Source organism: Lissotriton vulgaris, chromosome 3_1, assembly GCF_964263255.1.
Source record: "Lissotriton vulgaris chromosome 3_1, aLisVul1.2, whole genome shotgun sequence".
Taxonomy (NCBI): Eukaryota; Metazoa; Chordata; class Amphibia; order Caudata; family Salamandridae; genus Lissotriton; species Lissotriton vulgaris.
Genome location: NC_141689.1, coordinates 2048439238 through 2048583416, shown reverse-complemented (window position 1 = coordinate 2048583416; position 144179 = coordinate 2048439238). Strand labels below are relative to the sequence as shown.

At 44.3% G+C, this 144179-nt stretch overlaps 1 pseudogene; it reads left to right on the top strand.

The window, feature by feature from the left end:
• The first annotated feature begins 34508 nt into the window (after nucleotides 1-34508).
• Nucleotides 34509-138607, top strand: LOC147728784 (uncharacterized; annotated as a pseudogene).
• The last annotated feature ends 5572 nt before the right edge of the window (nucleotides 138608-144179 follow it).

Sequence of the window (144179 nt, the reverse complement as noted above, 5' to 3'; positions counted from 1 at the left end):
TCCTGAATTTGCACCCATGCCAGTTGGTCAACCTAAATCTGAACTACCAAAAGAGCTGAAACGAGATGCCAAGGTGAATCTGAAGGTAAGTGATGTCATTGCAAGAGCGCAGACGCGAAAGGATGAAACGCTAAGCAGTGTTCCTGCTGAGGAAGACAGCTTTTAAGCCTGCCGCGCACCGCCTATGCCAAATCTAAAACCCAGAGCGCGGCAGGTCCAACAGGAACCTCCACAACGAACGCAAGAGCTGCAATGTTGATTGTGTCAAGTGAAACGAAGCACAGCGGTCCTCAAGTCTGATCCCTGTGCAGCGCAAAAGAGGGAACCATTTGCAACAGGTGGCTTAGTTCTATTCTTTAGTTGAAGATATGTACAGCGGAGATCCTTTTACTGTATACCACACAGCTTCAACCAGGATTTCCACATAGTAGCATACATGCTTTAATTGAGTACCGTATGTCATAATTGGGCTCCATCCCAGCCACTCCAGAGTCCTCCCATGTGTCATTTTCACTCCCAAACATCCCATGTGTCATTATTACTCAGAAAATAACTCTGGTTTCATAAGATATATTGGGCAGGTGCTTCCCAAACCTACAACTTGATAATGACCCTGTCTGAATTGTATGTTTACGGTCGAAACGTTGGCTTGACATAATTATAGTGTATTGGTTTCATTTGGGTTCTGGAGCATTTCGCTTTTTGTCCGAGTGTGTATCAACTATTTATGCATCCTGGATTAGTCACTATTTTATGTACATAGATTGTATCGCACCAACACAGTTAATATTGACTTCTTTCCACTTGCACTGCTTCCTTGCGCCGTTAGAGATCATCTCTGTACTTACAAATTGATTGAAGTATAAAACTGCAATGATTTTTTCTATTTGTTAAAAAATAAAATTAATCTGTCCAAATCGAGAAATTAAACCAATCTCTTGATGGCCTAAATTACCCTCTCCAAGAAAGTAGAGGTTCACATTTTTCCCTTTAGCGATCTCTGTTTTCCTTAATACTAGATTACCCGTGTCCTAGGGTTACTGGGGTACCCGTTTCCTTACACATGCCGGGCTACAAATGGCAACACAAGTCTCTGGTCCTTGGTCCTGGCTAATCTGTTAGAGAGTCAGAAACAGCTATACTGTGCTGGATGGAGTCGTTCCAATTTAAATGCCAGATCACTATCATATATTGCAAACTCCTCCCGTCAGTTCCTAAGGTGTGCAGTATGTGTTCTTGAATGGCACACCTTTTGAAGTGTGGACCACTAATGGTGTATGATGGTGTCATTTGGTATGAGTTGATATGTATGATTTCCCTGTGGTAGTTACCTTGTTCATTCTGCTAGACTTTTGTGGTTCAATGTCCAAAAATCCGTATGCCACAACAGTGTATTCTATTATTGCCAATCTAAACTTATCCAAAAGTTTGTCACGAGGAGGTTTTTTTTTATACTCGACTCTTAAATGTGCCATTGTGGGCGTGTGTCTAATCATTATTTAATTGAGAACGAGTGAGCGAGCTCAGTAAGCCCTCACTTTGAAGTTAATAATTTCACATTCTTTTCAGTTAGTTATGAGTCAAAAAGGTTGACGTTCTATCTATTTTTATCCCTCTTTTCACCGTTACACCTTCCCACCTTTTCTGCTGGAAATGCTGTGAGCTGCTCTTCTAAATGTAGATTAGTCCGCCTGCCAGGATCCCTGAAACGCGTGGAGCTGATTCGTGTAAGACACTAATTGCTATGCCTTCGCAAACATGGCAGGTGTTTTCAGTCTAGAATGTATCCTGTGTGATAACATGCTGCCCATTCAAGATAGCCTGTGCGTTCAAAGCACGGGCCTGTCAAACGCGTTTTACTACGCTGTTCTTCCCTTCTCCCCCATGGCCTCTTCCTGTTGGTGTCAGTCACGGCCAAGCGACATGCCCAGGGCGCGGGCCACCTGGGAGGTTACTAAGAGCACCGTGGCAGCCGCAATAGAAGCCGTTGTCATGGATGCCCGCCTTACTCGCTGCATTAATAAGCCTGCCAGGCCTCCCAGAGCTATATTTACGCTGCCTTCAGCTCCAGCTGCAGGCGCAGCACCTGCAATGAAGGGACTGCTAACGTGCAGCAATTATACAGTGGCTAGCAAATTCCGACTCGGATTTTTGCTCCTTGAACGCAAGAATGAAGTGGGGAGCGCTTAGACAGAAGAACCCCCCGTCATTAGTATTAAGAGTGTTTAATTCCCGACGGAATGAACTTTAACGTGTCACAAATGCAGCTCGTTTAAAAGAGGGGAAACCAGCATGGAAGGTATGGACCTAAATAAGCCAAACTGCCTGGAAAAGTGACATCGCACGCCATTTCACCATTACTTTGACTCACACACACATGCTAGCACATACTAGCACATTCACACACTTGCACACATTAAACACATGCTCACCAGCAAACATGCATACAACGTACATTTAACAGCATGTTTTACTTACCTTAGCTTCCAGAAACACTCATGTTCCAGCTAATGTACTCCATGTTGTATTACACCAATAGTGAATAATATTGTACACTATTAGTATTAAAAACAAAATTGACCGAAACCAGGCAAGTGGAGCTCCAGCCACTGTCCACTGGGAAGAGCTGCCCCAGTGTCCCAGGCACTGACTCTGAGGCCAGGGGTTGCTAAAGCAGTGCCAGGGGTAGCAAGGGGCAAGCAAGGGGTAGCAGCTACGACCCCTCAAAAACACCTAAATGACCTCCATGATGAGAGGACATGCAAGAGGGTAAGCAAACGCCCCAATTACTTACTGATAATTGCTTTACTATGCACTGGGCCATAATTGACAAACAAAGAATCAGAGTCTAATGGGAGCCACTCTTTTCAAATATATCAGAAGGGCTCTCCTGACATCCAGAAAATGCAGCCACAGCTCATCATCAGAGGGATGAGAATTGGAAAAAAGATGGCAATATCAACTCCTGATCTCTATGAAACAGAGAATTGATTTTGGCACGAAAGGAGAAAAGAGGTTTCAATTTATAATCTTTATTCGGTTCTTAAAAAGATACCATAAAAGCACAAATGCAACAAACGCATAAAAAATATTTAAGAAACATCAGTTAATTTCCATAAAAAGGGTATAAATGTTAAAATTTATCTGACACTCTAAAAAAGACAGGGGATCGTCAGTTTAAATGTTCAACGGGACAAGTGATATTAGGGGCCAGTTTCTCTAGTGTTCCTCAGTCTTATTGCTATTCGAATAAAGTTTATGGAGCAAAAAAGAGTGTAAGCGTCCTCCGCTTCCTGTAGGAACCTCAAGGCCAGTCTTGCGTGTTTAAACTTTAGGTCTTTCAGGATCCCCACCAGGAACTTGCGTCTTGGCATAGTGTACAATGGGCACAGTAGGACAAAGTGAAGGGTATCCTGCGGAGACCTGTGGTCGCAGCCGCAGGTACCCTTCTCCTCCACGGTGTGAGTGAACCCAGCCGGAACCGCGAGGAGGTGATGGAGCATGTTAAGTCTAAAGCGGGTCATGACAAAGCGATCCTGGGCGTTAAACATGACCCTTAAATAAGGTTCCATGCCATGCTTCACTGTGAGTTCATTATAGGAAAGGTTGGTGGGTTTGTGGTTTTCTTTTCCGGCCCTTGCCAACTTCAGCTGTGCGGAGAAGAGTTTTTTCACCAGGGCCTTGCTCTCTGGTGTGATGGAGTCTGGGGATGTGAAGAGGTTAGAACAATCAATTTCTACTAGAGATTTCTTGACAAATTTCAGCCAGGGGATGGTTTGCCCTTTATCTCTTTTGAGGCAGTCCCCTATGATTTGTCTTGTTAGGGCCGCCTCTGGGTTGGTCCATACTTTAACCCATGCCAGGAGAGGTTTGATTTTAATTTTGTCTTCTATGAAGGTTTCTCCTACTTCTTCATGGATGATGTGGGCCGATACGCTCTGCGGGACTTTCAGAATTCTCCTCAAAAATGTATTTTCTTCAGTCTGGATCTGCTGTACTTTATTGTCCAGGAAGCCCCACACTTCTGCACCATAAGATACTTTCGCACAGCAGATTGACCTATATAGGTTCAGTATTTTTTCCGGGGACCATTTTCCTAGTCTCTGCCCATACCCCATGATGGCTCCTACCGAGGCTGCCAGTTTCGTGGAATGCTTTTCTACCAGGGGTTTAAAAGTAAGATGACGGTCAAATAATACCCCCAGGTATGAAAAGGTCTTGACCTGGTCTATTTTATGTAGCCCAATGTGGTAGGAAAAAGACCCTTTTGTGGGTTGCCCTGATGACATGACATAGGATTTTTCCAGGTTGGTGGCCAGGTCTAGTTTATCCATGAACATGACGAACCCATCAATCAGTTTTTGCAGTCCTAAGGGGGTTCTGGCCAGCAAAACCGCGTCATCGGCGTAGAGTAGTACAGGTACCGCACGATGACCGATTTGAGGTGAGTCCACCTTGAGTTTAAGGAGATCCTTTTCCAGCGCGTTGATGTAGATGGAGAAAAGGAAGGGCGCAAGGATACATCCCTGCCTTACTCCGCTCGAGCAAGTGAAGGGGTCGGTCTTATTTCCCTCTTGGTTGTATCTCACACTTGCAGTGGTGTTCCGGTGGAGATTTTGCAGGGTGTCTACTAGTTGTTGGTCCACCCCCAGTTCTGGTAACATGGCCCAAAGCTTACGCCTGTTTACGCGTCGAAACCCGCTGAAAGGTCCATGAACCCCATATGAAGGGACCCCTTCCCAGCGATGGTATATTTGGCTATCAGGAGGTATAAATTTAAGCATTGATCGGTGGTAGATCTACCTTTCCTGAAGCCATATTGCACTTCCGAGAGGACTTGGTGCTCCTCGGCCCAGTCTTGTAGTCGCTGTAGGATGACACGCCCTAGTACCTTAGCTGTCACATCTATGAGCGAGATGGGTCGATAACATTGGGGATCATCGCGGTTCCCTTTCTTGTAGATTGGAACTATGGTCGCCGTTGACCAGGACTGAGGCAGTCCTGCCACCACTGCCTCGTTTAGTACCCTGGTGAGCAGTGGCGCCCACAGGTCAGGTCTACTTAGGTATAGGTCTGGTGGAATGCCGTCCGGACCCGGGGCTTTGTTTTTGCTGAGCCCAGTTATTCCCATTTCAACTTCTTTCAAGGAGAAGTCCAACTTGGCCGGCTGATGATCCCTGGGAGCATCCTCCCGGGTTAGATGACTTGAACGGTTATATAGTCCCTGGAAGTGGGTCTGCCATTGTTCCGGCAAGATGATGTTTATAAATTTTGGTGCCCCTTGGTCCTGAAAGCATGGGGAATTAATCACTTTCCAGAAGCTTGCGGAGTCTTTCCTTTCGGCTGCTTCCCTTAAATCTTCCCAGGCTTGATTTTGTAGACTTTGCTTGCGGTTCTTCAGAGATTTTTTGTATTCAGCTCTGTTCTGTGCCACCATGATCTTGTCCCTAGGTTTGGAGTGGAGACTATCTTTCAGTTTTTTTAGCGCCTTGGTGCAGTTCGAATCAAACCACCGAGGGTTTGAATGCGTTTTGTTAGACCCAGTGGTCTTTAGAGAGTTATTTACGTGGTGCGCGATTTCTTCGAATGCCCTGACCACCCGAGCACCACACACAGTTGGGTCCAGACAGTTGTCTATTGCAGCTGAGGCCTCTGTTAGTAATTTTTTATAAAATCTATCCCCATCGATTTTGGCCCATTTGATTCTTCTTCCCTGGTCCACTGCTTTTTCCATAATGTCAGATCTCTTTGGGCATGAGTTAAAATCAAAACCTTCAATTGTGATAGTGACCGGGTTATGATCACTAAAGCTGCTGGCCTCGACTGTAGTGTTACTAATATTTCTTTTTAGAATGGGGGAGACTAGGATAAAGTCAATATAGGAGTGGCAACCTCTTCCTTTGTATGTTGGGGTCAGTTTTCCATTTTCCCCCAGTGCCACAAGGTCTAGGGTTTGGGTTAAGTTGTGTCTTTTCGTTAGTCTCTCTAAATCCCATCCCTCTTTTGAATGTACAAAATGTGGGCCTTTCATTAGGGTGCATCTCGACCAGTCTTTGTTGAAGGGTTTTAATCTATCACATAGGTGGCAGTTAAAATCTCCCATTAATATTAAACTTGGGGGGTTTGGTGTCTTGTTGAAAAGGTTCAAATTTCTTAAACATTCATCCAGTTCCTTTACAGCTATTCCCTTCTCCGTTGTTGCAGGAGCGTTATACCAATTAACTAGGAAAAGGGTTAGGCTTGGTGAGGTGAACCTTAATGCTTGAAGATTATGTGAGGCCCATTTAGTGTCGGACCAGGTGCCCTTAATGTCTAGGTTGACGTATATGGCGAGTCCTCCACTGGCTCTCCCGGAAGTTACTTTTTTGGCTGGAATGAAGAAGCTTTTATAGCCTTCCATGCTGTAATCGTTTAGGTCGGTGGCCCAGGTTTCTTGCAGGCATATGATATGGAATTTATTTATGTGGCTAAGCCATTCCTGCGATTCAAATTTGGCCGCTAGTCCTGCGATATTCCAAGATACAACAAGTAATTTTGGTTGAGTCATTTCCTTTGGGGTTCCTATCGTGTCTCCTGATGGGATCATTAAGTGTTTTCCCGCTTCCTTTGAGGAGACAAGGACGGGATGTGTGCTGCTGGGAGCAGCTAATCTGCTGTGGGCAACTGGTCTGCTCTGTTTATTGGTTGTCCTATGTTTTGGGGGATTTGTCCACTCTCCTTTTCCATGACTTGTGTTTGGTGGTTTGATACTGCCCCTTTTGCCGGGCACCAGTTCTGGACCATTGCCTACCCCGTTTCTCCTTCCTTTTGATGGTGATGAGCTTGCCTCGTTCCTCGTTGCGAACTTAGGGGATTGATTGTCCCGTCCATGTCAATCCACCCCATCCAGTGTGCTGAACCTGTTCCAGTGTGCGTATTGCATTAGGGCGGAGTCATGAGTTGGCATAATAAAGTTTGGTCTTTGCCATTGGGGTGGACCGTGTTGTAATGGTCCATGCCATTGGGGTGGACCGTGTTGTGATGGTCCATGCCATTGGGGTGGGCCGTGTTGTAATGGTCCATATTGAGGGCCCATGGGGGGATACTAGTCGGTGGTGGTCTGTTGCTCTGCCTAGGTCTTTGAAATGCAAAGGGGTAAAAGTAAGATAGATGAACCGGGTGAATTTGTGAGCGAGTATAGCTCGGGGGGACATTACAGATAAAATTGACTGCTGCCATATCTCTGAAATTTACCGTGATTATATCCCCTGCTATGGTCTTGGTGCCTTTGCCGATCCACTCCCCCCTTCTTACAGATAGAATTTCCCCATAAATATTAGGGGGCAAGGGTCTATGTATTTGTAGCCACTGTGCACACTTGTTTTTCAGTTCTACTTGTGATTCCCGTTGACCCTCCTTTAGAGGTGGGACTCCTGTTAAGACCACTACAAAGGGCAGTGCTTCGGGCGGTAGATTGATTGTCCTGAAGCGGGTGGCTGTTATATTTTCTTTGGTAGTTGTTGTAGGGGGAGTCGGGTTGATCTTTGGGTTCGCTTTAGGTGTTTGAACATTGATTCCTTCCAATGTTTGGGAGGGTCCCGGGGTAATTTGTAATTTTCAGTAGTTTTTTGTTTGTTGCTTTTACCTGTGTTTGGTGTGGGAGCCGCTTTTTGCGTATCTTTGATGCTTTTTTGGGTATCTCTATTGGAGATCTTCGCCGCCGCGACAGGAATTGTGGAGGCCTTGTCTTTAGTTAGGCTTTTGGATGTGGCGTCATTCTGTTTTATTGGGCCGCCTTCTTGCACTAGCTGGGTTTTTTGGCCAACCCCCCTATTATTTACAAGTGATGTTAATCTGTCTATTTTGGCTATGAGGGGTTTTAGCAGCGCGTTAATGGAATGCTCAAGGTCCGTTTTGAGGTCTGCCACCATGTTGATGATCCAACAGGGTATTCCCGGTGTAGGTGGGTTTATGGGCGTTACCAGGTTGTGGTTTCTGGTTTTTGATGGTCCTTTTTTGCCCCAGCGTTTAGGGCCTTCCTTGTGCAAAATTTTCTCTGTGCTATGAGAGTTATTATTATGGTTATTTGATTGTGCGCCGGATCTCTCGCTGCTAGTTTCAGCAGGCGCCTGGGCGCAAGGTAGGTCAACGAAAGAAGAGGCAGAGAGGGGCAGGCTAGAATCCAGTTCCTCTGCCAGCTCTCGCTCTCGGGAAGCCTCCGATAGGTTGATAAGGGATTCCTGGGTTTCCTGAATGATTGTCACCGGTGGTAAGGACATTCTCCTTTCTGTATTTGCGATGGCATTGGATACCGCCCCTATGGTTTGTTTGAGCATTTTGTCGATGGCAGTTAAAGTTGGTAAGGGCGGGGGTGGGTCCGTTTTGGCTTTTGTGTTCTATCTTAGGATAGGCATCTTGGGCTTCTTGGCGGTCTTCCTCATGGTCCGCACCTCCAAGTGCGTGAGTGGATTTGTCAGATGCAAGTGGGTCCGGATGATAGCCCAATATGCAAGATGCGGTGTGCGACTTTAGGGGGGTGGCCCAGCCCGGCCTCTTCTGGCCTCTGAGGGCCACCGAGGGCCCGCCCTTTGCCCGGGCTTCGCTCGGCGTCCCGCTCGCGTCCCGCTACGCGCCTCCCTGTTGTAGTTAAGCCAAGCATTGCGGCCGGGGGGCGTGTCTTGGTGGGGGCGCGGCCGTGCACACCTGTGCAACGCAGGGACTCCTGGTCTTTGGAGTCCCTGCAGCTCGCACCCTCTGCTAGATCTGATGCTTCCCCCTCCTCCTGCCGCTGTTGTTCCCAGTCAGCCGGCCTCAACCCCACGCCTCACGCCGCGCAGCGGCACCCGCGACGCGGGTGCTGCAAGTTGTTACCTTGCGGCGGGGCGGTCAATCCCTCCTGGGATACGGGGAGGCCAGCTGGCTAACACGGGCAGTTCTGCGATGTGGTGATTTGGCAAATTCTAGGGCAACAACACCCGGTACGTTTCTTCCTCCAAGGGTTCCCCTTGAAGGTTTAAAATCACCCAATCCCCAAAGATCGACAATAAGGATGCTTCCAAGACAACACACCCAGTTCTCCTAAATGCCTAGCTGAAGAAATAGCCAATAAAAAGAATGTCTTAAGAGACAAGATTATGAGATCTATGTTTTCAGGGGTTCAAACATACGGCCTATCAAAGCTTCCAAAACCAAAGAGAGATCACAAGAAGGGAAATGTTTCCTTAGAGAAGGGAGAACATTCCTCAAACCCTTGAAAAGACAGCCCACCAAACCTTCCTTATCTGACAGGTTGTTCCAAGGACTCCTAAAACCCTTAATTGCTGCCTATTGAAGTTTAAAGGTGGGTACTTTCAAAGCCAATGACACCCCATTCTGTAGAAAAATCATTAAATCATACAGATCTTAAGAGATAGGTTCTAAATCTTTAGGCTAACATTATTTACTGAAGGAACATCAGTGCCTTGAGTGAGATTTATTACTAGCAGAGCATCTAGAAGTTACACAGGCAACCTAGCTAGAAGCCCTTTATGCAACAGACCTAGGGCCATATGTAGGTAGGTCTTTTTCGTTCACAAACCCCGAAATTCGCAGAATTCCGGGTGTTTGCGTTCGCAAAAGTGTGTGATGCGATGTAGGTAAGTAATGTCCCATGCAAAATTGCTAATCGCAAAATTTGCGATTACCAATTTTGCGCGTAATGGATTCTGTGAATAAATTTGCGAATACCGTCACGAATATGCACGAATATGCAAATTCGCAATTCCCTATGTAGGTAAAAGTCGCAGATAGCGAATTCTCGAAAATCGCAAATTTGCACTTCTCAAGAACCACCAACTCTGGCCAGGTGGTAATCAGGTGCAACCTATTTAAAGTGGCCCATAATGCAACAGCGGCTTCTCACAATGGCTGGGCTTTATGTTATAGCCAGGAGGCTGCGTATCTGAGAGGCTGAAGAGAGAAGGAAATGCCAGGAGGGGATCTACAGGCAGGCATCACCCTCTTCCAACGCACTGAGGAGGACATCCATGTGCACTACAGGCTGCATCCAGAAAGTATCCTGGAGCTGATAGAGGAACTGACACCCATGCTGGAGCACCCCACATACAGGGCACACACCATTCCCACACACATACAGGTGTTGTGCTCACTGCACCTCCTAGCATCAGGGAGTTTTCAGGGGGTAATAGCCACAGTAGGAGGGGTGTCCCAGAGCGCACTTCCGTGCTTTTTCCACACTTTCCTCAATGCTATGATGCAGAGGATGCATCGCCACATCAAATTCCCAGACACACAGCAGGAACTGGACAAAACCAAAAAGGATTTTTCCCAAATTGCCCAATTCCCCCACGTGATTGGCTGCGTAGACGGAACACACGTTGCACTGTACCCCCATCACACAATGAGTATGTTTTAAGAGCAGAAAATCATACCATTCGTTAAACATCCAGGTAGTCTGCAATGCCAAATATGTAATCGCAGACATAGTAGCAACATTTCCTGGAAGCACTCATGATTCCTTCATTTTTAGAGACTGTGGTTTACATCGCAGACTTACAAATGGCGATTTTGGAGAGAGATACCTGCTAGGTAATTCTATGGCACACACAAACAGTAGTATGAAATGTTTCAACTTGCAGTATTTCACTAAACATCTACATACTTTATCCCTGCAGGAGACAGTCCATATGCTGTGCGGGACTACATCCTCACACCCTACCTCAATCCAACCACAGCTGCTGAGCGGAGATACAACACTGCCCACAGAGCCACAAGAGCCACCATTGAGAGGACCTTTGGAATCCTCAAAAGTCGTTTCCTGTGCCTCCATAAGAGTGGAGGTACTCTACAGTACAGCCCGGAGATTGCAAGATTGTGGTGGCCTGCGCAATGCTACACAACATTGCTACCAAGAAGGGCACCCCAGTGGATCTGGCAGAGTCTGACACATCTGATGAGGAGGATGCAGCCCCCCAATGCAGATGTGCAGGTGGAGCCGGGGCAGCTGCCGGGCGCCCGAAACCTGATGACATCACACAGAACTACTTCCAGGTGGGATAATAGACCAAAATGACCAATGTTGATGTAAAAAAAATATGTTTATTCCCTTAAATGCAGGATGTGAAAAGTCACACAGTGTGACTGTAACTTTCTAGTTAGCACATGTTAATGTCCTCATAGTGCCATATTATCAGTGAGTCACGTAGTCCTCATGGCATGTGTTGCCTCACAACATGCCATTATGCATGCCGCCCCTTCACCTCCGGCGTGCACGCCCTGATGCACATCCTTCAGCCTGTGCAGTTGCCTCACTGTTGTCATCCACAGCTCTGCCCTGACGGCCACTCCTACGCCTTTCTGCAGAAATAGGTGGAAGTTGGTGTGCTCCTACTGGATTGCCCATCTATGTCTAGGCTCCCTGGTGTTACAATTCCCTCAGTGACTACTGCCCGCAGTTGGTCTAGTGCATGGGTCACCTGCACCAGGCTCCTGGCAACGTCCTGGCAGCAGTGCGCCTTCTCATGTTGCATGCTCACAGTTCTTCGTGCTAGCATGGATATAGCTGTGGATTGCCAGCTGACAGCCCTTGCAAACTGGTCCAGGCGGGTGTGTAGCCGACGTTGTTCCCTGCCCTGGGCTTGCCTATCACGTCTAGCTTCACTCAGATTTGCCTCTGAGGCTTGTGCAATTGCTGTCACCCCAAGTCTCAGCTCCGACATGTGCCGGTTGTGTTGTGCTAGCTGGCGCTGTATTGATGTGATCCCTTTACTTTGCAGGCGCTGCACACTCAACATGTTGCCCTCCAGCCCTGCGAAGACAGAGTCTGTGCCTGAGGAGGCATTGCTGGTGTTGCCCCGTGCCCTCTGTCTTGCACCACCGCCAGTTGTGTTTGTTGCACAGGTTTGTGATCTGCCCTGACTTGTGTTTGGAGTAGCTGCAGCCTGTGTGTCCTCTTCAGCATCCGTAGACCCGGATGGCATTGGTATCAGTGAAGGTACAATTCTGCGCCATTTGCTTTGCGCTGATGGTGTGTCCCGTTTGGCACCCTCGCTCTCCTGATCTGCCTGGTCCTCTGCTGTAGCTGTCTCCCCCACTGCAGCCACAGTGTCCTGTGTTGTTGGTCCATCTGCCAAAAAATAGCACACATGAGTTGTGTGTCATTTTGTTTTCATTACAATAAAGTTCTCGATACTACAAATGACATGCCTACTTGTCTATTTTGTCTATTTTGCACTTTGCTAGTGTGACTGTTCCCGATGTACCCTTTGTATGTGTCTCTGGACCAACTTTCAAAGCATGGGACTACATTTCCCATAATGCCTCAATGGGTGACCCTCAAAACATGGACCAGATTCTTATTCATGCATGGGGATGTTGGGGTATCAGTGGGATGGGTATGTTTTGGGGATATTGGCATGCATCTTACCTTCTGTGGTGTCTCTGGTGTCGGAGCTGTCAAGGTCAGCCATGCCCGTCACTGCCTTAGGAATGAGGGTGCCCTCCACCAACTTCTCCAGGGGCGTTGGATCTGGTGTAGTGGAGGTCCCACCTCCAGTTGCCTTTGCCTCTGCCAATCTGGTGACCACCCTCTCCTTTGATCTCTGCCTCATGTCGTACCACCTCTTCCTTAAGTCCTAGGTGGTACGATGGGTTACGCCTATGGCGTTTACCTTTTCTTGAATGTCAGACCACATTTTTCTTTTCCTGGCCTCAGGAGCACGAAGTGAGGCTTTCCCAAAGAGAAGGTCATGTTGCCTCACTACCTCCTCAGTCAATACCTCCAGCTCCCTCTCTGAGAATTTGTGTTTTCTTTTCCTGCTGTGTTCATCAGCCTGCTTGTCCCCACCCTGCTTTTCAGGACCCTGGGATTCCATTTCAGCACCTTTATTTTCAGAGACAATTCCACACTCCCTCCTCACTGTCTCCCAGCCAGCAACTGACTCTGGAACAGGTGCAGGCAATCAGGTGCAGCATGGGAAGTCACACTTCCTGGTTGTGATGTCATCTTTCTGCACCTGAATTGCTCTTTCCCGGCTTTGCGATTCTTTATTAGCGAATTCGCTAATAAGGAATCGCTATTTGAGTGATCACACAATAATTCTGCAAATTTTTGGTAATTGCAAATTAATTGCGATTTTTTACCTACATCCCGTTTTGCGATTCCGAAAGTGCGATTCGCAGAAAATCGCATTTTCCGAATCGCAAAATTGGATTTACCTACATTTGCCCCCTAGTGTTATATTCCATATAGGTACCCTATATAGGCGCAGGTAACACTGCAACCTTTCACCTATATCCGTCAATACATTACAGACATAATGGTTCTTAGGGACTGACCTTTTACCTAGATATGATACTGTATGCAGAACGCGGGTTTTTCTCTAGTTCGATTCTCATACTTTTTGCATGAGTTTTCTTAGAAGCACAGCGGGACTAGCATCTCCTGTATAATATCTCTGTATAAAGTTCAGGCCTGACGTCATCCTTTAGGCTGACACAGTAACACAGCAAGGTAGGACCCCTGGGGAGACCTATGGGTATATATCAGCCACTAGGTTTAGAGATGGGATGGCAGCTGTTGCCCAGTGGATGGCAGACGATTGTCTGCAGCTCAATGCTAGCAAAACAGAGGTCTTGCTCGCAGGGAAGAACATCGCCCTTTGGAATGAGCATTGGTGGCTGGCCTCGTTGGGCACAATGCCAACGCCAAAGCCTCTAGTTAAGAACTTAGGAGTCTGGATGGACTCCTCACTTAGCTCTCAGACCCACACTAAGAGAGTGGCAGCTACTTGTGTGGGCCTGCTGAGAGGCCTTAAACCCATCCTGAAGTCCTTTGAGTCAACAGTACGTCAGCTCATTGTTCAAGCCATGATCATTTCACGTTTGGACTATGCTAGCGTGCTGCTCCTGGGTGCTAACAAAGCTGAGGTCCTTCGACTCCAACGGGTTCAAAACTTGGCAGCGAGAACTTCCATTGGACTCCCCCGCAGGTGCTCTGCCAGAGCAATGATTGTAAGGCTGCATTGGCTCCCGATCTTATCTCGGATCCAGTTTAAAGCTCTTGTCATGGCGTTTAAGATCCTTAAAACCGGGAGTCCGGTTTTACTGCGCCCTCTGTTGTCCGCGTATGTTCCCCGGCGTAGCCTGCGCTCACAGGGACAACATAAGGTGAGTGTACCATGAACTAAATTATGCCGCATGGGTGGTCGATCCTTCCGAGTCTTGGCGGCTAAACTATGGAATTCCTTGCCGGTCCACATTCGTGGTATGGAGAACTTGCTGGCTTTTCGGAAAGCCATTAAAACGTTTCTTTTTCCACCATTATAGGTTTCTTCTGTCTATGATTGGCTAGCCCTGAGTATCTGTTTCTTTTGATCTAGCAGCGCCGGGACGCCTCTTTGCTTGGTCAGCTGTTGCACTTATAAAACTCTTAACATAACATAACATATATATCATGTCTTGCTTAGAAAGACAGAGCAGACCAAGTCTTCCTGGCTGACACTCTGACCAGAGACGCTGAGGTTCCTGCATACAGACAACCCCAGCTCGCAATGGTCTAACATCCCTTGTAGGGTGTCCAACTCGAGACCAGGACGGAGTCCCATATTCTCTCATTCTCAGGTAATGGGGTTGACTATATCCTAGTGGGATTCTTGGCATAACACCTACACAGATGCTAGGTACATTTAGGTACATCTAGTTAGGGAGGCAGAGTAGGGGTACGCCCTTTTAATCATGTGTTTTATATTCTTGTATGTAATCATGATTATTGCATGATGGTTGAACTGTACCATGCCTTTACTTTTGTAGTTCTTCTAATCATATATCTCCGCTACTGTCTAATGGTTGTTGTAGCTCATCTGTTCTACACTAGAATAACAACTATTCAATAAATTCTTATTGAAATCGCCCAGCCTGTTAAATCTGTCTATCTCTGAGACAAACTAAGTGTGCACGAGTGACTAAGTGAAAGGTAGTATATTGTTTCCACGGTTCTGAGGGGTCAGGGTTGTCATGTTCTGAGGTTGCTAAGAACTATTCTCTCCCCGATAAAAGGAGATTCTAGTGGCACTGTGATGGAGCAAGGTTTCACGCGTAAAGAAACTTGCTCAAAGTCAATACTCTCGAATAACATGTCATGATGTAACCAACATGTTTTGTGAATACTAAGAAATGAATTACACAACATATTTTTCATCTAGGGGAAGCTTTTAAATGTGCTTTACTAACCAGTAATCCTGGTGTCTCAAATGGCTGCCGAAAATGAGGGATTCTTTTGCTCCTGCGTCTACTGCATCTACCTAGTATGAGGTCTTTCGCTTGGTGTGAATTCTTTGCAGCTGCGCAGTAGTACTAAAGATAGCTGCTTGACTCTCATATGCTAATGCACATGCTGTGCTGAAAACTAAATCTTGCCTATTCTACTAAACTGCTAATGCAATAGTAAATTAAAATAATCAGAATAGAGTAGGAATAAGTGGTATACAGTGCATTCATTTATTTTCGTATTCTAATATGTTTTTCTTTAACTTTATTATCCGTTCGTATTTGGGCCTGGAGGGTGTATGAATTCTCCATCTTGGTAAAGATGAGCACTCGCATGAAGTCATGGTCGCCTGCTAGAAAATAACATTGAAAGCTTGCCAAATCCAGTATGAAGCAGAAGACGCACCTGGGAACTTTACCTCTTGACCCAAGAAGAGGAAGAGACTGAAGCAAATATTATATACAATCTAGATGAAATTATATGAAATACAGGTGGAATTAAAGAATGGGAAATTGATTGATTTTTATTATCTTTGTTAATAATAATATATTTAAATGTATATATTATTTATGTTTATATTGGAAATAAAATTTACCAAAAATTATGGTAGTTAGTTTTTTTATTGTTTTATGTTCCAGCGCTTTCCTTACTATTGTACTCACTGGAGTGGAAATAGTAATTTTTACCCCTACGCTATCCAATGCTTTCCCTACTGTTGCACCCTTTGGAGTGGGAATAGTAATTTTTACCCCTACGCTATCCAACGTTTTCCTACTGTTGCACTCTCTGGAGTGGGAATAGTAATTTTTACTCCTATGCTATCCAATGCTTTCCCTACTGTTGCACCCTCTGGAGTGGGAATAGGAATTTTTACTCCTACGCTATCCAACGCTTTCTCTACTGTTGCACCCTTTGGAGTGGGAATAGTAATTTTACCCCTACGCTATCCAACGCTTTCCCTACTGTTGCACTCTTTGGAATGGGATTAGTAATTTTTACTTCTATGCTATCCAACGCTTTCCCTACTGTTGCACCCTTTGGAGTGGGAATAGTAATTTTTACCCCTACGCTATCCAACGCTTTCCCTACTGTTGCACCCTTTGGAGTGGGAATAGTAATTTTTACCCCTACACTATCCAATGTTTTCCCTACTGTTGCACTCTCTGGAGTGGGAAGAGTAATTTTTACTCCTACGCTATCCAACGCTTTCCCTACTGGTGCACTCACTGGAGTGGGAATAGTAATTTTTACCCCTACGCTATCCAACGCTTTCCCTACTGTTGCACCCTTTGGAGTGGGAATAGTAATTTTTACCCCTAAGCTATCCAACGTTTCCCTACTGTTGCACTCTCTGGAGTGGGAATAGTAATTGTTACTCATACGCTATCCAACGTTTTCTCTACTGTTGCACTCTCTGGAGTGGGAATAGTCATTTTTAGCCCTACGCTATCCAACGCTTTCCCTACTGTTGCACCCTTTGGAGTGGGAATAGTAATTTTTACCCCTACGCTATCCAACACTTTCCCTACTGTTGCACCCTTTGGAGTGGGAATAGTAATTTTTACCCCTACACTATCCAATGTTTTCCCTACTGTTGCACTCTCTGGAGTGGGAAGAGTAATTTTTACTCCTACGCTATCCAACGCTTTCCCTACTGGTGCACTCACTGGAGTGGGAATAGTAATTTTTACCCCTACGCTATCCAACGCTTTCCCTACTGTTGCACCCTTTGGAGTGGGAATAGTAATTTTTACCCCTAAGCTATCCAACGTTTCCCTACTGTTGCACTCTCTGGAGTGGGAATAGTAATTGTTACTCATACGCTATCCAACGTTTTCTCTACTGTTGCACTCTCTGGAGTGGGAATAGTCATTTTTAGCCCTACGCTATCCAACGCTTTCCCTACTGTTGCACCCTTTGGAGTGGGAATAGTAATTTTTACCCCTACGCTATCCAACACTTTCCCTACTGTTGCACCCTCTGGAGTGGGAATAGTAATTTTTATACCTACGCTATCCAACGCTTTCCCTACTGTTGCACCCTCTAGAGTGGGAATAGTAATTTTTACCCCTTCGCTATCAAATGTGTTCACTACCAATGTTTGTATTTTGTTATAAAATGTTTGTATTATTATTTTTTAATATTCTAATGTGTTAATTAAATATAGAATATTATTTTGTATTAAAAATGTTTTATATATGTGTTTATTTCATTTTTTATAATTATTAAAGTTTATAATTAAATAAAGATAGTGAGATAATGTAAATAAGAAAATATATGTATATGTACACATTTAATGTTTTTATATTCATTAAATTAAGTTTATTTGTAATAATTATTAAAAATATAAATGTAAATTAATGTATTTTGTTAATAATATTAATAAATTATTTAATTTAAGTTATATTATTTTTTAAAGTCGATATTATTTACATCAATATTTATTACAACGATATTTTAGAGTCGATATTGTTGTACTTACCTGTTTAAGTATAGGGATTCGATATTTATGTAGTCGATATTTGTACATCTATATTTTTGTAAACTATATTTTTGTTGTCGATATTTGAACATGGAACCTCCCCAGACATCCTCTGAAGGTGGGGGCAGCCATTACATACACCGACCTGCAGGGGAATCTCTGTCCCTTCACTAAAGTGCAGTCAGCACCCCACCTGCGCTCTGAAACATGAAGAGGCTGATTAATGCAGTTGCTCTTTACTTCACTTGAATGCCCTGCCAGCAGGCAGTTCTGAGTTCATGGCTGCCCTGAGGGCAATGCCTACATTGTAATCAAGTGCACTGTTCATGTTTGCGCATAGAGCACTTGTTTAAGAGTGCGCTGTGACGCAAACATAAACAGTGTGCCTGATTAGTTATACAGCCCCTGGGAGACAGAGTAGAAATGACAAAATAGATAGTCCACTGATGCCCATGACGCTTTACAAGATTCATTTTAAACACTGTACACATGCCCTTTGAAGGCCACGCCAGCTCACATATCCTCTCTGTTCAGCTCTGCAAGTAATGTCTAACTGGATATGTTTTCTATTGTACACACCTTTCTATCTCCCAACAGCTGTGCCCCCCCTAATTTTTTTGACAGCCTGTCCTGTTTCATTGTAAGAAAGCTCTAAAAGATATATTATGTGTTAATGGGTCTTAGACTGAACTTCCCATAAGCCTTCCGGACTCTGTTTGTCAGTCAGTCAAACTTTATCCGATTTAAATGTGAACCATAAAAGACAAACATAAAAATATACAGTAAAATGAACATTTCATAATTTTTTCACAGCATACAGTTTATAATTCATAAACTCAAACCTCTATCCTTCTAATAAATGCACCATAATAAAAATTAAAATATGTATTACATGTTTTCGAATAACGCTTCACTTAAAAATCTTCTAATCCTTCTGACTTACCCAATAAAATTAACTGCTAAAGTGTAGATAAAAGGAGTATCAAGTCCCTGCAGGTTTACAATGTGAAAAATCAAGTTGTTTCCATTACGAAATTAAAGAGAGTTTCCTAGGGGTATTATAAAAAACACAAATAAATAAGAGTTGTAAGGTTCTTTGCTTAGAAAAGCCTTCCTAGAATGAAAAATGAAAATTAACGTTAGGGTTCTGTTTTTGTGGGAAAGCTACTAAAAAATGTACTGTATTTAAGTGAAATCTTGTAATAATAAATCCATGTTGTGCATTATACTGGGATCACCAAGCAACTCACTAGAGGACTTGAAACCATTCAGAACTCGGCAACCAAAATCATCCTCAACCTCTCAAGAAGAAACTCACATCCTACCACTCCTCAGGGAGCTCCACTGGCTCCTGATACACAAACATGCTCAATTCAAACTCTTTACACTCACATTCAAGTCACTGCAAAACTCAGACCCAACCTACCTGAACTGTTGCATCTCTTTCCATCAACCACTCAGACACCTCGGCTCCGCAAGATGCCTATTGGCACAGAGCCCATGCACTCACAGAGCCAGATCAGAAGGATGGGTATTCCTCATCTTGTTTTGAATTCCGCAAAAAGCTGAATACCTGGCTGTTCAATTAACCAACCATGATAGGCAGGGCTAGGCACATGCGCCTGCTCCGTGGCAAGATACCCTTGTGGGCGCCCTTTACAAATACAAATAACATAAAATAACATAGCATAACATAATATAACATACCATAACATAACATGACATTACAGAACATACTATGACATTTGAACAGTCTGCATTTGCTCAATCAGACATTCTCAAAGTGATTGTCTCTACCACACTTTCTACATCTTTGGCCTAGTGCAGGGCATGTCTCCGTGTGAGGGAAGTCATATCCACAGCGATAACATTTAAGTTGGCGCTCTTGTCGTTTGTCAGTCCGACTGGTACTGCAACGACAACGATTTGTATGATGCGACTGAACTTTGAGTGTAGATGATTGTTGCGTTGCAGGGGAAGACCTGTTGATGCTGCAAGATTGAAGCCGGAATGCCTGTTCTTGTTTTTCGCCTCTTCCAGCTTCCATTTGCTTTGCATGTTCTTCCGCCTGATCGTACACTCGTGTCCTTTCTTCAATCTCATCCAGGGAGCAACTTTTCTTTATTAGACGTCTGCTTAACGAAACAGATTGGCATCCTTCTATGATTTGCAGGCCAAGGGTGTCTTCCCTCGTGAAAGAGTCAAATTCACAGTAGCCGGCCAAACATCTAAGGCACGTAATGAAGGTACTCATGGGCTCATCCTTTTCTTGAGATGCCTAATTGAATGTATATCTTTCATAATCAATGTTCCGTTTGTGCAGAAATGTTCTGTTTAGGGCGTCACACACATTTACATAGGATGAAGGGGCATCAGCTGGAAGTTTCTTTATAATCTGACCTACGTCTTTGCCGAATAAATTGCGTAGAGCAATCAGTTGCTGATCCTCTTCAGTCACATGTGTACCTTTCATGAAGTACTCAAAATCTTCTGGCCATTACTGCCAGCGAAAACTCATGCCTCCCCCCGATATGAGGACTAGGGGTTCCAGCGGGCGTAGAAAAGGGACTCCTAGCATGCCAAATCTGTGCCCTCCCATTTGAGACATGGATGTAGGGGACTCTGACCTGAGGCTGGCACCAGCGAAGGCATGGCTCTGTCTTGACATAGGGGATCGAGACATGGTATGTGGGTGTGCAACAAAATGAAATAATTATAGATATGAGCCCAAAAATTTTAGTGATGTGTCTAGGTGCAGGAAACCACACACTGCCTGTCACTTGGCGGAAATGCAATACTATTAACGCTAACCACACATGTGATGAGGATGTAGGCTCAGCCACAGGAGCCTAGGAATGTAGCAGTCCCAACCACTTGACCAGTGATCCGCACTTCACATTGGCATAGTTCATTTATGGTATTTTCACTTATTGCTGTTCAATTTCAGTGTTTCAGGCAATTCCAGCACTTGCCTGACTTTAAAATGGCCATGGGAAATCCTCGCAGGGGATTGGCTAAGGCGCCTGACTTCAAAATGGCCGCCAACAAAATCTCGCTTCCCACAAGATTATGGGCCAGACTCAGACGAGATTAGTAGCAGGACCACAAGCAGGCGCTGGTACCTTCATGGGGCAATACAAGCAGCCACCGGATCCAAGGCGGGACTCCACACAACTCCAGATGGCACTTGCAAGCCTTCACAGCAACGTGGGCACTCACAGCCCGAAACCTGCAGAACCGGGGTGGACTCCCGGGTCGCGCCGACAAAGAGCACAGCAGGAAGCGCACGTGACCCGGGTGGGCACCCGGGTCACGCCGACGGCAGCAGGAGGCACATGCGACCGGGGTGGGCCCCCAGGTCGCATCGAAGACAGCAAAACAGAAGGAGGCACATGCGACCGGGTGGGCCCCCGGTGAGCGGCACAGCATCTGTGAGGCAGCGGAGCAGACTGCAGGGGCACAACTCTGAGGCAGTGGAGCGCTCGACAGGACACTTCTTCACCAGGTAAGACAGCCAGGGTCCTCGACCACCTTCGTCGCCAGCTGTAATGTTGCGCTGCAAGAATAGATGACACTGACACCAGTATTTGGTGAGAGCTTTATTCTTCCACGTCTTGCTTTCACTTCTCCCTGCTCCTTTCTGTGTCCATGACTCCTCCTGTTCCGCCTCCCATACTCCTCCCACCTCTACACATACTGCGCTGGTCCTACTGCCCAGCAAGTCTTACAACATTACAGGCAGGAGGAGGTATTGCAGGACAAGCCTGCAAAATGTGTGTTCTTAAAACTGGGACATCATCCCTAAGAGGCCCAGGGAGGGCCCCGGCCCCTCCCTCTCATGGGCCCAATTGCAAAGAGACGCCTACCTTTCAATTGAATTGGCGGGAGTACAAGAGGGCTGGTGGTGTGTTAAGCTGGTGCGGGTCCATGCTGGTGAGCTGAGTGCGAGGCCCTGTGCAGCTGCCCACACTTCCCATGTCTAGCGCCGGCCCTGCACGCCCGCCTGACTTCGTTTCCTCCAGTGGGACGTCGGGCCCCTCATCCAGTGCAAATCTGGGTGGTAATTTACACCTCATTACTTTCAAACTTCACTATACTTTTTACCTCACTAATTGGTCCGTTATTTCCTTGCAAATGTGCTGTATGAGAATGAACACTGCTGTGAATTGGGTTTGCCTTCTATCAAATTCGACGAGATTGACTCACTTCAAACGGCTAAAATACTGCACACTTTACACCCATTAAAAAATTTCAGTTTCTTCCATTTCTTTTTCAATATGGAAGGCCTCTTGCAAAATGGAAGTTTATCAGAATATGGTGCTTAATCAAAAAGACTGCTAGCATGACAGAGTGCACACGAATTCCAAGGTGACAAAATGCACATTAAAAACAAATATATGGTCATATAAAAACCCACCAAAATCTCGAGATGTTACATGAATCGGCCTTGATGTGAGAGGAGCGATGACATTGTTTATCTTCAGATCACTTGCTATTGCAGCTCTTCCGCCATTGGACATAATCACCAGTTAGCTGACAACAGCTATTACACGGCAGGATGCACGTGAATCGCTGTTATACCGACAACAAACTTCCATTATCATTTCCATTATCATTTATTGCATTGAGAACTCTGGGTTTAGATAAACCTCAGTGCGATAAAATGTCTGCTAAATGTGAAAGCGACCGTTCCTTATAACAAACAAACAAGCGAGCAGAAAGGCTGTTACACTGTGCTGGGGCCACTTATGCAGACGCTATTGCACGTGCACTTTTATACTTCTAATTCCTCGTACTATTTAAATGGGAGATATTCGACCAAAATCAAGCGTGGCTATGACATCGAAGCCACGTCTTATAATGGTCCTGCAGAACACCCTTAAATAGTGCCACCATACCACCCGTAAACCCCCCACCCCCACCGTGTAAGCGAATAAGAGTGCTAAAAGGGTTTCCTGCGCTTGTAAATCAGGGCAGTTTTGAACTTGTTCAGAGGCACTGTGTTTATGCGTCAAAATGCACGGGAGACCACTAGATTTGTACTTGCTGCAGGCAAAATTTGTGTAATAAACTGTAAAAACCGGACCATCAGACCCCCAAAAGATTCCACAAACATCCCAAAATAGTCCTCCCACACAGTGCCCCGTCGACCGGCCCTTCTGCCACTGCCAGAATGACCCATCGGCCAGTCCGACCCTGCCCTTAATAATAAGCATTTACAATGCAACGGTTTCGCCTTTGAAAAAGTTAGATTAGTGTGCAAATTATTCTCCCCTGAGGCGGAAAGCAGCGGGCGGGCTAGCGGGGGCGACGGCGGCGCGCCGAAGTCGCGCCAAAGGAAAGCCCGTCTGCGCCAAGAACGCGCCAAGAACGCGACAGGCGCAGGAAACTCTGGACATGGATCTTCCATCGTAAGGTACCAAGCAGGCGCACTTCGAAGTTTACATATAGTAAATAGCTGTACTTGTAATGTTGGGATGAACAACATTAGAGGGCCTTTTAGCTGCAGGCTTTGCAGGTGGACCTCCCCTTGGTCCCCAGTCAAGACAATAGCCTCTCTAACCGACACTGTTGATAATATTTCATACTTTAAAGGAGGGTTGATCAACGCTCGCTCCATGTGTAGCCATAGCCAAGATATAAAAGTCCTCATCCTTGAGTTAGACTTGGATTGCCTCCTCATAACCGAAACATGGTTAACTGATAGCAGTAACCCTGACCTGGCCATCGCCCTTCCACAAGGCTATACCATCTTTAGGCAGGACAGATTGAAGGGGAGAGGTGGAGGAGTAGCCTTGGTGTTAAGAAATCACATGAAATGTCACACATTCAATCTGGATCCCATCAAAGGAATAGAAGGGCTCGGTTTTTCCATCAAGTTAAACGAGACCTCCTCCTTTTCAGGAGGATTAATCTACCGCCCCCCAGGCAGTGCAACTAGATTCCTAGAATCTCTTAGTGACTCTTTAGGTCAGCTCCTTATTCGTTACCCTCACTTCACTCTCCTGGGTGATTTTAATCTGCATCTTGAATCCAAAGTGGACATGCAGGCACTTAATTTTTTATCAGACCCTTGAAACTTAGAACAAGGGTAACACAGCCCACACATCAAGCAGGACACATATTACGGGACGGGATATGCACTAACTTTCCCCTTCTAGAAACCCAAACCCCTGTCCCACAAATCTGGACAGATCATAGTCTGATCTCTTTTTGTATTAGAACCTCACGACCCCAGAATTTAGTTAAATCCAGTCAACATTCAGAGAACTATGTTAACTGGACAATGGTAGAGGACAGTTTCAAGCTCATGCCCATTATTCAGACACAGATTCCCAGTCTGTCTGGAGACGTAGAACAAGATTCTAAATGCTTCCATAATTGGATGCAGTATGAGATCAAAGAACGTGCCCCACCTAAACGTTCCAGAGGAACGCAGAAAAGAGATAAGACAAATGCCCCCTGGTTTACTCCAGAATTAGCCAAAGCCCATCTATTATGTAAGAAAGGCGAACGCAATTGGTGTAAAACCTATGACTCTGCAGATAGAAACTCGCAGCATAAAAATTGCCAAGAAAGAATATTATATTAATGTCATCAAGGAAGCAAAACAAAAACAAAAAACATTGTTTTCTATAGTTAAGACTTTTACTCATCCTAGAGCTTTACAGCCCGAAATACCTCCATCCCAAGAATTCTGCAATCAAATAGCTGACTTCTTTGAGGAGAAAATTGACTTAATACAGAAAGACTTTCCTACTCCCCAAGCCCCTCAGACTTCTACCCTTGCTGATCAGGGAGAAAATACGATTGGTAGTCTTAAAACTTTCACACCGGTCACTTTATCCCAAACACGCGAAGTAATCCTGGCCTGCAAATCTGGCGCTCCCTCTGACTCCTGCCCCCCACGAATTCTCCATCAGCTAATTGATGTGGTGAATCCCATCATAAATGGGATTGTAAACTCCTCTCTCAACACAGGTATAGTTCCACGAGAATGGAAACAGGGAGTTGTGAAACCTTTGATGAAAAAGCTTAATAAATCCCCCACAGACCTCGCCAACTTACGTCCAATCTCACTCCTCCCAGTCTTGGGTAAAATTACTGAACAGATGGTCTATAAAGAGATAAAAAGCCATGTAGAAACCCACAATGTCCTCCATCCCCAACAATCAGGTTTCCGTCCTCTTCATTCTACGGAAACGGCATTGATCGAACTTACTGACTCTATAAAGCTACTGCAGGATCAAAGAAAGAACACTGTCCTGATTCTATTAGACCTCACAGCAGCGTTCAATACCATCTCTCACACAATACTGTTAGGTAGATTAAAAGACATTGGTATCTCAGATGTGGTACTAGCGTGGATAACATCCTTTTTAACAGATAGATCCCAAACCATTGCACTAGGCCCTTTCCTCTCTAAAGAAAAAAAGGTTTTGTCTGGAGTTCCTCAAGGCTCCATTCTGAGCCCTCTACTATTTAATATTTACTTGGCCTCTCTTATTCCTTGATTGAATCATACGGCATACGTGTGACATCGTATGCCGATGATACTCAACTCATTGTGCCCCTTGACGAAAACTCCACTAATGCTGAACAAAACCTTAAGAACTGCCTGAAGGATGTATTCCACTGGATGGAAAAAAACCATCTTAAATGTAACGCCAACAAGACAGAAATCCTCCCTATGGGAAAAAACTTCAATTTCTGTCCCAGCAAATGGTGGCCAGAGGACTCCACTGCTCCCCCTCAGACTGTGGCGACAGCGAGAAATCTCGGGGTCCTGTTTGACACCGAGTTATCATTCGACCAACATGTAAGGAATGTGGCAGGAAGCTGCTTTGGAATCATAAAATCTCTTAAAAAGTTCTTTGACCTCCTACCCACTGACTCAAGAAAGGCGGTAGCAGTGGCCTTAATCCTCGCCCGCCTCGACTATTGTAATGGCCTGATGGCAGGTGTGAAAAAATCCACGCTGAAAAAACTTCAAAGTGTACAACATTCAGCAGCCAGATTAGTACTAAAACTACCAAGGAAATCTTCAGCATCAGCTGCTTTGAAAACCCTTCATTGGCTACCTCTGCATAAAATGATACTATTCAAAATCCTGATCATCGCCTTTTGGGCATTTAATAGCACAGGCCCAAAGTATCTTACTAGGCGTTACCCCCACTACAACCCTTCCAGGACGCTACGATCCTCTAATGATAATCTGATAAAACTAGCTAAATTTAACTACAAAACCTAACTTTTTTGTCCTCTAGAGCCTGGAATTCCATGCCCTAGAATCTCTGGTTTCTGACTCAAGAATACCAGTTTAGGAAGCAACTAAAAACCTGGATTTTCAATCTTCCAGATGACTATGTCATGGCCGCTATCTAATTCTGCCTTGGTAATCGTTTGCACACTATCTAGCTAGCGCCAGGATGCTCCTTTCGTAGCGATAGTTGCGCTTTATAAATACACAATACAAATACAAATACAAAGAGCTATTGGCATTGTAAATGACAACATTTTTATGTATGTGTTGGTTTTGAAAACAGATAAATAAATGGCACTGTCATTTACAATGCCAATAGCTTAATCTCTCGCAAATGCCACACACAAACACACAGACCCACACAGAGTCCCACACACATACATACCTACAGAGCCACACACAGAGCCACACACACACACAGACCCACACATGCACAGAGCCACATACACATGCACAACACACACACAGCCCCCCCCCCCGCCCGTCGGGACGCACCCTCCAGGGCCAGCATGGACGGGAAGTCCTTGCAGTTTGAGATGCCGGTGGAGTCGTTGATGCAGGTCTTCCATAAGTTGGACCAGAAGGTGGCCATGGTGATGACCGTGCCGTCGATGCTCGACACCTTCTAGTAGTCGGTGGGCAGTGTGGAGCAGACCAGCACCCAGCCCGACAGGGCCAGCAGGAAGGCCACAATCTCCCCCGCCATGCTGGACATGGTCACTGGCAAGGGTTACAGGGCACAGGTGTCAGAGCTGAGGGCACGGGTGAGGGCAGAGGGCACAGGGGTAATATCTGAGGGCAGAGATGTGAGAGCTGAGGGCACAGGGGTAAGAGCTGAGGGCACAGGTAAGAGCTGAGGGTACAGGAGTCAGAAGCGAGGGCCTAGGAAGAGGTGAGGGCACAGGGCAGGGTAAGTGCTGAGGGCAGAGGGGTAAGAGCTGAGGGCACAGGTATGAGCTGAGGGCACAGGAGTCAGAAGCGAGGGCCTAGGAAGAGCTGAGGGCACAGGGCAGGGTAAGAGCTGAGGGCAGAGGGGTAAGAGCTGAGGGCACAGGTAAGAGCTGAGGGCACAGGGGTAAGAGCTGAGGGCACAGGGGTTAGAGCTGAGGGCACAGGTGTAAGAGCTGAGGGCGCAGGTAAGAGCTGAGAGTACAGGGGTAAGAAGTGAGTGAGGGCCCGGGGTGAGATCAGATTGCAGAGGATTTAGAGCTGAGGGCACCTGCGAGGGCAGAGAGCAACGCGATAAAGCACCTTTACCTGCGCTCATATTTACTAAATTATCTTATCTGAATACTTTATAACTCATATTGCACAAGTGGAATTTGCTCGTCCTTCACAGTATGCTTAGCAGGGGTCAAATCTGGTAAATGGTTCCGGTGCTGGGTAATTGTGCACAGACAATAGTAGCGGTCAGCGAGTATGAGAATGATATTCACACTGACCTTCTGGTGCGAAAAATACACTCATGACGTGTGTTGTGCAAAACTCTATTGCACCATTTCAAACCTCCATAGCACTGACGCCATGACCGCAATCAGATCAACAGACGTTTATCACATTGTGTAAGTGCAAGAGACATCACACCCGTCTCCGCCTCCCTGGGTGGAAGGTACAGAGTTAATGTTTCACCTGCTCTGCACTTCACCCTTCCTGGTTGAGGAATGCGACCAGCAAGTGAGATCAGGCGAGGCCACCCTTTGAATACAGTGAAGCAAGCCAGACCGACCAGGACCGGCGCCTCAAGAGATTAATCATTGTCTGAGAATGGGGAAGCTGATCTGGATCTGCTCCCCCTTACGATCCGGGGCAACAAGTGAGTGCCTTCTTATGAAAATCCTGGGCCTGCTGAGGAGTGGTAAAGTCATAATGTTTTCCCCGGTGTGTGAACCGCAGATTGGCCGGATATAGCAAGACATAAGGAATACTGGTCTGCTGCAACTTTCGTTGTACAGGTTACGAACGTCTTGCGTAAAATCTGGGAAAATGGAAATGTAGTGACCGTCATAGTTTAGATCTTGCTTTTCCTGTGTCTTTCTGCATCGAATAGAGAGAACGCTGTGGAAGATGAGGGGGCTGACAGCCTATAGCCTACAGATTTAACCTACAACTACAAACCGATGACCTACGATCGGCCAGGCAGCGCAGAGGTGAGGTAAGGTCAGGTACACAGCGAGGTACGTGAAGGGGTGCAGTCTCCAATCCTCTATCACCGTCTGAACTCGCTTTCACCTTCTAAACCCGCCACTGCTATTTCTGCTATTGCTGCTATTTCTGCTTCTGTTGCTGCTGCTGGAGAAGGCATGAAGGCATGAAAGCATGAAAGACTCACCGGACAGAGCAGCCTGCAGGATTGGCACTGGGCGGGATGAGGTGCATGATGAGCGCGGCAGTTGACTAATGGGTGCGAAAAGACAGTAAAAGTACTGACTAAGCTCATGTAAAGTTATTTAAGGCTATTTGGTGCCCTCAAGTGGAAACAAACATTTACGGGACTTGCCCAGGTTGTGATTTAAGGTTAGCTCTGCTCCGTTCAAGAAACCGATATAGATGGTTTCTGATGGTCGTAGCGCAAGTCTTGTGGCCGTGGCTGGATCAGTGGGGTCGATAAGTCGATGAGTCATCCTGAGTGTAACATCGGCTCAGCTTGCAAACAGTAACATTGTAGCGCTGTAATAATTTCAATTACCGCATCATCGTGAAGGGGGTGTATTCGGAGAACAATAAATTACAACAAACACAAACATAAACACTTACTCAGCTACTGGAAAAAGCTCTGCCCTCTGCCCTCCTCTGCTCTGCTCGCCAGCACTGTACCACAGCCATTTTTTCTTCTTCTACCTCCGAGGCATTGATCACAATCAATCAATCACTCGCTCTACAACTCTGCTGATCTATTAAACCCCTGCCGCTCGTCTGGTCTGTCTTCGGGCCCAAGTCTGACGATCTGCCACGCTACTCTACTTTCGGCAGGGAGTCCAAACTACTCGGATGTCAGAGGAGGCTGCAGAGGGAAACATTGAGTAGCCAGCAGCGTGCAGGGTGTGAGAGGTTTGGCATAGTCAATAGCAAAAAAACCCAAGCATTTACAAGTGGGGCCGGAGACACGGACAGCGGGAGGGGGGGGCCGGACGGGCACACGGATAGCGGGAGGGGGGCGGGAACGGGCACACAGACAGCAGGAGGGAAGGGGAGCACTCACCTGGACTTCTTCCGGCGGCGGTTGGCCTGGAGAAATGACCCAAAAAAACCTTCGAAGAAAAAAAAAACATACCACTTCCCACTGCCGCAATGACGTTCTTAAAGAAGCAGAGAGCGAAAAAATTGCCGGAACGCCCAAGAATCTGCTCCGACAATGACGGACAGATCTCTCTTCGAATGGCTAGCCTCCATTTATGGGGCTAGCCAATGGAAGAGAGAGGCGGGACAAAGCCCCGTACTGTTCTAACATAAAATTTCGCCTGAGCGAACACTGCTGCACAGTGGACGCCAGGCGAAACCTAAAAACTATTCTGCTGGCACAAAACTCCTCCGACAGGAGTCTGAAGGCGTTAGGGACTGCAGTGAGTGAGATACTCGCTGCTGTAATATGTCTGTAAACTTCAGGTGAGGGGACTGAATCTCAGGAAAGTTGACTCAGCCTTTGATAATTTCAAGGTCGATGAAACAAGTACTGGTGACAGCAGTGCAAGAGAGTAACTTTAGCAGTAGCAAGTGATATTCAAAAGGCAAGTTATAAAGCATTCTCACGTGGAACTGATTACAGGACAGAGATAAGCAGAGGTTGCCATGAAACCCTGATATCTAAGAGCTTGCGAGATAAGAAAAAAGGACATTAACCTAACATGTTGGATCAGGATAAAGGTCCTGATGTGAGCGCTGCATCTCATTGGAGGAAGGACATGAGTGGCCTGGGAAGTGGGAATTCTCTTTTATGATTTATGGGAGTCACATGGTCAGACTTGGTGAAAGGAATGCCTTATATAGGGGGCAGGGATACTTCAACTTTGCTTTGATGCTGTAAAATTCTCAAATTCATTTTTGCCAGAACGCATATTCCAGTACCAGGAACTGTTCCACTTTCCTAAGCATCATAGATGGAGACAGTGCCACTATTTTATTTATTTTGATTATTTTATTATATTTTGATTTGCTCGGGGGCTTTACGAATCGGAGTATTTTTTACGCACATACAATTCTCTGAACCAGGCTTGAGAGAACTGACTGAACCCAAACAAGTACAAAAGAGTTGACCTCTCGCTGACGGGAGCTTCCTATCTGCTAAAACAGACCCAAAGAGATAATAGTACTGTGGAAATGTCTCCTGAACCCTGAGATTGCAGAGCACTGCAGACAGACACTGTGGAAGCGGTGTCTCTCTGGATGAAAACTTGTATTTCAGTTGTATATAGACATCTATCTCACCTGTGCGGAAAAAAAAACATCTCCTCTGTGTCTCAGGAGTGAGTAATATGCTGCATGAAAACAGTTGACACTACTGCAGAGAAATTCTATGAACCAACTGTACCTGAATATCTGCTGTGCCTCTTTATTGGACGCGGGGAAGCATTAATACAATCTGAATGCAAATATTGCCACCAATTGAAACCTTCTGTAAACTTTAGAGGGATTTGCATCAGCAAAAACAAAGTAGCAGGTCTTTTCGTAGACGATGGAACGTTCAGAAATATTCGTGTAGATTCCTGTGATAAGGTGCCACAGCTCCCTGAAAACAATGTGACCTTGGGAGCCACATTTTAGTGCTTTAATTTACCTTGACAATTTGGAAAGGAAGTTCAAGGCTACCGGAAAAAATGAGTATTTGGCCTCGTGGAGCCCTTCTTGGCTAAATATTTCAGTCTTACCCCCACTGAAGATGTTCAACCTCCAGAAATGTCCTATGTCCAATGGTAACATTTTTGCCAAGAACAAATCACCAACATTTGCTATACAGAACTCCATAAATATTTGCAAATAGAGAGCACCAAGGTCTTTTCAGTCTAAGATTACACATAGAATAATATGAGCTTTAGATTCCCTATTGTTTTTTTATAATAAATTCGGATCTTCATACATGAGTTTTTCTTCCTTTTTGTGTAATTCTTTTTACGTTTTACTTGTACTTGTTTGAACTATTATGGAGCAGAATGTTTTATGTTTTTTATTTTGTATTATTTTGTTTATGTACCACATGTATTTCTCCAAGGAAGGCCTGCTATATGATTTAGCTAACAAGAGTGAGGAAAGCGGTTCTCACAAAAAAAAATATCCTTTATGAATTAGATTATTTTTACTGTGGGAGCTCAAGCCCAACTCGCCTAAAACAACGGTGGCCTCTTTTTCATATAGATTAACAAGTTGGTTTCCTGCAGCAAAGCAAACGGCTCTATTTACAGCATCTCCATTTTCATGTCAACCACTTAATGTCAAGCAGATTTCAGGGCGTACAAGAAAAATTTGAGGATTAGAAGACAGCATGTGGAAGTAATTCACGTGTGCCTCCTTTTTCCTGGCAGAATTGGTGAGAATAGCAGGCATGCACATGGACCTCACCGTGTTAAAGCTGGATGATTCAGTTGCTCTTTTAAGATGCTGCACGGTAGACCCACATGAGGATAAGGTGCATGAATTGAATCCTCAGACATGGGACAAAAACATGCCCAGATGTGAGTAGCCATAGTACAGCTTGCTAAATTAAAGACACCCGTAATGTACTCCCCTCTACAACTTGCACACACTGACACCAGGACACATGCAGCCCTGTCTTCCCTTTGTACCCATTTCAGAGCAATAACATGCATGGAGTGAGGGAGGCTTCTTGTGTGCGACTCCAGCAGGACCAATGAAAAATACCTCAAATAAAAGGCAATGGTGGCTGCTGCTGAATGAGGGTTGCGGGGTGGGAAGGGATACCAAATAAAATAAAGATCACTGACCTGTTCACGCCGCATGCTTCTTGTCGTCCTCTGCTCTTCCTTGCTCCCGGAAGCAGGAATCACCCAGGCTCCCCCAAGCCAATCATGATGCTGCTTTCACCATGCAAGCCTGTGCATGATCTCCACTCAGGCTGTGCATTACAGCCCGGTGGAGAACATGATAAGTGCGCATGACTGTTTGACACTTGAGGTGCATGTACTACTTCTCCTCCTGCACTGTGACAGAAGCCCGACCGGGCGCCGAAGAGGTAAATAAATAATAACATTCTGTAATTATCATTTCATTTTTCCTTTGTTGCACTGCTCAGAAGCAGTGGGGCGATGCTCCTTCGCCTTAGTGGAAGAGCTGAGTGGATAAAGCACTATCGACACCCCATCTGTTTGAGTCTAATGCTGGTTGGGCTAAGTGGAGTTTAACACCTTTAGGACAAGGCATCAAGAAAACAACACTGCTCAGCTTGTCACTTTACAAGTTCTTGTGCTAAACTGTGATTTGGAGGCAGGATTTTAAGTTTTCCAAGCTCTGTATCTAAGAGATATTACTTGTGGCCTAAAGGTTGAACAAGGATCAACATTGTATCAAACGCAGAAACCTACTTTTACATAAAAAACACATTTGTGACCTGCATATTATGTGTTGTGTTTTGCAGCAGGTACATTAATGATGAGTCAATAATTGTATGCTGAGTTAAACATGTGGCTAGACTGCACGTAGATTTTTCCAGAAAGTGCATTAACCAACAGAGTTATCTTACTTTTATTATCTCCTGATGGGTACACAAATAACTCTGAAGCAGGTGCCTTAACCAATAAGATACTTTCAAAAAGCATCATGTTTGTGGCCAATTTAGTAAATCAAAACAGATTACAATCACATGTGCTCCTGTTGGCGATTTCTATGGTGTACTGTTTTTTAAAAAACAACATGTAATAACCCTCAGAATCTGCTATTCATGACTTCACCTCCATTCTGCTGCCACACTTGCCTCCAAATTTAGGGAATCCCAAAGTAATTGTGTCCATTTCCAATACTGTGTGTTTCCAGCATGTAGCACTGTTCTTGCACTGCCCTCCAGATATGTGAAATACACAATGGCCCAGATTTACTAAGTACTTGTGCAGTCCTTGCATGACACAAGTCATCGCAATGAAATGCAAACTCTTAACTGGGATTTACTAAGCCACGCAGGGTAAGATTTACGTCACCTTGTGTAGCTTTGTAAGGAAAACGTTGGGCTGCGTTGCATTTCATGAGACTGGTTAGCGTTCCATGTGCGTAGCATGGGCGTTCCCATTCATCCTATCATCAATTTTGCAGCATTCCCAGATTTACTAAAGAGAGTAAACCTGGGAATGTGTCATAATGCTGCGCCTTCCTTTTTGGCCCTATATATGTGGGTGACCACGTTTTTAATCATATTGCATGTCCAGCAAAAAGAACCAATGTCTATTTTGAATTGGAAGAGGTGAGGGAAAGAACGATGGAACTGTCACCTGGAAAGGCCCTGGGCCAAGATGGGGTTCCAGGATACCTTTTTAAATAATGTGTAGACCTGTGGGCTCCATTAATTACCCAGCATCTGAATGTGGCAGCACAAAGCCACATCACATCTTCATGGAAGCAATCAGTTATAGTACCTATCTTCAAGAATGGGAATCAAGCAGATCCAGCATGCAATTTTATGTCAAAAACGGAGGCTCCTATTATGCCTTCTTTTCTTGCTTTATTCTCAATAGCGATTCAGAAAAGGGGGTGGTGATGAACAGAGTGTCTGAATTAAGCAGACCACTCTTACCCAGTCCAAAGATCAGGGCTTGATCCATCACCGTTATTTATCTCCCTGCACCATCCCAGCTCAGAACCTGGCTATATGCAAATCAGTCTGTCCCTGGCCCAGTGCATCATGGGAACAGGGCAGACTAAACTACCAAGCCAATTCTTCACCAGAAAGGAGACAAGCTACCGGGGACCGGTTTCTGGCATTTCAGCCGTCTTCGGCCCGGCTTGCTTGAATCCTGATGGTGCAGTGAGAAAGGGACTCATGTCTGAGTATACCCTGCCACACCTATAGTGGCCAAAAACGATTCAGAAAAGGGGGTGGTGATGAACAGAGTGTCTGAATTAAGCAGACCACTCTTACCCAGTCCAAAGATCAGGGCTTGATCCATCACCGTTATTTATCTCCCTGCACCATCCCAGCTCAGAACCTGGCTATATGCAAATCAGTCTGTCCCTGGCCCAGTGCATCATGGGAACAGGGCAGACTAAACTACCAAGCCAATTCTTCACCAGAAAGGAGACAAGCTACCGGGGACCGGTTTCTGGCATTTCAGCCGTCTTCGGCCCGGCTTGCTTGAATCCTGATGGTGCTGTGATAAAGGGACTCATGTCTGAGTATACCCTGCCACACCTATAGTGGCCAAAAACGATTCAGAAAGGGGGTGGTGATGAACAGAGTGTCTGAATTAAGCAGACCACTCTTACCCAGTCCAAAGATCAGGGCTTGATCCATCACCGTTATTTATCTCACTGCACCATCCCAGCTCAGAACGTGGCTATGTGCAAATCAGTCTGTTGAGGCTTCCATGAATCGTGTTTATAAACACATGGAAAATTCCCTCATGAGCCTCATGACCAAAGCTTTGGCCCATTCTGCGGGGGATAGCAGAAAGCGTAAACTGGTTCCTTCCACTTCACTTTCTAAAAATGTGTCACTGTTGAGTCGCGAGTCCTCCTCGCATACGACTGAGGATGTGGTTCCTCCCAGGCCTCCTACCAAGGAGGGATTTAAGGTTTCTATGGCGAAAAGTAAAACCAAGGTTAAAAATGTGGAGGTTTCTAAGAAGCTGGTCATTGACACTATTCCTGACACGGATGACGATGATGATATGGGTGACACTGATGATTTGGCAGACCTTGTTCAGTTGGATAATCCTCCTTCCCCAAAGAAAGCTAGATTTGATGCTTTTGCGTCACAGCCCGTGCTTGACACGGAGGGCAATCCTATGTTTGACCCCTCGACCATACGACATCCGAATTCTACGGAATGGTTCCCCACCCCTCATATGGGAGAATATATATCTTCTAAGCTCCGTCTTCCCTTGGACAAATCTGTCAGAGCAAAACTCAAATCTGAATGTCCCAAACCTTCCTTACCTTGTCATGTTACTGTTACTCCTTCCATAGACCAACCTCTCCTTACTTTCTTTTCGAAATTCGGCAAAGACCCTGGCAATGGTGTTGACAAAGCTTGGTCCACCTGCCAGGACAAGCTATTGGACGTGGTGGGTCCCTTGGCCCGGGTTCTGGACATGGCGGAGACAGCTCGCCTAGAGGGTTCCGACCTCAATCCTGAAGAAATTTCTCTGTGGCTCCAAAGATCCTTTTGCCTATTAGGCAATGCCAATGCCGCAATCATTCATGAATGCGCAAGGGCCTGTTAATCAAATTGGATCCGAAGTTGGCGAACCTGGCTTCCCAGGATCATGGTGTGAAGGCTGATGGACTCCTCTTTGGTGATTCTCTTGTCAAGGATCCCAGCCGCTATGTGTCTACGTTTGCTTCCCTGGACAAAGCCCAATTCTCTATCAAGAAAGTGTTTGCCCCCCGGGTTTTTGGTAGGGCCGGCAGAGGCAGGAACCGCTCTTCCGGCCGCGGTTATCAAAACCAAGGTTCCAGAGGCGCAGCCAATTCCGGCTATCAGGAGTACAAGCCACAGTTCTACCCCCAACGAGGTCGTGGCTTCTGTGGCCGAGGACAGAAAGGCTTCCACAACAACAACAACAACGCCAACAACCAAGGTAAGCCCTTCCCCTCCGATTGGAGGTCGTCTTGCTCTCTTTCTTCACAGGTGGCGCACTCTCACAGCAGACCCTTGGGTCCTCAATTCTGTCCAAGGCTATCTCATAGAGTTCTACGCGGAACCTTTCCAGACTATTTTTCGTCCTCCTTTGGTTTTTTCCGCAGACGTAGCTCTGCTCGTTTCTCAAATTAGTTCAAAATCTACTTCTCAAACAAGCTATCCAAGTCGCCCCCTTCGACCCCTCGGGCTTCCTAAAAAAAAGAAAAAGAACAAAAAGGTCCATCCTGTCATCAATCTCAAGTGGTTCAATCATTTCGTGGTTTATCGCCACTTCAAGATGGAGACCATCATCCATCTCAGAGACCCCTTACGTCTATCCGATTGGATGGTCAGACTAGACCTTCAAGATGCCTATCTTTCGAGTCCCATTCACGAATCTCACACGAAATATCTACAATTTCAGTGGCTTGGTGTCACCTTCCGGTTTTGTTTGCTTCCTTTCTGACTTTCTTCCGCTCCTTGGTGCTTCTCCAAGGTGATGAAGCCTGTGGTGTCTTACCTTCACTCCCTAGGTATTCGTCTCATCATTTATCTGGACGATATCTTGATCATGCTAACCGACAAACAGACTCTTCTTTCCAATCTCAATGTCACTCAGTCTCTTCTCCTCGAGCTGGGCTTTCTTATCAATTCCAAAAAATCCATGTTAATCCCTTCTTAAAGTATAGAGTTCCTAGGCTTCCGCGTGGACTCTTCCACCGCATCTCTTTATCTGCCGAAAACCAAGGTTTCAGCTATTCGGTCAGAGTTATGTCAAGTTCTCTGTCTCTCCGAAGTGTCTCTTCGTTCCCTTGCAAGAATCGTGGGCCTGCTGTTGGCCTCAATTCAAGCCACCTTCCACGGGCCTCTTCATTATCGAGCCCTGCAACGTTTGAAAATAAGACATCTCCGCCAAGGGCTGGCGTATTCCGATCTCATCCAGTTAGACCAAGACTCCCGTCTCGAACTACAATGGTGGATCGACCATTTAGATGCATGGAACGGAAAAACGATCTTCGCTTCGGCCCCAGATCTTGTATTAGAATCAGATGCCAGTCTGTCGGGTTGGGGCGCCCGATGTGGTTCAATCTCGACTGGAGGTACATGGTCTCCAGAGGAGTCGTCTTTGCACATCAATGGTTTGGAGATGCTGGCAGGCTCCTTTGCAATTCGCAGTCTGGCAAAGAACAAGGCAAGCTGTTCCATTCTTCTTCGGATGTCCAAACCTCTCGCAGAACTAGCAAAGAGCCTTTGGGAATTCTGTCTCCAACACAAACTGTCCCTTCGAGCAGAGTACCTGCCAGGCAGTCTCAGCGCCATTGCAGATTGGCACTCTCGTTATCTTCGAGATTCAAGCAACTGGAAGCTGCTTCCCTCCGTCTTTCTTTCTCTCTCCCAGAAATGGGGCCCCTTCTCTATCGATCTCTTTGCTTCCCGTCTCAATTCCCAACTTCCCTTTTTCTTCAGCTGGCGACCGGATCCTCTGGCACTGGTGACGGATGCCTTCCTGCAGGACTGGTCCCTTCATCTCAACTATGCTTTCCCTCCGTTCCTGATGATCAACAGAGTACTTGCTCAGGTTCGACGCCAGTGGTTCTTCTAGCTCCTTTCTGGCAAGCTCAAATCTGGTTCCCTTTGCTCCTGGAGCTGGCTGTGGATTTTCCGGTGCTACTTCCCTTCAGCGAAGATCTCCTACTAGACCCTCAGGGTCTTCCCCACGTCATGATCCTAGACCAATCTCTAGTTCTTTCTGCATGGAAGATTTCCGGTCTTCCACTTCTGACATCATCATTTCACAGGAGGCTTCACTCTTTATCAGCAAAGCTTGGGCCCCTGGCACTTCCAGAGCCTATAAGTCAGTCTGGACTTTATGGTCAAGCTGGTGTCTGGAACGGTCTGTCGATCCCTTTTCAGCCCCTCTAAGCTTTGTGGTTAACTTCCTGGCTTCGGAGGCTAGTGCTGGTAAGTCTTATCGCACTGTCAACCTTTACAGATCTGCTATTTCTCTGAACCATTGTCCCATTGACAATAAGCTGGTAGGTTCTCACACTTTGGTGTGTCGCCTTCTTCGAGGAGTTCGATTCTCAAAACCTCAGTTGGCTAAGTATTCCTTTTTATGGGATGTTAATTTGGTTTTCAAATTGTTTGTTTCATGGCCTGACAATGATGCTCTCTCTCTCAAGATGCTTTCAGCCAAACTTACCATGTTATTATGTTTAATTTCAATCAAACGTGTTCCTGATGTCAAAGCTTTGGATTTGTCTTCCAGACAATTTTCTCCTTATGGTGTTCTGTTTCAGGTTCACAGACGTACCAAAACTAATTTGAAATCTGTGTTTTATCCCTATTTTCCTTCTCAGCCTCCGCTCTGTGTTGGTCAATGCCTAAAAAGTTACGAACAGAAAACTGCTGATCTCAGGTCTTCCTCTCATTCGCAATTGCTCATTTCTTTTCGCAAACCCCATCATCCTGTGTCCTCAGCCACACTAGCCCGTTGGGTGCGTTGGATCATGTCCCTCGCGGGCATTGACGTTACCGCCTTTGGTGCTCACTCCGCTAGGGGTGCTATGGCCTCTAAAGCCTTTTGGGCAGGCTCTCGTTTGAAGGATATCCTGAAATCAGCAGATTGGTCTAATGATACTGTTTTCAAAACATTTTACTGTAAACCTGTTGTTACTGCTTCTTCATTAGTAGTTGATATGCTTTGAATAAGCATATTAGGAGCCTCCGTTCTTGACATAAAATGTAGATTTTCCGAGTATTTATGACAGAAAGTCTTTTATTAAAGACACGGAGGCGAGTATTATCCCACCTCTGCATTACTAATTATGTCTGTCTTTCCCACCATTAGGAACTCCGGCTTTACCACCAGCCTCCACTTAAGTCTGCGTCTGCTCCTGTGGATTGCCTCTCTGCATCTGGATCCTCATCACATTTCCGTTGGACCTTCCTCCATCACTATCCTGCAGTTCTGGGTTTCTTTCAGGATTTATTTGCTTGGATTATGACTTTTTGCATTTTGTTGTCTATATTTCCATTGTTTATGCATTCCCACTGACTTTCTCGCACAAGAAAAGAGGACTACTTGTGGTCAGATCGGGCCATATATACTATCCTTGTTATGATTGGTCTATTGTTTGTTTTACCAACTCCCATTGGCCAGTAGTTGTTCTGCTGTGCCTTCTGGGTATTGTAGTTGTTTATTTATCTTGCTGCTATTGAGAATAAAGCAAGAAAAGAAGGCATACTACTCGCCTCCGTGTCTTTAATAAAATTAAGACTTTCCGTCATAAATACTAGGAAAATCTACATTGTCCAGTCTCTTTGATAGATGCGAAAGTAAAAGTGTTGGGTAGGGTTTTGCTGAAGCGTTTAAAAGGCTGGGCTAATAACAAGAATATCTTGTCAGAATTCAATACAGGTTCTGGCCGGGGCGAGGCACTATAGAACAGAATTTGTATTTATAACTTTTAGTCAATAAATATACTGTGGTTAAAAGGGAAAGTATACATTTAGCCTTCATGGACCTCAGCACAGCCTTTGACATAGTAGTGAAATCTAAATTGTGGTCTGTGCTGAGGGACATGGGGGTGGATGAGGCCCAAGTGGCATTTTTGCATAATTTGCACACAGGGCTTAAAGCCTTGGTAAGATATGGAATATCTGGGGAATGAAATGTGCACTTTCAGTTAGGGAATGGGGTCCGGCAGGATTGTATTTAATCACCTATGCTTTTTATCTTATATATCAATCAATTAGGTTAGGTTAGTTTCGAAGGGAATATTGTTAAGATGTCCCAAAGGTAGGACATAGAATGGTCCCGGCCTTTCTATACGCGGATGCTTTCGTTCTTAACCTCTACAGCTAATGGCTTGCAATTTTTACTATGCCGATTTTATGGTTTTATGGAAAATCTGGGCCTAAAAATGAATTACTTTTAAGTTGTATACCATGACCATGAGACACAGAAATACCAAGACTAAAACGTATGCAGTCGAGGATCATAATATTGGTAAGGTGGACAAGTTCAGCTATTTAGGCATCTTGCTGGGTGATAACTTGTCCTGGGACCTTTTATTGAAATCACATATTCAAACCTTTAATAGGGTTGCCTTTTACATCAATGCGTTATCCAGGTGTTTAGGCTACAGTTATATAAAGTCTGCATTACACCTCTATAACGCTAAGAGTGTTCCAACTGTAGCCTTTGGAGCGGAGATTTGGGATTATAAATCTTTCATTTCTATATGAATGGCAGAAAATACATTCATAAGTAAACTGTTAGGAATGAATGTTCCTGCAGAAATAGTACACAACAAGATAGGCGCAGGTTTTATTGCTGACTACATACATTTGCGTCCCATACTCTTATGGTGTTCGATATGGACCAAAAACGACTTGGAATTTAACAGTTTGATATTGAGAGATTGTCTGAATATGGTCTACAGCTTGCGCATACCCTGGTTGAGTTATATAAAAAGGTCCCTGGCAAATCTGAGTAAAGTACATATTTTTAATTCACCAGAGCTAATCTCCAAAACAGATATTGTATGGGTCAAGAGAGCATTTAAGGTGTACACCCAAGAAGCTAGAATTCTAGACTTACAACGCAAACGTTGCTACACACACTGTGTCATGGAGAAATCTACGGAAACAAATATTTTACTTAGCATTGGATATGTCAGTTACTCACAGAAGATTTTTAACATACTTGCACCTGAACATGTTCCCACAATTACTAGTGGGCTGGCATAGGCCATCAGACCCTCCGATTAGCACATATGATGTGTTCTCTACACTAGACACTTTTTATATTGTCTTAATTTATCCTAAATGGGCCGATCTACAACATAAATGTATTCACCTATTTCTCGTGCCTCTAAATTTTAGTCAAGCTGGACCAGCTCTTTTATTTGTTTAATGTTTAGACAATTTTACTGTTTGCTGGTATTTATCTAGATTTTTAACAGGAGTGCAGTTTGCTTATGCTTGGAACAGTTCTGCTTTCTACCCTTCCAGCCATGCAGCACAGCAACTCTGCTTACTGCCCTGCATTGTGTGAAAGATTAGTAAATATGTCCTATTTGCCAACATGATGGGCTTGGTGTTATCTGCACTGCCCACTAAATGAGCGTAGTGTTTTTATCATTTATATGTTTTTCTACTACATCTGCAATGAATTTCCTTACTAAACAATCTACCGTCTCACGAAAAAAAATTGCCACTGTTTCACTTAAGCGACCAAATATAAAAATTCCAGAATTGTAGGCACTCCAAAGGCACACCTATTGCAACCCCTACTCTTCTTAGCCCCGGACATCAATTCACCTGTGTAGTAATTGCTGGAGGAATGTTTCAAAGCGGTGGGTCATGCTGTTTAGAGTACTACCCCAAAATAATGTCAGTAATGTGAAAACACACACTGCCCACAGATAAAAGCCAAGCACTAACCCAAGCATAGAGATCCCTATGCCTTTACAAACCTCCCCAGCAACACTCTTTACAGTTGGAGCACACATGCCATCTGTCCACCAGTTGAGATACAACATGTGCTCAGAAAACAGAAGGATCCGCATTAATTTAACATGCAAGCAGTAGCAGATGTCAAACGTGTGATAACTTACATTTGTTGCATGTTTCTTTTGGAGCAGTAGCGGCTCCTGGAAGGAGTGCTGCAGGACGGGGCACGGTGCGGATCAGTAAACTCCGGCATACTGCCGATCGGAGTTAGGTAAAGAAATAAAGAAATACAATTAATTAAATTGCATACGCTGCAACGCCAAATGTGTTGCAGCGTGCACAATTTAATTATTTTATTTATTTCTTTCTTTACCTAACTTCAATAAGCCGTATGCCAGAGTTTACTACGTCAGCCCAGCTCCACCGCCCCACAGCACTCCCTCCACAAGCCGCCACTGCCAGTAGCGGCCCGTGGAGGGAGTTCCGTGGGGAGGTGATACATAATACATACAATACACATACATACACATAATTGCACACGCTGCATCGCAGCACGCGCAACGAAATTCGTTTTGCGTATTTAATTGTTTACTTACCTCCGTTCACCCATATTCCGGTGTTTACTACCCCACTACCTGCCCCTCCCCCTGCCCCGCCTCACCACCCCAGGGAACTCCCTTCACGGTCCGCTAAAGGCCTGTGCATGTAAAGCTTTGTAGAGTTTTGTGTCCCTCCCCAGTGCAGTGTTAAGCTCCTTTCAGCCAGGTTACATTTTGAGGGCCATTTAATGCTAAAATGTTTCTGCATCACTTTTTATAAAGGAGCTTTGGAATTACTTGTCTCTCAGACTTCATCAACAACCTGGATCCCTATTGCTGTCATCATATGTACACATGTGATATGTAACTGAAGAACCATGGAGTGGGCTGTGTAGTTCTGTTCCGATTATATATTTCCACCTTTTCAATCATCTTAAAGTTTTTGTAAACCGACTTTAACCAAACCACATGCACACGCAGACACACGCGTTCCACACACAAACATACACACATGCATTACACACACATACACACAAAACATGCATACAAACATACACACGCACACACACACACGCACACACATACACATACCCCTGCTAGTCACACCCACACCCCACAAAATAGACAGAGGCACACATGCATGCACCCATGCGGATGTATGACGTTACAGCGCATGCTTTTACCACGCATGCCTTTACAACGCGGTTTTTACAACGCATGTCTTTACAACGCATAGTGCTTTGGGGCGCTGGATAGTGAATAGTTTAATTTACTATTCCAACTCCAGTCCCCGTGGATAGTAGGGAAGGTGTTGGATAGTAAATTAAACCTATTCCCTATCCTAGAGCGCCCCCCAGCGCAATGCGTTGTAATGGTTTGCGTTGTAAAAGTTGCGTCGTAAAGGCACTGCGTGGTAAAAGTTGCGTTGTAAAGGATTTTTCCCACCCATGCACACACGCACATACCTGCTCATGAGAGCTACCTCCTTCAAATAAAATGTTCTGCTTTCACTCTTTGGAGCGAGGTTCGCAATATATGAAACCACTAAGCATAATATAGAAATAGTTTGTAGCATTATTGGGATCACATTCAGTCTTCTCACTGACAAACAAAAAAGTTGTGGATGGAATTCTTGAATTTACCTTAGAACTTGTAATTACTGTGGGCTGCATTCCAGTCAATTGCCTTCCAAAATTGTTTTTTTTAACAATTTAACAAACTAGGAACGTGTCAAATGTCAGTGGTATGCCTACCCAGTTTGGCCTCTCAGTGGATCAGAGCGCTATCTGTAGGCATCCGTGTCACAGCAGCTCCATTTAGCTTTATTCATTTCTAATGCGGTTAAAATAAGGACAATTGAGTTGGGTCTTTTTAAACTCCAGGGCCTGTATTGCATAAAGAACATTGGCAGCACAAACAGGGACAGTGTGCTGTTTTCATAACCCCTCCCAGATGTGCCAGTGACTCCCTCCTCCACCTACGGCCTTGCTCAGGCAGAATACCAACCCCCTTTGGGTAACGGGAGTCAGAGTTTTAGCTGGCGCATAATGGCCCCAGTTTATTTTGAAACTTGAAGCATAAACAATGCATTTCTTTTTGTGTCATCCATATGCTCGATGATTTCAACACAGCATCACATTTATAACATATCATATTCTGATGCATTGGTCCACACCTCCTTCAAGCACTTCCAGCGCGGCCCCCTTTTGGTGTTGTGTGCTTGAGGCCTCCAGGCTTCCCTTGCTACCAATATCTGAGTCGGTGGCCGTTTGGCCTGACCCAGGCTGCACGTGCCATGACCGTCTGCTGCCAACCCCAAGCTGGCCATTCGCGCGCTCCCCCCATTGTCCCTGCCGAAAGGCATCCCCGTGCACAATTCTGTGAAGACATCACTGACTTTATCACCCCACACGCCCTTCCCTCCGAGGACTACATTCTATTGGAAGACCTCAATTTTCACCTGGAAAAAAAGCAACAACAGCAACACCACCACCCTTCTGGACAATCTCGCCAACCTCGGACTCAAACAACTTGTTAATACCCCCACTCACTACGCAGGTCACACACACTTGACCCTATCTTCACCTCCAGCAAATATATCTCCTTCAGTCACACCACAGCTCTCCATTGGACGGACCACAGCTGCGTTCACTTTATCTACAAAAAGACCACAACCCACAACCACCCTCAACCTACTCTGCGAAGAAACTGGAACAAAATCACCATCGACCAGATCTCCTCATCGCTTCTTCAAAACCCCCCTGCCCACTCTTCGAACCCCAACCAAGCAGCCATTAACCTCACTCAAGGGCTAACCAACAGCGCCGACAACCTAGCCCCCCTGAAAAAACATCAAATCAAACTAGGCAACAAAAACGCCCCCTGGTTTAACAATAATCTTAAGAAATCCAAGAAACTCTGTCGCTCCCTTGAGAAGGCATGGAAAAAAGACCCAAACACCAGCACCAGGGACGCCTTCAAAAACGCCACCCGCATACACCACCAACTGATCCAGACTGCCAAGAAAGCCGCATTCAAAAACCGTCTAGACAACAACACCCACAACAGCAAGGAATATTCAACATTGTCAAAGAGTTTACCAACCCCACTGCCAACTCCAACGACATCACTCCCTCTCAAGCCCTCTGCGACTCCCTAGCTTCGTTCTTCCACGACAAAATCGCAGACATCCACAACAGCTTCGTCAACCAACCCGGAGACCAACCCACCCAACCCTCTGCCGTACCTTCACCCCCCTTGAACATCCTCAATGACTGGAACCCAATCTCCACTGAGGACACCATCCGCCTGATGAACTCCACCCACTCAGGATCCCCCACAGACCCATGCCCTCACCACATCTTCAACAAAGCAGATTCCATCATAGCACCACATCTCCGAGACGTCATCAACTGCTCCCTCAACTCCGCCACCTTCCCGGAAAGCTGGAAACACGCCGAACTCAGCGCCCTTCTGAAAAAGCCCACAGCGGACCCCACCGAACTCAAAAACTACCGCCCCATCTCGCTCCTCCCATTCCCGGCCAAAGTTATCGAGAAAGCTGTAAACAACCAGCTCGCCACCTTCCTCGAAACCAACAAATCCCTCGACTCCTCACAGTCGGGCTTCCGAGCCAAACACAGCACTGAGACCGCACTCATCGCAGCAACAGACGACATTCGAACTCTACTGGACAATGGAGACACAGTCGCCCTCATCCTCCTCGACCTCTCCGCAGCCTCCGACACAGTCTGTCATAGCACCCTGTTACAACGCCTCAGAAACATCGGAATCCAAGGAAAAGCACTGGATTGGATCACCTCGTTCCTTGCCGGAAGAACCCAGAGAGTCCGCCTCCCACCATTCAAGTCAGAGGCCTCTGAAGTCATTTGCGGAGTGCCACAAGGATCCTCACTCAGCCCCACCCTCTTCAAAGTATACATGAGCCCCCTCGCGGCCATCGCACGCCAACACAACCTCAACATCATCTCCTACGCTGATGACACTCAACTGATCCTCTCACTCACCAAAGACCCTAACACCGCCAAAACCAACCTGCATGAAGGAATGAAAGAAGTAGCCGAGTGGATGAAGCTCAGCCGTCTGAAACTGAATTCCGACAAAACAGAAGTCCTTATCTTAGGTAGCTCCCCCTCTGCCTGGGACGACTCTTGGTGGCCAGAGTCCCTTGGTAAAGCACCCATTCCGACTGACCACGCACGGAACCTGGGCGTCATTCTGGACTCCTCACTCGCGATGACCAGACAAGTCAATGCCGTTTCTTCATCATGCTTCAACATTCTTCGCATGCTCAAAAAAACATTTCGCTGGATCCCCACCGAAACTAGAAAAACGGTCACCCACGCACTGGTTACAAGCTGACTGGACTACGGAAACACCCTATACGCCAGTACCACCGCAAAACTTTAGAAAAAACTCCAACGCATCCAGAACGCTTCAGCCAGACTCATACTAGACATCCCGCGTAATGACCACATTTCTGGTCACCTGAAAAACCTCCACTGGCTCCCCGTCAATAAGAGGATAACATTCCGCCTCCTAACCCACGCACACAAAGCACTTTACAAACTTGGCCCTGAATGCCTCAACACACGACTCTCCTTCTACACCCCCTCCCGCCAGCTACTCTCCTCCAACCAAGCCCTTGCTGCTGTACCTCGCATCAACAAAACCACCATGGGAGGAAGATCCTTCACCTACCTGGCGGCTAAAACCTGGAACTCACTTCCCATTCACCTTCGCCTCACTCAGAACCACCTAGCATTCAGAAAGCAACTTAAAACCTGGATATTCAACAAGTAATTCACCACCCTTCTCCAAGCGCCTTGAGACCCTCTGGGTATGTAGCGCGCTATATAAATGAATGGAATTGAATTGAATTGAAAGGACACTGTTTGCACGGCTCTTCATCCTAGGTGGGTGTGCTTTCTAGTCTGTCCCAGTAAATGAAATGGAAAAATAGAAGTGCAGGTACTCTGTAGCAGAATACCTGTTGGTTTCTGAGAAGTGCCGGTAATCTCCAACTAAAAGCATACAATTTCTCATGAGAAGTGCCGGTACTCTACCCCTCAAAATAAAAAAGTGCCGGTACTCCGTACCGGACAGTACCGGCCCATTTAAAGCACTGGTCTGTCCACATTGTTCTGTTTCCAATGGTCTCCTTGCCCTCTCCCAAATTCTGGCTGCGATGCCCCGCTCTTTGGTGTGGGTGGGTGGGCCAACAATGAGAGGTCAAGGCATGGCCTTCCTGCAGCTTATCCTATCTCCCCCCAGGTGCTTTGCTCCTGTTAGGGGGTTCAAACCCCTCCGAGCAAATGCCTGCTCTCTTTTTCCTTGGCTACCGGCTCATTTTCGTGTTTTTCGCCTCCATGATCCAGCAGCCCCCGCCCTCGAAAGGCGTTCTTTGCGGGCCTTCTTTGGTCAGGCGCTGCGTTCCCAACCCTTGCAAAAATGTTGCTGTTGTAACTCAGGACCAAAATGACTCAAGGGATGAACGCGAGCTTCATAAATATGATATGCTGGTCAGGTAGACGTCGAAGTAGTATCCCAAACTCACAAAAAGTGATGGGGAATTTCTTGCATGTAGTCTAACCTCTTGCAATCGCTTAGGGTAGTATTCCAATCCATTGCTCTTTTTGCGAAATATGCCACCTCAGATTTGACCCAGCCATATGCAAATTACACTTAGTCCCGCTCCAAACTAGGGGCAGGTTTAAAAGCCCCTTGCGACACTTTAACGCCGCCGTTGTGTCACTTTTGCGACGCAGTGGCGGCGTAAACAATGCGCCACGTTGCGAGTTATTTACAACGTGACGCATCTAGGCAGATGCGTCATGTTGTAAAGCCCTGCGCCACATGAAACCTGCGTCAGGTTTCATGTGGGCGTTCTGTCGCTGGGTGGGCGTTCCCTCGCAGTAAAGTCCCATAAAACTGACGCAGTGAAATCTACAAGATTTCACAGAGTCAGTTTTACGACGCTGCTACGTCAAATCCTTACGCCTGCTTGAAGCAGACATAAGGAGTGACGCACCACTTTGAGTATAAGTGGCCCCTGTGCATTCTAGGAGTTGCGTCGCGCTTGCGATGCGACTCCAGCAATGCGCCACCCATACGTCACAAGATGCGTCACGCATCTTCCCTTCCTTGCACCATGGTGCGCCGCATTGTAAATGCGGCGCATCTGTGGTGGCGGAAGGAGGGGACTGCATGACGCATCTGTTCAGGCGCATCCCTGCTGATTTGCAGAGATGCGCCAGAACATGTAAATATCCCCCCAGGTCCTTATGAACTGGAATGCAAGCAACCCAAGACCGTTCCCGACTAGACTGAAACCAGTCTGGGGTTGCTTGTGGGGGTGCAAACAGGAACAGACCAATATGCAAATCATGTCTTATTTGCAGATAGGTCTAATGTGGGATGGCGTGGTGGGCCAAGAAAACAGGGATTGGAATGCTTCCACACGTAGTTGCCAGTGGTTAGTAAAATTGTAAACATCTCGCCTATTAACCTTTGTGTGTGTGTGACGCAGTATTCTAGCTTACCTCCATCTGATGCTTACTTAATACCGTGCGTGGTGAGAAACGAACAGGCCTGCGACAAAAAAAAGAAAAAACACAAAGCAAACCGCCATAAAACGCCGATTGCTAGCGATCTCGGTTTTCTCGCATTTGTTGTGAAAAAATACAGCAAATAAGTTAGCACCCAGCTGACAAACACCCGGCATCCTTTTTGTCTGACGCTCAAATGCCAAGTCTCATAACAGTGTGTGCCCACACATTTGGCATGCTTTTCATCAGTCCTTCTGGCTGACAGTGGCACCTGCTGCGCGAGCCGGTATAAATAGCGAGGCTGATACTTCTCTACGCAATCTTTCCAGCAGTGTGGCTCGAAGCAGGCATGCATTGTCTGGCCTCTCAGCCCGCCATTATCTTGACAAATGAGCCAATTCTTGTTTTCCAAATAATATGTTCTCATTAACAATGGAGTACTAGGCCTGAAAATTGCATTGTGATTCAGCGTCTGCAGCGGCTCAACAGTTTGAAGAGCAGTTCCCAGGGCAGCTATCATGACCGAATGATCCAGCCATTTAGTTCTGCTGTTACCAAATTCGCCATTTGTCAATAATTTATGATTAATTTTTAGGAGGGGTTTTTCAAAATTGTTTGGGGCTACATTTAACAGTAAAACAAAAATCATAAATATATTAAAGTTACCAGCTCAGGCAGAACGCCAATTTCTCTGTACCTTCAGCACATTTTATGTTTATTTTGTATAATTGTCAGGCATGTGACTTTGAACTTCATATATTATTCTCTGCTTGCAAAGCAATTGTTGTGCAAAAACAGTGACTGGTTTGCAGCCTGTGAATATTTTGTGCGCCTGCAGATGTGCAAATATGCAGCACAAAAATGATCTATTCGCTAGAATTCATCCTGCCTCATTAATATTATGGTTTAAGGATTCTTTATCAAAGTGGTGAAAACTCGGGCGGAGGACTGCGAGAGACAGCACACATTCATCACAGTAGACATGTATCAGTGCATTAAGAGGCTTATTTATAAGCCCCTTGCACCGCTGGTGCATCAGTTTTTGTGATGTTCTGGTGGCGCCGGAGCCTGCTCCATATTTACCTGGCAGCACTAAGCCACTGTTTTGGGGGTTAATGCTGCCTTGTAACTATTGTACCCTTTAAAGCAGTTTTTACTGATAAAGGGGCGTGCAATGGGTGTTACTAGGGCTGTTCCCAGCAACATCCATGGCTTTTTGACCCTTTCTATGTGTGCTGCATTGTGCCTATTCAAGTAGCAGCTACAATTTCTGTTAGGGTGAAGTCACCACCAAACCTAAACTGACCTGTGCTCAACCCTCTGGTTGTGTTGCACAAAAGCAGTCAGGCTTAACTCAGAGGTAATGTGAAGGTATTTATGCAGCACTTCAAACACTAATAAAGTGAAAACACAAAATAAGACAAATCCCACACTGATTTAGAAAAACAGAATACAATGAAATAAACTATTTGACACCAAAAGAACAGAAATCAAATATGTAGAACAAAAGTTGTGAACTTTTAAAGTTTTAAGTAAAATCTAGCAACTAAAAGATCAAATCTCCAACCACAGATATCTAGTTGGACGAGACCGGCTCAAAGTTGAAAAATATGGCCAACCACAACAGAGATACAAGATGAGGATTGGGCCCGGTCAGGGCTTACCGTCGGACTTAGAAGAATTTTCAAGAAACATTTTCTGAGAAGGTAAAGTTCAGCATGACAAGGCTTCAGGCGGTGTCAAGAACATTTTTGACACCAAAATGACCAAAGTTCAATCAGTAGAACCTGTGATATGCAATGTTGAAGATTTCAGGTAAGAATAGTGCCAAAAAGCCTAAAGCGCCACTTGCTATTATCTGGTAATGTGAAACCGGGTGAAAGTCACAAGCTCAGGCTGACCATGATGGAATGCAGGCCGGATACAGGGATCAGGTTAGTACTGTTGAACGAGTTACCTTCAAAGTCCAGTGCGAAGAGTTCCGTTCATGGTGGAAGGGGCAGGGAGAGCGTTGTAGATGGTCATTAATGTAGCATGAAGAGAAGAGTGGGTGTAGCAGATAGGCGACGACATACCGGGAAGATCCAGTCATGCGTAAGAGATAGTAGTTGCTGGAGCTTCACGTAGGCAATCACCACAAGCTGTCAATACAGTAGCACCAAGTGCAGGTCTTAAGTTACCAGGTGTCACTGGCAGTCGCGGTGGTGTGACGAGTCAGGTTCACCGGAACTTTGCACTGGTGGGCAGCCCAGAGGGCAAGATCTTGGTGCGAACTGGCCCATTCTTGAAGAGCCCAAAACTGCGGGATTTCTCCTTTTCTTTCGACTTCAGGTGCACAACTTTCGGATCAATAACTCACTTCAGCTGAGGTAAGCAGAGCTCAAGCAGGTCCATTTGCAGGCCCAGGCAGCAGGTCAGCTGGGTAGTTGCAGGAAGTCCAATTATGTCCCTGTAGCTCAGAACAAGAGGCCAATCAGCTGACCCTTGGAGTCACTTGAGCCTGCGATTAAGGATGCAGGTCCAGTCATACTTCTCAGCAAGCAGGGCAGCAGAAAAGCAGTGCAGCAGAGGGGCAGTCCTCTAGCAGTAAAGCAGCACAGCAGTCCTTACGCTATAGTATCCACAGGACCAGGAGTGTATTCTAGAGTTGGGTTTAAAGAGCCACTATTTATACCTGATGCCTTTTTTAAAGTAGGAGAATTTTCTAGAACATTCCTTTTGAAGTCCTTCAAGTTTCCTGCCTCCCCAGCACTGGCTCCAAGCTGGCTGCCTGAACAATGCAGCTGTGACAAGTTCTTTGTGTGAAGGCAGGACACAGCCTGTTCAGTTGCAAGGTGGGCTGTGCCCAGCTCTGCATCCCTATCATGCCAGTTGATGGCCCATTCAGGCACACCGAATCCCTCTATTGTGTGGCTGCCTGTGAGAAATAAACAAAGACCAACTATCAACTATACCCAGTCATGTGACCCAGGAACAGACTGCAGGTACCAAATCAGTGGCAGCCTGCAGAGGTAACGCTGTGGGGCTGGGAGGCAGGGAGGGCTGGGTGGGGTTTGATAGTTGAGTCTGACATATGACGGCAAAGGTAAATGTAAATAAATAAATAAATAAATATCTGCCGTTGTAAGTCAGACTCCACTACTCCCACCCACCCCCACTACCGCCCCGCCTTCCCGCCCTCATAGCGTTACCTCTGCGAGCCGCCACTGTACCAAAAGCTGGGGCAGGAACATTTTAACTTTTTAAAAATGAACAAAAGAAGATGATGGACGGAGCGCTGAAGCTTTTCAGACACTCACCCCCAGGCACTATTAGATCTGGGTTGAATCCATCATCGATTTTTAGCTCACTTCACCACCCCAGTTCAGACCCAACCACATGTGAAGGAGTCTTGACCCTGTTCCTCATGGGAACAGTCCAGCTCAAACTGCTTTTGTCGCCCTGGGTGGAAAGGGTATGCCCAGTTGTGGGTTCCGTTCTAACTGCGCCACTGGATTCAAGCTAGCCTGGCTGAGGAGGGGTGATGCCCCGAAACCAGTCCCAGGATGCTTGTTTCTGGTCCAAGGAGGGCCTAGCTTGGCAGTTCAGGGTGGACAATTCCCATGAGGAACAGGGTCAAGATTGATTTGCATATGACTGGGTCCAAACTGCTGTGGAGTGGTGAGCAAAAGAACGATGGATTAGACCTAGATCCTTGTGACTGAGGGTGAATGTTTGCATTGTTCAGCATTCCACCCATCAGTTGTTCCTTTAGCTTTTGTCACCCTAAGTGAGAAGTGTATGCCCAGACATGTGTCCCCTGCTCACTGCGCCACTGGATTCAAGCTAGTCCGGATGATGAAGGGTGATGCCCCAAAACCGGTCCCAGGATGATTATTCCTGGTCCAGGGATGACCTAGCTTGGCAGTTCGGCTGGACTGTTCGCATGAGGAACAGGCTTAAGACTCATTTGCGTATGGCGGTGTCAAAACTGGAGTAGCATGGTGAGCAAAAGAACGATGGATTAGACCGAGATCATTGTGACTGAGGGTGAATATTTGTATTGTTAAGCATTCCGTCTGTCATTTGTTCCTATGTCTTTTTAAAAGTGAAATTAAAAAAATGTAGCTTTTAATTCGACTTGACTTTTATGGAGGATTTCTAATTTCAATTTCTCAGACACCAAAAATGAAATGCTTCTCAATCAAAAGTTAGCTTTTATTAAATGTAATAAGGCAACCCATTGTTATCCTGTGGGAGAGGCAGGACTTGTAGTAGGTAAAACATTTAAAGCGTTTTTCACTACCAGCACAGGTAAAACTTGAAAATACACTGTAACCTGCCCTAGGGCTGTTAAGGGCCTACCCTAAAAGTGACTTATGTGTAATAAAAATGAAGGTTTAGCGAGACAAAAAACGTTTTCTTTGCTGAGTCGAAATGGCATGTTAAAATTGCACACACACAGGCTGTAATGGCAGGCCTGAGACATGTGTAAAAAGGCCACTTAAGTGGATGGTTCAATCAATGCTGCAGGCCTACTAGTCTCATTCAATCATTAAAAGCCCGGAGTATATGCAGTACCACTTTACTAGGGAGTTACAAATTCATTAAATATTCCAGTTGGGTGTAAGCCAATTTTACCATGTTCAAAGCAGAGAGCACATGCACTTTAGCACTGGTTAGCAGTAGTAAAGTGTGCATAGTCATAAGAGTGAGCAAAATACAGTCAGCTAAAACAGGAAGCTGGAAGACACGAAGTTGGGAAAAAAACATGCCAAGAATGTCAGGTCCAACACCCTTACTTAACAAGATTCCTGAAATGAAAGAGATTCCATTGCTCCTACAGTATTCCTAACATATATTAGGTTACAGGCAGGAGTTCACTCTGCAAAACCTCTGGAATTTTTCCTGAGATTTTGCTAACCTTTTGTATTTGTCACTATTTGCTATTTGTAGAAAAGTGGAATATTATGTCACATGTTTGGATAACCTTACCATGCAACAGTATCACAATGCCTCAAAGGTGATCCTTGGATTCACAACAATAAATCCTTAGCTCAGTCATGGTTGTGCGGCAAAGAACAGCTAGACTTTTCTGGAGGAACATGTGTTAAGCATTTATCAGTAACATTAAAACAAAGTTGAGATGACACAAAAGAAATTCAACACCAGTTTATAAAAATAGAGCCTATTTTTATAACATTTTAGACACCAAAATGAACTTTTTTAGAATAGTTATAACCAGAGCTATTTTTCAAACTAACGGAAAATACGTGCTTTTAAAATAACTGTCATTTAGTATTGCAGTCAATAGAAAAAACTATGAGGGATAGTCGGTTACTCGGGTCGATCTGTGTTACACCTCTGCAGGGTAGAGGTGGTGGGGGTCCCAGGACTAGGCCACAACAGTCAGTTCAATTTTACCTGGCACGTGGAGCCAGGGTGCAGTGTTTGCCCTGGCTATCAGTGGTCCCAAACGGGACCTTCAGTAAAGCTTGTTTCCCCTAAGAGATGGTGCTGCCAGAAAGGGGATGCAAATTCACAATAGCGGTTTCATTCCCTACATCATTTGCAAGTGTTGTTGAATGCCCTCCTAATGCAGCATCAAGTTAAGAGGTTGGTTATCGGACTGGTGACCAACAAGCCTTGGTTGTGGCAAAAGTAACTTTGGCGTCTGGCGGTGCATGGGAGTGCAGTAGCGTCTTGAAACTTCGGTCAAAGCCAAACTACGACTTCCAGAATGACTACACCATTAAACTTTGGGCGATCCCTCAGAGGACCCGATGGGCAGCAATTCTTTGGATCCTGAGCGTTGTTTAACCTCTACTTTGCAGGGGGCTGGTCCCCACCAGTCCAGGAGAGTCTGAGGGTGCTTCTGGATTCCACAAGGGTCACTTTGCCAAAGAGTGTCAAGGTTTAGTCAAGAATGAGGGAAGTTCATACAGTTCCAAGTCTGGTGCCTCAGGGGCACAGTTTCCCTCTTTTGCTTTGGTGCAGTAGCAAAGTCCTGTTGCCGGTGACACAGGTCTCCTCTTGGGCCTTCTTAAATGCAGGTAGTTAAGAGCTGGGGTTCTAGTTCAGGGGTTGTCCCTAAAATCCTAGATATAAGGGATTTAGGGATATGGTCACATTCGGTGATTGAAGTCACCTTTTCTACCCAGAACTCACTATTTCTGGCCTTCCATAGATGGGAGAAATCAACTTTAGGTGTACAGATCAGGCCGCTCACCCTGGAAGAGTGGCCAGCCTTCCTGGAGGTGTACACCTCCTACATGACTAATTTCTCACTTTGCCTAAGTCCAAGCACACCCGGGACAAGGGGAGGGCTGTATCCTCCTCTGTGGGACAGCCCAGATGCATATGAAGAGTTACAGACTTTATAGCTCGCTGTCATTTCTCTTGCCAACTTGGGAGAAGGGAGGTGTGACCTCCTTCCAGCCCAAGCCGTTGTTCTGGATCATGGGAGCACTCAAACTGCCTGGCAGGAGGTCAGAAGCCTGCCTTGATGACAGCTGGGGTAGGAAAACCAGGGCCCGCTATATAAAGCACATGTCAGCTGGGGAACCCAGCAGCCGTATTACCAATTTGGCGGATTTTCCTGGTTAGCAGTGGGCACACCTTTCAAAAGGTGTCACGAGCAATAATAAGGAAAATGCATTGCATTATAGTGAATGCTTTGCAACCAGGGCAGCCACAAACTCGGGCTGCCCTGGAGGCACTGCATTCCTGTGAAAAATGGAGTGGCTGCTATGAAGGGGATTAGCGATCCCCTTGCAAGCATGTACAGTGAGTGACTACACCCGCCTGCAATGGGATGTCTGGGGTGCCCACAGGAGCCCTCCAGACGGCTACTATCAGGGGGTGCACTGACTGTTTGCCACCAACTGTCAGTGCTCCCTCGACATCTTGCCTCTGTGCCTGCATTTATAATTTGGCTCAAGCACAGAGGCAGAGGGATTCTCTCATTTGCATGGGGCCACACTACCATGCAAATGAGGGAATGCTCTCTTGAGGAAGCGCTGGTGTTGTATGTGTGCCAGTGTTTTCAGTATCACAGAAGGGGCTGCACAAGCGTCTGGGCCCCGTCTGTAATTTTAACATGCCCCGGGGGCACGCAAAGTGGGCGCAAACACTTGTTGCACCCCTGGCGCACCTTGGCAACATGGTCGTAGGTGGGAAACCACTAGGGAGCCACCTTGGTGCATGCCAGACTTCTCTGGACACCAAATTCGTGTCGGGTAGAGGAGGGATGTTGTTCAACACAAAACATGACATATTTAGGTGATACCATAATGGAGCTACCTACCCGGGTCTGCCATCGTGCATGTCCCATGTTATCCTATAGACTGCCTATCACTTATAGTGTACTCTAATGGTAAAGACAGTATAGATACATGTAACCTTGCACTTCATGTGTACACTCTTAATAAACTGTATCCTGCCTCCAGGTCCCAGGATGCCTTTTCTACGGGTGACTGACAAATACTAAAAGCAGTGCATTTCACTGTGCCACAAATGGTTAGGTCACAGTCTTGTTGAAGCAGTTTGCACTACTACTTCCATCTGCAATGGCAGGCCTGCTGTTAGTAGTTTCTTTGGGTCATCCAGGGTGGCACAAAACTGTGCTGGAGTCCTGGGGACCCCTTTACCACCTATGCCGTGGGTACCCCTGGTACTATACACTAGGGACTTATAACAGAGCAAAGTACTTGTCAGTTGGGGTTTCCAATTCATATACATCAGTTTTGGGGAAAGAGCACTGGGGCCTTGTTACCTGGCCCCAGGGCAATGTCAGAGTCAAAAACCAGCATCCAGTGATCCAAATGTGGGCAAAAATTGGCAGGACATCTGCAAAAAGTCATGTTTTATTACATTGATTCTGAAAAACTGATTCTGAAAGACTATGTGTTAGAGAAGAGGGGACTTGGACGTCATCCTTGTCTCCAAACACCATATCTCAGTAGTTTGGAATCAGTAGTTTGGAATAGCACTGAAATGTAGTAACTCACCTTTGCCAAACCTGCCGCTCTACCCATTTGAGGGGCATATTTATGAAGGTTTTGCGCCTCCATTGTGGCATGCAAGGGGGCATAAAGGCAATGCAAAACTCAAATCAAATTTATCAAGCAATGCAAGGCCACCTTGTGTGACCATGCTTGGCTTGATCAATCCAAGGTAACTCAGCACAAATCGCTGCATTGTGTTACTCTGCCCTGGAAAGGCATTCCATGGGTGGAGAGTGAATATTCCAAAACATCCACTCATGGAATTTGGTGCATTCCCAGATTTACCATTACTGGTAAACCTGGGAAAGTGCCAAATGATATCCCTGCCCAGGAGAGATATAACAAGGAGAAATATCTTTATTTCTCCTCGTTACTACTTCTTTCTGTGCGCTGCATTGTGCAATTGTGCAAGCACTTAGAAAGAGTAAAATGCCTGTCAGGACTATTTCTGTGCAGAAGGGTGTCCCTTCCTGCTCAAAAACAATTCTGCCTACAACTCAGGCACCCTTGCAACATGGTACAAGGGTTCCAGCACTGACACTAGGCAGCCAAAAGCGCACCAGCACAAGAAAAGGATGTGAATGTTTAATGTTATATTGAATATGGCACATTCCTGCCCTTTCCGTTTCACACAGTGTCAAGGTGACTTGCATCACCGCGCTGTGTGAAAAGCTACATAAATAGGCCCCAAAATTCCCAAGCCTGTGTTGTGCTGTACAAACCAAAGACACTGTGGATGTTTAAACTCTACAAAGTGGACTTCAATTTCATCTTCCTATACTTTAACCCTGTGCCGCTAACTTAGTGAAAATAACAAACACTGATGTGAAGTCTTGCAAATTAACCTTTCAGGTTGCCCCTCCTTCTAGAGCATTGCTGTAGTACAGAGACAATAATCAGTAGTGAAAAAACACTGCAGGCACCAATGTTGTTATGGCATTGTTTCTGTTCCCAAAGGGACTCAAGTTTCAAGTTTATTTTATTTATGCTCTTGGAACTTCGAAGAGATCCACATAAATTGAAAGACCAACTACATATAAATGTTTTGTGCAACATAGTTTCTTATACAATAGGAAAGAATTAAAATATCCTTTATTCCCTTAACACTATAAAACATCAGGTTAAAACCAACGTTAATAATTGCTTTCTACATATAATTTTATACAAATTTATAAAACACTCAAAAAAGTTAAAAATCCTCTAACAAAACATTTCATTTGGTGGCTCATAAATAAAATCAATTAGTGCAGACGCTGAGAGGATATATAATTGTAAACAAATAGGTCTCATCCATTTACGCTGATACAATAATAAAGCTGGGCAAATAAATAACACATGATTAACATCCTAGATAGAGTTATTACACGAATTACAGATCGGGGGAGAACCATACCATTTAGAGAGCACATTATTTAAAGAGAGCATACCCTGTCTCAAAAATAGCCAGAAGCGGAGCACTCCATGGAGCAGGAGACTATAGATGGATGGATACCCCTCTTTAGGAAGCAAGCATCCCTATCCCTAGTGAAACTTAATTCCCTGGTAGCCTGTTTCAAGGTGGCCCTTAATTGATATGGCTAGAGGGTGAAAAGCAGAGACTCATCCAGTTTTAGCAAATCAACCGCAATCCTAACATTTTTAAGAACTAATGACTGTTCCTTCAGATTTTCTAATGTTTCTTTTTGGATTAAAAATCTTAGTGTGCCAGGATCACCCTTTAACAGGCTTGCAACCCATCACACTATCTCAGCAAGACCCTGTACCCAACTGCTTCTTAAACCAAATTCTAACCTTGAGGCAGCCACTGGGCAAGCAGAGTTCACTGAGGCTAGGCTCCTTAAAATTTGTCCTTCTGTTGTATTTAAAAAAAAATCATTTTTTTGTCAAGCAATTCAATACCATATAACAGAGAGGCAGGTATTTTGGAACGGAAAACTTCTAACAAGAATGCAAAATTTATTTTTCCAGTCGATCTATAGAGGGAGCCCAAACGTTCCCCCTGCGTGGTAGTTTTATGGATGTTACTGTCTATATAGGCTTTATCACTTAGGTTTCCACACACTATTTTTCACAGGAAAACATAAGATTTTACAAGTTCCACTTTTCCACTTTTTGGCCACCCACAGACCATACAAAATTCGCATACTGAAGCTGTTCTCCTCTGTGCATGCACATCATTTTACTTTTAGATATATTAATCTTAGATAGTGGGCTTCTGCAATTTATGTAGTGCCTGCAGAAAACTATTTAATCCGCTAGGCGTTAAATCCAATATCATTATGATGTCTGCATAAAGTAAACATGCAATCGGTTTTCCCCCAAGTAACGGGGCAATACCCTCAGTTTGAGCCAAATTGTGAGGAAGATCGTCATTGTTTCTGAATTCTAAAAGCGCTTGAGAACTCTCTGGGCCGTTTCTTGCAATATAACTCTGGTCAATATACCTTTGTAGTGGGAGGAGGGAAACAGCAGGAAGAAACAAGCAAAAAAAGGCAAAACAGAGGGCAGAAAAATTAGTAGAAAAGGCAAACTAGTTCAGAGGAGGGCAAACAGAAGGCAGAACAACGAGCAGAAAATGGCAAAACAGAGCGAGAAACATGCAGTGGAGGAAAAGAGAGTAGCAGGTAGACAGGCAGCAGAGGGTTGCATTCTGCAGGCAAGCTGGACAGGAGAAGTGTCTCAGGGAGAGCTGGCATGAGAACCTGCTCAATGGGGTTGCGCTGTGGCCTCCATTAAGTTGGTATTGGGGAGGGGGAAGAAACAACACGAAAAAGGCAAAACAGAGCAGAGGAGGGCAAACAGATGTGAGAATTGCAGAAAAGGCTTAACAGAGCAGAAAAAGAGCAGAAAATGGCAAAGTAGAGAGCAGAAAGGCAGAACAGAGCAAATAACAGACAGAGGAGGCACAAACAGAGGGCAGCAGGTAGACAGGCAGTGGAGAGTAGTGGACTGCAGGCAAGCTGGCTAGGAGAACTGTTGCAGGGGGGAGCTGGCATAAGCACCTGTCCAGTGGGGTCACACTGTGGCCTCCGTTAAATAGGTCCAGGGGAGGTTGTGGCACTGGGTGGAGAGAGGAGGGTAACTGTAGGAAAAGGGAAGAAATGAGCAGAAAAGGACAAAATAGAGGGCAGAGAAATTAGCAGGAAAGGCAAAACAGGGGGTCAGATAAATTAGCAGAAAATGGCAAAACAGAGGGTAGAAAATCGAGCAGAAAGGCAAAACAGAGCAAGAAACGAGCAGCGGAGGCGCAAACAGAGGGCAGCAGGGCGACAGGCTGAAGAAGGTGGCAGATTTCGGCAGATTGTCGACAAGCTGGACAGGAGAACTATCTTAAGGGGATTTGCCACAAGGACCTCCTCAATGGGGGCACGCTGCGGCCTCCATTAAGTAAATCCTTGGAGGAGTGTGGGGCGTTGGGTGGCGGGATGGGTGAAATCACAAGAAGAGGGAAGAAACAAGCAGAAAAAGGCAAAACAGAGGGCAAAAAAATTAGCAGAAAAGGGCAAACTGAGGGCAGAAAAATGAGCAGAAAAGACAAATCAGAAGGCAGAAAAAGCAGCAGAAAAGCAGAGGGCAGAAATACGGGCAGAAAATGACAAAACAAAGCTCTGTTCACACACAGGAGAAGGTAAATGTGTTTTTTGCTAGGATCACAGCATGCTGGGTAAACTGGCAAGCTGCGATTACAGACAGCTTATGTTTTCAAAATCAGGAATTTAGCCACTCAGTTGTATACTGCCTTCATTGCCTGAACTGGTAGGTAGGCATCCCTGCTTTTGGAAAGCAGATATACCAAACATGTGTGCCCTCAAACTCACTGCTCTTCTTAATATTTGCCAGAGTGGGACTACCATTGGATATAATTAAATTCTGGAATATGCGCACTTACAAATAGGCTTTCTGAGGACAACCGTCATGAGGCGCCAGAATGGAACTTGCCCTTGCGTTTCTTTGACTGGACCATTATTTTCTGTGTTTGATGTTTTTTTACTAATGCATTTATTTGTTGACACCTTGCGGTTATAATCAAATTTGTTTTCTTGAGAATGCAATGTCCAAGTAGATGAAGCATTTGCAATGACAATAGGTCTTGCTTTTTATACATATTGACCTTGCAAAGGAGTTTTAGCCATGATGTACAGCATCCCCGATGCTTTGCAACATGTCTAAAGAAAAAAAGGTGCTATGACACTGTTTCTGTCGTTTTGTAAACATGCTCGCCATGCATTTGAGCGTCTACAAAATGATGGGAGAAATGTTTTATTTACCAAGTTAGATCAGTAAATAAAAAAAATAAGTAGCACAAATGTTTCTTGTTTTTTTTTTGAAGCACAGGAGGTTGGGGGAACGACACGTATGGTGCAGGTAGGGGGACAACAAGGAGGGCTCTGGTTGGGGGGCCGCAAGCTACACAGAGGGCAGGGGTGGTACAGAGCAACACACGAGGGAGAAGGGAGGTCGGTGGGGATGGAGTAATATGACACGGAGGGTGGGGATTAGAAAGAGAGCAAAGAGCAAGAGAGGAGGGACCACATGCAGGGAATAAACAGAGGGCAGGGTTTGGAGGAAAAGCAGTGTGAAATAAGCAGGAGAGAAGCACATGTATGAGGAGAAGCACAAGAGCGAGAAAGCAAGGAATGCCACATTTACTTTTACCTTTCTTCACATGTTAAAAAAAATCATGGGAGTGTTTGGGACACTTTTGTACCTTCACAGCACTGCATAATGCCTATGTCAAGTGGGTGTAAGTTTAGCGCAAATGAATCCCTTCATCTTCAGTCAACAGGAGTCTAGCACTACTAGACCTGGAGAAAGGTTCCTAGTCCAGAGTGTCAAGTCCAAAATATGGAGACACTGCTCTCCATTACTTAAGGGGACAGGCAGGAATCAGGGTCAGATTGGAAAGGCAGGCATTGGACGATGGGCTGGTGTCTTTGGGTGGCAAGTGGGCTGTTTTTTAGGGCCTCATTTAACCAGCTCATGCTCTTCATTGCTTGATTTTGCTCGTGAGAAAGTGCCACTCATAGCCATAGGCAGGCCTGGACAGTTAGGAAAGAAAATACCTACTTTCTAAAAGTGTTATTTCCAAACACAGAACATTAAAACCAGCTTTAATAAAAGATGTATTTTTATTATTTTGAGTTCAGGCATACTAAATTCGAATTTCTTCCATGTTCCCTGAGTCAGTTAGGATTATAAGAATGTAATAATCTAACTGCCCATTCTAGCCTATGGAGAACAGGTAGCCTTGCAATAGTGAAAAACTAAAATTGCTGTAGTTCACTATTAGGACATGCTACACACATCAGAGTATGTTCTACCTTATACTCACAATGCACCCTGCCCTTGGGCCTACCATAGGGGTGTCTAATATGAAGCAAAGGGAAGGTTTAGGGACTGGCAAGTGGATACACTTGCCAGGTCGACATGGCAGTACTAGACTGCCCACAGGCCTTGCAATGGCATGCCTGAGACACACTTTACAAGCTGTTTCTGTGGGTGGCACAACCAGTGCTGCAAGCCCGCCAGCAGCATTTGAATTACAAGCCCTGGGCACACATGGTGCACTGTACTAGGGGCTGGTAGGTAAATCAAATAACCCATCATGTAATCACCAATTAGTACATCAATTTAACATAGGGAGCACTTGCACTGTGGCACTGAATAGCAGTGGCACAGTGCCCAAAGCATATAACCAGCAAAATCATATCAAAACAGAGGAGGCAATCCGTCAAAATGGAAGGAAGACTCACGCCTATGATGCCAGGTCTAACATAGAGTTTTTGCAAGTTTAGTTTTGGTTTTGAAAGCACTGGATGCCATGTTCTTTGCCTCAATCAATTTCCAGGCAACAGAACATGTTTGCAAAATAACTCTGGTGATTAATGTTCTTCCTAGAGAGGGATCAGAGTTTTGTCTAGCTGAGGTTTTGCCCGATCATAAAATAGCACAGAGGGTTAATATGCCTGCTGCAAAGAACATGTACCATGCAGATCACAAAGTGCATATAATGTAAATAGGTCAGTGGGTTTCTGCTTTTCTGAAAGACATCCTTTTCTTATTTACAGTTTCAGTTTATAAATTAAAATCCTAATATAGAACAGTGAGCTAATAACTGACATCAAAGAACTGCATGCACAATTACAAAATAAAGCTTAGAGCATAGATTAATGTTGCAAAAAGAGTTTATTTAGGTAGCAATGGATTCTTATCATGAAAGACAACACCTAACTATGGTGCTCCGTTTTCAATTCTGAGTTTGCGTTTCTTCAGCCCAAGCACTCTTAAACTACACTGCCTACCAGTATGGATGATGTGTCACTCCTATACCTGGTAGATCTCTAGCTTATGCAACATTTACCATGTGCTGCTTTACACAAGAATGATTGATTGTATTTGTGTAATGTGTGTCTGATGCAAAGTGCTCTGACACCCTACACTGGTATGAGTGGTACTATATAGCTAATTAAATGCATCTGAAAGAGAGTGGTTATGAAGACTTGAGGGGGACAGTTAAATGGTGATCATGAGGGAATCCATAGGGGAGGTGGTACTACCTCCAGCTTGAATGGGGGGGTTCCAACACACATAGTCGCACCGGGCGCAACCAGTGCTAAAGCCGGCCCTGTGCAGGAATGCAGAATGGCTCAGCAAATAATTTGAAAGGCTGACTCAGATAAAATACAAAAAACATATGAATTATATTCACATTTACAGTGCCTTAACATGTATTTGTCGGATTACTGGGGAAAACATAGATGCTTGGAATATATATGTGAAGCCTGTAATACAGCTCACTTGATTGGCATTGCAGAGCAATGTAACCTTTTCATCTAAATAAAAGGATTTAATTAAGTTGTTGCCATGTGGAATGTCTGTCTGTTGCATAAATAATGTGTGCACTGTGCAGAGTCCATTATTGTTACCTGGATTGTATTCATTGTAAGTATGCACAATTGATTTACCTTCTTTTGTGATGAAACTGTAGGGTTATTTCCAGGTACTTACCTGTGTAACCAATTCATGTCATGGCATGTGCATATAAATTGCAAACCTGTCTTAAGACCCCCTCATGTTGTGCTCTATGTGTGGAAATGCCCCTTCTTTTCACTTTTTTACGCAAATGTTTGAAGTGGTATTTGCACTGATATTTGTCGCTGCACTCATGATTGGGTTCTTGGCACACATAGCCTTGGCTGCTGCTCTCAGAGACCTTACACTGTCACACACATAGGGAACAAATTAGAGGGAACATTGGTCATGACCATGACTTGATATGGCCCTAGCCAACGAGGCTCCAGGCATGATTTCGATAGGTGCTGCTTCACCACCACTTTGTCTCCGGGACTTAGGTCGCCGCACTGCTCCTGGTGTACCGCAGGGCTGTAGCAGCCTCAACCTGACGAGACACAGAATGCACCACATCAGCCAATCCTTTATAGTAATGTAGTATCAGATCATCAGTAATGTTGACAAGCGTATTAGCAGGTACAGCTGGACATCTCATTTCCCTTCCCATGATGGTCTCATGGGGAGACAGTCCTGTCCTACGATCAAGTGTGCTGCGCAGACTCTTCAAGACCAGCATCAAAGCATGTGGTCATTTCAATGACCTAGAAGCACACACTTTGGAAAGTCTTGATTTCAGCGTGCCATTGACTTGCTCCACCAGACCTGAAGCCTCGGGTCGATAACTACAATGCATTCGCTATTCAACCTGGAAGGCAGCATACAGCATCCTCAGCACTTTGTTATTGAAGTGGGTGCCTCAGCCCAATTCCAAAGAAGTTGGGAAGCCCATTCTTGGTATCAACTGCTTTAACAACAACTTTGCTACGGTGAGACTATCATTCCTTATGGTGGGATGATGCCTCAACCCATCGTGAAAAGATGCACACAACAACCACTACATATCTCAGCAGATGACTCACAGGCATCTCAATAGAGTCAATTTGTATCCTTTTGATGGGACCAACTGACCTTCCTATGTGGCTCAATGTCATTGCAGTTCTTTTCCCTAAATTGTTCTGTTGGCACACAACACATCTGTGCATAACACTTCCGCCATCAATCTCAACCTTGGATTAAACCATGTTTAGACAAACAATCTGACCATGGCATCCTTCCCTACATGAGTCAGACTAATATAATGTCTAGCCATTGGTGGCAACAAACTATTTGGTAAAACAGGCCTGCCATCTCCTGAAATCTATATTGCATTCTCATCTCTTTTAACACAACCTGCATTTACCCAAATCTGCTGTTATGCTTCTGACACTTCTTCCTGTAATCTCTTAACGTCCTACCAAGTATTAGCTGCTGTGAGCAAAAGGATATACTTGGTTTGATCTGTTCATTAATTTCTGTACTCTCCATTAAATACACAAGCAATGTAAGCACAGTACCTTGCGACTTCATCATCATATCTGTTGCTTTCACATAGTCATCTCCCTTACAATGTGTTGAACATTTCACAACTGCGACTTGCGTAGGTAATTGCAAAGCCTGTAACAGTTTTCTCACCTGATCATCACTACAAATGGGGGATCCTGACAAAATCATAAATCACCTCTGGGACCATAACTGTCTGAAGTCATGCACTGCAACAAAGCTGTACTGACTATCTGTAAATATAGTCACCTTTAATTTGTCTGAAACGTAACATGCTCAGGTAAGAGTGATCAATTCATCCACATGTGCAGAAACTACACCTTGAAACGAGGCAGCTTCCATTACTCCTGAAATGGTACAGGCTGCATAGACAACTCTCAAATTTCCTTCATGGTCTCTTAAACATGAGCCATCCACAAACAATACGTAATCGGATTCAGGTAACTGTTCAGTTTCTGTATCTGGTCTAGGCTTGGTGCAGAGTTCAGTGACATCGAGACAGTCATGCTCCACTTCACCATTGTCATTGTCATTCGCAGGAAGGAACGGTAACAAAGGGGCAGGATTCAAACAGAACACTTCTTTAGGACACATTCTCAGCCGCCAGTATGATCTGCTCATACTGGATCAGATGGCTATTTGTAAGGTGTGGTGTCCTCATTCTAGTTAACAACATTTTGACAGAATGAGGAACATACACAGTTAAGGGATGAATCATTACTATACTCTCACACCTGTCAATGCTGGCACATGTTGCTGCCACCACTTTAAGGCAACCATGCATCCCTGCAGCCACTGACTCTAATGTGGCTGGAAAATAAACAACTGACCTTTGAGCACCTACATGAATCTGTGTTAATACTAAAACAGTGGCGCCCTCTCTTTCACTGTAGAAAAGTGAAAACTCTTTGTTGTAATCAGGCATTCCTAGTGCAGGGAAACAGCAGAAGCTTTCTCTCAACTCTAGGAAGGCAGCCAAACAGTCACTGTCCCAAGGCACAGGATCTGACACATCCTTGTCTGTCAGCCTTTGTAAAGGCTTGGCCACTAGGAAATAGTTGGGTATCCACTGACGACAGTAGCCCATCATTCACAAAACATTCAGACTTCTTTCTGTGTTGTTAGTGGATTCATTTGCATGATAGCCGAAATTCTCTCTTGTGACACCCTTTTTACTCCTTTCTCGAAATGATGACCACAAGATAGGACTTCTCTGAACCAGTACTGCAACTTATTAGGGGGCACCTTATGTCCATTCTCAGCCAAGTGGTTTAGCAATGCATTTGGGTCAGTTTTGCATGCTTCATGATTATTTGACGCAACCAGCAGGTCATCACTATATTAGACTAAGACAGAGTTACACAGCATGACGAGAGTTGCCAAATTCTTCTTAAAGAGCTAGTTAAAAATGGAAGGGCTGTGTGTATACCTTTGTGACACTAAGCACCATGCCAAAATACAGTTGCCGACCCTGAATGAAAAGAAGAACTGACTGTCCTCATCTAGGGGTATGGTAAAGAATGCCTGGCACAAATAAATAGCAGAAAACCACTCAGTCTCACATGGAATTTTAAACAATATTGCAGCTGCATTTGGTACCACAGGACTACAGGGAATCACAATGTTGTTGATATTGCAAAGGTCCTGCACTATGCAGTACTTAATTTCTAGTCTTTTGCAGGCCCATTATGGGTGAGTTACATGGACTCCCCAGGATCTCCTTCAGTATGCATTGTTGAATCATTGTCTCGATTACCAGAGTTATTCCAGCAATCGTTTCAGGGATTAAAATATACTGTGGTGTTCTGGGATATTCCACGTTCGGCTTTATCTGAATACGAACCGGCACAGCTCCTTTAATGAGTCCAATGTCCTTTCCTGAAAAATCCCCAAATTCTGGTCTCACTGAATCTATGAGATCTAAAGGCAAGTCTTCTTTCATCATCATTGTATACATTTCAATAGTAAGATTCTGATTTACAAACCTAAAGGCAATGTATCCATCATGAGTTTGTAGCTCTATTCCTTTCACGGTACAGTAATTGGTGCAGTTCAGTTTGCACAACACATCGCACCCTAACAAACTCACAGGACTCAGGACTCGAACCACAAATCACAAAATGATGATTATTCTCAATACTTCCTATCTTTACAGGGACATCCTCAGTAATTGGGTTCTTCATTTGTTGATTAGCAACTCCAACAACTTGGATAAATATTCCCGAAAGGGGTAGGGTTGGGACTTCCACTGTTCTCACAGTAGAACAGGTAGCACCAGTATCAACCAAAAATGATACGCTGTACCTATTTAACTCAGCATGTATAAATGGGCCACTCTGGTGTACTCCCAAGACTGCACCAAGCACACAAACTTCCTCCCCCCAAGCACTGTCAGGAAGACTGATCAATGCCAACGGTTTTACTTATCTCAAACATGGGATACTGTTGGTAGGCATACTTATGCTGTAGAGCCTTCTGATTCAGATTCCGGAACTGGTTTGAATAAAATCTGGAAACATTATCAGCTTGCTTTGGCATTGGGGCTGGGGAGCCTGCATCACTAGGGCTTATGGCACATTAAAATTTAGAGATCTAGGTCTGGGGACATTCTTTTGCTTTATAGAACTACTGTTCTGAGGTGGTACACAACCTGAATTTGACCCTGATTTGCAGGAGTAAGACGACATTCTCGTTTTCAATGAAACAACCTATACCAATAGTGGCACGGGATAGACTTCTTCAATGTAGCTACATCAATTCAGGCACTCAGAGCAATAGGGACACCCGATCACTAACTTGTGACTGAAACCCACCTCCATCCTGCATCAACAAAGCTCCCTGTTGATACACTCCCTGAATTGGAGAAGCATTCCCAATAAACAGTGCATTTTTTTGATATGAGGGACTTAGATGGATTTTGTCTTAAGTTCGGTCTGTGAATCGAACCCATAGCGCACAATCTATTTGTATCTTTTTTGCTCCATTTGCCCCCCAACCACTGCCTTTGATGCTGCGCTCCCACCCTCTCCTTTCTTCTCTAAACTATCACACTTAGCTTTCTTTTAAATGATTATTTGAAAATTATTGGTGGCTTTTTTGGGAGTGCTGTGGCAGGAAGTGGCACAGCACTCCTGACCCGCTCAGAAGAGGTCGCTCCCCACGCTCCCAAGGCTCCATGGCATTGTAGCGCTTGAAGCTGCTCCCAAGGCATTGTGGCATCGTAGCGCTCCAATCTGCTGACGAGGCTCCGTGGTATCGTAGCGCTTTCAGGCTAACTTAAACCACCGCTCGCTCTGCTGCCATTGTCTGTACCTGTAGCGCTATCTCAGTGTGATTGTTCGCCATTGCCTGCATTGTAACTGTAGCACTCGCATTGCTCTGCTCGCATTAAATTAATTTTTAAAGTAATCTTTGCCCGATTGTGCATCTGCCCATACAGTCACCTTAGTTTGTGCCCCAGTCTTGCCCTGTTTCGCTTTCTTTTTGTTGCTGCCATTTTGTTGTTGTTGTTGCCTCACAGCCCGTCTCCCCACCCCACTACCGCCTCCCAGCTGCTCCTCCCACCCACAGATAGTTACTCACCGGCCCGCCTACCCCCGCGTTGTGACTCTCCTGACCCGCTCAGAAGAGGTCGCTCCCCACGCTCCCAAGGCTCCGTGGCATCGTAGCGCTTGAAGCTGCTCCCAAGGCACTGTGGCATCGTAGCGCTCCAATCTGCTGACGAGGCTCTGTGGTATCGTAGCGCTTTCAGGCTAACTTAAACCACCTCTCGCTCTGCTGCCATTGTCTGTACCTGTAGCGCTATCTCAGTCTGATTGTTCGCCATTGCCTGCATTGTAACTGTAGCGCTCGCATTGCTCTGCTCGCATTAAATTCATTTTTAAAGTAATCTTTGCCCGATTGTGCATCTGCCCATACAGTCACCTTAGTTTGTGCCCCAGTCTCGCCCTGTTTCGCTTTCTTTTTGTTGCTGCCATTTTGTTGTTGTTGTTGCCTCACAGCCCGTCTCCCCACCCCGCTACCGCCTCCCAGCTGCTCCTCCCACGCCCCACCCCCCTCCACTATCCACTTATGACAGATGCTTTTGCGCGCAGCGTTTATGCGCAGCGATCGCGCCCCAGTTGCGCCGGAAGGTGCGCCAAAGTTAAGCCCGTCTACGCCCGTCCGCGCCTGGACCGCGTCCAGCGCCAGACCCCCTGGTCCTCGCAAAACCCACTCCACCCGCATAACGTATGGCGCCGCTACCCTCTTTGCCCTTAACCCCGGATGCACACCACAATGCTGCGAAACTGCCCCAGGACACACCCATGGTCCATTCGCCTGCCACTCCTGCAAGTTTGCCTGCACCAGGACCCACACCAAATCCACTACCTCCAAACACAGCTCCAACTCCAACCACCTGAAGTGCATCCTGCTGTACACCCGCTCGGTCCACAGACACGCCACTGAACTCTGGGACCTACTCGACACTGCATCGCCGGACGTCGCCTTCCTTACAGAAACCTGGATGAACACCTCATCAACGCCCGACATCGCCATAGCCATCCCGGACGCTTACAAGATCATCCGAAAAGACCACACCAACCAAACAGGAGGAGGCATTGCCATCGTCTATAAGAATACCATCAGAATCACGACCAGCTCCGACGATAACCTCGCGACCGCCGAACACCACTTCCAGATCCACACCGACCCCAGGACCACACTTAGAGGCACCCTCATCTACAGACCACCAGGAACCCGCACAAAATTCAACGAAGACATCACCGACTTCATCAGCCCACATGCCCTCAACTCCGAGAACTACATTCTACTGGGAGACCTCAACTTCCACCTGGAAAAGAAAAACGACAGCAACACCGCCTCCCTTCTGGACAACCTGGCCAATCTCGGACTCAAACAACTTGTTGACACCCCCACCCACCTTGCCGGACACACGCTCGACCCTATCTTCACCTCCAGCAAACACATCTCCTTCGATCACACCACAGCTCTCCATTGGAAGGACCACAGCTGCGTTCACTTCAGCTACAAAAAGACCACGACCCACAACCTATTCCTTGAAGAAACTGGAACAAAATCACCACGACCAACTCTTCACATCGCTTAACCAAAACCCTCCTGCCACATCAGGGGACCCAAACCAAGCTGCCACCAAACTCACACAATGGATCACCCACAGCTCTGACGAATTAGCACCCTCGAAAAACCACCAGATCAAACAAGGTAGCAAAAAGGCCCCCTGGTTCAACGATGACCTTAAGAAATCCAAGAAGTTATGTCATACCCTCGAGAAAACCTGGAGAAATAACCCAAACACTGACAACCTGACCACCTTCAAGGACGCCATCCGCAAACACCACCAATTGATCCGATCCACCAAGAAATCTGCATTCAAGGATCGACTCGACAACAACGCCCACAACAGCAATGAACTATTCAACATCGTCAAAGAATTTACCAACCCCACTGCCGGCACCAACAACATCACTCCCTCCCAAGACCTCTGCGACTCTTTAACCTCTTTCTTCCACAACAAAATCGCCGACATACATAACAGCATTGAAAACCAGTCCGAAGAACAGCCCATTCCACCCACCTCCGAACCAAAACAGCACTCTCACAACCTTTTCGTCTGGAACCCAATCACCACTGAAGACATCATCCGCCTGATGAACTCCATCCACTCAGGATCGCCAACCGACCCATGTCCCCACCACATCTTCAACAAAGCGGACTCCATCATCGCACCCCATCTCCGCGATGTCATCAACTGTTCCTTCAACTCCGCTACCTTCCCGGAAAGCTGGAAACATGCTGAACTCAGCGCCCTTCTGAAGAACCCCACAGCAGAACCCTCTGAACTTAAGAACTACCGCCCCATCTCGCTCCTCCCATTCCCTGCCAAAGTCATTGAGAAAGCCGTCAATAGTCAGCTCGCCGCCTTCCTTGAATCCAACAATTCCCTCGACCCTTCACTGTCTGGCTTCCGAGCCAAACACAGCACCGGAACCGCCCTCATCGCAGCTACAGACGACATCCGAACGCTACTGGACAACGGAGAAACAGTTGCCCTCATCCTACTTGACCTCTCCGCCGCCTTCGACACAGTCTGTCATAGCACCCTCATACAATGCCTCAACAACGTCGGAATACAAGGAAAAGCTTTGGACTGGATCATCTCGTTCCTCGCCGGAAGAACCCAGAGAGTCCGCCTCCCCCCATTCAAATCAGAGGCCACCAAAGTCATCTGTGGTGTACCACAAGGATCATCACTTAGTCCCACCCTCTTCAACATTTACATGAGTCCCCTCACATCCATCGCGCGACAACACAACCTCAACATCATCTCCTACGCAGACGACACCCAGCTGATCCTCTCCCTCACCAAAGACCCAAACACCACCAAAACCAATCTACACGAAGGAATGAAAGAAGTAGCCGAATGGATGAAGAACAGCCGTTTAAAACTAAACTCGGACAAAACGGAAGTCCTCCTCTTAGGATCATCCACCTCTGCCTGGGATGACTCATGGTGGCCACCGGCCCTGGGTACAGCACCCATACCTACAGATCACGCACGTAACCTGGGCTTCATCCTAGACTCCTCCCTCTCGATGACCAGACAAGTCAACGCCGTCTCATCTTCAAGCTTCAGCATCCTACGCATGCTCAAAAAAATCTTCCGCTGGATCCCCACCGAAACAAGAAAGACAGTCACCCACGCACTGGTCAGTAGCCGACTGGATTATGGAAATACCCTTTACGCCGAAGAACACAGCCAAACTACAGAAAAAACTCCAACGCATCCAAAACGCCTCAGCCAGACTCATACTGGACATTCCCCGTCAAGCTCACATTTCCGGTCACCTGAAGGAACTCCATTTGCTCCCCGTCAACAAGAGAATAACGTTCCGTCTCCTCACCCACGCACACAAGGCCCTCTACGACCTAGGACCCGAATGCCCCAACACACGACTGTCCTTCTACACACCCACCCGCCAACTACATTCATCCAATCAAGCCCTCGCCGCAATTCCGCGCATCCACAGATCCACCACGGGAGGAAGATCCTTCTCCTACTTAGCGGCCAAAACTTGGAATTCTCTCCCCACTCACCTCCGACTTACACAGAAACACTGTAGCAGGGTTTCCGTTCTCCCACAGAACTGTGCATAGAGATCTAGAACCTCAGTGAGTTAGGATGATCCAAAAACTCATCTCAGTGTCAGAAATCTCGTTACCTAGCTAGCTACAGTGTCTCATGGATCATTATGGAATGATCCATGTATTAGACAAACCAGAACATGATCTTTAGAATACCTCAGGAGTCGTGGAACACATGAACACTCTTTCGTTATATAATCATTTCAAACCAAAACTGAGAGTCAAAGAACACAAGTGCAAGTTTGAAATATTTATTATTCAATGCAAAGTTCTCAAACGCAGTATCTTGTATAATACCAAAATGCAGATTATAAAAATCAGAGTCAGCAGCATAGTCACTAATCCATAGTAAGCAAAAGGTGCTAGCATGTTATAATGCAATTTCTATAGAAATCTGTATCACCTATATTTCGCGCACCCTATCTAGCATATTATATTATATCTAAGAAGGTCTCATTCGGGTTTTAGCAGGGCGGCCCCATACCTCTCAATGTCAGTAGGAGCAGTTCACATCAACCGCTACCAGCTCTCTTCATGCGCAGCACCAAGTGTCTACGTTCATTCCGTGTAACTCTATCTTAAACCTGCGTAGAGCCCAAAATGTTGGCATCAACATTATTTGTGTTATGTCTAATGTGGTGCGAGGATCAGGCCTCCCAGCAACCTTGTGTTAGGTTAATTTCAGAGTGTGCAGCTCTCAGTGTGCAGACAGTTGTACCAAGTGTACCAGGCAAAGCTGATAGCATAGAAATAACATATTATTCTCAAATAAACCACCTCACCGCTTCTAGGGTGAAGGCGACAACAACAAGTATGTGTCGTGTGCAAAACTGAAGCCGAAGGAAAAAAGGCTGTTTAAACATGTAATGCACTCATGCTAACTTAACGCAATATATGTAACGAAGTATCCATATGACACCCCCCCATTGGTCCGAGCACCGTCAAACATAAGGGAAAAGGCAATACTAAATCAGATACAAAGATTGAAAGCAAAGTCCAATAATCTTAAGCTAAAATAAGCTAAAAAATATGCATGAATGAATATGTATGAATGCCTACAGTGGCCTCAAGTCTAAAAAATAAAAACAAAACTTTCGAACCAAAAGTCATTCGCCAGGTCTCAAAAATATGAAAGTAAGACCAGGTCGCATCAATCCAAATGTCTGTAAGAGAAAAAACAAGGCACTTATCCGATATCCAAAGTCATGTGCCACAATGACGTTATCCTCAGCGACATCACGTGATTGAATTCTCCATCAGCTGAACACACTCCATCTCTCCAATTCAGCGAGGAGAAAGTCATATTTCACAACAAAGCACTCCTCCCAGGTATGTCATGAATGGAAAGTATATGCAAAGAAAGTTGCAATAGCCTCCAGTATGAAATCACTGCCATCATCCGAAAATAGTTCAGCCATCCAATTCAGCAATGGGAAAGAACATACGTGCTCCTCCAGCATCGGATCCTCCTGTAACGCCAGAGGACAACTCGGTGGGTTCACCAGATCGCTGTGTGTCAGAAAGGCATCCGCCGCTGCAGAGATCTCCCATTGGCCCAGAACTCCATTTATTGCTGCCAAGGCCATAACTCTCTCGCCAGAACAGATCAACTCATGAGCCACCACGGGACGCATTAGCTGATCAAAATCGACGTCAGGAGCAGTCCTCAAGCATAGGCACAAATCAATGGCCCAATCGAACTCGCAGTTCAGGCAGTGAAACACAGGTTGGACACACGTGAAGTCGGTGAACCGAAATGACAATCTATAGGCCGTGCTTAATGCTGCAAGCGGCAATGTTCCATAGTAATTGAGCATCCGATTACGGCACAGTGTCAGGAGGCGTTGAACGGCGTCTTGTGCAGGATGGGCATCCATGTTTTATGAAGAAAAATACCAACAGAATGCCTGCGGCTACAGCCAATAACACAGGTAGTCCACCAAACAAACTCGAAAAAATAGTATGAAAAAACGTGGGAATGATACCAAAAACCTTCTCAAACGTAGTCACGAGGCCACTGCTCACTAACTTGAAAAAATGTGCCAGCCCAGTCGTTGAAGAAGCATTAAAAATCTGGTGTATCAGCTCGCAGAAATGAAACGGCAAATCAGTATTTAAAAGCGCCTGCACCTCTGTGCGGGTGTTGGCTATGTGAAGGACATAAGTTTCCCGGGCCGAACTCAGGGTCACTTGTTTTTGAGACAAAAGGGCCCTTATTCTGCTTAAACCATTGAATTTTGCTTCCAAGGTTAGAATCCGTGGCCAGATGGAGACATCTGAAGAACCATGCGTGGGTGGGTATAGAACATTCTTGCAGCACACTACACGCTCTGATACAGTTACCACATAAGCCACACCAATTAATAAACCACAACATAATTCGTTGTTTAAAAGTAAATAACTACCATTAGCTAACAATGTAAATGTGGGAACCACTGCTGGAACTGGCGTGCCTTTTAAAACACATGCTAAATTTGGGCGGTCCTGATTACAAGAACCGTGTAACTGAATGTGTCTGCATATTAATGAATGGTCAGGTGACTGTGTGCATTCCTCACCATTAAGATTCACTTCTTTCCCATCCTTCAGACATCTGTATGTGTATGGTAATGACCATGTCTCATGTAGGAATGCATTGCCTAGTGGTTCATAACGTCCTATAGCAATATATCGCATACAGTTAGTAAATTTATATAAAGGAAATGGTAATGTAATCAAACCATGAATAAGCCACGTGGCAGTAGTGGTTTCAGCAACAGAAAAAGGCAAGGATTCTAGCTTCTCAATATGTAACATAGAAAATGATGCATCACGCATTGAAAGCATGCGCTGTTTTTCAGTAAGATTAAAAGGGGCAAAAAGTGATGAAACGTTCAATGAGGTCCAGGGAACTCGACCAGCCTTAATTGTCTGTAGAGTCCAGGCAAACTGCATTACAGAACGCAATTGATTTTGACCATGGTATAACGTGGACACTTCATCATGTACAATATCAACAACAGAAGAAACAATATTATCCAATGTGTAAATTCTTGAAGAAAGCGTGTTAATACTGTTATCGACCACTGCAAGCACTTTTTCCAAATTGGCTTGATCAATAGCCCTCAGGCGTTTAGCTGCTTCGACTTGTGAAAATTTCCAAATTTCATTGTAAATAGCATAAATAAAGCGTTTAGACCTACCCATAGTCGGGCCTTTTATAAAATCATTTAACTCTATGTTCTCATTCAACTGGGACAGATGCAGTTTAACTGCAGATAAAGTGGAATGTTGTAACCAGTTCTGACACAATTTGCCTACTGAATAAGTTGTAACAGTGTGATCTGAGTCAAACCTGGGATCTGGCCTGATGCGTGTAAAACCTTCGGACAAACCCAAAAAACGACGTTGGCAAGAATCAGAGCTTCTTTGCCATAAAAGCCACCCATCTGGATCAAAACTGGAAATATTAAAGGAGGAATTCTGCAAAAGTGCTTGTATCTCACTTATGGACAATGTAGTGAAATTACTCCAACCTGAATATTCTTCCAAATCAGGGATAGTAGGGTTATTTAATTTTTTAGATGTAGCCAATCCAAAACATGTTGTTTGGGAAATAGTCGAATTTAAAAACAACATGTGATTCGAGATGAGACATGCACGATGCAAAGCCTCAGTGCCTTGTACCTGCCAATCTTTGGTACCCCAAACCGATTTAAGGTCAATAGCATCCTTCCATAACTCATAGCCATCCACAGATAACCTTTCTAGAAAGGTTTTTGAATACAACAATTTTGTGTCAGTTAGTCTAACTTTTGGCATGAATTTCTGTTTCACTTTAAAATAAAACGACTCAGGATTTGATTGATTAAAATCTGTAAAGTAAGAGTATTTTCCCAGAAACGTACTTGAGCTCCCCTGTAAAGGAGTAGGGCAATGTTCCCACTGAGTGTAATTCACAGGAACCCGCCTGGAACTTGTCTTGTGCAAGAAATGATTTCCATAATGTTGGTAACAAAACAAATCACCATAATTGACAGAATCTAAATACAAATCCTCATCATCAAAGGCCGCATAATATTTCAAATCAGAGAACAATGCTTCCACGGCCTGAAGATCCCAATCATCAGAACGAATATTTTGCTTAATCACATCTCCCATGTTTACTCTAAGCACATTAGGAACATTAATAACTTCTGTGGGGCCATGTATCTGAAACCTAACCGCATCCCACACAATCCCATCAAGGACAGGCCACGCAGTAATTTGTACTGAATGTAAGTCTCTCTTTAGTCTGTGTGCTGAATGTGAGGAGGAGTGAGGGGCCAATGTTCCATTAAGGTACCGAATTCCTGTTCTTTCTTTCACATAATGGCCATCAATCAGGCGGAAAAAATAAAACACAAAACCAATTGACATAAAAAGATAAAATGAAAATAGTATCAGCCAAATGTATGTCCAAGGTGGAACTAAAAAATGTTTTTTAAACAACGTGGCATATTTTGCAATAGTCGATGGTTTCTTTGAAAGTTCCGAATCAGAGTCAAAAGAGAATCTGGACTGGTTAGCCAAACGAGCATGTAAATCGGACATAGATAAATCAGCAGGATCTGCATAGGTCACCTCATCAATGTTAGTAACAGGAATAGTATTTAATAAAGGACTTGATATGGCAGGCATCTCGAGGGACACCTCCTGATCTGCACCAGATGTAATAGCCAGCACAGAGTGCCTCACCATGGAAGGACAGGATACAGCCGGTGTCATGCTATGAAGAATCGGCCACCCTGTGTGTCTTGACATTGTCAATAGAAATAAATCTGTTTTCTTTACGACCTGGAAGTGGTGGTAAAATGACTGTTCTTGTGCCCTTCACTCCAAGGACCCGAACCGGCGCTCGATATGAGGGACCAAACTCCTTTTTGTTATCGATCTTCTCTCGAACCAGTTCTCCAACTTGGGGTAACCAGCCAACTACCGGGATCTGCAACGCATCATCCGACGTGGAGGGCAAGTGTTCCTTTGCAAGACTGTCCCTGGTCTTTTGTAGATCCTGTAAAACATTGCAATGTTCATCTACGTCAAAGGCCGCGGCCTGGGCCTCGCAGTCTGCACCATCAAGGTCAGGGACGTACATCTTGATACCTAAGAGCATTTCGTATGGGGTCCGCCCACCCAGAGACCTTCTAGGGAGATTATTAAGCGCACGCTGCACGCCATAGAGGTGGGTCAGCCAGTTTCTACCAGTGCCTATAACTCGGGCTGTCAAAGATTGCTTTAAGTCGCGGTTCATTCTTTCTACCACAGAATTGCCCTCAGGCCTGTAGGGGCTTGAAAACTTCACCTGTACTCCCAACGAAACCATAGCATCCTTATACGCCTTAGAGGCGAAAGCCGGACCCTGGTCCGAATGGAAAGCACCACAAGCAAAGATTCCCACAAAGACACGCAAATCCTTAATGACAGTCCGTGAATCAGCGCTGCGATGCGGCCATAACCACACAAAGCGTGTGCATGAGTCAACTGCTACTAAGATGTATTTATACGCAGTATCAGAAGAAAAAGGACCGCAGTGATCCAAATAAACACATCCAAGTGGTTTATTAGAGATGTACAACTGTGTCTGAGGCGGACGCGCAGCAGTAGAAGGCTTAATCTGCTGACAAATGTCACACATAAGGACATAATCGCGCGTCTGTTTGTACAGTCCCCGCCACCAGAACCTCTGTTGTAGCTGAGATACAGTGGCCGAGACGCCCGCATGCGCAGACGCCACACCTTCATGAGCCGCTGTAATCAGAGAAGCTCTGCGATCCGAGTTGGGAACTAGACGCTCTCCAACTTCAGGAATTTTCACATAAGGAACCTTATCGGGACTTAAGTGGTATGTGTACTTCGAAGGGAACCCCGCAGGATATTTACCTCCCTTCGCTGTGGCAGCAACAGCCGCCAAGATGTCATCATCTATTTTGCTTTTGGACCTTGTGACTGCTGCAACTAAGTATTTCGATACCGCTGACTTCGCTGCTTCATCAGCAAGCGAGTTGCCAACAGCGTGGACTCCCACGCGCTGGTGGCCGAGAGTATGAATCACAAACACGAGCGGCAGCTTTTCTTTAAGTTCCGCCACTCGGACCCAGATCATTTTATGTTTTATTGTGCTACCTTTGGAATCACGAAAATCATTCTGAATCCAAAAGAACAAGTTCTCATTGTAAGACTGGACACAGTAGTAAGAATCACTTACGATTAAAGTTGTCACACTAGGATCTGCGTACTCCAATGCGAGCATAAGAGCACGGAGCTCTGCTAATTGTGCGGTGCAGTCTCCAAGCGTCTGCGTGTGCACGACACTGGACTCGAACTCATCGTTCACCATGGCACCGACCACAATGGCGCAAGCGGAAACGTAGGCATGTTTAGAGCCATGCGCAACCTGCGCCGAACCATCCGTGTAAATGATACAGTGGAAATCCTCCAACGGCCGCATTGCTAAAGGAGCAGGATGAACAAATTCATACTGTAAATACTCCTGCGACCGTAAAGCGGCGTCAAAAATAAACGTGACATCCTGAGATGTCAAGGAAGTAGCCCACTGAATCCACCGAGGGTGCAAAGCTTTAGAATTAGGTACACTGGCTTTCGTGACCGCCTCCAAGGCAGGACACGGGGTAACAACCAACATGCGCTTTCCCTGCGACAGGGCACGTTCCTTAAGAATTGCCATCTGCACAGCCGTTAACACTTTCTCCACAGTGGAAAAACGCAGTTCAGCCGAAGTGTACAAGTGCGACTTGTAAGCAATAGGTACAGTATCCCCCTCATTAAAAGTCAGGTACGTGAAACCCACCGTCCCAGGGATAATTCTTATCACCAGGTTGGTCTGGTTATCACGGGTCTGTAAGTAGTCAGAAGTGAGCAAATCAGCCTGCAAAGACTGCAGAATGGCCGAATGCTCAGGCAGCCAGCATGATTTGGAAAAAGATGGTTGTACCAAGGCATATAAAGGCTTGATACGCTGGGCATATTCCGGAATGTATGTCCTCCCGAAATTTAAAAAACCCAGTAAAGACTGTAATTTTTTCAGAGTTGTCGGAGAGCGCAACTGCGCGCACTTCTCCAGGAAGTGAGGAGCCAATCCCTTTCCTTCATGGTTAAGTTCATAACCTAGAAACAACACTGTGTACTCCGCAATGTGTGACTTTGCAAAGTTAAACTTGTAACCCATGTCTGCAAAGTTACAAATTATGCTGTTTACTCGACACAGATGCACCCAAAGCTCGTCGTCTGTGAGATAAATGTCATCCACATACGAACATGCAACTGGATCGAAACTCTCTAAAAGAGAGACTATGCGGGCGGAAAACACTCCAGGACTATTTTTATATCCCATTGGGAGTCGTTTAAACATTTTTTGTACGCCGCCGCATGTAAAACTGGTCCATTGGGAACTTAGACCATCTAATCTATGTGCATAAAAACCATTGGAAATGTCAAGCGTGGTTTTGAACCGTTTACGCTCAAGACTATTCACTAGGGCAGAGCCGTGAGTATTCTGTACTGCACAGTTACGGCAATGCGAGTTCAAATGCCGGTAATCCAAAACCAGACGATACGAGCCGTCCGGCTTGTTAACAGTAAAAAGGGGATTATTCATTGGTGACACACATGTTTCAATTACACCTTGATATTCCAATTGTTCAAGGATAGCCGCGACCGAAGCTTTAGCTTCACGCCGTATGGGATACTGGGGTTGCGGCTGAGGCTGTGACCGTAAAGGAATCTCATGGCTAGGGGACAATTTATCCCAGCCACACTGATTTCGGTACACAGCCGGCGCAAGCGCCAGAGCCCACTCTTCTGCAAAATGCAGCGCTTCCACTCTCGGTACAGTGTGCGCGAAACTGGGGAGGATTACCTCCTCCCCTCGCGGAGCTGCGAGAACAAAAGGTGGGGGCCAGTCAGCCTCCGAAAGCAAAATGTCATACGTATCCGAAAGATTCTCCCAAAATACCCCTTTTACAGTTCGCTGCATGTCACCTTCAATTAACAGGACAATTTCAAAAAGTCTTTCAGGGGGAGCAACATGTGTATCAGCTGTTTCGATTACAACATAAGTGTCAGTCGCTGTCACCTTCAACAGTGGACGGAGGGCCTCTCTCACTATGGTAATCTCCGCCGCGCTGTCCAGCAAGGTCAGAGCCCACGTCAGATTCCGAAGCCGCGTTCTCACTATCTGGGGCATATCGATGTGCCGTTAAGGCTGCGACTTTCTTCTTGGCAAACTGCGGTCTCTTTGGCGTAGAGTCGTCCCGCTGGTCCCCTTCACTTCGCGTGCGGGGCTGGCCACGTCCTTGCTGACCACCCCTGCCCCTGCCGCCCCCTCCACCACCGGTTGACGGAGCCGATGAGTCCTGAAAGGAACGAGGAGAGCGTTGGTCAGATGCCTGATATCTGTCAGGCGATTTAATCGTAGCGCGGTCGCGCAATTCATAAACACGCTCTGACTGCGCAGGTTGTGAAGGCGCCGGACCCGAGACCTGTGTCTGTTGTTGTTGTTGCTTACCCTGATTCTGCTTTTTAGGCCAATTTTGTTTTTTGGACCTGGGCTGTCCACCTGTTTCCGAAGACTGCCCCTGGGGCTGCTTCTTTTCTTTTTCAGGAAAAACCTTCGCACCCTTAGAATTGCGGCCAACCATTTTATAAGCCGCCACAATTATTCTTGCCAGCTGACGGGGTTTCTCGGCATCGGGAATTAACGCCAGACCATTGGCCACTTGAAAGTTCACTGCATCCCCTTTTACATTGGCAAGGATAATACCGCAAACTGTCTCAAATGAACCGTTCAGGCGCATACCCAACTCAACCGCCGACTCAGGTCCGTGATCATCCTGAACACGTTTGAGGATCGCAGACAGGTTCGACACTGACGGTGTGCCAAAGCACCTCGAGTAAACCGCTGCAAAAGTCTTACCCCATGTCTCACAGTCAACAAGTTCCGGGGCTAAATCTTTCGGTAAACTAAGCGTAAGAATCCGGTGTTTTTCACCCGGAGTCGTATTAGGAAACACAGCCTCCAGCTGGTCGAATTTCTCGGCAAGCCAGTAAGGAAAATCATCCTTATTGTCTGGCTTTCTGCCCATAACGGAATTCACCAAGACAGGACTGATTTTCAAGCCAGCCTGGTCTGCTCGAAGCTGCGCACCTGCAGGGGCTGCGCCATGAATATTACGACCAATGTAATGAACAAGCGCTCTAATCACTCCAACCGCGACCTCATGAAGACGCCGCAGGTCACCTACGTTACAAGTGGTGCGATTAGGATGAGGAGTAAATCCACCCAACGCGGGCCAATTTGTGCCCGGAATGGATAAGGGATCTAACCTCGGAGCCGTTAAAGAATGGGGTAGGGCGCCTCCAAACCAAACTCCGTGCTGCCAAGCGTCTATAGGTACTTCCAGTGCCCTGTACGGAGCATAAGCCGCCGGTACATCCGTGGCAGTGTATGAATGGTAGACACCCGAATTAGCGTCCACTTCCGGAAATGTCACCCAGGAATAAAACAATTCGTACGGGTACGCATGTTCCGCACTCACCACTAGAACCACAGCTAAGCCTTCCGCGGGTACATTATAACCCCGCAAGTGGTCGCGAACCGCGACGCGGCTATGCTGCGCTATTTCCACTGCCATGTTAGCACAGGAAGAAGAAAGAAAAGACAAAGAACACTTTGTAGCGCAACTGGGTAGTGATTCAAAGAAACCTTTTTTAGAAGAATTCAAGCTTGAAAAGACCTATTTCAAAAACAGGTAGGTTTTCCGACACCGCCGTTTACCGGAAACGGGAATGCAGGCGTCAAGGTATGAATGATATACTACTCGAGTGTCATGAAATACGGCCAACCAATACGTTGGGCGCCATGTAGCAGGGTTTCCGTTCTCCCACAGAACTGTGCATAGAGATCTAGAACCTCAGTGAGTTAGGATGATCCAAAAACTCATCTCAGTGTCAGAAATCTCGTTACCTAGCTAGCTACAGTGTCTCATGGATCATTATGGAATGATCCATGTATTAGACAAACCAGAACATGATCTTTAGAATACCTCAGGAGTCGTGGAACACATGAACACTCTTTCGTTATATAATCATTTCAAACCAAAACTGAGAGTCAAAGAACATAAGTGCAAGTTTGAAATATTTATTATTCAATGCAAAGTTCTCAAACGCAGTATCTTGTATAATACCAAAATGCAGATTATAAAAATCAGAGTCAGCAGCATAGTCACTAATCCATAGTAAGCAAAAGGTGCTAGCATGTTATAATGCAATTTCTATAGAAATCTGTATCACCTATATTTCGCGCACCCTATCTAGCATATTATATTATATCTAAGAAGGTCTCATTCGGGTTTTAGCAGGGCGGCCCCATACCTCTCAATGTCAGTAGGAGCAGTTCACATCAACCGCTACCAGCTCTCTTCATGCGCAGCACCAAGTGTCTACGTTCATTCCGTGTAACTCTATCTTAAACCTGCGTAGAGCCCAAAATGTTGGCATCAACATTATTTGTGTTATGTCTAATGTGGTGCGAGGATCAGGCCTCCCAGCAACCTTGTGTTAGGTTAATTTCAGAGTGTGCAGCTCTCAGTGTGCAGACAGTTGTACCAAGTGTACCAGGCAAAGCTGATAGCATAGAAATAACATATTATTCTCAAATAAACCACCTCACCGCTTCTAGGGTGAAGGCGACAACAACAAGTATGTGTCGTGTGCAAAACTGAAGCCGAAGGAAAAAAGGCTGTTTAAACATGTAATGCACTCATGCTAACTTAACGCAATATATGTAACGAAGTATCCATATGACAACACCTCTCCTTCAGAAAGCAACTAAAAACCTGGCTATTCGATAAGTAATGCACCCACCCTCCCTCTAGCGCCTTGAGACCCTCTGGGTGAGTAGTGCGCTAAACTAATTCCTGAACTTGAACTTGAACTCCTCCCCTGGAAAGGGATCCTTAAGGGATTCACACCTTTAATTCAGCCTCTGCCCCGTTTATGTCGATTATTCTTAAATTCCTGAGTCCGGCTGTAACATTCCATAAAATAAAGATGACTCCTTAGTTGCTGTGTCAGGATGTATGTTCATTCTTGGTAATCAAGTAATCAGGTACAGAATATAGATAGGGTAATAATCCAGTAAAGTCTCCAGTAAAGGGCCCACCGGGAGCAGCTGCCCTGCTGCTCAGCCTCCAAGGTAACTGACAGTATAATCAAACAGACACAGATAGAAGTAAGGATGAAATCATAGAGACAGGCTCAGGAGCAGAGAACAGGACACTAAGAAAGGACACAGAGGAGGGAAAGCAGGATACAACACCGGACACAGATAAAACAATGACCAATTCAAAGAGAAGTGTGCAATGTTTAACCCTCCAGCAAGGAAAAGTGTACAGCAACTGGTAATTGAGGGTAAAAACAGAGGGTCTTCCTTGGAAAGGCATTTAAATTAGGCATGCGCTGGTGAACTCTGCTCCACTGGCGCATGGCAGAGATTTTTGGCTGAATTCCACTTGGAGTGCAAAGTACCAAAACTGGTTCAACGAGCTACAGCTAAGACCATCCCATCCACAAGACCGGACCTGCCCTTTACACTGAAAGCCTGCACTTTAGGTCCCTCCTCCAGGACTAATGGAAGTCTTAGAGCTGGACTTAAGGTAAATGGGCTGCTGGACTAATCTAGTTCCACTACCCAACCAACACTCACTTGCGGTTGACCTGAACTTGTGACTTTCCCCTAATTTAGCATGACCAGATAACTGAGAGTAGCACTTTTTTTGCTTCTTGCCACGCTTTTCATTAATTATTATAAAATTCAATAACTCCAGTTCTACTAATTATATGTTGTTCAGCTTAGCATAATTTTATTTATTAAAATGTACTCTATTTTTCTAAATTGGTTTGGGGTTTTTCTTTGGTGTGTCTTCACTTTATTACTATTTGTGTGTTGCATAAATACTTTACACTGCTTCTAAGAAAAACCTGAATGCTTTTGTGCCAACCTACCAGAGGATTAAGCACAGGTTAATTTAGAGACTTTTTTTTCAACCTGACAAGGATTGTGGTTGTTGCCTGAGTGGGGTTTCTACCCTTCTCAATCAGAAACCAAGGGCCCGATGCAGGTAAACTCCAATTTATCACTTCTTAAATACCGAATCATACCGATTCGGTATTTGAGAAGTGGTAAATTGGAGGGGGGGGAGATGTGGGTATTTCAGAATCGGTAAATACCGAATATGTAAGATTCGGTATTTACCGATTCTGTAAATACCGAATCGGTATCCCCCATTGATTCCTATGGGCCTTGAAGCCCATAGGAATCAAAGGGCATTACCGAATCGGTATTTACCGATTAGGCAATTACCGATTTCTGCAAGGGTGCAGGGGGTGTCACTTTGACACCCCCTAGCACCTCCAATACAGGCTTGGGTGCCATGTGGCAGGCATACATGCCCTAGGGGCAGGTCTGCCTGCCACATGGCATAGGTGTGCATGCACACCGGAATCGGTATTTTGCCATGAAGTTGTATTTCATGGTAAAATACCGATTCGGTAACACCTGTGGGACTCAGAGGAGTCCCACCTACATTAGGAATTTACCGAATCGGTAGAATTACCGAATCGGTATTTTACCGATTAGGTAATTTTACCGATTCGGTGAATGTGCAGTTACCTACATATGCCCTCGGAAACGGGCACCTACATACCAAATGGCCATTTACCGGTCGGAAACGGCCGAAATCGGCCGTTTCCGACCGGTATTAAGGCTCCTACATCGGGCCCCTAGTTTCCTGCAATTTACTATTCAACCCGTGATATGCCAATTTGTCTATGTTTAAAGGGAAGCACAGGCACCATGCCACTGGTTGGCAGGATTAAAGTGTCCGGAGTTGTAATACCAGATAAAAAAGTAGTCCAGCAAAAGGGAAAAAATAATGGGTGACCATGCAGACAATGATGATTTTTTACAAGTAGTATGACAGCAGAGGTACTAAAAGTTGCACAAAAATCTTTGTGACTAAAGCATTTTTTTAGATCTATCCATATCTATATTACCAAAACATGGTGTTGTATATTTGATTTTACTTCTAGCCATCTGGTGAGGAGGTAATCTACCACTCATTGTTTTCTCAAAATATATACACAGTACCAATGTTTTTTGTTGATTCAGTAAAACATGTCACAGCTGGCGTTCATATTATCATTAACGGGGGACACTGGGTACTAAAACAACAAGTCGTAGACATTAGTGGCATCATTATCCTAAACACATACCACAGTAAAATACAGCATGATTTCTATCAAGCAGTTGCCATGTTCTTCGGGGCACTCATTAATGTTCTCAGCTAATCTTCCTCCTCTTTGCACATTCGGACTGGCCTGTTGTTTATAGCTCTCTTTATGAGAACATCTCTTTTATTGCTTTCACAGTCAGCATAATTCATCAATGTATTCACAGAGCTTTGTGGAAACTTTTTAAAATGTAATGTATTGGCTTCAATATAATAAGAATTACATTCTATCAAGTGCAAATCTCGAACACATCATACTGTGAACATTATGTGCTGCCCTTTTGTACACAGTTTGATATATTACTGTGCTCTTACAGTCTTCCACAAAGCCAGCTAGAAATTTTCTCATTTTGGTTTAATATCCTCTTTATTCACCTATCACCTTTTTTCCATATATTTTGTATTCTTGCGGAGGATTTCTGGAAGATTTGTACGCGAGCTTTGCAACCTTTTCAGAGGTTATTATTCAGTAGTAAGTGTCATGCACTGAGGCTCATTATTGAAATACAAGTTAAGTAAAGAAATAATGCTTTAGAACGCTGTCTGAATTGTGGACCGAACCAGCCATTGTCCTCATAACCCTATGTGTTTTTCAGATTCATCTCTGTGTATGCACTTATCTCAAGAGGCCATCATATCATGGCATAGTTGTCAGTGGCAGCTGGTTAGTACAACTGAGAGGTGGGTCAGGGGGCACACACAGTTACACACACTTACACCCATGCATTCACATGCAGGCACGCACACACATACCCATTCACTACACTCACTCACAAATACACATACATTCACACATACACGCACGTACCAAACAGTCAATAAAAAACAACACTTACCTGCTGTAGCTCTCGGGGAGAGTAGCCTCGACGGTGTCAAGAGGGTTGGGACTGCTGCCTCCCCTCATTGGCTGACCTTACGGCTGCCTCCCCTCATTGGCTGACCTTACGTCAGCCAATGAGGAGAGGCAGCAGTCCCTACCAGGTCACAGAGTACAATGGGTTCAGAGAGTCTGCAGACCCCACCCTCTCTGTGTTGAGGTGTCAGTGACAGACACTCGGCCCTGTCCACTCCAGGGCTTAAATCTGAAGCGCCCAGGTACAGGGTTATCACTGGTACTCTGCCTCATCACAAAGAGGAGGGCCTCAAGGACATTTTCTGAGCTGAGGAGGTTCATGCCCACCAGAGCTGTGACATCTCAGCTCAATTATGAGAATAAAGGAAACACAATGAATGAAACGTAATTGCATGAGGTGCAAATGTTTGCCATTTTTTCAGCACAAATCTCATCCTTGTTTCAGAGCCACTCCCCAACTATAACATCAACCCCAATATTTGATCACATCGAAACCAAAATAATTTGGCTCTAGTGTCTCCAGTTGATCTAATGGCTAGAAACTACACAGCTCATCAAGACTACACAGTCTAGCAGAGCTAAATAGAGTAAAATATTAGAAGCATAGAAGACTGAGTTTAAGATTTGAAATAGGCAAGAAGTTAATTTATGCCAGAATAGTGAAAATGCAGTACAGAGAATAATTCTTACAATACTAAGAAGGCGCAATTACACAAGTACAGATACATGCAAAATCCTATAATGTAATAATTTGTAGTTAGGCAGAATCTAAGAAAAAAAATGTAAGTCTCAAACTCATAAAGAGTACTGACAGCTTCCCATTAGAAACTTTAAGGGCAGAGTCTTGGAGGAAAATGAAAAGTTTCCCACAAAGAAAATAGTGATGGGGAAAAAAACATCTTGAAATACAGAAATCCAAAGGGTTTCTAGACGAATCACTCAAGCAGGCTATTAATAGATTTTTCAAATTCAGCATGGTATGATCATGGTTAGGGTTGCACTGACAAATCAGAAACAACAGCGTAATATTCTAAACCTTTAAGAGTAACCCATTTCTTAAGGTAAGAAAAATAGTCAGCCAGCTCTTTGGACAGCTGCTGCCCTCTGGTGATATGCAATACAAATGAAACATTTCTTAAACAATGGCTCATAGAATCAGTACATCCACACTAACACTTCCTGTGAAAGTCCGTGAAAATCATACTTTGAGTGCACAATGGAAGCTTCATTTTAAATACACATTTTCAAACAATTTTTTTTACATTATTCACTTGATGCTACTGGGAAACAAGGGAAGAGATGAAATTGCAGTGGGATACTGATTGGAAGGGCGAATGCGCAGGAGCAGGTTGAGTAGGACACTAGAAAATACATCCATTTAAAAAGAATGGCGTATTACATGAAAAGGTGGCATTACTATTCATCATCAATCATCGCTGCAACATCACTAGTTCAACTGTTATGACTCTATGCAGCAGTAACCCTTTCACTGCTTGGCCTTTCCCCCTCTCGTGCTAAGCCTTCCTTTGGCTATTTGGGGTAGTTTGTGCTTAGGCCCCTGGAACTTCTTGTCCACATAAGGTATCCTCGTCAAATGTGCCCCCTCTTTTTTTCAACACCCTGAGTATTGTAAAGGTACCTAGGGTTTGTGGATTCCCCTGGAAGGGACCCAGAAATTAGCCAAATTACAGCTAAATTGTTATTTAAAAAAATGAGAAACAATCACTGCAGAAGAAAGGGTCTGTTTTTTTCCCTGCAAATGGCATCAACAAAGGGTTTGTGGTGAAGAAATCACCATCTTCTCAGCTGTCAGGGACATGCAGACTTTTGTCAGAAAACCAACATTTTCTACACAGTTTTGGCATTTTACTTGGACATAGCTTATTTTTCCTATTTTTTGTGCTTTCAACCTCATTTCAGTTAGTGGTAGAAATGGGTGTGAAACCAATTGTGGACCCCAGAAAGCCCAGAAATCCCATTTATGAAAACTAGACAAAATTCTGAATTCAGCAAAGGGTCATTTGTGTAGCTCCTTCAAGGTTTTGTTCATAGAAGCTAACAGTTGAAAATAGAAAGTATTGAAATTGAGTTGAAAAAAAACAGCCATTTGAGCCAACATTTTAAACCTGTAACTTCCTCCAAGTCTGACAGAGCTTTGAAAGCAATATAGCTTTACCTCCGACTGGCCTTTCAGGTTGTGGGGATATATAGGACTTGTAGGTTCACCAAGAACCCGTAGAACCCAGAGCCAATAACTGAGCTGCATCTTGCCATGGTGTTTCATTGTGTACCAGGTATATAGCAACTCATTTGGTAAAATATAAAGAATGAAAAATTGGTATCAAGGAAACCAATATGTTCTGAAAATGGGAACTAAATATAGAGTTTAGAAACAGTGGTTTGTTGCACATCTTCAAATTTGTGGGTACCCATACAAGCATGTGTATTAGAGGGCATTTTTAAAAATGACTTCTTTTTTTACAAATAGTCTTCCATTGAGAAGGCAGAAAGCAAAGAAAGTCAATCAGTAATAACACTTGTACTAATACTCTGTGTTCCCCTAAGTCTCCCGATAAAAATGCAACCTCACTTGTGTGGTTAGCCCTAGTGTCCGTGACATGAAATGGGCCAAAAACGCAACATGGACACATAACATTCTTCTAGTGAAAACGGGCCCTTTTTTTGCAGTGTGCCTAGCTGTGTGTTTTGAACCCTAGCTCAGCCGGCACCTAGGTAAACCTAGCAAACCTATATATTTTTTAAAACTAGACACCCATGGGATGCCAGGATGGGTTGTCTTGTATGGATGTCTCTATATTATGTTACCCATAATCCCTTGCAAATCTCAAACTTTGTCAAAAAACACATTTTCCTCACATTTCTGTGGTGGAAAGTGCTGAAATCTGCATAGATCCTCAACATTCCATCAACCCAGCTTTCCCCAAAGCCTCCCAATATAAATAGTACCTCACTTGTGGGGGTAGGCCTAGTGCACGTAACAGAAAATGGGTCAAAACTTATCATGGACACATCACATTTTTACAGTGAAAACTGACCCTTTTTTTGAAAAGTGCCTAGCTGTGGATTTTGAACCCTAGCTCTGCTGGCACCTAGGGAAGCATGTCAAACCTATACATTATTAAAACCTAGACACCTAGGGGAATCCAGGGTGAGGTGACTTGTGTGGCTCTCTCCAGCTTCTGTTACACAGAATCCCTTGCAAACCTCAAACTTTGTAAAACAAACCACATTCTAATCACCTTTCTGTGATGGAAAGTTTTAGAAACTGCATGTGTCCACAAAATTCCACCCACCCCGCATTCCCCAAAGTCTCCCGATAAAAATGGTACCTAGTGCCCCTGACAGGAAACTGACCAAAACGCATCAAGACACACCACATTTTTACAGTGAAAACTTACCCTTTCGGTGCAATGGGCCTAGCTGGGGCCTAGCTGTGGCTTTTGAACCCCAGCTCAGCCAGAACCTAGGAAAACCTAGCAAACCTGTACATTTTAAAAAAGTAGACACCCAAGGAAATCCAGGATGGGGTGACTTGTGTGGCTGTCACCAGGCTCTCTTACTCAGAATAACTTGCAAATCTCAAGCTTTGTAAAACAAAACACATTTCCCTCAGATTTCTGTGATGGAAAGTTATGGTATCTGCATGGATCCACAAATTTCCAACCACCACACATTCCCCAAAGTCTCATGATATAAATGGTAACTCACTTGTGTGAGTAGGCCTAGTGTCCGTGACAGGAAACTGGCCAAAACGCATCTTGACACACCACATTTTCACAGTGAAAACTGACAATTTTTTTGCAAAGTGCCTAGCCGTGGATTTTGAACCCTAGCTCTGCCAACACCTACGGAAACTTAGCAAACCTATACCTGCATTCTCCAGAGTCTTCCGATAAAAATGGTACCTCACTTGTGTGGGCGGGCCAAGTACCCCTGACAGGCAAGGGCCCAAAACATATTGTGGAGACATCAAAATTACTAACTACAAAACAACCTGGTTTTGCAAGGGAGCACCTGCGTTTTTGGCCCTGGGATCGGCGGCCATCTAGGGAAACCTACCAAACCCACACATTTCTGAAGACTAGACACCCGGGGGAGTCCGGGGAGTTATGGCTTGTGTGAATCGCCCAACCTTTTCCTACCCAGAATCCCATGCAAACCTCCAATTTAGCTGAAAAAATTCACATTTTCCTCACATTTCTGTGTGGGATCACCTTGCCGGCACATAATTCCTACAATACAGCGTTCCCCTCATCCTTCCAAGTAAAATAATGCCATGCACACTACCAGCCAAGCGCCACACATGCATTCTGCCAGGCAAGCATCATCCCTGCACACCGCCAGCCAAGCAGGGCCGGACTGGGGACAGCAACCAGTCCTGGCAGATTGCTGCTCCATCGGCCATGGAGGGGGGGGCAGAAAGGCTGTGGCAAATTTTGGGGTAGTGTGGAGGCTTTGGCATGCCTATTTTGGGCAGCCCCCATCCCTACGTTTAAAACAAAAAGCAATCCCTGGTGCCTAAAGCTTTCTGCCCCCGTGGGGGCAAATAAGGAGTTATTACCTGATCTGCCTCCTGGGAGGGGTAGAAATACTGTGCAATTTCTTTTGAGGGGTGTGGACAGTGCCATGCCCATCTTGGCAGTCCCCCCTAAATACAATAAAGAAAAGTAATCCCTGGCATTTAGTGGGCTTTTGGCCCCCCGGGGGGCATAATGACTGAATATTCCTCCCAAAAAAGGGGGGGAGCAAAGGCTCCCCTCCCTGGTGTCCAGTAGGTAGATCCCTGCTTGGGGATTGCTCTCCTGAGGCAATTCCCAAGCAGGGATCCATTAGGTAGGGGTGCCATTGGAAAGGAGGGACTCCCCCTTTCCAATTATACAGCTCCCGTCTTTCTACTTGCTCGGGGGGCAGAGACTTACACAAAACCCTATGTCTCCTTCAAATCTTGCACACTAAGCCTCACCTCACGCAGGCTGTTGGGAGACAAGCATTAGATCGGATCTTAGCAGCAAGACTACATCCGCTTCCTTTAAAATAACTATATCCATCTCTGGAAGCACAGTCAGACATTACAGAGTGTCGTCTTTGTAATTATAAAAAGGAGTCCCTTGCACATATTTTGTTATGCTGCCCAGTCTTGCGGCAAGCCCTCAGAACTTATCTTAGACCTATTCTTCTTCAACTGGGCACCCGCAAAGCAAAGGAGGCCGTCTGTCAGCTCTACATGTTGGATGGCCAATTTTAGCAAATTTATACACCACACTTGCATACTTTTGAAAGACAAGTCAGTACAAGCAGAGTCTGATGAACAGCCCTTGTGCTCCACAATACCAGGGTCACCCTCCTTGAGGTCCGCTCTACCCTCGAGCTCTTTCAACGTTAAGTCTAAACTGCCTGTTCACACATGACTTTGACGGGTCAGTCCTAAATATTATGAGTGTCTTTTTTAGCTTTGATTTTTAATAATGAATTGCACCTTCTTTTTGCTACAGGTTTTGAACGTTGTATATATACTGTAATGGTTTTACGAAACCACATGATTAATCAACTCATTTATTCATACTTGCTCTGGGTGCTGAGATAGCCCCCTGAGCATGTAGAAAGTGTTTCGGTTTCAGAGAAATTACGTCAGCTCGACGTGCGTTCTGATCGTAATTTCCCTGAAACAAACCAAGCAGCTTTGGGAGCTGGGGAAGCCCTTCCCCAGTTCAAGAGGCTGTTTAGGGCTTAAAGAAATCCCTATGGTGCCTGCACCAGAAGTACTCCTGTGCCTTGTGCCCGGCCGTCGGTCGCACCGAAGGGGTTAAAAATAGTAACTATTAAAAACAAAATTCACATCATATCTGATCATTTTACATTTTTTCTAAAACATGACAACAGTCCCCCATCTGATTATTGTAATCGCCACTAAAAACATCATTAATTACCTCATTAGTTAAGTATTAATCTTTTAAGCCTTCAACCTTTTAGTTCTTCAAGCATACCCTCCAGTTGCTTCATCTGTTAAAATTTTCGATAATTATCCAGCTCAAAGTAGTCCCCTGATCTCTTCCTTTTCTGGGATTTTGTATCACCTTGTTTCTCTCCTCTCTTAATGCCATATCATTTAATTGAAAACTTTATGAGTAATAAGAACAGCAGAGAAATTGCACACATCAACACTAATATTATTGGTGTCAGAACAGTATGCAGAACTCCAAGACCCAACAGTTTCCCAGAGACCTGGCTCTTCTAATGACCTACTTTCATATGTCATAAACGTTTTGTTAGTAGTATATGATTCAATCATTCCAGTACAATCAGGGACACTTTTTCCTCCCAATTACTTTACAAACACTGTCCTCTTTTGCCAAAATAATGTCAATGGTGAGATGCTTCAGCATTACCATTGCTCTAATTGTCAATATATCTCCATGGCAAACCTATCCACAACTCTAGACAAAAATGTAATCTTCACCATTTATAAAAAGACTTTTCTTCACACCCCTCTGAATACATGCTGCAAACATGGTCTGGATTGTCACTTTCACTTCTTTATTCAGCAGGTCTGTGCACCTTGATCATCAGCTCTGCCTCTTCCACTGTTTCAACAGCTATAATTCTCTTTGTGTGAGCAGCGTAGATCCTTTGAGGCACTCCCACACATTTGACAGCACTATTAGTTGTCAAGTGAAACTTGGTAAGGGCCACTCCACAGTTCATCTAAACACCCCTTGCGGACACATCAACGAATGAAAATCCAGTCAGCCACATTCATACTGTGGCAAGCAATATCTCTGTAGTCTTCTGTGACTGAATCCACCAGGCGAAATACATATTTTACTACATTAGCCAGACCTTTGCAATAATCCAGAACAATATCACCAGTTATTGAAACTAATGGAGCTGAAAGTACATGTGCAAATTTAATTGCTCTACCCATGATGATTTCATGGTGAGATAAATGTCTTCCTGTTTTGAGTATTTCCATTTCAGACCTATTGAGGCACAGACTTTAGCTTGTTTGTGCTTGTTTGTTCTTGAGAGTGCCATATGTGCATTCCACTTTTCCAGAGGATTGTGATCGATAACTGCAGTGGAATCTTTGATAGATCTCACAAGCTGTACATATTATCTGTAGCACTTCATTCTTATATTGGGTGCCATGATCAATCTCAAAAGAAGTCGGAAGTCCAAATCATGATATCAACTCCCATAAGTACAATTCGGCTACTGTAATTCTATCTGCTCTCCTAGCGGGAAATGCCTCGACCCATGTAGAGACCAAACATACCACTACCAAGATGTACTGAAGGCCATTGCAAAGTGACATCTCAATAAATTCCGCTTGCAATCTTGTAAAAGGGCTTTTTGATTTGCCAATGTTATTAATGACAGTAACAATCTTTTACCTCGATTATTTAGATGAAAAACTAGACAGCCATTACATGCATCTTCAGCAACATGTTGGATTTTATCAAATGTTTCTGAATTGCCTGACTAGGATATCCCCATTGCATGAGGTTGATTATTGTAAGTAAACAGGCTTTTTCCAGGTGTCCCCCCCACCTGTTGTCCCTTTTTGACCTCAATGCTGATGGTGTTTCACTTTGAAAGTGCACTGAGCCTACTAAGCAGGCTGCAGTGCCAGTGCTCTCTCCCTAAAATTATGTATATTTCAAATTTCAAATTTACTTTATTCGGCATTTTTCAAAACACCATAAAAGTACAGTTAAAAATAACAATAATATACATTTTTAAAAGAGAATACAAAGCTATTCCAGTCACACTTCATTAAGCCCCCATCTAGCCCCCTCATATAACACGTAATTTAGGGGGGCTTCCTTCAGCAAGTCCCTCTAGTCTCTCTCAATTTGACTGCTAACCTTAAAAAAATCGTTGTACATAACAGGGTCAAGGGGTCTTGGGCCATTTGTAAATATAAAAGGACCACCTTACCAGGCTTAAATTTGATTTTTTTCAGCAGACTAACTAAAAAACGGAGTCTGGGCAATGAATAAAAAGGGCATAATAATACAAAATGAAGGGTATCCTGCGGAGATCGATGATCATAGCCGCAGGGACCCTTAAGCTCAACTGAACTGGTAAAACCTACCGGATCAGCCAGTAGATGGTGTAAAAGGTTGAGCCTAAAACGTGTGATTAAAAATTTGTCCTGGATGTTGTGTATAAGGGCAAGATAAGGTTCAATAACTCCACAGGTCCTCGCTAAGCCTTAAGCTTTGACTAATTGTTTACCCCATTCCCTCTCTTCTCTATGTGAGGTTTTATAATTAAAAAACATCTCCTTCACTCTATCCTTATCCCGACCTATAATTCCAGTCGGCTTTAGGAAGAGGTCCTTGCAGCCAATGCTTTCAAAAACGACCTTTATGTGCTTCAGCCATGGAATATTCAATCCTGTGTCCCTACCCAGGCAATCCATGATTATGTGCCTAGTCAGCCTGGCCTCGGGATTGACCCAGATCTTTATCCATGCTAGCAAGGGCCTGACCTGAACCTTGTCCAGTATGAAGGCTCCACCCAGTTCTTCGTGAACAATGTAAGAGGAAACGCACTGTGGGACTTTGAGCAGCCTTCTCAAATATTTATTCTACTCAACCTGCAGTTTGTCAGAGTCAACAAACCCCCAAAGTTCCGCACCATATACAACTTTGGAGCAGCAGATTGAGTTATACAAATTCATCATATGCTGCGGTGACCACCGTCAAAGTCTGCGGCCGAAGTTCATGATTGCCCCTGTGCTGGACACTAACTTATTGCAACGCTCCTCAATCAGTGCTTTAAAATTTAAATGCCCATCAAATAAAATGCTCAGATACGAGAAGTACTGCACGTTCTCTAGACTGTGTTCGCCTATTCTATAATTACATTTTTTCCGTGATTTGGTCCCTGCCTCCATAACATACGACTTAGTCAAGTTGGCAGACAAATCTAGATTACTCATAAAATCAATCAGCCACTGTAGTCCCAGAGTGGTGCGTGCCAGCAAGACCGCGTTGTGTGCATAAAGCAGGACAGGGATTGCTCTTCTTCCTACTCTGGGTGAATCCACATTTAAGCTTCTTAGGGCTTGATCTAGGCCATTTATATACAGAGAAAACAAAAACGGCGCCAAAATGCACCCCTGTCGCACACCACTAGTGCAAAGGAAAGACTCAGTGGTTCCACCCTCTAGATTATACCTAACTTTAGCCAAGGAGTTACAATATAGGGCTCTCAAAATCTTAATAAGATCTTGACCTGCCCCTAAATTACTCCTTAAAGCCCACAACTTCTCCCTATTGACACAGTCGAACTCTGCGGTGAGGTCCATAAAGGCTAAGTAAACCGAGGGGATCCCATCCGGTCCCGGTGCCTTATTTCTAGTGAGACCCAGGATACCAATAGTAATCTCTTCCAGGGTGAATTCTAGTGTGACATTCCACCTCCCGTCCCGCTCCTCATTAACATGTGCCTTGTTATTCCCCCAATTATAAAGCCCTCTAAAATGCTCCATCCACTGTTCGTGTAGAACATTGGGTCCAATCTGCGGGCTATTTACATCTTGAAAACAGGGGTTATTGACTATCTTCCAAAAGGTGGTCATATCTTTCCTTTCAGCTGCTCCTCTCAGGTCCTCCCAGGTTTGTGTTTGAAGTGCACTCTTCCTCCACTTTACTGCCTGCTTATAAGTTGTCCTATATTGCATGACCCTGTTTTTGTCCTTTGGGGTGGTTCTTAGGGCAGCTCTTAACTTCCTCTGTGCAAGGGAGCATCTTCTATCGAACCATCTGGGAGCATTTTTAGGCTGCCCTGCCCTGTCATCTGCAATAGACCATCTATCAGGCGGCCTATTTCCTCGAATGCCTCTACTAAGGATGGTCCTACCACTCATAGAACTAAACATTCCTCTAGAAACTGTTGTCTTCTTTTGCAAAAGATCTATAAAAGCTTTCACCATTAATCCTTGACCATTTTAAACGCCTACCATGATCCTTAACCTTATAGACATTTATCCCAGCCCCCCACTTTATGACCCTACTTGTATTTATCTCTGCTTCAGCCAGTTTGATGGAGTTATTATGGTCACTAAAACCACTCAGCTCTATTGAAAATCCCAATAGCCACTTCTTGAGCAGTTGAGACACTAGTATAAAATCAATAAAGGAACTACAACCCCTTCCTTTAAAAGAGTTGGGTTAACCGGTTTGTTAGGCTCAAAGGCCATTAGATCCATTGTGTGTTCAAGCATATGATCTTTCATCACCCTACTCAATTCCCTGCCCTCCAACGTGTGCTCGAGATGTGGTTCCTCCTCCAAACTGCAAGCGGTCCAATCCTTGCTATTGGGTAACACATTTGGGCACAAATGACAGTTGAAGTCCCCAGCTATTAAAAGCATGGGTACCATTGTACCCTGCTTCTGGTCCATCAATAAAAACCTAATCTCTCATCTAGCTCTCTTACTCTAGAGCCTCCTGCATTATAAAAATTTACCAAAATTATATTAAGGGCCCTATTTTTAAACTGGAGGCCTATCATGTGATCTGAGTTCCATTTTACATCGGTCCAAACCCCTTCCAAACACAAGTCTACAAATATTAGAAGGCCTCCCCTTGCTCTTCCGGCCATAGACTTACGTGCCGGCACCTCAAATGATTTAAACCCAGCTAGGTGGAAATTAATGCAATCTACCGCCCAGGGTTCCTGTACACAAATTATTTTAAATTTACTAATAAATTTCAACCATTCCAGATTTGGAACTTTGCTGACAGACCTGCTATATTCCAGGAGACTAATTTGAGAGGGCTCCCTGGGGAATTTGGAGAGGGCCAAATGCCTGTGATAATCCTATCACTATTTGTACAAGCCTCTGTCCTAGGTGTCCTTATTTTACAAGAAGCGAGCTGGATCACATTTGGAATAACACATTTTGAATACTCCTTCCCCTGTGCTATAAGATATGGGGAAGCCACATTTGACAAATGTTCTTGGCCTAATTCCTCTCCCTGTAGTCAGTCCACTTCACTGAGATTCCTTCCGGGGTAAAGTGGGGCATATTTATTAAATAGTAGGAGTGCCAGCCCCCCCCCCCTCCCTCGGGGGGGCTGTTTAGCGGCTGTGTAAATCTCCTCCCCCTGGACCCTGTCTATAGAAGAACCCCAGTGGTAACAGGCCAATACTTGAACAGTCTCTCCTCCATGGTCGGTTTTAAAAAGGGGTAGTGCCTCCTGTACAAGCCAGGGAAGTCTAAAATGTACCACTATGCAGTCCCCCTCAAAAGTCTTGCTAGCCTTGCCTATCCAGGCTACCCTTCTGGCCATGAGGCTATGATTTGCCATACTAAAGCCTGCATATCTAGATAGCCAGTGGGCTGCCTTATTAATCAACATTCTTGTAGATTCGACAGTGTTCCCCTTCAGGGTGGGCACACCAACCAGAACTAACGTATATGGCCAAGAAGCAGGTGGGAGATCTGAGCTCAACAGCCCTTCAGTTCCTTCGGCCCCACCCACGTGTTCGCTTACCTCTAAATTGCTCACAGAAGCCCTCCTCACATTTCCCTTAGTTGTTTTTGAATCGTGCGCTGCCCCCCTTTTCTCGGGTACTTCGCCATTTCCTCCCCTCTGTTCCCTATCCCTGATTCTTCCTCCCTCCTGCGTTTCCCACTGTTTACCTGACCCACCTGCTCCCATGCTAATTCTAAGACTCTTCTCTGGGTCTCCCTGGCCCCCCGTGCCAACAGTAACTCTTCAGTGCCAGGGCGCATTGACGGGGTCAGGATGTTGACTTTCCACCTCATAGGGACTCTTTCCTCCACCATCAATAATGCCCCTTTCCTCAGATAGCATCCCCAGTTTGTTAAGTTTATCCTCAATGATCTCCAATTTCTCCAACAGAGGTTTAAGGGCTCTGTCTATGAGTCTCTGGAATTTAGTCAAAATATCACAGTCAGTACATGTTTCTTTCATCTCCGCCTCACTGCTAGACTTCTCAAATTGGAACAAATCTGTGCTACTCTTGTTATTGGGCTCAGTCCACAATGGGATAGACTTAGTGAGGGGGGCCAAAATGTTCTTTTGTTTGCATTTGGATTTAGTTCCAGTGGGACCCCCGCCCCTTGCAAATTTTTTTGCGGGCCTGTCCTTCACTATATTCCTTTCGCTATTTCCCAGTAATGCCTTATTTTTTGATCGTGTAATCACAGTCCCATCTTTTTGGTCAGTATTTGACTCCGGTAAGTCCAAAGGCAATATAGTGATAACTTCTAGATCTGGGATTAAAGCTTTTCCAGCTAATCTCAAGCCCGGGCCCGACCTGTGTCCCTTATATCTGTGACTAATTCATCCCTATACAGCACAGTCAGGGCCATTTCCACCTATACATCCACCCTTGGGTCAACTATCACAGGGCCCTGCGTGTAACAGTCATTAACATCCTCTTCTGGGTCTCCGATTGTAACCTGCGCCAGGGGCCTCAAAAGCAGTGATTTGAATAATGCTATGGGGCCAAGTACAGAACGTCTTGACAGAGGAACTGAGTCCATGGACAATCTTTTTTCTGTTAATTGAATTTCATGCACTAAGAGAGATTCAGCTCTCAAAATAAATGCATCCAGGGTACCTGCTACGCTGCCTCCTCTACCATGGCCTACAGACTTGCGCTTACTCATCATTACACTTACTCTGATAGTAGGGGCCTGCAATCTGCATCCACCCCCTATGGTACTGAAGATAGTTCTCCTCGGTCAAAATTAGGCCTAGTGCTAGGGTGGTGGCCCTGTCCTGCCTCGTCCTGACACGAACGGGTACAGACGGGCCCTCCCTTGGCCCGGGCTGCGCCCGGCACCGCCCAAGTGCGCCCCGCGACACGGGAGCCCCGCTAGGCTTAAGACGCCTCCTGGCACTTCATGTACGCGTTGGCGGCGTGCGCACCGTGTGTGTTGCTGGGGGCTGTAGTCCCTCTACAGCTACGGTGGCGAGGTGGCAGTAAACCCCGCTCAGTAGGCAAGATTCCCCGCTGTTGCCCCAGTCGAGTTAGCAGGCAGAGTAGTGGCTGTACAAGAGTTCAAGAGTACAAGGCAGCCTGGTAACCGCAACTGGCAAGGACTTTAACCCTCTTATAAGTCCCAGGTAAATGGTACCAGTGGGACCTCGAATATGGAAGTTAGAGGAGTCACCAGGGCCTGAAGCACTGTTTGTGCCACCCTGAGTGGCCGAGGTAAACAGATGAAAGCAGTTCTGTCATTGCAGACTGCAGAAGCAATGCAAACTACCCAGACTCAACTTGCGACAAGGCCAAAGCACTATTTTTAATATATGCCAGTCACCCCCAAGGAAGGCCACTGAGCCAAAGAGGCAGGGTGCCTGATAGTAAAGTTGTGGACATAAAAGTACAAGCTTACATATCCCTATAGGTGCCTCCTTCTATTAAGGAACACTACAAGTGATCATCTGGCCAAGGGATAACATTGGCTGGCACCCGGGCACCCTTCAAAGTTACCAGCTGATTTATGGTTCCGCCAAAATATGTCATGTTTCATATTAAACAAATGTACTCATAATCCTTGACTTGATTCTCATGTCAGAGTCAATGTGGCATGGTCCCAGGTGGCTACCAAAGAGGTTTCCCATCTGGTTGCCTCAGCCTTTCCTGTGCCCGGAGCTGACAGCCCGCAATTGCTGCAGCCAAGAATGGAAACTGACACCCTTCTAGGGGGTGTTAGCTCTTACAGGGGTCAAAAGCAATGGCATGTTCAGGAAGGAGGTGACACCTACCTTCCTGACAGGATAGCTAGTGAAGTGGCACATCAGAGTGGTGAGCTTCAAAGCTTTTATCACCTCTGATATACATCCAGGCTGCCTACCAAAGGAGGACACAGCCATCCCCCTGCCCCAGCACATGTTTTACCCAGGCAGGTGGGACAATTATGTAGTCAGGAGGTGTACCCTCCCCCAGAAGACTAGCCACACTCCTAAGGTGGGTTACCTGGTCTGTACAGCCAAGAAAGGTTTTTGCTGTTTTTAAAAGTGGCAAAATAAAGGGTTCTGGGTAGAAAATGTGACCCACACCCCAGGATGTAGTCACCTCTAGGACAGATTAGCCGCTGAGGCTAGCATCCCATTGGCCAATAGCACCCAGGCCCCTAAATCTAGGATGTAAGGGCCACACCTGGCACAAGAAACTCAGTTCTGATTCAAATTGCAACTGAGGACAAAGAAGAGACCCAAGTCTGGGACTACAGGACCTGCACGAAACAAACGTGTGCTATTCCTCACCTGTGGCAGCCATCCTGATAATGCATGACTGTGACTCGTACCGGATCAACAAACAGTTACCCCAGACAAAGGGACCCCTTTGAAAACCAAAGGTAACTGTACACTACAGTGAAATAGTTGCATTAGTCCTCTGCAGTCTGCAAGCAAAAATAATATCCCCATTGGCATATACCTAAGATAAGACACAATCCAACTTAAAACAATACCCTATTAGCTAAGAGATGCAAACTGTCAGAAAATACAGTTAACATTATGGAAAAAGCTGAAAATATAATTCCTTAATTCACACAGACACTCCCTGTGATCCTTGTCAAAAATCTTTAAGCCACACATTTTATCAAAAAACATTTAGCACTGTAAATCCTTTTACACACAGGGCTCAACCCATTTAAATGAGCACTACACTACAATGCAGATACCTGACTCATTTTCAAAATACAAAAGTAATGAAGCCCAATATGCTTGTTATGCTTCCCAATACTGCAAACAACACTCTCTCTATATTACTCACCTTTAAAATCGCTTTTGAAAATGTAGAACAGTGTGAAACACACACCAGATTTTCTTAAGCAGAATCCCTGAACTGCAGCTCAGACACTCGAAACAGAAATGGCACAGTTTCCCACTCATTCTTCTCACCTATTTCTGCTCATAACCAATGAAATGTCTTCCCACACTATTTCAAAACTAAACTCACATTTCAATTGGTTCTACATTTCCACACTTTCAAACTCACATAATATTCACCCATCCCCCTACTGCTCATTCAACCTGTTACCATCGTAACTCCCACCTAAGATTGAGATGTCACCAATTGATACCATTGGTGAAATCCTTAGTGCATCTCGCACACCCTGACCTCATAATTGTGCACTGTGGTGGAAATGACTTATGCACTTTGACTGGGGTTGGTCTGGAAATGCTATTGAAGGACATCTTTGGACAATTGATGTCACTTATTCCTCAAACTGCCTTTGTCAATTCCAATATATGCCAAAGGCAAAAGTGGAATTGGTCCAATCAATTTTGTCCGCAGATTGAGAAAGCAAGGAAACATGTAAATAAATCTGTTTCTGCATACATGAGAGACTATGGAATGGGTTGTATATACCACAACAACTTGTGTTACAACATGCAAGGCATCTATAGGACAGATGGTGTACATTTCACTGATGAAGGGAACAGAGTCTATCTCTGTAACATCAGACTCTGCATTGGTACTTACTTGTAGGTACCAAAAAAAAACACAATGAACACAACGGCTCTTTTTAGAGCCAGCTAACATGTAAACACTCAAATATGAATTTTACCTTTATTTGTTTTATTCATTTTTACCGAGGTCCGTGCACCGAGCACTCACCGAGCACTCCCCGTGAGCGGACATATCGTGTTTTCTGTTATTTTTTTAAAAATAAACATTATTTTTAACCTTAGGAGTCCTTGAAGGACCCCCTGAGAAGGCCTAAGGGGTCAGGGACACTCTACCCTACCCTCTTCCCACGTTTTAAGTTATATTATTCACTCTCTTCTGAAACCACAAAATGGCGGCGATAGAGTTCGCGCACCGGGCATTTACTGAGCACTCACGGTGCGCGGACCTAATGGAATTTTTATTTAAAAACAAAACTAAATGGAAATGGACATCGTCTCCTCTGTAGATACCTTGCATGTTGTAATGCAAGTTATTGTGGTATATTGAATCCATAATGTAGTCTTTCAGGAAAGCAGAAACAGATTTGTTCACATGATTCCTTCCTTTCTCAATGTGTGGTCAGAATTGGCGTAGCAGGTTATGAGTTCCTACTCTGGTGAAACACACTTGCTATTCTATATACTTACATATGTTGTAAACTAGTGAATCAGAGACAGTCAGTGAAAGAAAGGATGCAGGACATGAAGAACACAAAATTGTATCACTTTGCTACTACCTCATAAATTACATTTAAATAAGTATAATTTTCAAAACAAATGTTTCATTAATAAATTAAAATTTATTTATCAGAATTTTCAAAATCTAAAAGAACTTGTAGCATTTCTTCATCAGGAATTTCATCCGTCAAAGTGTCTGAAAATTATTCGTCAACCTCAACAATGTCTACACACTCCATTAATTCCATGTCTAGTGTTTCATCCAAAAAATCTGCCATGGTATCTCCTTCATGTTCTTCATGATTTGTTTCATCTATAGGATCAATATCCACCACAGAATAAGTTGCCTCCATAAACGTTACTGATATTTCAAAGAAGACGTTGGTAGGCTCCTCATTTTCAGTCATCATTTTATGTTAGTGTACTATTAAAAGAAAGAGAAACAGCGCTTAGGAAGAGTGAGATAGGGCAGAGAAAAACTATTACATTCTATTAGAAGAGTCACTACTGTGTAAATCTCACACCAGAAATTGAACACCAAAATGTCCTCACAAAACTACCTCAGACACTATAGTCACAAAATGGCCGTGTTTCCCTGGACAGTGTATAGTATCAAGCAAGAATTAGAAATATAAAGCATTGCATCTGATGTTGCTCTACTCAATCCATAAGTATAACAGAAAAATATTAAATAACTAACAGAAAACATTTTTCCTATTAACTTAAAGTGAACAACAGAGTTCTCCTTACAAATTAACAACTCACCTCCTAGAAAACTGTTGAACAGTAAATTCTGTCTCAATCTCACACCTCAGAAGTATACCACAAACACTAAAATCTCAAAATGGCTGTGTAACTTAAAGTGAACAACAGAGTTCTCCTTACAAATTAACAACTCACCTTCTGGAAAACTGTTGAACAGTAAATTCTGTCTCAATCTCACACCTCAGAAGTATTCCTCAAAAACTAAAATCTCAAAATGGCTGTTTCCCTCTCATTTCTCATACATATTCAGATACCCAGCCAATCAAATTTTATCACACACAAAATCAAAACCTAAGTAACATTTTAATTGGTTCAAATTATCAACACTTTCAAAATCACAAAATCTTCAACCTACCCCCAATGCTCTCTACCAATTACCATACTAACTCTCCACAAAACACCTACCTAAACCTAAAGGTGAAAGTGTCATCACTCAATGTTGCACTCAACCAACATCTAAACACTGAAACTTGTTATTTTAATGTATTTCTTTTTTGTCTTTATGAGCAGAAGTCCGCACACAGTGCGCGGACCCTGCGATTTAAAAAATGTTTTTTTTATTTATTTCAACCTTCGGGGTCCTTTACAGATCCCATGACACAACCTAGGGGGCTCAGGAATCTCTACCCTGCCTCCTTGTCAACTATTACACTTCTGTTTACAACCACTATCATCTGCCACAAAAACAAGATGGCGAACAACACTTCCTCATTTCGACTGACTGGAATGTTGACAGACGTCCAACAGCCAATCAGAACTCCGTGCGCGCACGCTAAGGTCCGTGCACCTGCAAGGACAGTGCAAGGACGGAGCAAGCCCGTGCGGGAACTGTGTCCCGCCCATAGATATATAATTTGGGAAAATTCAATTTTCTCAACAACTACTGAAGCGATTTTCACCAAATATAAGAAAAGGCACTACTGCATACCAGTTCCTACCATTTTGCCAAGTTTGGTGTAATTCCATTCAGCCGTTCGGGTTGTAGCCGTGTCTAAAGGTCCTATGGAAAATTGCATTGGGCTACATTTCACATTCAATTTTTTCAAAAACTACTGGAGGGATTTACACCAAACATACAAAAGGCACTACTGCATAACAGTCCTACCATTTTGCCAAATCTGGTGTAATTCCTTGTCAGAATGTCCGTATGGAAATTAACATGGTGAAAACACGTTTTGGGACCCCCCTTTTTTCTCGGCCCCCGCTTGACGAATCCCCTTAAACTTTCGGGAAGGAGCGGAGCGCAGCGAGGCAAATTGAAGGAAAATTACAGGCAGATCCCTCAATCAGCGCTAAAGTTATTCCCAATAGAATGTTCGGAACTTCCTATGGTAACTAGGTCCTAACTATATATACCTACTGGCTATCGCCAGTAGGTAATATATATATATATGTCTATAAACAAATAAAGTTTAAAAAAACATGATTAACGTTTTTGGTTGTTTTCTTAACAGCTGTTTGACTCTTTCTTGTTCTTGTTACTGTTATTTGGTGATGTCCACCATGGTGTTAAATATTGGGGCAGTTATCGGGGGAATACGGGTGATGTCTGCAGTTTGGCCCAACTTCTGAATAGTGTGTTAGATTTATCTCAACTTTAGTTGCATTAAAGTGCTGAAAATGAAATGCAGAGTAGTCATCCCCGTGCAAAAAGACACGAGGAGCACCTTTGCGATTTATTCTAAATACTAAAATCCTGTATTGAATTGCACTGTGGTAGTGGCTGCACTCACAGTGTATACACAAAATCAATGAAGAAATCTCATTGTATTTATATTGATTGGGAATAGTGCGTCAGGTGCTAGATCTTGACAGGATGCACTGCCCAGTTTGCTTATTGTTTTGCACACAAAAAAATCACATCACAACTTTCATAACAACTGCAATGCGAAACAAATTCCGGCAAAAATCCATGTTAGCACCAGGATTTTACACCTGCATTTTGCTGGTGTTAAGCTGTTGCGTGTTTATCTAGGTTCCTGATCAATACTGTGACCTTATGCCCCTATTCGGCTATAAATCCATTTATTCCCTATATTGGCATAACCGTTCAAGTGCGATTTTCTGAAAAGTCATCTCTGGCCTCACACGAACAGAGCCACATTCCAGCATAGCTCCCTCTGCCACTTCCTTTGCGACCAATTAGTGCAATGACAGAGCAGTAGTCACTATCTGATATTCCTAGATAACACTCCGAGTTCTTCAACACGATAAAAACTCAGCAAACCTGGAAATCCCCGCTTGCTATGTTTTGATAAGTAATAGAACTCTAATGAGCAACTGATAACTATCACTTCCTAGTGACATCTTTAATTGAGGTCTTATGTCCAGCAAACTTGCGTCAAACCCGGCACCTGTCAGGTATAAATATTACCAACGTTGCCTTAAGCAATTGCCTGTTGTACGAGCTACTGAAGCCAGCTGCCTGCACGACCCCGTGTTGGTAAATCGAGCACTCTGTCGCTGCAGCCTGCTATCCTGTGGTGGTGAAGCTGCTGATACCATTATCGCCGCTAAAGCGCGACCTATGGTGCAGTACGCTTAAGGAGCTGAACAGCCGTCCCTCTGCGAAGACATCCAGCAGATTCCAGCTGCCCGCGGACGCTGTCCCCCCTCCTTCCTCGACGCGCTGAAGAGACCCGCTGCCTTTCTCGTGCAGAGAAATCCAGCCACGGCGTTTCCGGTTCACCCTCGCAGGTGACTGGGATATCGAGAGAGACCCCTGAAGGAGATACCAATCCTCCATCATTCTATTCAGAGGTATGGTGTTGACTAAACCCTTAGACGAGAATTCTTGAAACAAACCTTGGCAAAACCAACTTAACTTAAAGCTACTTACTTACTCCCCTTTCACGTGTTAGGCTTAGGTCAGGCACACTGGGGTAGGCTTAGTTAGAAGCACCAGTTGAGTATGTTAGCCTAATGTATATATGACTGTATATATGTTTTATTACTTTTAAACCATTGTATGGCTAAGAAACCATATCAATGCTTTTACAGTTCTATTTCGCAATCCTTATCTTACTGTACGTACTTTTTATAATAACAATTATTGCAATTGTGGCAATACATTTCTCTTGTACGAGAAGAAAGACTGTTCAATAAATGTTAACCCTTTATTGACAAACGCCCGTCTCTCTATTCTCTACATCTCGTGAAAGTAAACTGCACTAGACTGACTGAGTGAAATACATATCTATTGTTTCACACGACCATAGAGATTGACTCTTGATCTGAGGAGCAAAGTTGTCATGTTGCACGGTTGTTGGAAAACTGAATCCCTTCTTGTCTGTGCCAGGGAAGCTGATCACTTCCTATGCAGAGAAGAAAGTTTCCAGTGACCTCTGAGCCAGTTGGTAACACAACCCAATTAAGTTTAGCATAGTCAGTGGAGGCCTGGAATATCCGCAGTTCCACGTCGATACTACTGTTTATGTTATTCCAATGCGCAGGGCCTAGTGGGAAACTAGGAACTACACTACATGGCGCCCAAACGTTTGGTAAGGCGATAAACTAACGCAAGACTTGTAGAGTAACTCAGTCGTGCATATTTCACACCCCTTTCTCCCGTAAATACTCCAATAGACGTCTGGAGTGGGTGAAAGGTTAAAATCCGCCCGACCTTAGTAGGAAGAGATTCCTATGTAAAGCTCTGGTTTATTCAACGTTGAAGGATACAGTGTTCCAAAATATTGTGCACCTAATCTTTGTCTCCTTGGAGACCTACTCTGCAAACCTCGCATTTTTACAATGCCAGAAAACGGAACCTCTGGGGCCGCAGCAGATGCGACTCAGCAAGGTCCTGAATACACAGACCCGGATGCTATAATCATCCCGGCACATTTAAGAAAATCTATAACTTCAAAACTTATAGAAAACGGACTGACACTTCAAGGTGGTACAGTAATTTTCGTGATAGAGGCTCACGAGTATCGGCAGACAGAGGTATTCTATTCATGGATAAACTTTCCAGCGGTAAACGCTATAACAAAAGAGTTTCACTATTACAAAATAGAGGAACCTCCGGAAGAGTACGCTCCTTTCGAGGAGATTGAAATTCCTCTTAAATTTCAAGAGCACCTGCTCTGGTTTAATGGCGCCCTAAAACATACTGATCACATAACTAGGCTCGGTCCACTAGGTAGACCAGGAGCCACGTGGCCGGTTCTAGCCAGCTACACACCACATCCGGACATTATAAAAATGTCTAGAGAAGAGCTGTTAGTACAGCTAAAAACACTAATTAAAATACATAGGCAATTAGTCCAATATGTAATGCGGACTGCAACAGTCCAACCAGCTGTTAATACACCACAGCTGACCCCTCATCAGGGGAACACACAAATAAAATTACACCACAGAACATACAGTCATGTCTTGGTAAAACACCCGTAAAACGGGAACAAATTCCTTTCTGGTTAGCACAGAAAATCACTCAAATAGAGGCAGTATTTCCTGATACTACCCCTATTGAGAAACACAGAATCTTGACCATCTGCCTTCCTATGGGAATCGCACCACACGTGGAGGACTGCGACACTTGGGGTACAGTCTTTGCTTCCATTTACACAAAAACACACGGTGTTCCGTCTATGGCGGTAATACCAGAAGTGCTAAAACAGATTCAAAATGAATTCGGTCCAGAGCCCGCTTTAAATCTAGGTATGAAATTACTGAAAGACTTCAAGCAGGTCACGGCTATATTATTAGCAAACATAAAGGGAGAAGCAGCATCTGTGGCGATTCGCCAGAAGTTGAAGGAAACAGATATAAAAGATCCTGTTGAGCTTGCAAAAATCATAGAAAAGTGCTATGAAGAATTAGGTAGAGACAGCTTGGGTGGGAAACCAGTTAAGCCCCAACTGCTCGAAAATCCTGAAAAATTATTTATTAAAAATAATTCAAATACTCCTAAAAAGAGCTGGGATGGAAATAAACAATCCACTCCCAAGGAAAACGTTTTCCAGTCCAGAGGAAGGTCTCCTCGACGGAGGGAAAGAACTCCGACTCGAGAACGCCAGTCTCCCCAGAGGGAGCCCTCTGAGAAAAGATATAACCTTAGAAATAGGGATAATCTGAAAAAACCTGATAGATATCAAAGTATTGATACACGTCCCTCTCGATCTTTTCCACAGAATTCGGAAAGAAGAGGACGGTCAGACCCAGGAGAGCACACCAAGTCCAAAGACAAGGAACCTGCTCAGAGTAAAAAATCTCAATTTCAGAAAAAGAAGGTAGCCAGTATTAGAGTAATCAACCATGCCGAGAATACTGAGGACACAGTTGAAAAACGGGGAGTGGGCATTGACAATGTTGGACAGTGCAGCAGAAATCAGTATAGCGCGCAAGATCTTGATGAGTCATCTGGAGACAGTGGACACGAATGAATACATTCAGGTTGAAACTGCCGACGCCAGACTTAGCGAGCCCCATAAAATATACGAAATAACATTGCGTATAGAGGGTGATAAGACTAGGAAAATTAAGGGTCTATTTTGGGATAAGCTCTCAAAAGGCTATGATATTCTGTTAGCTGAAAAAGATTGGCCCCCAGAATTTGTCAGGGAGTGCCCTCGTGGCGAAGAAGTGATTATGCCTGCCTTCTCGAATCACATTCCGATTCACAAAAAATATACATATGCAAGGAAATGGGCAGTGGCCCAGGCACCTGCATTGTATAAAAATCATGTAGGATGGGATGAGGATTCACAGCCTCACAAAATCCAATTAAAAAGTGAACCAACTGCCCAACGGCAGTATCCCATGAAGCAAGAAGCTAAAAAACAAGTCAGGGAGATCTTAGATCAACTTGAGTACCAGGGGGTGATTGAAACATGCACCTCTCAAATGAACAATCCTTTGTTTCCTGTCTCCAAGCCAGACAATTCATATCGTCTAGTTTTGGACTACAGACACCTTAATACATGTTGCAAAACTTTTGCAGTACAAAACTCGCATAGTGCAGCCCTAATGAATAACATAGTTAGGAAAAAATATAAAACGACATTAGACATTTCTAATGGCTTCTTTTGTCAAAACATTGCACCAGAAAGCAGATATTTGACCGCTTTCTCTGCATTTGGGTCGCAGAAAAAATTCTGTCGACTCCCACAGGGGTTCAAGAACAGCCCAGGACTATTCTCAGCTAGGGTAACAGAGTTACTACAAATCTATGATGATGAAGCATTGTCTTACGTAGATGATATTTATCTCACAGACGACGACTTGGATACTCACTTGAAAAGAGTGAACACCATTATACTTGGGTTCGCAGCAGAGGGTTACAAATTCAACTTTAAAAAGTCCCGAATTGCCCATCTGACAGTACTGTTTTTAGGGTACGAATTATCAAGTGAAGGGAAAAGCCTAGCGGACAACTTCTTAGAGAAGTGCGCTGTACTCCAAGCTCCAAAAACGCTGAAGAATTTACAATCCATTCTAGGTTTTCTGAATTTCGGAAGAACTTACATACTAAATTACGCAGAGAGGGTTAAACCTCTCTACGAACTAATTAAACCTGATTTTAAACAAATCAATTGGACTCAAAAACACACAGAAATTTTGAGATCACTGCAAACAGACATGTTAGCAAAAACAAAATTAGATACACGTGACAACACACGTGATCTTGTAATCCGAGTCATCCCAGGAAGATGCGGATTCACATACCTGACCTCTAATGAGGGAGAAAAGGTACCAATAGCTTACAAATCACATTTGTACACAAAGGCTGAAATAAAATTCAGTTCAACTGAGAAAATTCTAACTGCGGTTCAGACTGCTGTAGCGAAAGAAAGGCCCCTAGCACAAGGTAAACGAATAATAATCGTAACACCCATACCGGCTTTAGAAGCGGTAACTAAAGCAAGCATTCCTAATGCTAAAGCTTTGCATCCGAGATGGATTCAGTGGGTTAATTCTCTTGCTGCAACAGACGTAGTCTACGAATTTGATCCCAACTTAAAAACACAGGAATTTTTACAATATGAATATGAATGTCCTCTGCCAATTGAAATCCTGCCTCTGGAAGAATACGGAAGTATTATATATACTGACGGATCAGCACAACCCGCAGTTGGGGTAAGCAAGCTTACAGTGCTGCGTGCGCGATTGTTAAAGGTCGTTGGCACAAAGGAAAATTTTGACCAGTGGTCACTAAAACACAATCTCTAGGAGATTGCTCGGCTCAACGAGCTGAATTAGTAGCATTTAAGATGGCGCTAGAAAATACCGATCGCGAATTCCCCACACTAATAGTGTGCGATTCTTTTTATTGCGTACAATCTTATAATGAATACTTGCAGAATTGGGTGGAAAATGGTTTCAAAGATGCAAAAGGTGGCACAATAAAGCATACAATGCTTTGGGAACAGGTAGTTCTTTTACAGAAAGAACTACAAAAGACTCACGTGATACATACACTGAGTCTTCAACGTGATGGCGTTCACGTTGCAGGGAATTCATTGGCTGATGAAGCCGCGAAGGCAGCTGTGCAAACGGCTTCCGTAGCTGCGATAACTCGGTCACAAACAAAAATAGACAGCGATATTCTACAAGCTGTCAGTACGTCAGTAAAAAATGATAAGAAAACACTCCCAAAAGGCTTTCCGGAAAAGTACTTGTACTTAACGGATAAAAATAATGTTCCTTTTGCTCGAATCCCTGGAGTGGGGGATAGAGTAATTCCAAACAGGGAACACAGACTAGGACTAATCAAAGCGGCACACGAAGGGCTTGCTTCTGCACACGCTGGCGTTTCCGCAACAATATCACTATTAAAACAGAGATATTGGTGGCCTCGCTTAAGAGTACAAACTAAAAAGTATGTATTAGAATGCGACATATGCCAAAGGATAAAAGTATCAACAGTGAAACGACCAGCGCAGACACCCCTTCTTATCTCGGATAAACCATTTGCATGCGTTTACCTGGACCACTGTGGTCCCCTACAAAGGGACGGCAACTATAGATATATCATGGTAGCAGTGGATTCCTGTACGAGGTTCATATGGATGTGGCCCCAGCGCTCGGCTGACGCTAGAACTGTTATAAAAGATTTGCGAGTCAATATCGGCACATACGCAATTACCAAGTTCCATTCTGACCAGGGTCCTGCTTTCAGCTCTCGAGCCTATAAGGAGGCCATGGCCAGCATGGGAATTGGGTTGCAGTATTCTTGTCCGTCATACCCCGGAAGGGAATAGTGTGGTAGAAAGAAAAAACCGTGACATAAAGCAATCTATAACAGCGAAAGTATTAGGTTCAGGCGCTGGGTGGGTCAAACATTTAATAAGTGTCCAGACTAGTCTTAACAACATGCCAAGAAATTCTCTAAAAGGTTTCAGCCCATACGAACTATTGTTCGGAATTAGAATGCGAGTTCAGGACCTCGATAGTCAGATGTCAGTGGTACAAGAAGAAACAACGCACTTTGATGTAAAAGATCGTTTGGCTGTTTTATAGGAACTGAATGAAACAAGAAAATCATTAAGCAACATAAAGTTAAAGCAACAGCCAAGTACCACTGACGAGGCACCACCCGCAACAGCCCCAGCAAGGCCTGTCTGGATTCCAAAGATTGGGGATCTAGTCAGAGAAAAGGTCGCGGTGAAGAAGGAATTTGGGCCTTCTTACAGAAAAGCAGTACCTGTCTTAGCAGTCACCGGAACAAGATCAGTTGTGCTACCGCCCCTTGCTGGTAAAAAGGAGAACAGAGTCGTGTCTATCGATCTGGTAAAACCACAAGCATGTGGCCTATAATCAACAGTAGGCCCAGTGGACTCCCAAGAAACAACAGAATACCCAAACCTGCAACCATCCAAGAGGTTCAAACTGAAAGACTAATCACATTCGATCAGCCTGCAGTGCACAATGAAGGACTATGCAATAATGCCATGGAACTCGTGCCTCTTGAAACACAGATTGAAACAGTTTGTCAAGAAACAACACCAGTCTACAATGATGTGGCATCAGAAAGTGCTACCGAGAGACAGATTGAAAGAACAATCCCATCAATTGACAGAACTGCCTCTGGTTATTTCATCAACTTCGACAACTTCTCTGAAGATTTAAACGACCCCGAAGTGATGCCAGAAACTAAAAAGACTTTTAAAGAAAAAGCAACGGAACTCTTTCATCAACTGAAGGAAATCTACCTAATTTCCCCTTGGCTAGAGTTCTGGTTCGGTCTAGGTGTATTTTTCCTCCTGCTTTGGCTCATCATGGTACTATGTTTGGGAAAATTAATTGAAGGAAAATATATTACAATGGACACAGCAAGTCAGAACATCAACCTAGTCCTGAAACCACACAGATCATCCCACGTGAAGAAAAGAGAACTGTCAACAGTAAATGTCACAGCAATTCCAATACCTGGTGGGGTAGTATGGGAGAAAACAGACTATGAAATATATGGTCCGGTCGAAATCCTGAAGTATCCTCATCAACTAAAGGTTTCCTTAAGTGACTTTGTGACACCTAGTACATTCTCTGATGATTGGGACTTTAACAGTATTAATGACATGATGTCTGATTTAGTAATGTCAGCTAGATTCACAGATCATGATTATTTACAAGGTTCATCTAGTTATGAGCAGTTATTATGTTACACCCACTATGGGGATCATTACTTGCATAAATCTGCACAGCCTAGAAATGTTTTTATGTATAATCAATGGGAACATTGTGCTACACCACCTAAAAGCAGTTCTAAAGCATTTTTTGAGAAATTCAAATACTTCTCAGGGTTTAACACCAGTGATGCAGAAACGTTTTATTACAAACTGTTAGATAAAACAGGTATGAAAACAATGCTGACAAATTCTAAATTGATATATTCAGAAGCATTTTATGACAAAATGATGACATTTGGTTTTGATTATTGGAAAAATAATATTGAAACGAAAACAATTTGGGGTACAAAAGATTGGCAGGTGCAAGGCATTGAAGCACTATTTAGAACCTGCATGATACCAGAACAAATGTTATTTTTAAATGACACAATACACCAAACATCTTGTCTTGGCCTAGCTAAGACCTTAAAACACCGTCTATACCGAAGCCAATACCTGAGAATACAACCACAGATATTGAGTTAGACGTGTCACAAATTTTACATTTCAACAGAACACATCCTGATTGGAAAAAGTGGTTAATCTGGCCTACAGACACAAATAGCTGTCAAGATAGGTTCCTGAATAAAACACAGGGTTTAAAAATGACCAGATTAGACTCTAGATACTCCCAGAGACAACATCCAGGGATTATAACAACATACAGTGTAGGGAAACTCTGCCTTGAATGGCTAACTACATCCACACTGGCTGAAATTAAGCAACACTTGTCTTTATTAAAAGATGGTGCTGATTTGCGCGATTTCATTCTTGGACCACGCAAACAGCGTCAAAAGCGTTTCATAGCGACCAGTATCTATGCTGCTTACAACGAGGCTTGGAAAGTAAAGCAAATTGAAACTGCTGAAAAAATACGAGAAATTGATCGTATTAATTTGGAGAAATCACTTTCTGTGGTAGACAATGGGTTAACGACTCTGTCTTCCAGAATATATTCTTTGGACAATATTGTATCCTCTGCCTTTGATGTGATAGACAGAGATTTGCTAATGTTACAACATGGCCAATCTCAATTACGCTCTATTATAGAATTAGGCTGGACGCTGCAAAATCTTCGTTCAGGCTATGTGCCTTGGCGTTTAATCAACACAACGTCATTATTTTCCAGTTTTAACCTTACTGATAAACAGATCAGTTTGGCACAGAAAGGAGCAGACTATACAATCGTGAGCATCGAAAAACTTGAGTGATTACCATTGGCAATGTCAGAGAGTCCTGTCATTGAATGGATAATACACGGAATTATCACAATTCCGATAACAACTTTCCGATTTAAAAAGTGCCTTGAGTACATACCTGCTGGCCAGTATGAACAATTGGGTAAAGGATATGTAAAATCCGAATGGAAATTACCATACACTCATTCTTGCTATAGTGACAGTGACAAAAATGTATTTCTTAGTGGTGAAAATTGTAAACATTCACTAAGCGGTATACTTTTGTGTCAGGGTATTAATTTACACGGAGCATGTGATGGAAATTCAAACAACCTTTCATGCCACCAGCTAGTCACACCTGCAACTCAGATAGAGCCCTTCTTTATGCAACTTTCGAACGGGAGTTACATTCTTAGAACGGATCACAGATGTTGTGGCCTGACGCCAGGGAAAAGTTATCTAGTACAAGTTACGTCCATGGTCAAATGTTGTATGCAAGCATTGTTCCCGAGCGGGCCTCCAGACATAGTGACTCCCCTCTGGCCTCGTCTAAATCTCTATTCTATACGAATTGATACATTAAGCAAAATGAAATCTGTACTTTTACAGACAACCGTGCCTATAACGTCATCTAAAGAGACGTATGATCTTCTAGTCGCAAGGACGGCTACTGAGGTTCATGACCTTTTATCAACAAATTGCCCCGTGCATTTCGTAGAAATGTTCAGCCAACTCCTTAACATGTCTAGTGCAACAAGCATCCCTGGCATATTTAAGACAGTCTTTACGGGACTGCTAACACCCTTCCAGGCAATTTTGGGAATCTTTCCTAATTTTGTGCACTCCATTTTTGGCGGCATACCATTATTTTTGGGACTCGTTGCAGGGATTCTATTTTTGACCCTCCTGCTACGTTATGGCAAACCTCGCCTCAGACATAGCTCCCATGGGAATGGAAGAGACAATCCTAGCAATGCGCTACCGGGACAGGATAACTAACGTCCTTGGATTGACCAGGCTGAGAGATCTAAACATGACCTGGTTCCTTTCATTCAGACCGATATGGCAAAATTGCATTTTACCTGTGCTACGGTGTATGCTTTGCGGCGATGAATGCGTGTTGGACATCTGTCTTTCACTTCCATCAGCAGTACCAATGGACGTCGATACTTTGCTCAGTCCAATAACGGCTCACGCATTGTGTTGTCCCCAGCGGCTACCAATCCTGATGACGGCATTCGTGGAGACTCCTGTGCTACAGCCAAGTGGTAACAGTGGAGCGAGTGACAAAAGCAACATCATCCAGGTACAACGTTCTGTGAGCATTGCTGGTCCTGCCTTCGATGACAGCAATCATTCTCACACCTGCCAAGTTACAGCGCTATCTAATTTGGTTGAACTATCACCTGATTTTGTAGACCAATTCTTTGAGAGCCTGTCTGATACGATGTTCTCACCCATAGAGAAACAATAACTTTTTGAGAAGCTTTCCGACACACAGCGTTCCCATGAACTCTGAATTCGCCCTTCAGTTTTGATCAACAAAAACTGCCAAGAGCTTTGGAAATCTATTTTCTTTGAATTGGACAATTTTTCTAATATTGACCTTTTTTGGCACGAACAATTCTTTGCTTAACGTAAAAACTATTCTTAGAGAACAGAAGCTTCACACTTCTATTTCTAAACACATCTAGAGACATAACAACATTACACCAGCCTCTAGCACACATGTTATTACAATGCATTTTTATGTGATGATTTATCTCGCTTTTCTTCTGTCAGAGATACTTCATGTGTAATTCCTTTTGCATAATCGTTCATTGATTTCATATGCAATAATTTTTTGAATGATTTCTATGCTTTGAAAAACGTACAGTACCTAAATTCATGTATTACAAGTACGCCTATTTCGAATGCATTTATGTATTTTGGGGTGGGCAATGTTACACATGCATCTAATTGCTTTAGTTTTAGTAATTTTGATGGACATTAACCCGTGGAGTGGGTGTTGCGTGTTTATCTAGGTTCCTAACCATACTGTGACCTTATGCCCCTATTCGGCTATAAATCCATTTATTCCCTATATTGGCATAACCGTTCAAGTGCGATTTTCTGAAAAGTCATCTCTGGCCTCACACGAACAGAGCCACATTCCAGCATAGCTCCCTCTGCCACTTCCTTTGCGACCAATTAGTGCAATGACAGAGCAGTAGTCACTATCTGATATTCCTAGATAACACTCCGAGTTCTTCAACACGATAAAAACTCAGCAAACCTGGAAATCCCCGCTTGCTATGTTTTGATAAGTAATAGAACTCTAATGAGCAACTGATAACTATCACTTCCTAGTGACATCTTTAATTGACGTCTTATGTCCAGCAAACTTGCGTCAAACCCGGCACCTGTCAGGTATAAATATTACCAACGTTGCCTTAAGCAATTGCCTGTTGTACGAGCTACTGAAGCCAGCTGCCTGCACGACCCCGTGTTGGTAAATCGAGCACTCTGTCGCTGCAGCCTGCTATCCTGTGGTGGTGAAGCTGCTGATACCATTATCGCCGCTAAAGCGCGACCTATGGTGCAGTACGCTTAAGGAGCTGAACAGCCGTCCCTCTGCGAAGACATCCAGCAGATTCCAGCTGCCCGCGGACGCTGTCCCCCCTCCTTCCTCGACGCGCTGAAGAGACCCGCTGCCTTTCTCGTGCAGAGAAATCCAGCCACTGCGTTTCCGGTTCACCCTCGCAGGTGACTGGGATATCGAGAGAGACCCCTGAAGGAGATACCAATCCTCCATCATTCTATTCAGAGGTATGGTGTTGACTAAACCCTTAGACGAGAATTCTTGAAACAAACCTTGGCAAAACCAACTTAACTTAAAGCTACTTACTTACTCCCCTTTCACGTGTTAGGCTTAGGTCAGGCACACTGGGGTAGGCTTAGTTAGAAGCACCAGTTGAGTATGTTAGCCTAATGTATATATGCCTGTATATATGTTTTATTACTTTTAAACCATTGTATGGCTAAGAAACCATATCAATGCTTTTACAGTTCTATTTCGCAATCCTTATCTTACTGTACGTACTTTTTATAATAACAATTATTGCAATTGTGGCAATACATTTCTCTTGTACGAGAAGAAAGACTGTTCAATAAATGTTAACCCTTTATTGACAAACGCCCGTCTCTCTATTCTCTACATCTCGTGAAAGTAAACTGCACTAGACTGACTGAGTGAAATACATGTCTATTGTTTCACACGACCCTAGAGATTGACTCTTGATCTGAGGAGCAAAGTTGTCATGTTGCACGGTTGTTGGAAAACTGAATCCCTTCTTGTCTGTGCCAGGGAAGCTGATCACTTCCTATGCAGAGAAGAAAGTTTCCAGTGACCTCTGAGCTAGTTGGTAACACAACCCAATTAAGTTTAGCATAGTCAGTGGAGGCCTGGAATATCCGCAGTTCCACGTCGATACTACTGTTTATGTTATTCCAATGCGCAGGGCCTAGTGGGAAATTAGGAACTACACTACAAAGCAGGATGACTACCTGCAGCATGAAAGGGAACACAGTCAAGACCCACATTGGAACGCACACAGGTGCCATAGTGTCAATGAGCATGATAAAGGGATACCCATGAGGGCCACAAGACTCATCGCAACAACCCCAACACCGCCAACACCCCCCAAACCCGCATCTGAGCAAGTGTGTCCATGTGGTCATTGTGTGAGCATGATAGGCATGGGCCCTGCAACATCACAGTGTGCTGTCTTCAGCAGACATTACCATGTCACCTCAGCAATGGCAGTGATCTTGGACATGTAGCTACGCACGCATCCTCCTGCATGAACAACTGGTGTGTGCTGGTCTGGCGTACATAGGTCAGTGCAGGGGTGTGCCTATCCGGCAAGGGGAACGGGGTGTCTCAGACATGTCTGTGTGCAGCAAGTGTGGTAAGTGTGTGTCTGTGTTCTGGTGTTGCCTGCCACAAGGGCTCCAGCAGTCAATGGTGTAAAGTGGCATGCACCACCTCCAAACGGCACTGTCATGGTGTAGTTGGAATGCCGCAGGACATGCGCGAATAGGCATTATAATGGTGTGCAGTACGAGTGCACGGGATACAGACTGCACACTTAGGGTTGCTGCCGGAGGGATTATACTGATCAGACTTTTTGTCGGGACATAACCGAACTGGCGTTTCTACTTGAACGGAAAAAGAGGCCCGCTGTGATACTCGAGCTCTCCTCTGGAGGATGCAGAGGAAGATTGTATAAATATATAAATGTATTTACGAGAGTGCTAATCAACTATAATTACCTGATTTAGAGTCTTTTAATGACAAGAGACGTCTACTACTGTGACCTTTTCTGAAATTGATAAGATTATCACCGTGTGCAAGTGCACACATTCAAGTCACCAACGTATTCTTTAATCTGGACTACTTTATCCGGATTCTAATTGTATTGATCTATCCGGTTGGACTGAAATCACAGAAACTAGATGACATTTCAGTAGAAGCCTTGAAAAAGTCGCAAAAAATATATGGCGACGAAACAGTTGTCGGCTGTACCTGTGCCAATGTTGTAACCTAAGAACATCTATTACGAAGATTGATTGCTGAACAGAATCCATTAGTTTTGCATTAAAATAATTTTACTGGTTGGGCTCAATCAGCTGTCTACTTGGTTGTTGCTGTGCTCTGTTTATGTTTCTTATTTGTTTGCACGGGATACAATAGCGAACCATACAAAAGTGTAGGAGCTCATGGGAGGGAGTAGCAGCTGTTTGGCAATGTAACACACAGTGAACCTGCCCATGTGCCACGTGTGCCACGTGCTGGGCATCTCATCCATGATGACCAGGGTCGGAGACATCCCACAACACCCACAACCGGCCTTTGTACACATCGTATATAAATGCAGCTGGAGAAGTTACTATAGGGATGAAAGGTTTCTTTCTCTGAGCTATCTTGTGCTAGCACATCTGCTGCTCCGAGAAGGAACTTGCAATTGTCCAGCCTCATTTGACAGATATGATAATATTTGCATCCGTCCCCCACATTATGCACTTCCCGATTTCTACACATCCCACACTCAAAAGTTCTTTGTCGTAGATAGCGTGTGTGAAATGGCCTACACACATACTCCTACCACACCCCTACCCTGCACCCATTGCACAAAAACCGGACTTATTGCACCAAGCTGTGCAATTTCATCCACAACACTGGCACACGGTAAGCCAGTGCATCTACAGACAGAGCCACTGACGCAATGGCAGGGCATCCTGAACACATGGTCAACTTCATTCACTTCCACCTATACCTTGCATGTCTGCTGCATGTCCTGAGTGCACTGCCTTTGGCAGTACAGCAGATCACTTACAAGCTGAGCTTCTGCATTGCAGATGTCACCTGCGTTCAACCTGTATTGCAATGTCACATGTGCCTATCCGAGTGGTGCCTCTCCTAAGAGTTGGTAGCTGACATGGATTACGACGGGTGTGTGTGCCCCCTGTTGGCCCACAACCAGGAGTGTCATGGTGATGCCCGTGTATAGCATGCACGGATTTTTGGCATGCATGTTGGGAACTGAGCCTGGGGGAGTGCACATGTCGTAGTATGCAGTGACCAAATTGACCCACTTCCCGATTCTGCTTTGGTGCACATTGGGTACAACGGTTGGAGTCAACACATCTGTCCCGGTCACCTGATAGATTACGTCGATGACATGTCAAATATTGTGGCCAACCATTACTCATTAAAGATAGTGGCTTACGCAGCTGCACTCGCGTTCATAGATGAGTGACAAGGTACCTGCAACCATGACTTGATGTGCCACATCGCACGTGTCCCGCCGCATCATTGTGAGTTGTACATCTGCTGCTCACATGTAACAAAACAACAGTGGACATGGCTGCATTGGCGTCTAATTATGTCCGAGGCGCGGACAATCAACGCTGCTTGACACCGACGTGTGTTGGTGATGGACTACCCCGAGGTGAACATGGACGTTTTCTTACGTTCCTTATTCAGGCATGCTGCTGCATTTATCTGCATATCGTGGCACTACTCTTGCCCGCTCTGACACACACTTTTTTTTATAAAGTTTCCACATTTTCAGTTGTCACCAAATGTGTTGTGTCTTGATTTGTATGCCAATGTGTGTGTCACGCACTCTCTGGCTGCCTGCCATACGCAAAGTATATCCCATCCGGAATGTGGGTTTGTACCTATGCGTTCTCATGTGTCTCTTTCGTACTGATGCTTTTGGATGCTTATCCATCACAAGCTAGTGCATTTGTCTCCTGTGTTCGATTGTACGAATGTTTGTGTTTGGACAACATTGTGTTGGATGTTGTTGTACTCTGCTTCATATGTGTGTGTGCTGAAATATGTGTGAGATGTCCCTTCATGCAGGTTGTGTGACTTGTGCTCCTTGTTGGTGTGTTTCATTTTTGACATTGTTTGTCTATACTTCTGCTGTACTTAATTGTGAATATGTGCCATTGTGCCCATCTCGCCCGTCCCCCAACTCCCTGCTTCTTTCCCTTGCTGTTGTGTCTGTAATTGTATTGCTCCACACATAAACACATGTAATGAACAAATTAGAATAGTTCCTTGATTCGTTTAGGTTTCAAAACTTCTCTCTATTAGTTTCTTTTTAATTTTCCATATAAGCAGTTTTTTTTAATATTCAAGGACACATAGAAGTCAGAAGTGCAACGTATTCTATCAACACACTTTCTAGAACATTCTAGAACACATGCAGGTTAAAAGTTCATCATTGTTTTAAACCTAACGATATTTTTTGCAACATTTTCTTGAACATTTAATAGCACTTGCAGGTTAAAAGTTCACAATTTTTTTAAGTTCGAACAGGGCTTTCCAAATGCAAGCACCAGGTGCGGTTGAGTTGAGCAAATGTTATCCTATGATATGTACTCCACGTTGAAACTGCTTTTTCCTAACCAATCACAAATATGCTTTTCCACAAAACAAATGTGCACCCTATTTTTGAAAAACAATGCTTTCATCTCCCAATTAGGTATTGTTTTGTATGAAAAAAAGTAGTTCCCCATCTTTAAACATATCTCTTATTCTACGAAGGAACTGCATGAGCTACAGACATCTTTCCATACCTTCCATCCATACCTTCAAAATGCTAGTGTGGATCGTAGGACATACCTATGTCTTCTGGTGCAAGAGTTATGCAGAACAGAGACGTATTGACTTAGACCTTGGTTTACAAAATGTGGACATTAAATGGTCTGCACAGAGAGGATTGAAGTGGCACCAATTGCTACCTTTGGTTAAAACCTCTTTGCATCTTCCACACCCTGACCTCATGATTGTGCATTGTGGTGGAAATGACTTAGGCACATTGACTATAGTAGGTTTGGAAATGCTTATGAAGGACACCTTTGGACAATTGATGTTACTTTTGCCTCAAACTGTCTTAGTATATTCCAATATATGCCAAAGACAGAAGTGGAAATGGGCAAACCAATGTTGTCCTCTGATTGAAAAATCTAGGAAGAATGTCAACAAAGCTGTGTCTGCATACCTCAGAGACCATAGAATGGGGTTGATCTACAACAACATACGTTTTGACTGATATCTACAGAAGTGATGGAGTACACTTCACAGATCAAGGAAACAGAGTTTTTCTGAATAACCTAAAGTTGTGCATCCGCACCTACAGGTAGCTCCAACTAATGAACACAAGGGATCTTTTTAGAGGCACCCTATAACTGATAACTTGGGCCTGCTATTTTGGGGCCAGGTAACGGCAACTCCCAGATATTTGCCAAAATGTATTCTCCACACAGCTGTGACACAGCGGCCAGACCATCTGACTTTTCAGCACGGAGCTCTTTTGTTGATCACCAGCTCTAGCAAAAGTTCAGGACAGCACCATGTGACTCTGGTCAATAGCTCATTTAATTTTCACACCGCCCCCAGCGCTTGCAGACCCGAAAGAGTGAGTAGTTTGCACTTTACAAATACAGGATTGATTTGAAACGGCAGAATTGAACTTCACACTCCCTCTGTAGCACCCCCTAATCACCCTACAGACGTCACACTGTTTAAAACAAAAGTTCCTATCGGTATGTATGCACACATGCTGACACTGCTTGGACAGGTGTGCGGCAGCGGCCAGAAAACAGGAGTTCAGAGCACAGGGCTCACGGTTTAATAACCTGCTCCAATAGCAGCTCACCTCAGCACCATGTGACTCTGGCAATAGCTCACTTATTAGCTCACATAATTTCCACTACGGCCTCCAGGGCCTTCAGACCCATTGAGGTGAGTAGTTTGCTCTTTACAAAAGACCGTATTGATTTACCTTCGCACTCCCTGTATAACACCACCTAAGCACCATATACAAGTTACCGTGTTCCAAACAAAACTTCCTCGTACTTCGTATAAAATATTGCTGACACTACTTGGACAGGTGTGGCACAGTGCCCAGAGCACATGACTTCACAGCATAGGACACACAGTTGGGGCTCACGGTTTCATCCCCAAGTCCAGCAGTAGCTCAATTTAGTAGCATGACACTCAAGGCAACACCTCACTTAATTTCCGTAGCCCGCACTTTTAAACCGGTAAGGGTCAGTAGTTCATCGGCTTTATCCCCAAGTCCACCAGCAGCTCAGCTTACGCCCCCAGTACCATCACACCCGTAGGAGTGAGTAGTTTTCATTTTACAAATAGCTAAATTATTTGATACGTGCAAATTTACCTTCGCACTCCCTGTATAACACCCCCTAAGCAACATATACAAGTTACAATGTTCAAAACAAAAGTTCCTCCTAGTACATGCTGACACTACTTGGACAGATGTGGCACAGTGGCCAGAGCACATGACTTCAAAGCATATGGCACACAGTTTGGACTCACGCTTTCATCCCCGAGTCCGGCAGCAGCTCAGCTTAGCACCATGAGACTCTAGATTCTACCTCACATATTTTCCGTACCCCAGGACTTTCAGGCCAGTAGGGGTCAGTAGTTCGTCCTGGTAGGTATAAACACATGCTGACACTACTTCCACAGGTGTGGCGCAGTGGCCAGGGCACATGACTTCACAGCATAAGACACACAGTTCCTGCTCACGCTTTAATCCTCGAGTCCCGCAGCAGCTCACGTTAGCAGCATCAGACTCTAGGCAATACCTCACTTAATTTCCGTAGCCCAGCACTTTCAGACCGGTAGGCATGAGTAGTTCGCTTCGCACCCCCTTTATAGCACACCCTAACCACCCCACAGTGGTTACAGTGCTCCTACCCTCCTCTTTCCTACTTTTTTGCCTTTTTTCCCCTTACTCGCTTCAACAGAATCACAAAATGGCTGCTAACACTGCCTAGTTGCGACAACTCGCACTGCTCAGAGCCAATAAGGAGCAAGCTTGTGCTCGTAACGCCTCACCATTCAGAAGGCAGAATTCCCAAATATCGATATCTGTAAATTTAAATATTTCTCCAAAACTACTGAACGGATTTACCCCAAATAAAGAAAGGCTTGCTTTCTAGACAAAGACCCTTCTCCCTGCCAAATCTGGGGTAATTCCGTTCACCCATTCGACCTGTAGCCTTGTCTAAAGTTTCCAATGGAAATTGCATGGAGATAACACTTTTTCGGCCCCCACGTTTTTTGCTCGGCGACCGCCAGTAGGTAAAATATATATATATATATATTGGTTTTAGTTTAAATGTTTTTAGTTCCAGCTTATATTTTTTTAGGGTTGTATTTAGGGTATATATCTTTTAGGGGTGGAAAATAAGTGTAATATATTTTTGTTTAAATTAAAATTGTGTATAAAACGTTGTAGGTTTATTTTCAGCAATTTTTTCATGTTCAAAGTGTTTTCGCAAATTTGGAGGATATTATTGTTACCGATATTGATATCGATATTGTGTGTATTAAACATTTTTACATATATTTTTATTTAAAGGTAGTTAAAAGTAACAAGACTTTTGTTCTCAATATAGTTACAATTTGATATTTTTAACTTCAATATATTTGCCCATGATATTTGTGTTTTGGTTAGTTACATATTGGAATTTATGTAGTATTTTTAGTATGTATCATGATTATGTTAGGGATCCAATTCCAGACAGCACTACAGCACAGACGGCTGACCAGGAAATCTGGCAAAAAGCTAGAATTTTTGACCAGAAAGCATGCAAGTGACATCATTGACAACATGATGCATTCTAACTGTCATTTTCCCCTAACTATAAAGCATTTTTAACCTTTGTTTTTTAGCCAATGAATTTACGTCTTTTTTAAATTTAAAGTAGGATTCCATTAGCATACTTCACTACAATGCAACTGTAAACTTTGCTTTTCAATGGTTATCTATCTATCTATCTATCTATCTATCTATCTATCTATCTATCTATCTATCTATCTATCTATCTATCTATCTATCTATCTATCTATCTATCTATCTATCTATCTATCTATCTATCTACCTATCTATCTATCTATCTATCTATCTATCTATCTATCTATCTATCTATCTATCTATCTATCTATCTATCTATCTATCTATCTATCTATCTATCTATCTATCTATCTATCTATCTATCTATCTATCTATCTATCTATCTATCTATCTATCTATCTATCTATCTATCTATCTATCTACCTATCTACCTATCTATCTATCTATCTATCTATCTATCTATCTATCTATCTATCTATCTATCTATCTATCTATCTATCTATCTATCTATCTATCTATCTATCTATCTATCTATCTATCTATCTATCTATCTATCTATCTATCTATCTATCTATCTGTCTATCTGTCTGTCTGTCTGTCTGTCTGTCTGTCTGTCTGTCTGTCTGTCTGTCTGTCTGTCTGTCTGTCTATCTATCTATCTATCTATCCATCTATCTATCCATCTATCTATCTATCTATCCATCTATCTATCTATATATCTGACTGCCTGTCTGTCTATCTATCTATCTATTTATAGACATATAGATAGATGCGATGGCCACCAGACCAGACAGAGCGAAGGACGCTCCTCTGTACAAACGGCACTGTCGGAGCTTTCGCAACGCATCCATCGCTATACAAGCGCACACCACATTATTTGACAACCCAGAGCCACCGGCTAGCCTGCCGTCATTCCCAACGAGCAACCCTGCTCCCCCGACACGGAGCGCTATCTCACGCTCACAGTGCCCTACTTACCCGACACTACAGTGACTTTCACAACTACGAGTTTTTCGTCCGGCTCTACCCATTTTCCCACCTGCCTTCCACTGCCCTCACATAGGCACCCGGTCCCCTGTGAGTTCTTTTATTTTCTCTACTTTCACAGTGCCACTGCTACTCACACCAGGCAGAATAGTCCCCCTTCAAGTGTCCCAACACTACTAGGTCCTGAAGAGACCCAATATCCAAAATGGGTCGAAACGCCATCGACAGTTTACAAACGCGAACCAAAACGGAGCATTTACGATTGTATAAAGTGCTGTGGATTACATTGTTATATCTCTCATGGTCGTTGAAATATTCAAAAATTTAAACCTTGTACATATGTCACTTTAAATGTCACTACTTAGCTTAGGTTCAACTGTTCATTCACTGGGACACCACACTAAGCATGGGCGGAAAATCCGTTTCGCTCGCGGATTTTGCGGATTTTCGGTAAATTCGCAATCCGCGAGATCCGCGAATCTCCCGCAAAATCCGCAAATCCGCGAGCAGCGGATTTTATGGCTTGCTCGCACTGTTCGCGTGAGTTCGCGGCTTGCCAGTACAACTTCGCACCCCGCGAGTAAATGCTAAATTGCAGAAATACGATCTTAGCAAAACTGAAACTACTTACCAGGTTCAAAAGTTCAGGCTCATCATTAGTAGCCATTTCCTGTAGTGCTTCCTGAGGGGCCCCTCCAGAGTTCAGTTGCCAGTTGCAACTATTATGTGACCCTGCTCTGAACCTCAGAATAGTTACACATATGCCACAAAGGTCCTGAATTACAGCTAAGGGAGACAAGCAGGAGCCAGGCTGGAAGTTAAAATCCATTAATCAGCCCCTAATTCATTATTGTCAGTTGGGGCAGGGCAGGTGTTGTAACTAATTTTGCAACAATGAAAGCACTTAGCAAGTGCAAACGATCACTAATCAGGAAGCACTAAGGAAGCAGGTGCCAGCTAAAAAAATATTCTGTGACAAATTAATCAGCCCCAAATTAATTCAGGTCACTTGAGGCAGGGAAGGTGTGCTTTGCTTTGCCGAAAATAATGTACACTGGACAACCAGAGGGTGTGGTGATGAAACAGAGGGTGGCATGGGTGGGCCAGAGGGTGGCATGAGTAGTCAGAGAGTGGCAGTGGTGACAGAGAGTGGCAGTGATGAAGAAGAGTGTCCCAAACAGGCTGGACACGTAGAAACAACAAGTTCGCAAAACTTGCGACCCGACAGGTAAGTTCGCAAATTGCGAAATTGTAAAAACCCTCGCGAACTGGCAGAAACACGCGCGAACACACAAAAAAAAAATCTGCAAATTCGCGGGAATTCGCGGATTTTGCGGTTTGCGAGTTCGCAAATCCGCAAAATTCGCGAACGCGAGATTCGCAAAATTCGCCCATGCTTACACCACACACTATTGTCTAATGTTTAGCCATTGTACAGAATATCTCTTAACTCAAACACCTATGTATGTATTGTGTTACTTACTTATTTTCTATATAAATAATTTCACAAATTGACCAAACCTTTAATGTGTGTAGCCAGCTTTCTTTCTGACATCACCCCAACACTGTGCATTGCCATTGTGTATAACTCTATTAGAATGTGTGTATTGCAGGCCTGGTGCTGCTTTTTACTGATTTCCTCATAGTGCTTTGGCCCATCTCATGTTTTTTTGCATTGGGTTTGTGTTTTTATCGCCGTCGAGGTGGTTGTATCGCGGACATTGGCCGCGGTTTCGGCAGAGTATCGCATGCTACTGCCTTGGTGTGAATTCCACATTGACACAGGGATATTTTCCCGCAATAGGCTGCGATGCGTAAAGGTGCGTTAGCATTTTTTGGTGATGTTTAGCATATGTTCGTGTGATTATACCCCACAGTGTGTTTAATAACACATTGTTAGGAAGAGGTACCTGTTGTGATGCTATTTTTAAAGTACATCGCCTCATTGTTGAAGTAAAAGCAATTCTGTTTCCCAAAATGCATTTTCAATGATGGCCTTCTTTAGTGTTTTGTACCGAATATATAAAACTGTTGAGTGCTGATTTTCTGGGGAGAGGGCCAAGTTTAAATATATAAAGATTGGTTTTAGTTTGTTCCTGTTGTACTTTTTTGGGGGCAAATTCGTACTTCTTGATTGATCTGCATTAATTTGAAAGCCAGTGGGAAAAGGTGAACTTATTTGAAAACAAATCTTTGAACGTGAAAGTGGGCCTTAAGTGGGAAGTGGTTTGAAAATCCTTTTTTCCCCTCTGGATTGTGAAAAAAATAACGTATGCTACGGAGAGAAGAGATCAATACACCCTTTTACCACTTTCACAGTTGAAAATTCCAGAGAATGCTCTGAGGGCACTAGTCCTACCACAGTGAAGTGGTATCGGAAAGTAAAAATTAGAAAAAGAGTTGTCCCACACAACAGCTGAAGAACAAAAGCATAAAGAAACTGTACTTTACCGGTGCACCTCAACCTTAAACGGAAGTGACGTATTGGCAAACCCAACGAGTTAGGAGGCAGCAAAGAAAAGTGAACATATGGTAAGTAGCAGGCTGGAAAAAAGTTGTTGTTATTGATTACAGCAGGTCTTGCAAAAAGGTGTTAGTAAAGCCTATTCAATGCCTAAAAAACGGCCTGGGAAGAAAGAGAAATCTTTAAGCATGGGCGAATTTTGCGAATTCGCGATCCGTGAATTTGCGGTTTTGCGAATTCGCGATCCCCAAAATTTGCGAATTCGTGCGAATTTGCGGATTTTTTTATTGTTGCGTGTTTGCGGGGCGCTTTGCGTGTTCACGGGGCGATTTGCGTGTTTGCGGGGCGATTTGCGTGTTTGCTGGGTTTTTTTGTGCAAGACCGCAATGCGCCGTCTGGTTCATCACTGCCACCCACTCATTTTTTTTGCCCGTCTGCCCTCTGTACCACTTGTTTTTGTGCCTTTCTGCCCTCTGCCCCACTCGTGTTTGTGCCCTTTTGCCCTCTGCCCCACTCGTTTTTGTTGTCTTTTGCCCTCTGCCCAACTCGTTTTTGTGCCATTCTGCCCTCTGCCCCACTCGTTGTTGTGTCCTTTCTGCCCTCTGCCCCACTCGTTTTTGTGCCATTCTGCCCTCTGCCCCACTCGTTGTTGTACCCTTCTGCGCCTTGCCCCACTCATTTTTGTGCCATTCTGCCCTCTGCCCCACTCATTGTTGTGCCCTTTCTGCCCTCTGCCCCACTCGTTGTTGTGCCCTTTCTGCCCTCTGCCCCACTCGTTTTTGTGCCATTCTGCCCTCTGCCCCACTCGTTGTTGTGCCCTTTCTGACCTCTGCCCCACTCGTTTTTGTGCCATTCTGCCCTCTGCCCCACTCGTTGTTGTGCCCTTCTGCCCCTTGCCCCACTCGTTTTTGTCCTATTCTGCCCTCTCCCCACTCGTTGTTGTGCCCTTTCTGCCCTCTGCCCCACTCATTGTTGTGCCCTTTCTGCCCTCTGCCCCTCATTTTTGTGCCATTCTGCCCTCTGCCCCACTCGTTTTTGTGCCATTCTGCCCTCTGCCCCACTCGTTGTTGTGCCCTTTCTGCCCTCTGCCCCACTCGTTTTTGTGCCTTTCTACCCTCTGCCCCACTCCTTGTTGTGCCCTTCTGCCCTCTGCCCCACTCCTGTTTTATTTTAGAATGGCGCCAGCAAGCTGCCAGCGCCATTCTAAAATAGTTACTAAGTTAGCTTCATCAGGAAGCACTAATAGATAAAATAAAGCAAGTGCTCGAGTTCAAGCTCAAATTCAGTTAAACTGGAGCACCTGCTTCATTTTATCTATTAGTGCTTCCTGTTGAAGCTAACTTAGTAACTATTTTAGAATGGCACTGGCAGCTTGCCGGCGCCATTCTAAAATAGTTACAAGCTTGAAGCTTGAACTTTTGCCCCCCCGGATCCATTCCGCTTGCGGATTCGCGGATTTTCGGCAAATTCGCGAGAATTTGCGGATCGCGAATTTGCCGAAAATCTGCAAAATCCGCGAGCGGAACGGATTTTGCGCCCATGCTTAGAAATCTTACACCAGGCCTTCTGCATCAAAGATGTGAAACGGTATCCTGTATACATAATCTTTACTCCTTCTGTTCTTCATAATAGAAAAGAGCTGAAAACATTTTTAAAACACTGGTTGTGACACAATGAAAAAGTCCACCCTTCTTTTCATAGCCCAGCAGCATCTAACTAGTTCCATGCTCTCATGGCTTCTCTGCCATTGATCTAGTAGAGTGATCCGCTGGCTTTCCACTCGGTTTGCCTTATTCAAATTCAATTTATGACCTACATAGATTTCAGAAATAAGAGATTAACTGGGAAGAACTGTATTTATCATGAATCAACTCTGAAAGTATTGTCTCCTGAACTTTAATAAGGTGGAAAGTAAAGTCTACGGCGTTTTTTTCTCTTGTAGGAATTTTTCAGGGTTTTTCTGAAGAAAATTATGTGGGAGAAAATCTGCAGGTGCGGTATTTACAGAGAAACTCAGGGGCATATTATCAAGGCAAACGATAAAATTATCACCGCTTTAGCAGCAGAAAACTGCTGCTAAAACGGCGATAATGGCCTTGATAATATGTTCTATGGAATTCCAATTGAAGCCCATGTTAGATGTGAAGGACATCTAACATGAGCTTCAATTGGAATTCCATAGAGCATATTATCAAGCACATTATCGCCGTTTTAGCGGCAGTTTTCTGCCGCTAAAGCGGCGATAATTTTGTCGCCTGTCTTAATAATATACCCCTTGGACCTCCAAGTCAGGAGCTCATTTTAATTGTTCTTTGATTTCCTGCAGTAATACTGCACAGATGAATACGTATATCATGGTGCATGGTATTTACAGAGGTAGTTTTGCCAAATTATTCTGAGTTCTGCACCTCTGACGTTGGTGTAAATTGGTAATATTGGGGCATATTATCAAGAACTGCAATAAAATTATCGCCGCTTTAGCGGCAGAAAACTGCTGCTAAAACTGCGATAATGGGCTTGATAATATGCTCTATGGAATTCCTATTGAAGCCCATGTTAGATGTAAAGGACATCTAACATGAGCTTCAATTGGAATTCCATAGAGCATATTATCAAGCCCATTATCGCCGTTTTAGCTGCAGTTTTCTGCCGCTAAAGCGGCGATAATTTTATCGCCTGTCTTAATAATATACCCCTTGGAGCCCCAAGTTAGGGGCTCATTTTCATTGTCCTTTTATTTCCTGCAGTAACACTGCACAGATGAATACGTATATCATGGTGCGTGGTATTTACAGAGGTAGTATTGCCAAATCATTCTGAGTTCTTCACCTCTGACGTTGGTATAAATTGGTAATATTGGTGCATATTATCAAGAACTGCGATAAAATTATCGCCGCTTTAGCGCCAGGAAACTGCCGCTAAAACGGCGGTAATGGGCTTGATAATATGCCCTTGCGAATTCCCATAGCAGCCCAGGTTAACAGCAGAACCTGGGCTTCTATGGGAATTCACAAGGACATATTATCAAGCCCATTATCGCCGTTTAAGCGGCAGTTTCCTGCCGCTAAAGCGGCGATAATTTTATCGCAGTTCATGATAATATGTCCCATTGTGTGTTACGCCTGTTCAGAGAAGCAGACATTCCGAACAAACATTTTTCCCGGAAAAAATCTACCTGCTTTTACCCGGCGAAAATCTTGCGGTGTAAAATACACAAGTGCATTAAATACCACCATTCTGAATTCCAATTCGTTTGCAAACTCCCCTTTGTCGACACAATGGGATCCCGGTGCAGACTGTAATGAGACCCTAAATGTGGCGGTAGTCTGGGAACGTGTGAATAAAAAGATGCGGAAATGTACCGTTGATTTGGGAATGCATGAAACATTTTGTCACACACTGTTAATCTATCACAAAAAATGGTTACGAGACTAGGATGCCTTGTCCCTTCTCCGTTGATGAAACTTGCAATGCAGGTGCCGTTTATTTTGCAGCTTTTGAAAACGCAAAGATTTAATTTTCAGGTTATAACCATCATTTTTGTCAAATAGGAGAGATCAAAGTGTGATTCGATTGTATAGCTTTTTATTTCTTGCAGACTGGTAAATTTGAAAATGGGACCTTATCAAATAATACGAATACTAATGTTAATAATAGGACTGATAATATTAATAGTAATAGTTCTTCTTCTTCAGAAAAGATGAATGGCAATATATGTATGTAGCATACAAGAAATTCCTACAGTGCGAATTATTTCGCACAAATGTCCTTTACGAGGAGGCAGAACACATCCTACTTATATTTCCAATCCTTTCAGAAACGCGTGACTTCTGTTTGATGCTCTATTTTATCACTCTTCTTGCCGCTGCAGTTGTGTTTTTGCGAGTTTTCATGTCGTCAAGCGAACCATCTGGTGCCTCGGTTGCGAATGCTTCTGTAATGTTCATGGTGATGGGGGAGTGCGGTGTTCCATTGCCAGCAGGAGCCCTAGAGGGCAGCCATTTACAAGCTCACTGCTATAGTCAGGGCTGGACACCTTTCCAATCAGATAGCTCGTGATCGAGCCGCGCGGCGGATGGGTTTTCAATGAAGCAGTGCTGCAGCTTGTGCTTGTTCTAGTCCTGAGTGTAGTCACTGGGGTGGATATAAGCTCGAGAAGCCGTGCCTTGGTGAGTTCTCCGCTGAGGCGGAAAGAAAAGGCCTAGGCTGCTCTTGCAGTAACTGTACCATGCTGAACGTGACTATTTTTCAAATACCATATTAATCAGTTGCGGTGTTACCTTACAGCAAAGTCTTCTCTACACTGCGTGGCAATGTAGGCGATATTTATATTCTGAATTCTACAACTGAGCATTATTGACAGTGTCTGGGCAGTTTTTATAAAGTCAGCAATAATTTAAATAAAGTTGTTTTGCATTTTATATAGTTCATAGGTATCAACAGTTTATTTGTAATGCACAGGCGTCTCATAGACTGCATTGCAAACAAATACACGCGTTAGCTCTTCCTGTATTATGTGAGTCAATAGTATTTATCAGGATGCTTCTCCCCTTTACAGTAGCAGGGCTTTCAAGAACTGTAAAAGAGTGTGACATGAAGCTGGCCTCAGTACAGTCGGCAAGCAGTTAAAGACTAACTCAAGGGAAGTGGTGTATGGTGCGCTAGGTACAGTAGATATAACCCAACACAAGGGCTACCCTGTACAACCACCAGACTAGGACCAACACATAATAAACACACAGCTGTCCCGTGGGACTCTTTCAAGGTGGGAGACCAATTCAGGATTTAGAGGAATCCAATAGTTAATAAACAACACATTTCTGCATACAACAAATATTTGTAAAACACTGCAGACCAAATAGTCTACAAATCAACAGATCCTGTTATTTCTGTCAATTGTATATATTCTGCACATAATCCGTATGCAGTCGAAGGTGAACCAAGCGCAGACAATGCAGTGCTCAAGCGTGAAACAATATATACAAGAACATATACATGAAGACCTTGTACAATCCCCTACCTGTACGCTACTACATTTTACAACGCTGTACTCTATGCTATTTCAATGTATAGAACTTCGCTGTACCCCAATGAACTCTAAATTAATCCACTCTGTCACCCCACTCTATGTTACTATAATGCTTACTTTTGCAATGTATGCCACTCCACTCTACATAAGTCGACTGCACTCTACTCCATTCTGCTCCACTCTACCCACCTCCACTGTACGCCACTATACTTCGCTCAACAACACTATACTCCACTCAAAAACAGTCTGCACTCTTCCACTGTACCACACTAAGCTCTACTGTATAGCACAGCACTGTACGGCAATATGCTCCTAAAATGCCACTCTACAGCACTCTACTTAATATCACTTTACAACACTCGATTCCACTCTACGACCCTCTGTGGAACTCCGTTTATGCAGCTCCATCCCAGTTAATATACTCTATTTTATTAGACACTACTCCACCGTAATTCTCTGTATTCCACTAATGCACTTAACGCCACTCCACTGTATGCTACTCTATGTCATTTAACTCTATGACAGTTTATCCCACTCCACTCTACCAAACTGTACAGTACTGTATTCTACTCTATGCCACTCCACTGTACAACACTTTAATCCTCTCTACTTCATTCTCTGCCCCTATACCCTAGTATACAACACTCTAATCCACTCTAGGACACTTTCAAACGCTTTACGGCACACCTCTACACTGTACGGTACAAAAACACCACTCCAGTTGATAAGAATTTACTCAACCCTACACTCCGCCTGTCCACTCTAGTGCACTTCATGCAACTGTACTATACAACATGTCACTACACTGTAGAAAAATGTAACCCACTGTGCACTATGCTACTCCATTGTACTCCACTCCACTTTCCTCGGCTCAACGCCACTCTAATCAACTCCACTCTACTCTACCCCCTCCGTTGTACCCACCTCCACTGTACAACACTCCCCTCCACACCATTCCACTGTGCACCACTCCACTCTACACTATTACACTGTACGCCACTCCACTGTACCACATTCCTCTCTACTCCACTCCACTCCACTCTTTGACACTATATTCCATGACAGGACACTGTACGAACCTCTCCTCCTCTCTACCATAATGCACTTAAAGACACTCCCCCCAAACAGCAAACTGCAAAGGTTGAATGTTTGTTTTAGTAAGGAAATCTTTATTTATTCTTTCTATATAAGCCAAACTTAAAATACACAAACATTGCAAATTCCTAAGTTATATTTGCACCATAAATTTATAATTTACCCACCGCTTTTAAACAATTATAACTCATGCTCTTTCTTACTTACTGCATTTAACGCGGTAGCCACACTACATTAACTAGAAACCACGCCTTCTCCATGCAGTGTTTACACTGTTTTATGTTTTCTCGCTTATACAATGTAAAATAGTAGCATTTACAAGAAAATGTTTTCTGAGAACACAGTGCATGGCAGACTGGTAGATTTGGTGGAGAGGAAGCATTCTGCTCATAAGCAACAAAATAAAGTGGCCTAGGTTACACTTGTAGTAAAAGGCAATAGTATGACAAGAAAAGCAAGAAAATGCTAACTTTAAAAATAGTACCATGATCTTGCAACAAGAACTAGAGGAGGATTTTAAAGATTTCCAGTATATGATCAGTGCTATCAAACAAAAGCATTAGCACGTTTCTAATAAGTACTCAAAACCTGACTTAAGATGATGGCATGAGCTCAGGTAATTGGAGAAAATCCTCCAATTTGGGGAGCTAGAACTTTCTCTCCCATTTGGAGCCTGACCACCATGGCCATGACCTCTAATGGAGACACCCGAAGGTGCATGGACGGTTCTGCCTCCCTGCACCCCCTCACAAGGATGTATGTCGTTACAACGCACGCTTTTACAACGCATGCCATTACGACGCAACATTTACGACGCAAGTCGTTACAACGCATCGCGTTGGAGGTGCTGGATAGTGAATAGTTTAATTTACTATTCCAACTCCAGTCCCCGTGGATAGTAGGGAAGGTGTTGGATAGTAATTAAACTATTCCCTATCCTAGAGCGCCCTCCAGCGCAATGCATTGTAATAACTGCGTTGTAAAAGTTGCGTCGTAATGGTAGTTTGTTGTAAAAGTTGCGTTGTAAAGGATGTTTCCCCCTCACAATGCTTTATTGGCTTCCCAAGGATTAGCTTCATCTCGTGAAACTTTTAATCACAAGGACTTTATCCCACAGTTTATCAACTGAGAACTACTCTCAAGGACTGGAGCTCTGTCAGGAGGTTTGAGTGGTTCTCCCCCTGGCCAATACAGCTGGGGCTATGGCTTTGATGCTATTCCCAGATGCTAGTGCCTTAAATGAATATGCATCTTGACTTCCGTATCATCAGTTATTAGCAAGCATATGACTAGCCAGATTATCACTAGCACCACAAACAAGCCAATATAATGACTTTCTGATCTAAATACTACATAACTCTTCCTGATTCATCTCATCACCTCCCTATAGAGGAGAACAACTTCTGGAACTAGTGTAGTTCAAATCAATACTTCAAAACCTTTTGCTAAACCTGATTGATCTTCCGAAAGTTAGATCCGTCTCCAGCAATATTTGCCAAGAAAACATAATCAAATGCCTTGGTTTCCACAAACTCACACTTTGCCTGGGATCAGATACTATTGTGGGGGGAGCAAAAGCTTATAGCATGTTGATTTGGAGGACTGGTAGAATCTTATGCTCTGACAGTTTGTGGGTTACATGTTATCTCAAGGTTAAACACGATTGGGGCCCTTTAGCCAAAACCATAGCTCTATTAAAAGTGGAAGTAGAGGCAGTGCAATCAGAAAAGGATGATCATATGACAGAAACTGATATCCTGCAGGGCAGAAGGTCAATAATATACAAGTAAAAAGATAAGACGCCATTTTTTGCATTGCTTTGGGATATACATAGGTAAGTACAAGTATCTCATTGTTTAGATCCCTAACAGTCATATACTAATCCGAGACAGGTGCAACTTCACACACTCAGTCAGCTGCCATTGCAGTGAACAGATGTTTCTATGGTGCAGGTGCTGCTGTCCCATTAGTTGCACTCAAATGGTTTGGCAAACAGCATGGCACATTTTTATTATTTATGTTGCGATGCTGTTGCACTTTATTTTATTAACCACTAAAGTTTGCAGATGAAAAAGCAATGTAGCCTTTATCTTGCCTTACTTAAAAAAGTATGCTGACTCTTGATCCATACTACTAGTGACTAGGAACAACACACTCCTATACACATTTTACAGATTACCTGTATGAAAGTTAGAAACAGTTTTTTAGATGAGCTATAACTAAAACAAAGGTAATACAACTTACACCTTTATACAGTGGTAATGGTACATCTGACCCCCCCCCCTGCCCCGGTCCAAAGCTTTCCCCAATGTGGTTGATATTGGGTAGGAGTAGTAAATCTTAACTCATCCTTGGCCTACATAAGGTTGATGTGAAGTGCTGAACAGCCCAGGAGTAGTGACTCTGCACTGGATGTATGTGTGTATGGGAAGGGTACGGTACAGGGATCGAGCAGGTCTGGGCAGAATATGTGTGGTTAGTGCATGTACTGGGTGTATAGTCCTGTCCCCTTGACATACCGCCGTAAAAAAATTGTTGTCCAGAGATTTTCATTTTTTATTTGTGTCTTTGTATCATTAGAGTAGTAATTCAGCTGGGTAGACATTGCTAATCTGAACCAAAGTTTTCTGGACGACATTTTTGAAAATGGCAGATGTGTTGCAGTGATGATGTAATATTTCAGGAACCATGAGACCTATATTCTTCATTTTGGTGTCAAAACATAGGTGTTGGGTGTCAAGTAGTGTTATAGAGACAGCAAATAATTCCTCAAAGCAACCCTTTTACCAGTTTCCAAAATGGCGACACTATAATAATGTGTTTCAGCCATCATAGTGGTAATTCATTTTTATATTGTTTTTCTTTCATGTTTTCGGATGATTCAAATTCGTAAACATGAGCGAAGCAGGTGGTACCTGAGGATATTTACCTTCTGACAGAGTGTCGCTAACTACAACATTTGAGCACTCCTTTAACAAAGAAAATGTTGTCATATGCCAAACTAAACTGAAAGAAAAGCTAACATCAATTGTGGCTTGTTAGACCTGGCACCATTGGCGTATGTCTCCCTTCCATTTTTTTGCTGTTGCCTCATGTGTTTTTGCTGGTGTTAGATGCTTTGGGCACTGTGCCACTGCTGTCCAGTGCCACAGTGCGAGTGCTCCCTACTGTAAATTGATATATTGATTAGTGGTTCCGTGACTGAATGTTTGGTTTACTTGTCAGACCCTAGTGTAAATCCAAATGCTGCTAGTGGGCTTGCAGCACTGGTTGTGCCACCCACAGAAGCGGCCCTGTAAAATATGTCTAAGGTCTGCCATTGCAGAGCCTGCGTGCAGTCTGGTACTGTCATGCTGACTGGGCAAGTGCACCCACTTGCCAGTCCCTAATCCGTCCCTTTTCTTTATTAGTCACCCCTATGGTAGGCCCAAGGGCAGGGTGCATTGCAAGTATTAGGTAGGGCAAGCCCTGATGTGTGTGACATGTCCTAATAGTGAATTACAGCCATTTTCGTTTTTCACTATTGCAAGGCTACCTGTTCTCCATAGGCCTGAATGTGCTGTTAGAATTATTACACTTTGTAATCCTAGCAGACTCAGAGAACATGGTAGACATTCGAGTTTATTATGCCTGGACTCAGAATAATAAAATACATCTTTTAGTGTAGTTTATCTTAATATTCTGTGTTTGCAAATACCACTTTTACAAAACAGGTATTTGCTTGCCTAACCATTTGAGCCTGCCTCTGCGAGGTTGTGTATTCCTTGTCTGGGTTTGTGTGTGACAGGGCTGGAGAATTCCAGGAGACAGGCTGGGTGAATAGGGAGATCTGCATCTAGATGGGAGAGAGGAGGTGCACATGGGACCTGAATAGGGCTGGGCCTTCCCTCTACAATGCTGGCTCCACCCCCTGTGGTGTGGCTGATGTCTCTGCCCTGCACACTGAAAGAAGAGGAGGAATTCTGGCAACAAAGTGCTCCAGGACTGTACTTGCCTTCCACAATGCTGGCTCAACCTCCTGTGGGGTGTCTGATGTGCCTGCCCTGTGCTGTGAAAGGGAAGGAGAAGTCTGGTAAGCAGAGTGCTTCAGAACTGGCTTGAACTGGGCCCAGGCCCCTCTCCTCTCAGAGAACAAAGGATTTTGGGGTATGAGTATTGGGACCCTGATCCCAAGAAATTAGATCACTTCTGGACTTACAAGACGAAACCTCTGCTGAGGAAAAGGAACCTGAAGAAACTGAGGATAGACTATTCCCAAGCTGAAGTGCTGCTTGGGGGATTGGCCTTCAGTGGTTGCCTGACTGCCAAAGAGAGGAGAAAGAACTTTAGACTTTTCTTTCAACTTGTGCAAAGATCTCCAAGGGCTTGGAAGAGAGCTTGCCACCTGACCGAAGTTCCAGGACCAGTGGACTTCACCAGCCTTTGTGAATTGCTGCTGGAAATAAGTGGCTACAGAGGTAGGGAGCTGTGACCGACTCTCCTGACCGGCCCGGTGTCCTGTAGGCACCGCACAAGCAACGTCCGCCTCGAACAAGGCAAGCTCTGTGCTCACCGACTCCGTCAACTAACCGCTACAACTAACTTGCTACACCGAATAGAACTGGTCTGACTGACGCGGTCACTGCTGCTGACTTCGAGTTCTGTGATCGCACCGGAGTTGGGCACCGCCTCGCACGCTTTGCGACACACCGCCCGACTCGCACCGCTGTCCGGACTGATCGACGCAAGCTCCCGAATTCAGGCTCGTTCTCTGCTCCGCAAGCTGCAAACACCGCCTCGCCCTGCAACGCAAGCCTTGGATCCACCGACTCTGCAAACGGGCTGCTGCCTGCATTGCATCGAGGGACAACGCGTCCTGCAACGCTTCTTTTCTGCACTCCATTATGAGCGTTTCAAGTTCAGGCAATCAAGGCAGCGGGAAGGAGAAACAATGGACGCCTTCCATGCGCGGTTGAGGGAACTAATAAGCACATGTCCAGACGATGATCTGACAAAAGAGGTGACGGCGCAGTTGATTCAAGGCTGCAAGAACAAACATCTCAGGACATTGATACTGAGACAACCCCGAATAACACTGGATGAAATTTTGTGGCTTCTGTGGATATGAAGAACACAACCAAGATGGCTGCCCAGCACGTGACAAGGCGTGCGCCAAGTGCGGAGGACTCAACTATTTTGCCAGTGTCTGCAGTGGTGGTGCGAGAGGAAGTTTTCAAGGACAAGGAACCGCAGGCAGAAAGACACCAACCAAAGTAGTCAGACAACTTGCTCTAGAGGAGGCACACCACTCGAAAGAAGCCAGAACACAGTCCCGCTATCCACAACGGTTAGATGACTCGTCGTCCGAGGATGAAGAAGAGTGCTACTACGTCTCGTTCGTGAGTGAACTCAAGAGAAGAAGGAGACCGCAACCGAAGTGCCGGATTCAAATTGACGGATCGACAGTCACTGGAGTCATAGATACAGGAGCCACAATCACTGTGATGGGCATTCAGCACTATAAGGCACTAGACCGCAACTGGTGCAGTCGAAAGCTCGTATTCTAACGTATGGCAGCAAGACACCGCTACCGGTGCGAGGGGAAATGACTGTACGAGTCAGGGCAGAGGATCAGGAACTGACAACTACTTTTCACGTGATTGACAAAGAGGCAGACTTGCTGGTAGGAAGTCACACAGCAGAAGATCTCAAGTTAATTGCTTTTGCTAATGCTGTCAAAGCACTGCACACGGAAGAAATCCTTCAAATGTTTCCGTCGTTGTTTCAAGGTCTGGGAACCATTAAAAGACCACAAGTCAAATTGCACATTGACAAGGCCATACAACCTATATCGTTGAGGCATTGGAGAATCCCATTCCATCTCCGATCGGCAGTTGAGCAAGAGCTGAGGAAGCTGGAGGAGCAAGGAGTAATAGAGAAGGTAACGGGGCCGACGTTGGCTTATTTTTTCATCTAAAAATTTCGTTTGGTTTGTTGTTTTATTTCATTGGTTTAATCTATTAAAGCACTTGTCTTTTTTATGTTAGTTTTGTGGTTTGGATACTACACTTACTTTTAAGGGGGTCTTTTATGAATTAGTAGTAAATTGGGCTGTTTCTTTTAGCGTTTTTTTCCTTCTTGTAGAGATATTTGGAAAATAGGCATCTAGCATAACTTTCAATTTCTGAAAATACTTATAGTTATTAAGCAAGGGTGAAATTTGCGAATTCGCGTTCCGCGAATACGCGGATTTCCCCGCGAAATCATAAAAAAATCTGCGAATTCGCAGATTCTTTTGCGATTTGCCCTGGAGTACTTTCTACTGGCTAATCCAGTAAGTGCTCCCACATTGGGTAAATGTATAGTGCTTTTACTACACTGCAGCTGCGTAAAGGGCCAGAAGATGTGTCTCCAGTGACCATGTGTGCCTGTGTTACAGGCACACATGGTCACTGGAGACACATCTTCTGGCCCTCAGTGTAGTAAAAGCACTATGGGGCAGATTTACAAGCAGCTTGTGCCTCTTTTGCACCGCAGTTGCGTCACTTTTGTGACTCAGCGGCAGCACAAAAGATGCGCCATGGTGCTGGGTATTAACAACGTGACGCATCCAAGAGATGCGTCACGTTGTAAAGCCCTGCGCCATCAGGAGGCATTCCGGCACAGGGGAGGGCTTTCCTGCGTAGGAACGCCTCCTAAAAGTGGCTGAGTGAATCTACAAGATTTCACTCAGTCACTTTTAGGCCAATGCTATGTCAAAACCCTGCGCCTGCTTGAAGCAGGTGCAAGGCTTGACGCAGCATTGGGAAGATAGGGCCCCCAGAGCATTGCTGGAGCTGCGTTGCGCTTGCGATGCAGCTCGAGCAATGCGCTGCTTTTACGGCACAGATGCGTGACGCATCTGTGCCGTTTTTGCCACATGGTGCGCCGCATTGTAAATGCGGCACACCATGGGTGGTGGAGCTGCAGCGCACAATAACTGACGCATCCCTGGGGATGCGCCAGTTATTGTAAATCCGCGCCTATACATTTAGCCATCGTGGGAGCACTTACTGAGTAGGCAGTAGAAAGTACTCCAGTTGAGTAGAGGTATTGCACAAAAAAGGTGGCATCTTCGTGGAAAAACACGCAGGGCGGGATTCATTCTGCCCCCTGTTGAACTCGTTTTTTGTGCCCTTCTGCCCTCTGTTAGACTCGTTTTTCCCTTGTTTTTCTGCCCTTCTGCCCTCTGTTTGACTCGTTTTTCCCTTGTTTCTCTGCCTTTCTGCCCCCTGTTAGACTCGTTTTTTGTGCCCTTCTGCCCTCTGTTAGACTCATTTTTCCCTTGTTTTTCTGCCCTCTGTTAGACTCATATTTTGTGCCCTTCTGCCCTCTGTTATTCCCTTGTTTTTGTGCCCTTCTGTCCTCTGTTAGACTCGTTTTTTGTGCCCTTCTGCCCTCTGTTAGACTCGTTTTTTTGCCTTTCTGCCCCCTGTTAGACTCGTTTTTTGTGCCCTTCTGCCCTCTGTTAGACTAGTTTTTCCCTTGTTTTTCTGCCCTTCTGTCCTCTGTTAGACTGGTTTTTTGTGCCCTTCTGCCCTCTGTTAGACTCATTTTCCCTTGTTTTCCTGCCCTTCTGCCCTTTGTTAGACTGCTTTTTGTGCCTTTTTGCCCTCTGCATCACCACATCATCACTCAGCGCTACCCCAGGATCAATCAGCAACACCACATTATCTCTCAGCACCACCATATTATCACTCAGCACCACCACAGCACCACTCAGCACCACCACAGCATCACTCAGCATCACTACAGCATCACTCAGCATCACCACAGCACCACTCAGCACCACCACAGCACCACTCAGTTTATTTATTTATTTTTAACATTTCTAAAGCGCTGCTTATACCCGTAGGCGTCTTGGCGCAGTTCCACCACAGCATCACTCAGCACCACCACAGCATCACTCAGCACCACCACAGCACCAATCAGCACCACCACAGCACCACTCAGCGCCACCACAGCATCACTCAGCACCGCCACTGCATCACTCAGCACCACCACATTATCACTCAGCACCACCACAGCACCACTCAGCACCACCACAGCATCACGAAGCAACACCACAGCATCACTCAGCACCACCACAGCACCACTCAGCACCACCACAGCACCACTCAGCACCACCCCAGCATCACTCAGCACCATCCCAGTATCACTCAGCACCACCACAGCACCACCACAGCACTACTCAGCGCCACCCCAGCATCAATCTGTGCAACCATTCAACAACAACTGGTTCAAATATGTTCTCTCAATGTTTCAAGCTTTATTAAAAATGTCACAAAAAGATGTTAATATTTAACTTCTGTTCTTGGATTTTCGTCACAATAAAATACACTGAACATAATCTTCACAAAAGTTATTTACAAAATTTTAAGCTATTGCCATTATAAATTAAAATCACTTTTATTTAAGTATTAATTATTTAAAAAAATTAAAAGCCATTGTAATTTGTAATATCAATACATCTAAGTCACGTAAATACAAAACATGTTGCATTACAAATGCTATAGGTGTCACATTTGTGAAAGTTATAACTATTGGCATTGTAAATGACAAAGCTATTAATTTAGCTATTTTCAAAACCAACACATAAATAAAAAAAAATTGTCATTTACAAGACCAATAGCTCAAACTTTCCTAATGCGAGACCTATTGCATTGCAAATGCTTGTTTTTATATCTGTCAGTGCTTCCTGTTGAGGTTTAATTTTCGTGACAGGCGCCTCATTGCCTACTTGTAACTATTCTCTGACCCTGCTTCAAGGGTCAGAGCAGGGTCAGAGAATAGTTGCAAGTAGGCAACGAGGCGCCAGGAAGCACTTACAGGCTTACAGCAGCAGGTGCCCAAGTTGAAGTTGATTTCTTTGTAACCCTTTTGTAAAAGGTTACAAAAAATTAGCTTCAACTTTTGCACCTGCTGCTGTAACCCTGTAAGTGCTTGGCTGAAAATTCGTCCCCTCTGGTTCGCGGAATTTACCGCGGTTTCGCGAGATTCGCGGATCGTGAAATCGTGGAAAATCTGCAAATTCCATGAGCGGAACGAATTTTCAGCCCATGCTTAATAGTTATTTATTACTGTTGTTAGCTATCATTGTTTGTTAAACTCACTGTGTTTGTAGTGTTTTGTAGCTCCTTGAAGTGTTGCAGTCTTTTTTCTTAGCTTTCCAATCCTGCTGAGTGATGCCATTGATTGTTTAGGAGACATTTCATTGTGCACTTTCATGGACTTTTTATACTGTAATCCAATTTGTTAACTGTGTAAAGTTTAATTTGATTGGTTGGTTGGAGGCTAGATTGAGGTTATTTTGCACCATTTATGATAAATACCTAATTAGTGTTTTCCTTATTCATTCAATATATATTCATGTTATGTTGACTCATTTTTATGTGTCTGTCGAAATGTAAAGTAATGTGTTTTATTTAGAAATAAGTTGAGTTTCTGGTGTTTGATTTTTTGGGGTTTTCAAGGTTGTGATAATTCCTTAGTTGTAATGTGTAGGCGATATTTATTATTTTTTTTTGGTTTATTTTATTGATGTATTTGAGTAATTTTTTCCTTGATATTTTTGTCATTGGTATGTGTGTGTTTTCCATTTATGTATATTGTCATGATATTTATATTTTCAATATTTCTTTAATATTTATTCATGTCAAAAGTGTTTTTCTTGAAATAGTGTCATGCATTCGTCTCACCTTGTCTACACTAATGAGCTGATCTATCCCTCTACAAACTATGATCAAGTGTGAAATGTGTAAGAAAAATGAACCTGCCTGCGCACTGGCACTTGTTGCAGAAATGAAACAAATGTGCATTTCTAGGAACATCTGTCCAAAATGTTACCTTTTACCCAAAATTAAAGCTGCCATTTTAAATATCCATTTCAGGAAGATGTTTTACAATTATGGCATTCCTATTGGAGGCTATCTCGCTTACAGGTGTTTAAGTCTGTAAAGATGGCCATAGCTGACTGATTGTGCTGGACTTGACTGGACTCAGCGTCAGTCAGTTTCAGATAGATTTCTGGCAGATATCCTGTTACTCTCTTTATGTCAACAAATTGAAATTATATTTAGAGATAGCAAGATAGTGTTTTATACACTGTAGCTTATGAAGTGAAATAAGCAACTACTACTATGAGAATTGAACCCAGAAAATGCCCCCCTTCTCAAAGTTGAAGAGTAAGGAGCTAATATTCATGATCCTCAGAGAAGAAACCGAGATAGGAGAAAAGGCAGAATAATACATGTTACCCTGCAAATTCACAAGCCAACTAAAAATCCATATGTATATCTGGACTGCAACACAAAGCAAAGCAAAGCTTTACCAATACTTGTAACCCAATAAAAATGACAAAAACACAAATTATGAGTTATGAGCAAGAGCTAGGCATTGACAGAGTGAAAGAGGCAAAGAGAGACAAACAGAGCCATGAGAGTGAAGTATAAAAGAAAGCAAGGCTGAGAAACATAATTAAATAAGACAGAGGGAGCCAGTGCTTAGTTTGTAAAAGAATGAGTGTGGTGCCCAAAATTCTGGTCAGAAGCAGGGGGCTGGTGCAATTAAATGTCACACACAGAATACCAAGACTGCTCAGTCTTAAATATACCTTATCCTCCTTAATCTACTCTAGGCACTCTCTAATCCATTATTCAAATCTTGCAAGCTCCTACTTTCTCCTTATATACCTAGTTTTTTATCTTTCTCCTGCTCAAACTTTACTGTTTAATTTTTAGGTATAGCCTAGCATTGCAGTGCATGGGCTGCTCGCTCTGCGTGCATTGCTGTTGTAGGGTTAGATGTTGAAGTGGTGTGGAAGCCTCTGCCCATACTTTTTATTGCCTGTTGTCATTTGCTTTGATAAACGCTGACTTCTGATTCAATATGAGGCTTCTTAGCCCCTCCTTGTTACCTCCCTGTCTCCTTTTGTGACCGCCTATCAGGACTAGATCTTTTACTTGTGGTGTTACACTGTCGGCCATTGTGTAGTTGGTGAGCACTACTTCCTTTCAAGTGCACACTGCTCAGCAGCGGCACTGCTTCCCCAATTGGTGGCCCACTGCAGTGCGTGTCGCTCGCTGGCCGGAAGTGCGCTCG